This window comes from Malaclemys terrapin, chromosome 9, assembly GCF_027887155.1.
Source record: "Malaclemys terrapin pileata isolate rMalTer1 chromosome 9, rMalTer1.hap1, whole genome shotgun sequence".
NCBI lineage: Eukaryota > Metazoa > Chordata > Testudines > Emydidae > Malaclemys > Malaclemys terrapin.
In genome coordinates, this window is record NC_071513.1 from 22,976,790 (window position 1) to 23,120,968 (window position 144,179).

General features: G+C 46.0%; 1 protein-coding gene across 1 annotated transcript; it reads right to left on the reverse strand.

The window, feature by feature from the left end:
- Positions 1-14,877: 14,877 nt before the first annotated feature.
- LOC128843696 (rho GTPase-activating protein 20-like) lies at positions 14,878-78,934 on the reverse strand. Its single transcript, XM_054040734.1, has 15 exons — positions 78,667-78,934; positions 48,133-48,215; positions 41,379-41,549; positions 40,610-40,759; positions 38,637-38,678; positions 33,227-33,311; positions 32,427-32,504; positions 31,191-31,257; positions 26,055-26,243; positions 23,875-24,050; positions 23,354-23,515; positions 22,189-22,298; positions 20,988-21,177; positions 20,189-20,306; positions 14,878-19,173 (listed from the first exon to the last, which is right to left on the reverse strand). Exons 1-15 carry the CDS (start codon positions 78,745-78,747, stop codon positions 17,435-17,437), a joined length of 3,441 nt encoding a protein of 1,146 aa, XP_053896709.1. The 5' UTR covers positions 78,748-78,934; the 3' UTR covers positions 14,878-17,434.
- Between the last annotated feature and the right edge of the window lie 65,245 nt (positions 78,935-144,179).

Here is a 144,179-nt window from a genome sequence, read left to right on the forward strand (position 1 = left end):
CTGCTTGGTTTTGAAAAGCTCCACCCTGGATAGTACTCAAAAGCAAGCAAGTAAAAGGGGATGGCTGCTACTGAGCTAACAATCCAAGAACAAGCTGCTCTGAGGAACCGCTCAGAGCAGAGAAGGAATGACCTGGTAGCTGAAAGCAGCTAGGCTGTGTTCTAGCAGCAGTCTTGGGACTGTGAGGAATGGGGGCCTACTGAGAAGAAAGAGACTGGCCCCTCCCTCTGCACTTGGTTCTTCCTGTATTTGCCTGATGAAAACCACACCTTTGGGATTGCGTCACCACTATTGAGGAGCTGGGGAGTGATAGCACAACAGCAGAGACTGCTGGGGTCCAGTTCCTTATTCCCTAACAGGCACTAACCAGAGACATGTTCAGGTACTTGCATGTTATTGGCCCATTTTTTTCAGCTTCTGCACTATGTTCTTCAGTTTCAGTGGATTTTTTTGGTTGTTGGCACTAATGCACTACTAATAAAGGTTTAATAATAACAGAAATCTTTCCTTCCCTCACAAAACATCGATCAGAAAAATGAATCTACATGGCTTCCATATCACCAAAGATAAGTAGGTTCTTCAGCAACCCAAACCATCACGAAAAGTCAAGCAGCATGACACACCGCATGTATACTCCCCCAACCTGAGCCAAGTAGATATAATTCATTTGCAGGGGTCTCTGAAAGTGAGTTTGTACATCAATGCAATTGTATGGTGTGCTACAGTAAATGCAGTAGGGTGAGTTAAGGAGGGAATTTCTGCTCGTCGGTTGAATTGTCTTGCTTTTATCATGCATTTTATGTCAGACCCTGTGTAATAGGAATAAGATGATTATCATTCTAGAACCCTGGTGACTAACATTCCAGAATGCTGACCTTTTCAGTATTCCATATTTTTAATGCATGTTCCTACCAATCACTTCCCCTCCAGGTGCACAGTATTAATATTTTTAATAATGATACTTAGCACAATAGAAAGATACATAGATTAGATTAATTAGAACACCAGGACTTTAACTATTCAAGTGTAAGGAGTTTAAGGTAGAATAGATAGTTCAAAAACTGATTCCACATGATCAAATTAAGATGAGTCCAAACCAAATTATTTATCTGAACTTCCAAACTGAGTTTTAGCTAGAGTGGGAATCTGGATTCCCAGCCTTGGTTTTGTGTTTTGCTTTGCCGCACTAAGCCCTTACTGCTGTTTAGTAAAACCAGAGCTAAATTACTCTCTTGATCAGACCTTTAGTCAGGATCATTAAACATAAGGCTTGACTTGCTAGAACAACATTGCTAAAAACAGCTCCATGTGGTTACTTAAAGAGAGATTTAGGCTGATGGCTACAGTTCGAGAACTCATTCCTGTAGGTTTCAACTGGACACAAGGTGGCACTCTCTATACAGCAGCATCACCAGATCCTTCAGTGAAGATAATAAAACAACAAGGCTGGGAATGCAACCTCAGTTCCTTTTAGGACACCCTCCCCACTCTGCAACCTTGATCTTCTTCCCCTTCTTATAATCTCCTCTCCAGTTTGGGCACTGAATTCACATCCCATGACTCAAAACATCTACCCATGTCAGAAGGCCTTCCCAGAGCAGCAATGCCTTGGGCTGGGCCTAGAGGAGTGCTGAAATGAGTCCTACCTAGCCCTCTTTGGCTGCTGGAAGATTACCCCAGGGCCTTTAGGTAATGTGTAACAGAGGATAAAAGATTGACACCTTCCAAATATCCACTCTAGGCTTTTGATTTCTGCTGCTTTTCCCTTAGGACAGCATCACTGAAAAAGTACAGCTAGCGGAGACTAGGGACTTATGGAGACATGGCCCTGCACAGGTCTTTCCTACCCACTCAGCCCAACACCAGTAGGTCAGATTCAATTTCCCAGCAGGACAATTAGAGGTTTCCAAGTTTATTTCAGGATTACAAGAGCATGATGCAGCATCAGGGCTTCAGAGTCACTTTGATGAGTGTCCAGTTTGCCACTGCAGATTTAGCACCCTATGCGGTACAGCCCCTCACACAGTGTCCTACGTGACAACCTTTTCCCGGTTGTGTTTCTTTGTCTCATTGCTTCACTGAGGCAGGCAGAAATGGGCAAAGGATAAAGCAGTGGGAGGCATTTTATTAAGAAATACAGTTCTTGACCGGACCCTCCTGAAAATGAAAGAGAGACAACACCTTGCCCTGATCATCTTTGGTCCTTAGTCCCAACTCTTGCTCCTTTCCCCTGGCAGTGGGTAGTGGTGTATGCATAGCATAGATCACTGGTAGAGGGCTGGGTAACTACAGAGCAAGGATGTTGCTTCTTAGGCTATGTCTACACTATGAAATTAGGTTGATTTTATAGAAGTTGATTTTTAGGAATCGATTTTATACAGTCGATGGTGTACGTCCCCACTAAGCGCATTAAGTCGGCGGAGTGCGTCCTCAATACTGTGGCTAGAATTGACTCACTGAGTGGTGCACTGTGGGAAGCTATCCCATAGTTCCCACAGTCTCTGCTGCCCATTGGAATTCTGGGTTAAGCTCCCAATGCCTGAAGGGGCAAAAACATTGTCGCGGGTGGTTTTGGGTACATGTCATCACTCTTCCCTCCCTCCCTCTGTGAAAGCAACTGCTGACAATCATTTCACGCCTTTTTGCCCGGGTTACCCATGCAGACGCCATAGCACGGCAAGCATGGAGCCCGCTCAGCTCACCGCTGCTGTTGCGAGCATTGTAAACACTTCACGCATTATACTGCAGTATGTGCAGAACCTGGCTAAGGAGACGCACGAGGACAATTGTGATGAGGACATGGACACAGACGTTCCTGAAAGCACGGGATGTGGCAATTGGGACATCATGGTGGTAGTGGGGCAGGTTGATACAGTGGAACACTGATTCTGGGCCTGGCAAACAAGCACAGACTGGTGGGACCGCATAGTGTTGCAGGTATGGGATGATTAGTAAGGCCACTTTCCTGGAACTCTGTGAGTTCCTTCCCCCCGCCCTGAAGCACAAGAATACCAAGATGAGAGCTTCCTTGACAGTTGAGAAGCGAGTGGCGATAGCCCTGTGGAAGCTTGCAATGCCTGACTGCTACCAGTCAGTCAGGAATCAATTTGGAGTGGGCAAATCTCCTGTGGGGACTGCTGTGATTCAAGTAGCCAACACAATCACTGATGTTCTGCTATCAAGGCCAATAACGTTGATTTGCATCCGCGCTACCCCAAATTCGACCCAGCAAGGTCGATTTTAGCACTACTCCCCTCACCGAGGGGGAGTACAGAAGTTGATTTTAAGAGCCCTTTAGGTTGACAGAATGGGGTTGCTTGTGTAGACGCATTCATTATAAAATCAACCTAACATGGCTAAATTCGACCTAACCCTGTAGTGTAGACCAGGGCTTAGTGTGGTGAAGTACTTCAGCACTAGAGAAGGGCCTGGATCCAAGCAACCTGAACAGTGGCTGGTGACTATGAAATCTAGCGCTAAATGGAGCAGCGCTGAGTATTCCTACCACATAGTTGCAGAAGTGGGTCCTGACACTAGAACAAGGCTTCAGTCCCACATGGCAAATACAATCCAGCATTAGCCTCTATTCTGTGCTGTCGTTTGGAAGTGATTCACATTTGATTCCTTGTCTTGGCTTCCTGCTCTTGGAGCTGCAAGTGCTGTGGCATCTGCAAGCACATGGGACGGAGTCTCTAGCATTACTCTGAAATTGCCCTCATGCCCCATGAGTCCTTTGAGAGCATTAGGGGAGTTGGAATATGCTTTTTGCCATAGTGCCATACCTCAGAAGGGGTAAATAAAATAATCAACACCACCTGGGTCACTGGCGATGCAGCAATGCTTCAGTTATTTCCACCATAACCCCCTGCCCCCTCCAAATTTCCCTCCACACTGTGACTTTCCCATGCGAGAGCCAACAGGTCTGGCTCATTGCAGCTTCACCCTCAGTGCTCTCCTACTTATACTTCAAAGCTGGGCCACAAGCTGCTGCTGAAAGCTGTCAGCACCGCTTCCCTGAGTCCAGGCTCGAGGCCACATACCCAGCAGGTGACAAACTGAGTGATTAGCTGCCGGCTGACAGGATCGAGCGACTGTCACATTCCCATTCAGAATATGGCTCCCTTTCCAGGAAAAGGGTCTTAGGGTGAGAAGTCTGTTTCCTTTGATGTGTACGTAGTAAAAATAACCCACGGTCCCTATTAGCACATGTACTCCCTGGCTGGTGGCACAGAGATGGGCCCACCACCCAAAAGGCTGCCTGGGAGACACGGGCTGCTGGGAGAAAATCCACTATAGAGACATCCTGGGAGAGCTGTTGTCCTGGGTTTGTTGATAGGTCAGAGGTGGAAACAGGGATTCGGGGAGGAAAAGCTATAGCTGACCCTCGTACTAGAATGGTTCCAGTCAGTCTGGAGGATGAGGGAGCAAAATGTGCACTCGAAATCTGAACAAAATGGGCCTGAGGTACATGAATCACTGCCTCTCTGAGGCAATTGAGATGGTCTGCTCTGTCCTTGCTTTATAGGTCTGGTCAGGCGCAGAGCATTGTCGGTTCATGGATGACAGCTACACAAGTCCCCTTCCTGAGTGACTGTCACTGGTGTCCCTTCCCGGCTTAGCGTACAGCCTTTCAATATGGGTCAGTCCCGCTTTGACCAATAGCCATCCCCTGTTCTGATTTCAGAAGGGTAGCCCCACGGGGAATGTCTACACAGGAGCCCGCAAGTGTAATTTCCAGGTGGAGTAGCTATACACACCCCTGCTCTAATCCAGCCAGCATGCTAAAAATCAAAGCGCAGCCATGGCGGCATGAACAGTGGGAGGAACTAATCACCCAAGCTTAAACTTGGGGCAGCTAGCCCGTCCTGCTGCTCATGTCAGTGTGGTTACACTGCACACTAGCTCCATCGGTGGGTAGGTCTACACCTTTCAGCTCCAGTGTAGACATAGTCAGAGGAAAAATCCATCTATATACAAATACTAGGGCTACATGTTGTAGGAAGTTGTGGCCTTTTCTCATGGGAGAAGCCAGGCCTCTATATATTTGCATCCTTTCTCACTGAGCGGTCCATAAGCTGAGGAGTGCTGCAGAGGTTGACTGGGTTACTCCTGGAAGTAGTTCCCTGGCACGCCAGGTCACGGCACATCTTAGCACTATCAATGTTTTCAGCATTTTCTGGTTCTTTTGCACCCAAGCAGTACAATTCTCATAAGAAAAAAAAAAAAAGCTCCTAAAATGTCATGGGCCAGATCCTCAGCTAGTGTAAATCAGCATTGCTCCACTGACTTCAACAGAGTGAGGATGATTTACACCAGTTGAGGATATGGCCCAATATTTGAGGGGGTTTTGTTTATTTCTAGGCGGTCTCCAGCAAACAGGGACTATAACTGCCACTATGTGACAGATGGAACATGAATTAAATAGCTCTGACACACCCAGAAAGATGTGAGAGCAGAGAAAAACAGCCAGTCCTAGCATCCCTAGCGATAGAGCTAGCTAGACAATGATGGTAATGGCTGTGGGTAGTATTCTATCTGCCTCTGGACTGTCCAGCTGTGCCAGTTTAAAGTCATGGGGTCCGACTCACTGTGTGCGTACAGCCACACGCGAACATATTGCTCCACTCTAATGAGAGAGTAAAAGAGGGATCTCGCTCTTGCTGAGCCTACAGGAACTATTCTACATGGTTTACTCTAATGAGTTGGGCATAATTCTGGTTGCCTGGAGCGTCTGAGTTCTAATCTCAACTCTGACAATTGCTTCTTCTGTGACCTTGAGCAACTCATTTCACCTCTCTGCCTTGGTTTCCCCAGCTGTAAATATGGTGATACTCTCCTCAAGGGTTAATTAGTTAATGTCTGTAAAGGAATCTGAAGATGACAAGTCCTCTATAAGTGCTGTGTTGTTAAATTTATCTCTGCTGGAAGATACCAAAGCTGGGTCAATTACTGCAGACAACATACTTACTAAATCTTCAGTGCGGAAGTCATTCTTCCAGACAAAAATGTAGGTTATAATAATATTTTGATTCAGCCTGAAAATTTGGCTCCAGCAAGCCTTTCCTTTATCCTAATCTCGATTTGTCAGCTGCCATGCAATTCCGTTTCCCCCCGCCCACTATTTTTGCATCGATAGGAGCTAATACTATCTCTAACATGTGAATTGCGTGGCATGCTGGCTGAATCAAGGCACTGGATGGCATGGTAGCCTACTGCCTAATGCAGCCTTATCAGGTACTGACAGATGAGAATTGGTCTCACAATAATTAAGTTAGAAATAATATTTTGGTCCCTTCAACTGTCAATTCCTATCTGCTGTCTCAAAATGCCTGAGATTAGAAGTGGCAGTTTTGGAGTATCAGCCCAGTGGTAGCAGGAAGACCAGTACATGTTGGTGTCTTTACCACATGGTCACTTACAAAAATTACAAATTTGCTAATGGGCTTGATCCAACTCCCACTGAAGCCAGGGGCGGCTCTAGGCACCAGCAAAGCAAGCACGTTTGCTTGGGGCAGCCCATTTGCAGGGGCAGCAGGGATCCAGCGTGGGAGCTGAGAACCAACAGGGGGCCCTGGGAGCTGTAGTTCCTTGGTTAGCTCCCTGCCTATAGAGCCAGCCCTGGAGCAGGGAAAGAACTACATTTCCCAGCACTCCCTTGGCCACTACCAACAGGAAAGAGGGGGAGGGAGTGAGGTAGCTGAGACCTCATGCTGCAGTGAATGGAGAGCTGCACTGTGAGTAGGGATACCATATTTTAACATTAAAAAAACAGGACACTCCACGGGGAGGGAGGGTAGCCCCACCCTGCCCCCATCCACTCCCTCCAACTGCCCCCCACAGAAACCCCAACCCATCCAACCCCTCCTGCTCCCTGTCCCCTGATCACCCCCTCCTGGGACCCCTGCCCCTAACTGCCCCCCAGGATCCCACCCCCTATCTAAGCCTCCCTTCTCCTTGTTCCCAACTGCCCCTTTCTGAGACCCCTCCCAACTTCCCCCCAGGACCCCACCCCCTACCTGTCCCCTGACAAACTCCCGGGACTCCCATGCCTATCCAACTGCTGCCTGTCCCCTGACTGCCCCCCCAACCCCTGACCCATCTAACCCCCCTTCTCCTTGCCCCTGACTGCCCCCACCCCTGAACCTCTGCCCCATCCAACCCTCCTGCCCCCTTACCGTGCCATTCAGACCAGCGTGTCTGGCTCCACGCAGCGCCAGACACACTGCTGCATACATGCTGCCGTGCTCCCCCGCAGAGCCACAGCCCCCTCCCCTCCCCCCCCCAGCACCAGCCTTCCAGATTTGAACACCTCAAAATTCAGGAGTGCTCAAGCTCAGTTTGGGCAGCTGTTACTTCATTTCTCCCAAATCAAATATACCGATCCACTGTAACTTGCTGTAGAAAAAGTAGGATAAAATTGAGCAAGAAATGCTTCCCAGTGGTTATTAGGACTGGAATTGCTATTTTCAACAGCCATTGCCTTTTTTGTTTGTTTGATTGTATAAAAGGAAGACAGTGATATTGCATTGGCAAATTCCCCATAGAAAGAAAGAGAGGAACAAAAGAATAATAAAGGCACCTCAACTTTTCTTCATTTATGTAGGACAGTCTTATAATAGGCATCCAGATACCCTCCAATCAGACAAGCTGAAAATTGTTCCACTTTACTGCAGTTCTATAACAATATGGGAACCAGTCCTGTCTGTGTTCTGTGCACATCTAAAATTCCTGATGAATGACCTGCCATGGGAGCGAGTTACCAGTGACCCAGGGCTGCAGCGGAAGGAGGGTGCAGGTGGGGGGGAGAGAGCCCAGGGCTGGGGCGGCAGGAGGTGTGTGTGTGGGGCAATGGTGGGGGGGAATGAGGGAGCCCAGAGCTGGGGCAGCAGGGGGTGTGGGGGAAGAGCCCAGGGCTGGGGCAACAGGGGGGTCCAGCGAGGAGCCCAGGGCTGGGACGGGGGGCAGCCAATTTTTTTTTTACTTGGGGCGGCAAAAAACCTAGAGCCGGCCCTGACTGAAGCCAAAGGAAAGACTGCCACTAACTTCAATGGGCGTTGGATTTAGCCCCATGTGAACATTTGGGCTAGATCGCTGTGAAGAAACTCTCCCCGTGCAGTGACATTTACTGTTACCCCCATCCCCCAACACACGTGATTTGCTGGATTCACAGAAGGCAAAACCTTGTGGTGTGTTTTCCACTTCCCATCAGACCAGAAAGCAGCTTCTGACAATTGCATTTGGTTCCCCCTGGTGATGAAAGCCGAGGAAGGGGTGGGAATATCGCTAAATCAGACTTAGTCCTGCCATGAGTGGCAGGGATTGGACTAGGGGACCTCTTGAGGTCCCTTCTAGTCCTATGATTCTATAACAGCTACGGGCTCAGTTTAAATAAGTAAATTAATAAATGGTGGGATTGCGTACAATGCTCCCATGACATCAATGTCAATTTGGGGGTAAATAACCAGCATTTGTGCGATTCATGGAAATCTGCATCTAATTCACTGACACTCTTAATAACTACAAACAAAAGTAACCCCTGAAAGAGCAGAAAAAGAAAAACTGAGGAGGAAAGCAGGGAGCATACTGCATGCAATCAGAGCTTGCCGCACCTGTGGTGGTTCGAATGATGATGTGGAGGCCACTCCCCTTTTCATACCCTCCGACCTCTCCATGAGGGGAGGGTGAGGCCAGTGGACATTGCTCAACAGATGCTTCTGGTGCAGGTGCCTTTAGCCCACAAGTGGAGCTCTGCAGAGGGCAGCTGAAGACGAACTCGTGGTTTTTGCATATGGTCTTGCTAGTTAGTATTTTGCTCAGCCAGGTCGTAGGGTGAAGAGATGGAGGCTATTGCCAAAGAGGGCAAATGTGGGGGGAGAGGGGGGAAACCAGTCTCAATTTTCTGGCCTGTGGTCCCAGCGAACCTTGAATTGTCTCATGAACGAATTTGCTTCAGTTTAATCAGAAGCCTTTGGTACCCATGCTTTGGTGCCCATGCTCCCTGAACAGCTTTGGTGCTGAGATTGTAAACACTATTGTAAATTTAATTGCCCCCCAAAATTGCTTTTTGATGCTGGAAAGACTCAAGTACAAAAGACTTTTGCCTGCCAGCCTAGAGCGCTGGCGGTGCTCAGGGCTGTATGTTTACACTGCAAAATAAAAGAAAGACTCGATGGCAGCGAGTCTCAGAGCCTGGGTCAACTGGGCTCAGGGGGCTTGTGCTTTCGGGCTAAAAAATAGCAGGGTAGCTGTTCCCACTCGGGCTGGTGCCTGGGCTCTGAGCTGCTCCCCTGTCACTGGGTTTCAGAGCCCAGGCTCCAGCCTGAGTGAGAACATTTACACTACTATTTTCAGCCCAGTAGCACACAGCCTGTAAGTCTGTCAAGTGATGCAGGCTCTGAGGGCTGGTCTACACTGGGGGGCTGAGAGGGGATCGATCTAAGATACGCAACTTCAGCTACATGAATAGTGTAGCTGAGTCGAAGTATCTTAGATCAATTTACCTTGGGTCCACATGGCGCGGGATCGATGGCCGCGGCTCCCCCCGTCGACTCCACTACCAGCGCTCACTCCGGCGGAGTTCCGGAGTCGACGGGGAGTGCGTTTGGGGATCGATATATCGCGTCTTAACGAGACGCGATATATCGATCCCCGATAAATTGATTGCTACCCACCGATACAGCGGGTAGTCTGGACATACCCTGAGACTCATGGCTGCAGGATTTTTTTTTTTTTTTTTTTTTGCAGTGTAGACATACCCTTGGACTGAGGGGACACAAGCACGAGATGTCATTAGCGTTACAGAGAGCCCCGCACCCCCATCTCTGGCACATTAGTGTATTGACAGCTGATAGAAAGAAGGTAGAGTTGCCAACTTTCTAATTGCAGAAAACCAAACACGCTTGCCCTGCCTCCTGCCCTGCCTCTTCTCCAAGGCCCCGCTCCCTGCCCTGTCCCTTCCCTGAGGCGCCACCCCTCACTCACTCCATCCCCCCTCCCTCCATCACTCGCTCTCCCCTACCCTTGCTCATTTTCAGTGCAAGGCCCAGGCAGGCACCAGGAGACGACTTGGAGCTGCAACAGTTTGAATGTGGGAGATGGAATGTGTGATTCAAATACCCTTCACCTCACCAGGTAGATTTTAAACACAATTGTAAAATTAATTGCCCCCCAAAAGAGCCTCACTCACTCGCAATGAGTGAGACTAAAGAGGCTATTGTAGGAGCTTGATTTTCCTTGCCTTCACCCAACTGTCCTGGTAGGAGATCCAGTAGTGCTGCAGCCACTGACTGACTCCTTCCACACCTGACAATGAACAGCGGGGGAAAAGTGATGCTGTTCCATGCTTAATGATTAGTTAAATTGTTTAAATGTATGCTTTAATAGACAATATATGCAATGTGGACAAATTAATGTTACGGGAGTCTTAATGTTAACATTTCCTGACACTTATGTTTAAACATATAAGCTTAATATTTCAGTGATGTTATTTTATGAATTCATTAGAGCTCTTCTATGAGGTTGCATAAAATGTAATTCATCCTGCAGAAACTGACCCTTCCCTATTTTACCATTCGACTAACCGATAGATTGTCTAGTGTTCTTTTTTTTTTTTCACCTGTACTGTGTCCTAGATTTGTCCCAAAGCAGGTTGAGAGGAAATTTGTTGGAATGTCGCATACAGCATGACCACCTGTCCTTCGTTTGGTGCCCAATGCTCCACAGTACACATCAAATCAATAAATATTGTCTTGTATACACCAATAATCATGCAAAGGATTGTGCACTGTAATACAATGTGTTATTTGTATATGAGTGTGTGTCACAAATAAAACATTGGGGAAGTGCCCTTAAAAATAAACTTTCTCCATAATTTCCAAGTTGTCCTTTATTTGAAACATAAAGGGTCTGTATATGGGCGTGAGGGAGATTCCATAGCCAGGGACTAGCTCAACAGTTTCAGGAACATCAGGCCTAGTGAAGCTCTGCATTCCCGATTGCCAGGTCCCTTTTGTGCTGCCTGTGGTGTTGGCCGGCCCAGCCCCAGTGCACTGCCCCTGGATGCACTGACAGAGACACGCCCAAAACGACACGAACCTACGTACACCTCCTGCAGGAAGTGACTGGCCTGCACAGCCACCTAGGCTAGCAGCTGCTGTGTCCCACTTGCTGGGAGGGTGTGTGTGTGTGTGTGTGTACAGCAATTAAAGCCCACTGATTGGGGCTCCCTGTGGGGCTGTGTCTGGGCTAGCTGAACCCCAAGCTCTGAGACCCCCAAGGGGGGAGGGGCTCAGAGAGCCCAAATGTCTGCACAGTAATGTTACAGCCCCAGTCCGCTGAGCCAGGCCAGCAGGACATTTAATTTAAGTGTAGATATACCCAGAGAGCTCAGAGGGCTGAAGTGGAGGCTCCTGGGTAGGGACTACCAGGGAGGGAGCCGCAAATTCGGAGCAGCTCTTCCTGACCCCCTCCTCCCCAAGCAGCTGCCAGGACTCAGGGCTGGGGCAGGGAGTTGGGGTGTGGGCTCTGGGTGGCTCTGGCTGGTGCAGTTCACAGGGGCTCCAGGAGGCACTGACCTCAGGAGGCCCCTTAAATAGCAGCACTGCCTGGCATTTCCTGGGGACAGAGAAAGCAGCAGCATGTCTGGCTCCTAAGCAGAGGAGTGCCAGCTCCGCAGCTTCCATTGGCTGTGGTGCCCCAGATTTGCACCCGCCATGGCTTCCTGGCCAATGGGTGCTGCGGAGCCTGCTTAGGATGGTGCCTGCGGGCGGGGGCAGTGCACGGAGTCCCCCCTGGCTGCCCTTCTGCCTAGGAGCCGGCCATGCCGCCTCTTCCCAGGAGCCGCACTGAGCCTGCCTTAGTCCTGCTGCAGCCAATCGGACTTTTAGTGGCCCGGTCAGCTGTGCTGACCAGAGCTGCCAGAGTCCCTTTTTGACCGGAAGTTCCAGTTGAAAACCGGACACCTGGCACCCCTAAAAGAAGTGCAAATGTTGCAAGCACGGCCATTATATCTCTTGGTCTGCTGTGGCCTTTCAAAGTAGGAGCGTTGCAAAGTGACCACAAACTAGTGACTAGTGGCGGAAGGGTGGGTGTGGAGGGGGCTGATGGTATCACCCTGTTTGTGTTAGCCGAGGACAGAGTTAGTGCAAATATGAGTCATCTCTGTGGGTCAGCGTGTTCCCGCCTTTCAAGTGTGCCTCTCAGAAGCTTTGTGGTGACCACAAACCGTTTTTCCCTCAGCAAGAGGAAAATCCACTAAAACTCTAACACAGGATAAGCTGGGGGTTCTGTGAGACACCCTAAAAGGGAGCTTTGGTGGCCACTTGACCTCTGAGTTGCCTCTGACTTTGTTGAACCTTGTGAAACTGGCAGAGGCTAATGTGTGGAGGGGCTGGAGAGGGGGACGGGGGAGGAGAGAGGATGGGTTGCCTTAACTTTCTGGCTAAGCAGCAAATACAGAATTGTTTATGTAGCCTGGAAAAGGAAAAGGCTGTAGGCCCTCAGGGGTGTTTACACTAAAAGAGTTAGTTTCCTTGACGGCAGCTCAGTGAGGAGAAACAAGGGGCCTCAAAATAGCAAATAGGTCACGCTTTCAAAAGTCACAGTTATAAAGGGGTCACAGGCTTGGGAGAGAGGAGGCATCACACCCCACAGCCATGCTGGTTCATCCACGGCTCAGGAGAATAAAGGCTACATGGTCTGTGCCACACACTCCCACTCCTCCCCCCACAACATGTCCTGGCCATGGGTCAGGGGCAGTTGAGTCCCCAGACCGCACACAGCTGTGCTCTCCACTACTACGAAAGAGACTATATTAAAAACTTTAGGGTTAAGACACCAGAGATAAGGAAGCAAATCCTGTCCCACCGTCAGTTCCCGCCCATTGTGCTGAATGCCTCTCTCTCTGCAACCACAGATACCCACTAATGTGAAGAGCATACATACACGGCCTAGTTGTTATTGTAGGGTTGCTTATGGATGCTGGGACTGCACATGCAGGGTTGTCATTATACAGTTCTTACAGGAGCAGGGCAGCATAGAGAGTTGTTCACAGCGTAGGACTGCTTATGCTGGTCTCTGGTAGCACACTGGGTCGGTGCATCATGGCTTGTTATTATAGATTTGCTTCACAGGGCTGAGCTATTGGAAGTTTTTCTCCTAGTCCCTCCTTCCCCTCATGCCCTCCCCCCCACCATCTTTGTTTGGAAAAAATATACAGGAAGAACCACCCAGACCTGACATTCCTAGGTCAAGAGAGCAAAGGGCCTATTTTGCGCCTCCTGAGCTTGACGCTAGCTCTTTAAACTTGCTGAAGTGTCAGCAGAATTATTCTTAGTGTCTTTATGTGACACAGACTTGAAAGCTTTTGCTCTGCATTTGGCCAAGGCTCTGGCTTGAGAGGTTCTGCCAAAACTCCTTGTTTGGACTGTGAACAGCTCAGCCACTAGACCCGTTTACTATTCATTAAACTGTTTGGAGTACAGATTAACTTCTGGTCCTTCAAGTACAGATTAACTTCGCTCTCAATTTTTATGACTTTTTCACCTGCTGTGAAAGGGGAACTTAGGACACTTTGACAAGGGCTGACTCATTTCACTGTAGCGTCTGCGAGTTTCTCAATAGCCACCACAGAAATGCAGTTCGTCTTAGAGCAATACTTTCATTGCATTGCAATAATACACTTGTTCTGCTCAACTTTTTTCAGCAAGCTAGTGATTCCCTACACCTCCCAGGGTACGTGCAAAGAGAAACTGTTTTCCTCAATCATCAGCAGTGGAAATGAACCACTGCTGCCAAAATTGTGCCATTCTACACAAATATCAATAGCTCTTGGGCTTAAAGTGCAGCCTTCACAAAGAATAACAAACAGATTGTCTATGCTGATTAAAGTCAAGTGCTAAAGACAGACTAGCTGAATAGTTCTGATTGCTTTCATAAGTCAGTGAAAAGTAATTTGTGAGAGAGGTCATGACAGCTTCACAGCAATCGAAATGGCCAAATTCTTCCCTGGTGCAACAGCCTCGTTGTCAGGGATTAATCTGGCCCAATTGTGACAGTTACAAAATAAAATTGAAGCGTACTGGATGGCTCAGATGATTGGACTACAGAGCTCATTTAATGTTTAGCGGCCTGACTGAAGTCTATGCTAGAACCGAAGTGACCCAAAGTTGCAGTCATCTCATAGTCATTCAGTGAGCGCTTTGAAACGAAATGATAGGTCTTAGTCCAGATCCCAGTGACCAAACATCCACAGCACAAACACACAACTGACACCTTTCTCAACGGAGAGGCCAAGGCCTGGAAGGAAGGAAGGAAGGAGGGTCAGTGACCAAGTCACTTACTCTTTATTGCCCATCTGTAAAGGGAGCTTATTGAGTCTCCCTATGTCCCAGGTATAGTGTGAGGATAAACGCATTAACAGTGGGAAGGTGCTCAGATTGTATGGCTGTCCGTCATATCACAGCATTTTGTCTCTCCTCTTGTGGCTAGATAGAGCTGCGAGAAGCAAGGGCACAAACAGATGTCACATAGACACGTGTAGCTTCCTACTGAAGAGTTGACATGATGCTTAGACCTTTTTCTAGTCTGGCCATTCCTCGGATTGGAATTCAGGTATTATAGTGTTAAAGGCCATAGAAGAACTCGATAGCTAGAATGGGCATGGGGATGCAACATTACTCCTGGAGGAGGGGCCTTCCAGCTTGCTGGGCTGGGCTCAGTGTTTGTGTGTCTGTGAAGTTTGTATTGCTGCTGCCCAGTCCATATATGGACTCTGGAGCAAGAGAAGACATCAATCCCAGGACCGTCAATCCAGCGCCTCTACCCAGCACTAACTACTGTAGAACTAAAGACAAAGAACCACTAGACCTGTGCCAGGCATTAAATGACAAACAAAGCTGTGTTTCTTTTATTGAAATAATTACAACCATAGCTTGAGAAAAGAAGGTGAACATCTCTTCAGTGAGCATGTGCGAGGAAAACAATGGTGGGCATTTTGTAGTACAATTATATACATCTTTCATCAGGCAAAGGCCATCAAGGTGAGCCAGGAATAAGAGGAGCCACAGATCATGTCAAAAGCTACATGTACCCAACTGAGCTCAGTACACCTTGGAAAATGGGCTATTGTGCTCACCTTCTCCTCTGATGACATGTAATTTACCAGGAACAGCCAAAGAGCACAGGACAAGCTTCTTCCCTGGTGATTTCCAGGGGCGTTGATCAGAGCAGTGATGGTGATTTGTACTGATTAGACATTACCGCCCTCTGCATTAGGGTCCAATCCTGTGAGGTGCTGAGCAGCTCCAGCAGTGGGAAAGGAAAGTGCTCAGTAGCTTGTAGGAACCACTTAGCACTATGAAGGATCAGGCCCTAAAGCAGTGAATAGAGATGCACAAATTCCATGGGCTCTGCTTTTCTCTTCTCTGTCCTCCCTACTTTTACTTTAACATGATGGGTGTGGCAGTGTGAGGACCAGCTTTGGAAACTCCTGCAAAACATTCCAACCAAACATCCAAAAACCTCTAACCTTTGTGACTTTTCCCATCTATAGAAACCTGCGATTCCTAATCTCCATCAAACGAAGGCGGCAGCCTCTTTGGAAATGAACTGCAGCATCCTTAACTTCTAAACAAGTTTGAATGGGTCTGACCTAGCTGAGGATTTCAGGACAGGCTCATTGAACGCAGTGGTTCAGATGCTCTGAGGCTATGTTTTCAAGTTTCCTGTCCTGATGAATCACTGGCAGCTTCATTATTAAATCCTCTCTAAAACTCACATCATTTGTACTTATCCCCAGATCCAGGCCTGCTGCAGTCAGTCGACACATTGGTGCATGCACTTCACTGAGTGGGAATTAATCACTACTCGGAGGAAGCTGTAACTGTCTAACAGCTGCTGTTTTCTCAGCCGTATGTAGTCCAGTACTTGGACTGCATGGCAGCTTTCTGGCCAGAGAGGACCTTACTTCAGTATCCACTCGGCAACACTTCTCAACTACTTCCACAACTCCTTGGACATCATGCCAAAACCAAACCATACTCAATTCCTCATAAAAATGGTTAAGGATTTAATTAGGATCCCCACATTCACTGCCTCTATACCTCAGAAGGGAGTTCTTGAAATTTCACCATCAGTTAAAGTCCTCAGGAAATAATTATTTCCTCCAGGAGACTTATATAGGACCAGCCACTCGCTGAGAAGAACCAAGGAGCAGACCCCCAGCTAGTGTAAATTGTCATACAGTAGAACCTCAGAATTATGAACATCAGAGTTACAAACTGACCAGTCAACCACACGTCTCATTTGGAACCAAAAGTATGCAATCAAGCAGCAGCAAAGAAAAAAAGGCAAATACAGTACAGTATTGCACTGTATTAAATATAAACTACTAAAAAAATAAAGGGAAAGTTTAAAAAGATTTGAGAAGGCACGGAAACCGTTTCTGTGCTTGTTTCATTTAAATTAAGAGGATTAAAAGCAGCATTTTTCTTCTGCATAGTAAGTTTCAAAGCTGCATTAAGTCAATGTTCAGTTGCAAGTTTTTGAAAGAACAACCATAACGTTTTGTTCAGAGTTACACACATTTCAGAGTTAGGAAGAACCTCCATTCCCCAGATGTTCCTAACTCTGAGGTTCTACTGTAGTTCCATTGAAGACAGTGGAGCCACAACCATTTACATGAGCTGAGGATCTGCACCAAATACTTGCTGGGCGAAGCCAGAAGAAGAGAAAGTGGATGCACGATAACAGATTAACATTGCAATTTTCAAGGTGCCTAATCCTTTAACTCAATGGGAATTGGGCAACTGACTCCCTTAGGTGCCTTTGAAATCCCAGCCTCAATCAACAAAGAAAACCCTTCAATTTTAAGCCAAACCATGGGGGGACAAGGAGGTTAGAGAAAGAAGAACTAGCTGTGCATTTTGAGTTAGGGGTGAAGCATCATCCTTTGGATTTCAATAAACATTGGTGACAAAAAATTAACAACATTGTGGAGTTTTGTACAAACTTAAAAAATTTGCAGGGTGACTCAAAGCTTTGCTCCACTGTCAAGGATCCACCATGATTTTTTTATGAAATGTAAGATAAATTCACTGTCCAATCCCCTCCACTCACCCACACACCCCTATGACTTGAGGCAAAACAGTCAGGAGAGCTTGAAATTCAGATGAAGGTGTCTGTACAATTCAGTTAATTTAAAACTCTAGGGGAGGATTCAGCCCACTGGGCACTGGTCAGTTAAGTACCTTTTGTAGAAAAAAGGTAGCAAAGAATAAAAAAAACCCCAAACCCAAACATTAATTACACATTAGCATCACTTCACACTTATTGACCCACACAGTCTGTTAGATTCTTCACACCTTGATCGTATCTTACAGAACATTTCCCCAGCACGCTGTATAAAAAACAGTCACAGTTCCCATTCTCTCCTCTCCTAGACAAATGTCTCTTCTGCAAATGCCACTGTCTTGCACTCCTCTGGAGATGCATCCGTGTGTGGTGGGCTTTTGAGCCACTCCACCCTGCCCCGGATGAGTTCGCTCTCCACAGCTTCTGCATCCGCTGCATGGCAGTTCTTAGCCTCATCGTGCTTGAAGTATTCCCTGACGGTGTTGCGGATGGAGGCCGGGAGGATGATGCGGATGGTGTGGCTGAAGGCGTTGATGCTCTTCCTGTGGCTTTTGGCAGATGCCACTTGCTGAGCATCGTCCGTCAGCCCCTCTGCAGGGGGAATGCTTTGGGGAGTCTCTTTGCACTCCACCTGCAGCCGCTGGCTCGTTGCTTCGTGATGGTATCTCCTGGAGACAGACTGCAGCACCAAAGGGGTGTTCTGCCCATAGAACACTGTCTGGGGTATATGGACTCTTACTGTTTGTTGGCTCTTGGACATGTTTTGGTCACTGCTGCTGTTTGATTTGGTGCTATGGACGTTCACTGAGAAACCCTCATCCTCCTGTTCCATTGGAGACCCCTGTGGGCTTCCTTTATTTGGGGCCATGTAAAAGGTTATCTTGGTGCGCTTCAAGCTTTCCTGCCTGGGAGGGGAAACCTCTGGGCCTTTTATCTCAATGTGCTTAACTGATTTCTCCCTGGGCCCTTGCTGGCCAATCGCTGATGAGCTCTCATTGGTTGGGATATGAGTGGGGGGGTCTGTTTTACATTCAGACTCCTTGAAATAACATTGTTTTCTGAGAGTTTGTCCAGAGCCCCTGGCACATCTCACGTGTCTTTCCTCGTCCTCCCAGTCACTCTCATTTAACAGGCTTCCCATGGCTGCCCCATTGATGGGCACAAAGCCCTTCACTTCCCCAGTGTTATGACTGCTCCCCATGTCCCTCTGCTCATACTTGCTCCATGAGTCCAAGTCACAAGGGTTCAAGGGCAAAGGAGATGTCAAGGGCTTTTTCCATTCTTTCAGGGACCTCTGTGCTGTCTTTGGAGACAAAGCATGGAGTCGGGTGGAAGTGCCAAACATGAAAGGCAGGGAGGAGACATCTGTGGGGCTGAAGGCTGAGGACTCAGAGCAGTAGGAGAAAGCACTGTCTAAGGAGCTTAGTGAGGAGGCTGAAGGGGAAGTGGTGGTCGAGGAAAGGCTGGAGAAGCTGGACCTGTTGGACAGGCTGGTTTTCTGAAGGCTGAGCTTCTTCACCCTAGAGCTGGTCTGAGGTGATTGCCAGAAATTCTGCCTGGTCTTATTCAGCCCAGGGCTCAGGCCTTCATCAATCAGCTTCTGGCTCTCCAGCTGCAGCTGCTTGAGCCTCTGGATGTAGTCATTGTGACTATGCATGATGGTGGCATCACAGCTGGACTGGCGGGCCACCGGCTCATGGCACTGGGCGGGGAGCTGAGAGCTGAGGCAGACACTGGGCTCAGAAGAGCACCGATCCCTCGCAGGACTCAGTGAACGTATCGAGTCAATGGAGCAGAAGGAGCCCTCTTCCTCTAGGAGGTCATAGCTGTCTGCGCTGGCATTCTTCCTGGTTTTGCTTTGGTAGCAGGCAGTGATCTCACTAAACAGATCCCAGTCTTCCTGTTCCTCTTCAAGTAACAAACCACTGGACGGGTCAAACATGGAGACAGCTTCAGGCACGCGATGATGCTTTGGTCTTTCTTGGTCACAGGCAGCAAACTCCATCTCATCAGAGGAATCGTTGTGCTGAGCCATGCCAATACCTGGGGAAGACATGCAGAGAGAATACAAATTAACTCTTTGCAATTCTACAGAAATGCACATAATTATCTGTGTTCCTATCTACCTGCCAAAGTGCCTATCAACTAGGAACCAAAGGGTATGTCTGCACTTAGAGCTGGAGGCAATACCCAGCTTGAGGAGACAAACCCATGCTAGCTCTGATCAAGCTAGTGCGCTAAAAATAGAGGGTAGCTGTGGTGCTGCGAGTGGCAGGAAAGGCCAGCTGTCCTGAGTGTGTGTCCAGCATCGCAGATTCTCACCCCCCAGCTCAAAGTGCAGCCATACTCTACTGCATTTACTACTACAACTGAAACAACCGAGTACCTGCCCTTTGAAGATCTTCAAGTGCTTTATGAATGTTAATTAATTAATTCTCACAAGACTTCTGCAAGGCAGAAGGAGAATTATCCACCGTGTTTTACAGTTGGGGAAACTGAGGCCTGGAGTGGGGAAATGATTTTCTCAAGGCTGCCCGGCAAGTCTGTGGCAGAAGTGGAAATGGAACCCCAGAGTCCTGGCTCACAAAACTCAGGCTCTCATCATTAGACAACAGTCTGTGTGTATTCAGTAGAGGCACTTGGATCCCTTTAAATTCTGACCTACCAAGTCTAATTTTAGAAAATTGGTTTAAACTGTTCCACTTAAAAAAAAAAAAAAAAAAAAAAAAAAAGGCTGTTGGGAAATGGTGCTTGCTCCATGAATTCTGAGGCAAATTGTCTGTCTGTCAAACCTGGAGCAGCTGGAAACAGCAGCAGGGTAATGGAGAAGGGGGAAGCCTGCCAAATAGGGATGCATATCCAAGGTGCTGTGCCTGCATCCTCCAATGCCCTCGTCAAAACATAGGTAAGAAGTAAGGGGAAAGAACTGGCTGAGAACGAGTCCCCTCTTCTAGTTTCCCCTGGACAAGGAGTGTGGGAATTGTAGTCTTCTTTGTAAGAGGCATTTGACAGTGGTTGTGAGTGACCAGACATCTCTGGGGAGGTGCCACAGCCTTACCCAGGAAATTCTCAGAGCTTTTTGACTTTTCTTTGTCTGGTCTTTGAAACAGCGAAGTGATGTCACCTCCAAAAATTTCTGCTGAGTTTTCAATCAGGAACTGCACTAACATGGCCACCTGCCAAAGGAGAGGAAACACGGGGGTCAGTCTGGGGAAAATATATCCACCTCTATTATTCTCCAAGACAATTTAGCCCAGGGAGACAATATGATGATGCCTTTCTCTGCACAAACGCAACACTTAATCCCGAAGCTTCTCTTTGGCTCAGAAAGCTAGGAAGCACCTCTTCTAGCTTAGATGCTTGTGTATTAGTCATAGCCGGAGGCAAGAAGCTGGACTAAATGGACCAATAGTGTGAGCTGATACAGTAAATCTTGTGGTCCTAATTATTATTGTCATCATCTCACAGGCAATATTCTGCCTCTGGGGAGATGTGTCATGATGTTAGATTTGTTCCTCTCTGCAGGATGGTGCCACCATTATTAGATATTTCAGATGGGGACACAGTTCCCTCCCTTCTAATGGGATGCTAAGTGCCCTCCTAGCCACTCCCAGCACAAGATGTCCAGCAGGGAAGTCCATTTGTTAGAGCAGATCATGACTTCTTTTGGTGCCTCCATCCTTGGAGAACCTCAGTGGTCGTCACCCCACAACAAGCTGCATAGGGTGGTGGGGGTGAAGCTAAAATTACTACTTACCTAAAGTAGTTTATCTCTATATTTCCTTTGTAGGCTGAAGAGGAACATGTCATAGGAGATGGGAAGAAAATCATGGGCAGAATCCCACAAGAGTATTTACCTTTTTTGTAGACCTGCTTTCCTCTTCAGGCCCAGTAGGGCTAGGAAGCCATAGCATGTTGGGAGCTATGCAAAGAGCCAGGTTAAATGCATTCATCTGATTCTCCCCTGAATTCTGCTCAATATGATGCAGGACTCCAAACAGGTGTCTGAGTAAAATGAGGTTGGCTTCTGGGAGCTGCTTCACCAAACTGTCCAGGGAAAAGAAACAAAGCAAAACAAGGAGCTTGTAAAACCTGGTCCCCAAAAATGACAATTGACTTTCAAAAGCCCTGCCTATACTACAGGTACAATGGCATTTTTGTAACCTGTTTGTGACACTCTCATCTGACCCCTCTACAACAAATAGGATTGAGTTACGTTCACCACACCGTTATGTCGTTATCATGTTTGTGCATTCACACCTACCATGCTGTCTAATGCATTCTGGGAAAATTTGGACTTTAGTTCATAGTGCCTCAGCAGATGCTAGAATACCTGGAGGACACACATACAGACCAATGCCAGCAGCACGGACAGTGATACACTTTGCTAAGACCTATGGTACAGAGATCTGAAGGGAAGGAGGACCAGCCAAACTTACTGTTTAACCCCCTCTCCCCCTCCGTGCTGAGACAGGTATAGGAAGAGATTTGACATATAGCTTATGCCCATGTGATGCTAATGGACAAGTCCTGCTCAATGTGCCAGTCTGAGGCAGGAAAATAAACTCATCAGGTCCCTGATACTATGTCTGGCAGGCTACTCCTTCCTGACTATCACACTGACGTGGCTATCGTTTTAACTTTGTGCATGCAAGAAAGAACCACCATAGTTAAGCATCTAATTCCATTTATACCCAATGGTACCACTGAGATCCAAATCACTGTCCTTTCTTTGCTTGAATTCTAGTAATTACGGATGGTCACCAGAAAAGATTTTTTGTTGGTAGGGGGCAGGGCGGAGGTTTGGTAAAGAAAAAAAAATCTCATGAACAGTTTTGTCAAAAATGTCAACATCTTTCACTAAAAAATTGTTTTGATGAAAATGTTCTGACCAGCTCTGCTAGCAGCTGGCATTCATACGCATCAGCAGCCAGTGGAACAAGAGCAGGGAGCTGGCCTAGAGCAATATGAGGAGTCTCTTAGAACATGGCGACTATGCTGTGTGGGTGGAAATGATACATGCCTCCTCAAGAGAGACACAGTGGGACATTTACATACCTTTTGATGGCTTCAGTCTTATGCCCTCGATTTACTGTGTCCACGGCTTCCATCCACAGCCCGTGCATGTCTGAGGATAGAACACTATCAGGTATATTTCGTAGAAAATCCTGAATTAAATATATATATGCAGAGCAGTCTGGTCAGTTTTGAATCGTTTGTTTCATGACGCATAAACGTTCATTTTTATTAAACATCAGATAAAATGAAACGTGACACAAATCAATTCCCACAAGGCCTCCCTGCTCCCCGTGGCATGCAGCACTGCAAACAGACTTGGTCTGTGTGTCATAGAAGGAAAAGGACCATCTAATCCATCCATTGGCCAGAGCTGGATTATTCTCCATAGTATTGTACATTTGCCAGGGCTTCGTCTAGTCCAGATTTAAATGTCCAAACAATGGGGTTTCTACCACTTCCCTTGGGATACTATTCCACAGCCTAATATATGGCTTGAATTGGAATCAGTCTGAATCCCCCTCTCAAGCAAACAGTGACCTGGGGAGATTTCTACCCTGTAGGCTGGCCAACAAGTGGAGAACTGGGAACACATTTCAAGTGCAGGGTGAACTGTTCTCATCTCATTTACACCTCAGTCCTCCAGTGCCTTCTCACAAGTTCTTCCACAATTCACTGGGAAATAATTCACAGAGCAGCTCCGCTTGCTGTAGCACAAAGAACTCCCCAAAGTCCTAGCAACATACGCCAATGAGAGCAGTGCCGTGTGGACACAGCAGCTCGAATGTTATACTGCAGTGTGGCTGCTTGCACTTGAGCTAGGCTAACTTAACAGGAATAACTTGAATGCAGGTAATTCAGGTTAACTGTGCAGTGCAGACACAGCCCTAATCTGTTTAACCCCTTGCTGCCTGAGGTTCTGTTGTAGTTTTGCATTAGAAGGTACAAAAAGGGATACTGGTCTGAAGGCCAATATTCCTTTCTTCATGTTAAAGACCATTAAAGCAGCAAATCTCCATTCATGCAGGGGCACGTCTCCTCTCTTACATGTACCCAGCCATGAGATGGGGGTGGGGTATGCAGAATGTGCCCAATTAAAAATGCTTTCCCCTGGCTGGCAGGATCATGTTACTCCCCTCACTGAATGCGAAGTGCTGTGCTAGGGTATATTTTAGCCCAGAGGGCAGCATCGCTTGGAGTAACTTACAGTGATGACTGCTGCAGCTACAAAGACTGACTCGCCATCCATCTGAACATCATCTCCAGAGTTCAATTTCTCTTTCAGTTCCTTGCAGATCTTGGCATTGGCGGAGCGCCTGAAAATGCCCCTTGTGGAGGGACCTTCATGGTACAGCAGAAGCAGCATGTCCTAGGAGAAAGCCCAGCCCCAAGATAGATTTAGAAGGGTTTATCATCTGAACCCATATTGTGTCAGACCTCACAAACTAAGCAGGGCTAAGGCTAGTCAGCATTAGATAGGAGATTCTCAAGGAAACCTAGATGGTACAAGAAGTGCTATAGGTGACTCTGTAGGGGATGCTTTCGTTCATGATGTTGAATGAGTACTGAATCAATGTTATAGCACAGGAGAGGACTCCTCTGCCTCCCTCCCATACACACCTGGGTGACGGGAGCCTCAGAGATACCACAGATGACTGATACAGAGGTGGGTGGCTAGATGATCTATTCAAACTCATGCTGGGATTCAGGACATAACCCCTCTCTTACCATAATAGGCTTGGGGAGGATTCCATCAGGACACACAGAGGACAAAGACAGGCCGAAGAGTTTCCGTGGGGTGGGGGGAGAATGTGATGCTGGGCTGCCCGTGGGGGTGCTGGTAGTCCGGCGCAAAGCCCAGTCAATCAAAGATTTCTTCCTCTTGGTATGTTTCTGCAAGGATTCTGAAATAGCCAAGAGCCCCTTGCGTTACAGTGTGCTCATTGTGCAAGGACTGCATTAGCCACGGGGTGGGGGCCAGAGTTATGCAGATGGGTTTATATCTATTACAGTGGCATGTAATGTCAAAATTCCTATGTCATGGACTGGAACTATATTGGAGTCTTGACTGGGAGAAGTCTCTTAAATCCAGTGGGCAGAGTAAGGTCAGTCACCCAATGAAAACCCACAGGGCAAATAGTTCACAAACACGCCATCGCACAAAGTGTTTGTACAGCGTCTAGCACGATGTGGGCCCATTCTTGGCTGGCCCCTCAGCACTACCGTAATAAACATTAGTAATAATAACAACAGTAATTTATCTGCGGTAAAGAAGGGCTGGGCAGCCTTAAGGCTGGGGACACCATTCAGTCATGTGTCTCCTTACTGCAGTGCCGTGAGTGGCTTAGGGCTGGGCATATTCCCTAGCACTTTGAGGGCTGAATGCTCCAAAGGAGTTAGGCACTGTGATGCTGTGTGCCACAACGCGTCACTTTTAGGGGCCTGGGAAAATCACTGCTATTCACAACGCCTGAGTTAGGTGCCTAGGCTCCTATACAATGACTGGGGAGAGCGAGCCACCTTAGAATGCAAGTCACAAAAGCCAGCAGGCTAGGCGGGGAGCCAGTGGTGGGGGTGGGTGGGTACTAATCTCCACCCCTTTCTAAGAGATAGGCACCTAAGTCCAAGCTGCAGGGAGGCGTTTAACTCTGTTTCTGACTCTTAGCTGGGAGCCCCCTTTTGATTTAAGGAGCCTGTACCATCTTAGCAACACACAGGCGGGAGATGGAGGAGAGGAGGAGCCCAGTGGTTAGGGTACTCTCCTGGGATGCAGGAGACCAACAGTTCAAGTTCCCCTCTTTGAAGAGGGATCTGCCACCTCTCAGCCCACTGGGCTGTGGGATATTTTCCATATATAGGGAGTCCTTCAGTCTCCCAAGTTGAAGCTGTTGCACTATGGGTTAATAATGTTACGGGGAGGAGGGGCTGCTGCTCACCTATGGGGTCCGGATCTGGTAGGCAGCCCCCGAGTACACCTATCAGATCAGGTGAATTAGGCTGGCAAGTGCCTCTCTTCCCCTGTTTTGAGAATCACTCCAGGACTTAGTTGGGAGATAGGCCCCTGAATGCCCACAGGCAGGCAGCCATGCATATGCCCAGAGTGAGAAACATAGGCACCTAGGGAACTTTAGTGCAAAAACATAGGTACTAAGTGAGTTTAGGCACTTTCAAGGTTCAGCAGGAGTTTTGTTCATCACAGTGAACCTGAAACTGGAACTTAGGTGTCTAAAACACGGACTTCGGCACCTAACTTCTTTTGTGCATTCAGCCCTGAGTGATTAACTTCTTCTATCTCTTGGTGAATATGTTATCTGTGAATCGTCTTTTTTAGTATGCGTGCAGCTCTATAGACGGTCAAATAATATTCATCAGAGAAACTACTGGTGCATTTTTCGTCAATTGGCAAATACATTTGTCATGGATAATTCTTGTATCATTTGAATGGCTCTAGCATGGATGTTATTACATGCTGAGTTCAAGGCATCAGTAAACCATTAGCCAGTCAATAAACAAAGACCTCAGAGACAACATGTCTTCTGTGCTTCTTGGGAAGACCCGGTCAGAGAGTTAAATATGGTCTCTTTGGTGACGCTGTGTGTGGAGCATAGCAATTCATTCAAGGGGATCGTAACTTTCTGTTGAATGCTAATCAAGTACCTAAAATTTGGTAAGGAGAGCCAAAGTAATGGTTAAGGGTGAAGTCCCGCTACCACTGAAGTCAATGTATATTCAGTGGGAGCAGGAACAGGCTCCGATTTATGAAGGACAAAATCAACCCTCCTTTCACTGCAGATATAGTCAAGCTGAGAGTAGCTCTCTAAAATAAAAACACAATGCAACAGAAAGTCAGCAACTGCCACAGGGAGAGCTCCCAAGTCCTTTGAAGGGACACACATCCAGGCTCTCACCTCTCCTCAGCTGCCTTGGAGCTTGGGGTCTGGGTTTCAGGATGAACTGACACTGCCTGTCCTTGGGAAGCTGATCCAGGATGGTATCCTCCGTCCCATCAGCTAGGAGTGTGTTGTTGTTGGTTCCTTGGTGCTGGTCAACAGAGTCTCGGAGGCAGCTCAGTATGATGCTGAAAGGATGCTCATGACCTGTTGCGACAAGAGCCACAGAAAGACCAGGTGAGGCTGCAGAACTCATGAATTTCACGCTGTGAAAGCAATTAGGGGACCCGGTTTGGTTTGTAGTGGTCAGACATCCACATCTCACAACTTCCACAGCAGTGAGTTGGTGGCAATCTCATCAGAGAGCCCAAGGACTGAATGGGCCATGGAGACTGAGCCCTGCTATTACTCCTTGATGTGCTTTCCTCTAGGTCAGAGGTGAGGTGCACTGCTGAGTGGCAAGGATTTGGGGAAGCCAATTGGCTCTGCTGTGCCAATGCTGCACATGCTCCGGGGTAAAGAGAAAAGTTTGACTGAAGAGGGGTTCAGCCTAGAACCTTGCACGAGCACCAGTGTTCGCTCTATTTTTTCCCATGCATGTGCAGAATGAATTTTGTTATGTGCACCAATATGGAGGTGATGTGTGACATATCACCTCCATATTGGTGCACATAACAAAATTCGTGTGGTGGAGGTGGGGCTGAGGGGTTCGGAGTATGGGCAGAGGGTTGAGGTGCAGAGGGGGAAGGGGGGATGAGGGCTCTGGCTGGGGGTGAAGGCTCTGGGGGTGGGGCCGGGGATGAAGGGTTTGGGGTGCAGGCTGCACCGGGGCTACAGCGGGGAGAGAGGACTCCCCCCAGCTCTCTCTCCCCGCAGCAGCTCCTGAGCTGGGGCAGATAGGTGCCTCTCCCTGCCACGGTAGCTCCAGGGCTGGGGCTGCAGGATAGGCGCCTCTCCTCCGGCTGCAGCAGCTCCGGGGCGGGGCTGGGGGAGGGGCACCTCTCCCCACTGTGGCAGGTCTGGGGCCGGGGGAAGGCATCTCTCTTCACCGCAGCCAAGTGCCTGCGCAGGGCTTAATAGGCTGCTGCATGGCTATGCAGCTTAGAGGGAACTTAGACGAGCACGACATTCACTAGGGGAAAAGAAATCTAAGGAAAAAAGGAGAAGGATAAAAGTGAAGGTTCAGTTGCTTTTGCAGATGTGAGAAGTTGCCTGGAAGAACACAGACAGAAGTGTAAAGATCAATGCAGCAACTCTTAGATTTAAAATGATATTTTGGAAGGATATGCTGGATGGCCTCACTAGGCATTCATGCCTCAGCCTTCCCAAATCTGAATACAGAGGAACACATTATTATTAAGATTTGAATTACAGTAGTGCTTAGAGGCCCATTGTGCTAGGCACTGCACAAAATGCATAGTGAGAAATGATCCCTGTTGTGAAGAGTTTACTGTTTAAATGTAACCCACACACCTCCTGGGTGTGGTGTTCTGTCCCATCAAGTGACACTGAGACCACTTAGAGAGAGATTAATGAGTCTACTTTACAGCCCTAGCTAAGAGCCATATGGCTTGAAGCTCATGCATTTAGCTTCAGCAGCCCAGGTTGGATCCTGCCTGCTGATGACCGGGGTCTGTTGGAGTTACATGAACAGACAGGATGGACAAGGGTGGGAGGGAAAACAGAGAGGCAAAGTGACTTGTCCAAGGTCACACAGCTGGCCAGTAGCAGAGCTGGGAATAGACCCCCCTTCTCTCCTGACTCCCAGACCAGTGCACTATCTACTAAACACGCACCCCTCTCTGAGTCACCCATTCTCAGCTTGTTTGTTTGTAGTGGCAGTGGAAAGTTTACTTTAAAACCTTCCTGGATTTGGTAATTCATTATAATACTGGCCATTGGAGATACGAAAAAGGTTCCTGAAGGATGGTGGCTGACTCTTGCTGCGTGTGTGAGCACATGTGTCTGTATGCACTGAAGGGTGGGGAGAATTGTTTTCTTAATAGTTTCACATTATCAGATGTGAATACAATCTCATTTGGAAAGACAATATAATTTTATTTACTTTAAACAGACACCAAAGGGACATGCATCAAGCTTGATCCATCTACCTTTGGGCACACATCTGTATTTTTATCAGGGTGTCACTATTTACATCCCCCCCAACCACTCCATAAATATGTCAGGACTGTTTTTAAAATCGATCAATCAATCAAAAGCCACCAGCTCAATCTTCATTAGCCACCCTAGATAACACTCTACGTGCACACCTCTATGTAACAAACCAGAATGTGTGTCCCTCTACTCACAAGCTACCCTACAACAGCAATCCAGTGTGTGAATTCCTGTGCTCAGGAGGTATTCTGCAATCAACCAACTGGTGTACATAGCCTATACTAATGTTCACTATGCTGTGCTCACACACTGTTTACTTTAAACAGACACCAAAGGGACATGCATCAAGCTTGATCCGTCTACCTTTGGGCACACATCTGTGTTTTTATGGGGGTACATATCCTATACTAACATTCACTACCCTGTGCTCACACACTACCCTACAATAAAAATCCAGCAGGTGCTTCCCTTCACTAATGACCATAACAAATAAGCATGCTCTGACAGCACTTGCGAGAAACACCAACAATGACAAACCAATGTGTGCTGCTAAGTGCTCATAAACAACCCTACAATACAATTTTATGATGACAACAAGCTCTTAAGAGCAAGCCTACAAAAACAAACCAGTGTGTTCAAACCCTAGAGGAGAATTAATCCAGAAAGGAAACCACATCTCAATTTCAGCAACAGTGGGAAAGTCACTATTTTTTAAAATGACGAAATACACATTAGAGAGATAAGGTGGGTGAGGTAATATATTTTATTGGACCAGCTTTTGTTCAAGCTTTCAAGCTACACAAAGCTCTTCTTCAGGTCTGGGAAATGAAGAAGAGCTCAGTGTAGCTTGAAAGTTCGTCTCTCTCACCAGCAGAAGTTGTTCCAATAAACAGTATTACCTCACCCACCTTGTCTCTCTAATATCCTGGGACCAATATTTCTGCAACTACGCTGCATAAGAAATACATTTTGACAGGCATCACTGGAAGCTGACTGTGTATCCAAGTGCAAAACGTGTCCATTGGAGTATCACTCGAGCCATTACATGTTATGGTTGAACCTCAAAAGATTTAGCCTAGGTAGCTAATCATCAGTTCAGCCCTCAGGGTATTGGTCAAAATATTGGGCGTGATGCTTGGATCTTAAAAAGTTCTGTTCAGATATGCAACTCGCAGTTTAGATCAGTGCTTCTCAAAGCCGGTCCGCCACTTGTTCAGGGAAAGCCCCTGGCAGGCCGGGCCGGTTTGTTTACCTGCCGCATCCGCAGGTTCGGCCGATCGCGGCTCCCACTGGCCGCAGCTCACCGCTCCAGGGCAATGGGGGCTGTGGGAAGCGGTGCAGGCCGAGGGATGTGCTGGCCGCCCTTCCCGCAGCCCCCATTGGCCTGGAGCGGTGAACCGCGGACAGTGGGAGCCGCGATCGGCCGAACCCGCGGATTTGGCAGGTAAACAAACCGGCCTGGGCCGCCAGGGGCTTTCCCTGAACAAGCAGTGGCTCGACTTTGAGAAGCACTGGTTTAGATGCTTCAGAGCAACTTTGATCAGGACATTGTGTAACACACAATAACACAGAGTGATTCTTTGTTCCCTCCCCATTGCTAGATCACATATAGAATTCTGATTGTGTTTACGAGAGTAGCACAAGGGCAGCCTGTCTCTTTCAAAAGGATCAGTACTTCATAGCTCTGGTCATGTTAAAAGTATCAGGAGGACAGTGTACCTTCTGGTATTTTGGGGATTCTGGTCTCTGACAGGAACTGCAAAGATTTGAACATATATTAAAATAAAACTTAAAACAAATAACCAAAGTTTTTTGAACTTCAGAAAAAGTTCAGGTTGGGTTTGATTCTTATTTTATCCAAATGGCCCTTCCCTAAATATGATTCTATCACAGCGTCATACATAATAATAGAATTTGTTATGAATTGCTATGGGAAAGATTGGAAAGACTTGTTTCATACACTTTGCCAAAGTAAATACCCTGTCTAATTTTAATTGTACATTTAATCTTACTTCACTGTCTTGTTTTTGCCAATGATGCAAATATGAAAAAAATATTTTTTTTGCAAACTTCAGCTTCGGTACTTTCTAAGATTAATGCCTGGAATTAATAAGACAAAACACTGTGTTTTATTTTGTTTGGTGGTGATGAGTTTCTGAAATCATCTCACGTAAAGCCCTGATAGTGCCCTGGCTCTGAAACCCCAATATGCACATTTATTTTCCTTCCAACCTCCCAAAGTTTTTATAATCTAAACAGAAATTGTAAAAAAAAGGAACTTTTCAAATAAACAATTTGCAAAGGACATTTCCCAAAATGCCCTGTGTCTCCTTGTGAGATCGGTTTCAGATTAGAGTGGGTATTCAGACTAAAGCAACACAAAAAGCCTTGTGAAATGAACCCTCTACTTAATGGGCTATGACCTCTTGCCTGAAAAACAATTTCTTTAAATCTGAGCTGGACTGCTTTGAAAAATAAATATCAAACAAGAAAGATTAATACTTTGGGCTCTTGATAGCAGGCTTAAACGTCACCAACAAATACATTTTAAAACACTTCTTCCTTCACTTACCTACCTGCCAAGACCTGCTTCCCCTGCAAAATTGAAAGCCATTGCTACCATCTAACGCAACATGCTACATGCAGCCCTTGTTATTCTTTAGGTTTTAGGGTGTGATTTGCTCCCCAAGAAGTCAATAATAGCTGACGACACTCAGGACCTAGTGGGAGATGCTCAGCCCTGATTGATAGAGTCCAATCTGGCAAGTCCTGTGTGTGTATGTGGAACAACCAACTGAAAGTGGTAGACAGATGCCAAGAACTCACGCCCAGGGGTGCACAGCATTTCTTAACAATGGATTGTGAGTGCAACAACAGATCTTTAAAGAGTCAGCATGCAGGTTGAGATGGATTTTGCAAAGAGACAGAGATGTTTCCTTTATTCAGTGACCAACATTATTATCATCATCATCATCACTGACTTGCTACATCAGCACCTACATGCTGGCATACCTAAATGAAAAATGGAAATGTTCTTACCAATAAGGGGATAAGCAGGGTCATCCTTTCCTGATATCACCCAGAGGTGGTAGTCACTTGGTCTACCCTGTGGATTGAGGAACAGAAGGGAAAAATATAAAAGGGGGCCACGGACTGAAAAGAAGGACTGGAGCAGCTGGACACAGCACACAAAACAACTGGAAGAGGTAACAGTGGAACAGGCCAAGAGTCAGGAAATGAATAGCTGTAAACATCTGGGAAAACAACCTTGTTATAAGCTCTCAGAATCTGTTTGTCTGACATGCAGAGGAAGGTGAAAGGTTCAGGAGAGGGAGAGAAAGGTAATCAGAAGGATGAAAACAAACTAGGGTTTCCCCAACATTCACATAGAAGGCTCAGATTCAGGAAGTCTTCTGACATATTGATCAGACATCATCACTCAATTCCAAGACTCCTCAGGAATGGTGGCAGTTACTGGCTACAAAGGGGTGAGTGCGTACGAGCTTCAAGTTCAGAAGGTTTCTATGTTTTGCCTTGACTGACATGTCAGGTTACAAATATTGCTATTCAAGTTCACACAGACACAAGTATTTGCAATCTCCCATCAGCTTGCATAATGAAGTGCAAGCAGGCTTGCATAATATTTTGTGTTCACTCATTATGCAAGTTGAAGAAAGAGATAAAATATTCATTTCTGCCTTAGATTGCAAGCTCTCTGAGGCAAGGAACATGACTAGCTATGGATATGTAAAGTTGCATGTTAATTTATGACACCATAGAAATGATTTTCTTTAATAATTAGTAAGAAATGAGGCGTCACATAAATGTATAGTCAATGTGTTGCACAGCTACCCTTGGCATTAATCTATTGGGATGTTGTTTTGCCTCTCTTCAATATTGTGATGGACGGCTATTGTTAGCAAAGGCTCAGCTGATAGTAGCAATGATTTGTTCAGTAATTTCACAGCTTTATTCATAACTGTTTGGAGATTCCTGGCCAAGATCAGCTCTGGTAGAAGTGGATATAAGTCTCTGGAAATCAATGGAGTTGCATCTACTTACACAAATTTGGTCCATTACATGGATGTGTGTTTTTATAAAGCTTTATATCTGCACAAACATATTCTCTGTAGTCTGGAGAATACTAGTGTTCTAATGGTTAGAGCCAGTCATTGTCCATTTTTACCAGACTCCACCATATCTGTACCATACTGTAAAACAGATGTTGCCAACTTTCCAACAGAATATCTGGCAGGATGTGCAGTGGCTACTTACAGGAAGTCCAAGCTGATTAGCTGTCTTCTTGATCACATTGTCTGCCGTTTCTGTGTTGGACACATTTATTGTAGTGGTCTAGGCAAGGAAGACAAAGAGTACTTAGAAAGCTAATGGGCTGGAAATGGCGAGGGTTGAGGTTTGGTAACATTGTCACATGGCTTGAAAATCAAGGCAAGATGCTACTTTCTTGTCACCTGTTTAGGCAGGGTAGTGTCTGACATTGCCAAACATGAAGCAACGATAACACTATGAAGGTTAGGGTTTTACCACTAATTTATTAGCTTGATAATACACTGGTATTTTTATTAGATGTGGAAGATTTGGACCAACCTGGGAATACAGTAGGATCATTCCTAAGCACAATTATATTACAATGGAACAACAAAGCTCACCACCTCCTTTCTATCACTTTTCTAACACGGCACACAAAAGTAACACAATGGAAATGCAAACCACAGAATCCCAGTGGGACTCATGAAATGCACGCCACAAAACAGCTGATTGGGAAGTGCGGGGAGGGAGGGGGAGGCGCTGATCGGCGGGGCTGCCAGTGGGCAGGAGACACTGGGAGCGGGGGGGGGAAGGGCGGGTAATGGGGGGCTGCTGATGTATTACTGTGGCTCTTTGGCAATGTACATTGATAAATTCTGGCTCCTTTTCAGGCTCAGGTTGGCCACCCCTGGCCTAGCTACTTTAGCAAGGATGCTGGATACATTATCAGCATAACAGCCTCCCCATACCCACTCCAGATCTCCATGCAGTGTTGGTCTGATGAGTGGGTTCTCGGTTTTACTCACAGAAGTACAGTTGTCAGCATCCAGAAAGAGGATTTGGACCGGTAGGTTTTTTGGATATTCATTCTGTTTCATCTCATTGATTTGCCTGAAAATCAGGGGATGGAAAAAACAGAAACAATCAAATCAAAACAGAGTTTGAGAAAATAACTACAGCAAATGCATCTTAACACCCAACGAGGCAACTATCAAAAAGTGACCTCTTCAAGTTGAGGGTGTTGGTTAATCCCACAACAGGAGATCCCAATCGATGCTAACCTCATAGAGAATGGATTGGATATGACAAAAATCAGAATATATTGTGGATTATTTGGAGAATAGAGGTGATCTAAGAGTTTCAACTGCCTCTAGGACAGTTGGGGACATTCTTTGGACTATCTGGGCCAAAATCTGCTCTCAACAGAAGGAGCATAAGTGACCATGCTACTGGAGAGGAGATCTCAGCCTCCTGCTTGGGAAGTCAGTGCCTATGAGCAAGGAATTGAGAGGAAACAAGGCCTATTGTATTGAGACAAATTGGTTTAGAAGATTTGTTCAATCCTAGAAGCCCCATTATATCCACCCATCCATCTGCCCATCTGTGTTCTAAGGGGCTTTTTCTATATAGTCATGGATTCATAGAAGTGATGGGCTGAAAGGGATCTCGAGAACTCAACAAGTCCAGCCCCATGTCCTGAGGTAGGACCAAGTAAACCTAGACCACCCTTGACCTGTGTTTGTCTATCCTATTCTTAAAAACCTCCAGTGATGGGGATTCCACAACCTCCCTTGGGAGCCTATTCCAGAGCTAAAGTACCCTTATAGTTTGAAAGTTTTCCCTAATATCTAACCTGAAGCTCCCTTGCTGCAAATTAAGCCCACTACTTCTTGTTCTACATTCAATGGACAAGGAAAACAATTGATTTCTGTCTTCTTGATAACAGCCATTAACATATTTGAAAACTGTTATCAGGTCCCCCACATAGTATTTTTTTTCAAAACTAAACATGACCAGTTTCTTAACCTTTCCTCATAGGTCAGGTTTTCTAAACCCTTTATTATTTTTGTTGCTCTCCTCTGGACTCACTCCAATTTGTCCACATCTTTCCTAAAGTGTGGTGCCCAGAATTGAACATAGTACTACAGCTGAGGCCTCAGCATTGCCAACTAGAGTGGGACAGTTATCTTGTGTCTTATATACAACATTACTGTAATATACCCCAGAATAATATTAGCCTTTTTCACAGCTATATCACATTATTGACTCATATTCAGTGTGATCCACTATTACCCCCAGATCCTTTTCAGCAATACTACTGCTTAGCCAGTTATTCCCCATTTTGAAGTTTTTCATTTGATTTTTCCTTCCTAAGTGAAGTACTTTTCATTTGTCTTTCCTAAATATCATCTTGTTGATTTCAGACCAATTCTCTAATTTGTCAAGGTTGTTTTTAATGCTAAACCTGCCCTCCAAAGCATTTGCAACCCCTCCCAGCTTGGTGTCATCTGCAAATTTTATAAGCATACTCTCCACTCCATTACCCAGGTCATTAATGAAAACATTGACTAATACCAGGACTGATCCCTGTGGTACCCCACTTGATGCATCCTCCCAATTTGATAACAACTCTTTGAGTCTGGTCTTTCAACCAGTTGTGCAAGCACCTTATAGAACTTTCATCTAGACCATATTTCCCTAGTTGGCTTATAAGAATGTCATGTGAGACTGTGGCAAAACCTTAGTAAAATCAAGATATATCATGTCTATTGCTTTTCCACTATCCGCTAGGTCAGTAGCCCTGTCAAAGAAGGAAATTAGGTTGGTTTGGCATGATTTGTTCTTGACAAATCCTTGCTGGCTATTCCTTATAGCCCTATTGTCCCTTAGAGACTTACAAATTGATTGTTTAATTTGTTCCAATATCTTCTAGTATCAAAGTTAAGTTTTCTATGTGACACGTTGGAGGGACACAAAGGGGAACAACAGCTAAAGGGGGGCACATGACCTCCCATGTGACCTGCACGTTAAGGACAGCTACATTATTCTGTTGCCTCTGTCCCATTGATGACTGGAGATAATTTTTAAGTCTTCTGATGCTGGAGAATAAGTTCAGGATGATACAGGTACAGTGAGAAGGACATTTGCGGTACTCTGGAAACATAATGCTGCAAATGACTCCAAGATCTCTTTCTTGATGGGTAACAGCTAATTTAGGCACCATCATTTTGTATGTATTGTTGGGATTATATTTTGCTATGTGCATTACGTTGCATTTAACATTGAATTTCATCTGCCATTTTGTTGCCAAGTTACCCAATTTTGTGTGATCCCTTTGTAACTCTTTGCAGTCTGTTTTGGACTTAACTATCTTGAATAATTTTGTGTCATCTGCAAACTTTGCCATCTCACTGTTTACCCATTTTTGCAGATCATTTATGAATATGTTGAACAGCACTGATCCCAAACCAGTGCAGACCCCTGGGGACACCTCTATTTACTTCTCTTCATTCTGAAAATGGATCATTTATTCCTACCCTCTGTTTCTTGTCTTTTATCTGGGAATGTTTTCAGGATCATCTAACAATCCTTAATTAAACTTAATGACAAGCCTTTTGTTATCTTAATCACCGTGCCTCTGTTTATAAACAAACTCCCTGCTCCAAGGGCAGAAGGTGTTAACAGCACAGAACTCATCACATTCCACACTCAAGCTCTGACTCCTGGGTGCTGCTGGCCCCTTGCCCCCCTCCCTCCCCCAGGTGATTGGGGAGGGGCAGGTGCCCCTTCGCCTCTCCCCTTCCCATGTCTCCCCTCTCCATTTGCCTGGGACCTCACCCATCTTCCATGGGAAGATAATTGTTAACGGTTCTAAGGTTGCTTCAGCTAGTTCCTCAAGAATTGTAGGATGAATTTCATCCAGCCCTGCCAACTGGAATACATCTAATGTATCTAAATATTCTTAACATGTTCTTTCCCTACTTTGGCTTGCCTTTCTTCCCCCTTGTTGATAATATTAATTATGTTGAGTATATGGTCACTATTACATTTTTTTAGTGAAGTCTGAAGCAAAATAGGCATTAAACATCTCTGCCCTCTTGATGTCATCAGTTATTAGCCCTTCTTCCCCACTAAGTAGAGGACCTACCTTTTTCTTTGTCTTTTTCTTGCTCCTAATAACCCCATCTTATTGCCTTTTATATCAAATGATGGGGTCTAAATTAGCTGTTACCACTCAAGAAAGAGATCTTGGAGTCATTGTGGATAGTTCTCTGAAAACATCCGCTCAATGTGCTGCAGCAGTCAAAAAAGTGAACAGAATGCTGGGAATAATTAAGAAAGGGATAGGACAGAAAAATATCATGTTGCCTCTATATAAATCCATGGTATGCCCACATCTTGAATACTGTATGCAGATGTAGTCGCCCCATCTCAAAAAAGATATATTGGAATTGGAAAAGGTTCAGAAAAGGGCAACAAAAATGATTAGGAGTATGGAACGGGTTCCGTATGAGGAGAGATTAATAAGACTGGGACTTTTCAGCTTGGAAAAGAGACATCTAAGTGGAGATATGATTGAGGTCTATAAAATCATGACTGGTGTAGAGAAAGTAGATAAGGAAGTGTTGTTTACTACTTCTAATAACACAAGAACTAGGGGTCACCAAATGAAATTAATAGGCAGCAGGTTTAAAACAAATAAAAGGAAGTATTTCTTCACACACCGCACAGTCAACCTGTGGAACTCCTTGCCAGAGGAAGTTGTGAAGGCCAAGACCATAACAGGGTTAAAAAAAGAACTAGATAAATTCATGGAGGATAGTTCCATCAATGGCTATTAGCCAGAATAGGTAGGAATTGTATCCCTAGCCTCTATTTGCCAGAAGCTGGGAATGAGTGACAGGGGATGGATCACTTGATGATTACCTGTTCTGTTCATTCCCTTTGGGGCACCTTGGAAAACAGGATACTGGGCTAGATGGACTTTTGGTCTGACCCAGTAGGGCCATTCTTATGTTCTTATGTCTTTCATGTCCTTTGCTAGATGTAATTCATTGTGTGCCTTAGCCTTTCTGATTTTGTCCCTATATGGTTGTGCTATTCTTTTGTATTCCTCTTTAGCAATTTGTCCATGTTTCAACTTTTTGTTGGATTCCTTTTCAATTTTCAGGTCATTAAAGAGCTTCTGATGGAACCATATAGGCCTCTTATTCTTCTTCCTTTTTTTACATTGGAATAGTTGGCAGTTGTGTGTTTAATATTGTCTCTTTGGGAAACTGCCATGTCTCTTAAACTCTTAATACCTTAAATTTTCTTCCCATGAGACCTTATACCAGTTCTCTGAATTTGTTAAAGTTTCCTTTTTTGAAGACCAGTTGTCCTTATTGTGATGCTGTCACTCCTTCCTTTCTTTTGAATCATGACATTTATCATTTCATGATCACTTTCACCCAAATTGCCTTCCATATGCAGATTTGCAACCAATTCCCCCTGTTGTTCAGAATCAAGTCTAAAATGGCTAGCCTCCAGGTTATTTTTTGCCATTTTCGAAACAAAAAAGTTGTCCCACTACATTTATTAGAAATTTTGTGTTTTGCCATATTACTTTTCCAACAGATGTCCCCCATTATTACCAGGTCATGTGTTTTAGATATTTGTGTTATTTGTTCTATAAATACCTTATTAACCTCCTCTTCCTTATTTGGTGATTTATAGTAGACTCCTACCATGATATCACCCCTATTTTCCCCTCTTTAATCTTTATCCAGAGCCTTTCAACTGGTCTGCCTCTCGCTTCTTTCTAGATCTCTGAACAAGTGCATATATTCTGGATGTATAAGGCAACACCTCCTCCCTTTTTTCCCTGTCTGTCCTATCTGTACAAGCTATATTCTTCTATACCAATATTCCAATCATGAGATTTCTCTCACCAAGTCTCTGTGATACCAGTGAAGTCATAATTTAGCTTATGTACTAATCCTTCTAGCTCTTTCTGTTTATTGCCCATATTCCTTGCACTTGTGTATAGACATCTAAGATGTTGAGCAGGTTCCCCCATGGGTTTCCCTCTTGTTGCTCCTATAACCCTACTGTAATTTGTCATTCCCTCTCCTCCCTCCCCCAATATCTAGCTCTCTGTTAAGGTTGCCTTTTTTATGCTTACCTGTGGGCTTTTGTCATCTGCCCTTTTGAGTCTCATGTAATAGCTAAAGGCTCACACTGTAACCCAGATTCTCTTACTGGCCCCCTTCTCCCTTCACAGATCACATGAAGGCAGAGGCTGCTGACAAGGGATTTTCAAATGCATAAAAGGCAATTAGGAACCCATTGAAAGGCAATGGGAGTGGGGTATCTAGCATCTAAACTCTCCCCCTAGCTGTTTATAAAGGATTATCAAGGGACAACATAGCAAGAGAGGAAGGATGCGACTCTTACCACAGTAATGTTGAGAGCCAGCGCTCCTTCTCTTCGGGTGAGCTGAGAAAAAAAAGAGAGGCAAAATATTAAATAATGGCTAAATGACTAATAGCGTTTGGAGACTCTACCAGGCTTTGCTTATATTTAGCCATAAGTCTCAGTTCCTTCCTGGAAGCCCTAGAACAAAAGTGCAGTCCTTTCCTGGTTCTGTTCTATTTTAACAAAAAGAAATAATAATAATAAAACCCCAAGAGCAGCCGAGCTGAACTAGATTTCCTGGCCAACCAAAGGGGTGTTCAGATAAGGAACAAATATCTTTCTGTGACGGAGTTAGCAAGTCATGTGTGTCTTTATTTTTTTGTAATGACCTTTAATTGATATTTTGTTTCTACTATCATTTCCTTTCCTATGCTTACAATTCCTAGAAGCCTTCGCTGGCAGTATTCGTCACTAATATCTCCACTGCTATGGTTTGAATAAAAAAAAGATCTATCCAGGTGACAGATGCCTGAGGCCTCCAGTGCAGGAATTGAATGCACATGGCATAATAAAGTGAAAAGCAGCATCCCCACTGTTCAGAGGGGATGAAACAACAAGTGTGAAATGAGTTGGTGGATCCCAATTCCTTTGCCACCAAGCCAGTTGTCCAAAGCACAAACATCAGCAGTACCTTAGCACTGACTAGCACTCCTTGCTGGCTATCAGCCAAAAGGCCCAGGATTGAATGGTCCATGGAGACCGAAATACCCTCTTATCCCTGCATGATTGGGACACACTGGTGGACAAAGGTGTGTGAAGGAAGCTTGCAATGTAGCTTCCCACACTGTACCAGGTGTGTGGCTCTCCAGGGCCGTCATTCTAGCATCTTTCACCCGCATGATTCACCTCTCCCTAATAATAAAATGTGGGCAGAAAAACAGCCGTAAGGGGCATACCCAAAGACGAAAATGCCATTCTCACTGAACAGCCTGGAGTTCTTTTCAGAAAGTGCCATATGGGCCCTGTTCCCGTTTGCTGTCAGGTTAGCAAGATGATCTTAATATGTGAATATTTACTCTGTATTTACCCTGCAAATGTTTTATTTTAAAATGGATTGGATGTTTTTAATGCACCAGGAAAACAAGTGTTGGTTGAAAGAACTCCTTCTCACAGGGAAGCAGAGATAAGGAGGGACAGGGGAAGAATTCATTGCACTCTTTAGGGTCCAGAGAACCGCACTGAACTGGCTAGTGTGCATATGCACCAGAGGCCTATCCTGAGTGGAATCAGAGCCACTCAATTGTGTGCCATAACCCCACTCCATCTAAGGTACTTACACAGCCGCCATTACCATTGTATCTGAGCAGCTCACAGTCTTTAGTGCATTTATCCTCACAACGTCCCTGTGAGGTACAGATGTACTATTAGGAGGAACTGAGGCCCAGAGAATCTAGAGGTGTGTCTACATAGCCAGCAGCAGCGAGCTCCCAGCCCGAGATGACAGACTTGGGCTAGTAGCTAGCACTCTGAAAATAGTTGTGTAGACAGGGCTTTGAAGTTGCAGTGGGGCTGAAGCTCAGGCTCGGAACCCAGCCCCCCGCCCCCAGGCTTCAGAGCCTGAGGTCCAGCCTGAGACACAACTTCAAAGCACTGTCTATACAGCTATTTTAGGGCACTAACCCAAATCTGTCGACCCAGGCTGGGAGGCTCATTGCTATGGGCTGTGTACACAAACCCTAAGTAACTTCCTGAAGATCACACAGGAAGGTTGTGGTAGAACCAGGACCTGAAGCTAGGTCTGGCACATCACCCCTGAATGATCCTTCTTCACTTTCACTGTGCTGCTAATAGTTAACAGAAATGCTTCTTCTTTAGCTCACTTCACGAGGGTCTGTATTTTTGGAACAGGGGCTCAGGGTTCTAGACTCTCTGTCATCATTTAGTTCTAACTATGCAGCATAGTGATAGCTGCGAGACTGCAATGCAGTGGGTTTGTTACTGTGCCATGATACCTGAAGGAGACAACAGAGTTGGTGGTAGGCCAGCCAATGACAAATGAATTCTCAGGGCTCATCTTTTTCTCGGACACTTCGTTGAGACAAGAACCTGTCCATACTTCACACAGGCGCACCTGCTTCTTCAGCTTCAAGCTGGAGGAGGACCTGGAATTCAAACCAGAGATTGCTTAGGCTAATGAGACTGGCTAGAGAGAGGCATAGCACATGTACAGCCCTCCTTGTCCATCTCCATTGATGCATCTGAACGGACATCTCAAGTATCCCGGTGCTGGGCCTCAATCTTACCAAACCATGTGCCATACCATGGTGGTTTTGTGATTCAGACAAATTACTACCACAAACAAGTAAACATTGTTGAGATCAGCTAAGCTATTTACCTATCAGCTAAGTAGGAACTGAAGAGAACTAGCCAAAAGGTGAGTTAATTTTCTGTCTTCTGCATGGAGCCCCCTTCACTCGATTTCCTCAGCACTGACAAGAATGCCATGTCACTTCTTCAAGGAGTCTCATGAAGCAAAGAGCAAACTTACTTAGTTCAGCTCATGTTGCTTGATGAAAATGCAGTGATAAATTCAGGGTAGACATTCCCAGCAGTGGCCAACACATTTCTGGGGGTGGAATGGGGAAGTTGCAAAATTTTAGAAGCCCCTTTAAAAATGCGGCTGTCCTGGTACCCTCATCCACAAATGCCCTTGATCCTGGCTCACACTGGCTACTAGGTGTATAGACATAACCCTTGTGTAGCTTGCCCACATTCTCTTACTTGGACTTGGCAATGACCAGCATGTCACTGAAGAGGAACAAATGTCTCTCCTGGGTCTGCAGTCCCATGGTAAGTTGTACCCTCTCATCCAAGATGAAAACAGAATTTGGGTTACTGAAAGCTCCGGTAGGTAGCCCATTGTCTGGGTGCGATGAGGAAAGAGTAATTTCCCTGGAAAAAAATCATTACATGAATTGTACAATTATTGCAACTCCTATAGACTTCGTTAATAACCCAATAGACTAATGTCTATTTCATTTCTTCTCACATAGGCTCAGACTCAGCTTAATGAAAGCTGTCTATATATTTTATACTAAATATGGAGGAAATCCTGAGGTCCTTACTCAGTTTTCACTTTATTCAGGCAAGAGCAGTGGTGAGCTGGAGCCGGTTCGCACGAACTGGTTGTTAAATTTTGAAGCAGTTTTAGAACTGGTTGTTAACCCGCTTCCCTGCGACGAGGGGGCACTGCGGCTTTGATGAGCTCCGGCCGGGAAGTGATGTAATTCCTCCTCCGGCCGCCAGGGGCGCTGCACTGCAGGAGCCATGTGGGCCACCGCCTGGCCTTGGGCACGGGCCCTGTTGCTGCTGCTGCTCCCCTGACCTCTGGCCCTGGGGCTCCCGCTGCTGCCTGGTGGGTCCTCGGCTGCTCTGCTGGGCCTGGGCTGCGTCCTGCTGCTCGGGCTGCTCCGAGCCGGTCTCCCCCTGAGTACCCGCTACCCTGTCTCCAGCCAGTCTCGCATCCCCTGCTTGCAGCCAGCTCCTGCCTTGCCCGCACCAGCCTCGCACCCCCTGCCGTGTCTCTAGCCAACCCCTGCCGCACCCTCCTGCCCGAAGCCAGCCAGCTCCGCACTCCTCTGTTTCCAGCCAACCCTTGCTGCACCCCCCCTGCGGCCCTGCCCGAAGCCAGCCAGCCCCACACCCTAGGGTTACCATTCGTCCGGATTCCCCCGGACATGTCCGGATTTTTGAACTAAAAATAGCGTCCGGGGGAATTTGTTAATGTCCGGACTTCCCTCCCCCCCCCCATGCAGAGCACGCGTGGCTAACAGGGCAGCCGGATGGTGCCACTTACATGTGGCTCCGACAGCGAGAGAGAGTCCCTCCTCCCCCTGCAGCAGAGCTCACTCACTCCCTGCATTCACCTCCGGCAGTCTGGAGCTCCTCCCCCGCTGCTGCCCAGCATACCGGAGAATGGCTCAGACTCAGCAAGCTCCCAGAGAGCCCTTAGGCGAACCGAAGGCCAACGACAAGGGAGCCAGGGGGTTGGAGAAGGGGCAGGGAGGTTCTGGGGGGGCAGTCAAGAGACGGGGGGGGGTCGGGAGTTCGGGGGGGGGCTTTCTGGGAGGTGTGTGGATAAGGTTTTGGGCAGTCAGGGTACAGGTAAGGGGGTAGGGTCCTGGGGGGCAGTTTGGGGGGGTCTTAGGAGGGGGCAGTTAGGGGACAAGAGGCAGGGAGGCTTAGGTAGGGGGTGGGGTTCTGGAGGGCAGTTAGGAGCAGGGGTCCCAGGAGGGGGCAGTCAGGGGACAAGGAGTGGGGGGGGGTTTGGGAGTTCTGGGGGGGACTGTCAGGGGGCAGGAGTGGGGAGAGGGATCGGAGCAGTAAGGGGACAGGGAGCAGAAGGGTTTAGATGGGTCGGGAGTTCTGGGGGAGGGCTGTCAGGGGGTGGGGAGTGGTTGGATGGGGCGTGGGAGTCCCAGGGGTCTGTCTGGGGGTGGGGGTGTGGATAAGGGTTGGAGCAGTCAGGGCACAGGTAGGGGGTAGGGTCCTAGGTGACCAATTAGGATGGGGGGAGGGTCTCCGGAGGGGGCAGTCAGGGGACAAGAGGCAGGGAGGCTTAGGTAGGGGGTGAAGTCTTGGTGGGGGCAGTTAGGGGACAAGGAGCGGGGGGGAGGGTTGGGAGTTCTGAGGGGGGGCGGGAAGTGGGTGGGGCAGGGGCGGGGGCAGGGCAGGACAGGGGCGGGGCTCCGCCTGTCCTCTTTTTTGCTTGATGAAATATGGTAACCCTACCACACCCCCTGTCTCCAGCCAGCTCCTGCCGCATCCCCTGCCCTGCCCGCAGCCAGCCCCTGCCGCACCCTCTGCCCTGTCTCCAGCCAGTCCCTGCCGCACCCCCCTGCCCAAAGCCAGCCAGCCCCGCACTTCTCTGTCTTCAACCAACCCCTGCTGCACCCCCCTGTGGCCCTGCCTGAAGCCAGCCAGCCCCACACACCCCTGTCTCCAGCCAGCCCTGCACCCCCCTGCCCTGCCTCCAGCCAGCCCCACACCCCCCGTCTCCAGCCAACCCCACACCCTCCGGTCTCCAGCCAGCTCCGCACCCCCTGCCCTGTCAACAGCTAGTCCCGTACCCCCTGCCTCCAGCTAGCCCTGCCCCACGCCCCTGTCTGCAGCCGGCCCCATGTCCACTGGTGCCCTGCAGTTCCCAGGGCAGTAACCCTGCACACCTGCTTCAATGAGGGGGGCAGGGAGCAGCTGGGAACCACACATGTGCACACACCCCCAGGGAGTGGCGGGGACCCACACATGTGAAACGGAGCTCATTTTTAGTTCAGGCCCATCTTTTTAAAAAAGAACTTTAGGTAGGGTTAACATACATCCGTATTTTCCCGGATATGTCAGGCTTTTTGATTCTTAAATCGCCATCTGGGAGGAAATTCCTCCTGGGAAAATACGGACGTATGGTAACCCTAATGGTACAAAAAATACATACTGTGGCACATCCCTTAAATCAGAACTTTTTATAGGGAACCAGTTGTTAAGATTTTGGCAGCTCATCACTGGGCAAGAGTACTGTTATCTGAGTAAAGATCTCAGATTGTGATCCTATAAGTGGAAAAGGGGCTGAGATCCATGCATGAGGTCACTCATCAGCAGGGAGTGCAGGCAAATTTGCAGTGTAGTTGATCAGTTCCATTTTTATCAATGCTAGTTCCATCCACACCAAATTGCTTGTCCGTGCCTGGGCTGTAGCAGGATGAATATTTACTGTGTATACTAGTCTAGTTCCATGCGCCTGATTCAGAGATCTAGCTATAATTTTATAAAAACACTTTGAAGGCTACTGATTAAAAGCGTTATATAAGAGTTAAGTATTATTGTTATTGTAATCCAACTATTTTTGTTGCTACTTTAGGCTGATTTGGGTGCAATATTTTGCCAAAGAAACAATGGCTGCTATATCTCTATTGCACTCAGCAGGCAGTTGCTGGGATTAAACTCGATTCCTTACTCATGCAAACAAGCAAAATGTAATAACGCCACCATCTTATTATTCTTTTCCCTTTCCATCTCAAAATTCTCAAGCATGAATTGCATATGCTCTCTCCTACTCCAGTGATTTAGTAATAAATGCAGCAATGGCACGTTGTGAAGAATGTCACAGAATCATCAGTAAGAGAGGTGGGACAGATCTTCATTCTCTGCTGCTACCCTAGCTGTAGTATGTGGGATTGCCTCTACTGAATATGCTCAAGTGCTCTGCCCAGACTGTCTGCAAGGTCGAAGCACCCTTGGTGGTGTGAGTACACAATCAGTCCTAGTTGGATTTATTAGTCTCATAGAAATGGTTGTAAATGTAAAGTTTTCAGGGAGATGGGCACAACAGGCCAGATTCTGCCATCTTTACTCCTGTTGAATAGTACCTTAGTGTGAGTGGTCCCAATACTGAACAAACCTTTGTACTTATAGGGTGAGATTTTCAACAGCCTAACTCTGCTGCCAATACTCAAGAGTAAAGCCGCTCACTGGCTTTAATGGGAGCAGGGCTAAGCCAACACGAACTGCTTTTGAAAATCCCACCCGCAGAGTCCCCGAACACCTGCATTCTTGCAGGCCGGAGTCTGTGGCTTGTCCCAGCCTGGCTCGCTTATGCTCACCGACAAGCACGTAAGCCTGTTGCCTCTACAAGTGAAAAGATCAGTTCACTTTAAAACATGCCTATGAAAGCTTCCCCTGTGTGACAGTGGAGCAGTGGAGACAGGAACACCAAACGATCTCAGCTGTGATTTCTTAATGCTGGAGAAGTTACAAGGTTTGGTAAACACAACAGAAGAGTAGCAACAACAAAATAAATAAATACAAAAAAAATTCACCAATGCTCTGGTGGCCCAAGTAGAGATGGCATTGTACCAGCTTCCTCTGAGGCAATACATCATGAGAAATGTTTAGAGCTTCCCTCCCCTTGCAAAGATGTTCTCCAGCCAAATAAAGTCAAGAATTTGTTTCTCTTTTTTGAGTCAGTGTGATATGGGGTGGGGTGGGGGGTGGAGGGGATGGTTGAGGGAGGGAAGCAAAAGCATTTCTGAGACCACATTACTTGGGCAAGAGACGTAGATGATGGTATTTCTGCCATTTATTTTAAACCACCCTAAAACATTGGCTTCTGTCTGAACATTTCACAAAAGCAGGACTTACTCCCAAGCAGTTAAATACAGGGCGAAAGGAAACTGCTGCTCTTGGAAAGGATTGCTTGGTGCAAAATGTAAATCACTTAAGTTTTTATCTTTTAAACAAATATTTATTTTAACTAAACAAATCACTGCAGCAATGTTATTTATGAGAGTGTTATCAGAACCAAACAGAGAAAGAGCATGACATTCCTTTATCTGTCGTCTAATTGTTACACTGTGCAGGGTGGGGAGAAACTGCCTGAGCTCTAAGGTGGTTATTCTCCCATCAAAGGGCTGTGAGGTTTGACTACTGTACAGCACTTGATATTTCAGCACAAGAGTTGGAAGGTCAGTTTGTTCATACTTGACTATAAACACTGGAAGTCTGGGTGCTTTATATCTGAAGAAACTAAAGTCAGTGTGGGCACTGGTTGGCTCCAGACCATGTAAGTGGGAAAGGGAGCTTTTCACATGAGGTCACCAGTTAATATATCGCCCAGGTTGGTAGCGAATGAAAACTGTTACCATCTGAAAAGTGACTTGTATGAAATTAGTCTAGAGAAGTCTGTCCAGTCCCTAGCAGAAATGTGCCCATAGCTCAAAATCAACCATTGTATTGACAACTTCAGCAGAGAAGGCGAGGACAGAATGGGTCACAAACACTGAATTCCCATCTCTCCCCTGGAGTGGCTGGGCATGGAAGCACATTGGTGGAATGGTACAGAGAGCTCGGGCTGCCCTTTTCCTCACTGTACCTGCTCTGAGCATAGGCGCCGACTGTGTGGGTGCTCTGGGGCTGGAGCACCCACAGGGAAAAATTAGTGGGTGCTCCTCACCCACCAGCAGCCAAGCTCCTCCCCCCTCTTCCCTTGAGCACGCTGTGTTCCTGCTCTCCCCCTTTCTCCCAGCACTTCTGCCCACCGCCAAACAGCTGTTTGGCAGTGCTCCAGGAGGGAGGGGGAGGAGCGGGGACACAGCATGCTCAAGGGGCCAGGGTGGGGACTTGGGGAAGGGGGTGAAATGGGGGTGGGGTGGAGGTGGAGCAGGGGTGGGAAGAGGCAGGGTGGACTTGGAATCTTGGGGTCTTGGGGGAAGGAGTGGAGTGGGGGCGGGGCCAAGGGCAAAGGGGGGATCGAGCTCCCACCATTGGAGCAGAAGTCAGCGCCTATGGCTCTGAGGATAACTAACCAGGGCTGCCAACCCACCCTCTCTCACAGCACCTGCATTCACTGCCAAAGCTTACGCCTTTGGTATCGCTGCCCATCCCTCCTCTCTTGTTGGGCGACTGAATAATTGTCTCTGTGTGTTCCTCTCATCCAGGTGCCATTTTGATTCTTCCCATTTTCTAGGTTTGATTAAGAGTTTCCAGACTCAAACCACTGCTTGTGATTATAGTGAAAGTCCCATGTGGGCCCTGACCCTGATCTCTCCTAAGCAAGTTGGCAATTGACTGCAGCAGGAGCAAGCCCAGCCCCGAAAGGGCTTCTCTGTATCAAGAGACTCTGTTTTGACACTTGCCAATGCTGTTTTTCACCGATGGCTGCACATCGCTGGCACCAATAACCAAGGACAGAGGAGTCCTTCAAGTGAGGTCTGCTCTGGGCAGCTTTCTATTTCCAAAGTTTGCTTCTGTCTACTTTTCCATTACATCAGTAACTTAGTTTCTTAGGACATCTCTGTTTCGGCTTCTCATACTCTTGCCCGTTGCTGGTTAGATGGCAGACTAAACAGCAATGAATCCATCAGGCAAACATTCATTGACTTCCCAGTTGGAATTACACAGAGCAGCTGAGAGAGGGGTTATCTCATTTAGAGCAGGACGAGAAAGTGAAATGGAGGAGTGGAATTTTTGTTCTTTGTTGGTTTTTGACATTTTTTTTAAAGTAAAAATTCCTGATTTCTTTTAAGGGACTCACTGGCCATCTGTTGTTTGGCTTCCAGAGAGATTACAGTCAGGCTATGATGACTAACCAAATATTTATCATATGTGTGGTTTGGCTACTGGCATACAAACTTCACCTTAACGTCGTCTGCTTTTCCAGGCAGTAAAGGCTAGATCCTGACCTACATTACACCAGTGTAAGCCCTGAGTGACTCCACTGAAGGCAATTGAGTTATTCTGGATTTACATCTGTGTAGGTGAGATCACAGTCTGGCACTATATGTTTTCAGCATCACATTTTTAAAGCATGTTCCAAAAAGGAAACTGGAACCCCTCCAGATGGGAGGTCTGTCCAGACACTAATGGCCCCTGGTATCGGCAGCTGAATTAAAACATGGATTAGCAAATCTATTTGATTTGATTTTTTTATTTGTAAAAAGGGGGCTAAAGGACTGATGGGGATATTGGGGAGACAATTCCTTACCTGGAATGGGATTTGGACTTGTTGAGAGCTTTGCTAATGGCAAAAGAGGTGGAGCGTCTCCTTTGGACTATGGGCTTCATTTTCTGTGGGAGAAAGATATATTCCAGTTAGTGTAACCAGCACCCGCTCTGCACTCAGTTTACCACTGCAGCTCTGTTTATTGCCTTCTGTTTTTTTATATGCAATTTCTTTTTTATAGTTACCACTCACTGACCCTAGACAGAAAGCAACACAAATTGTGCTTCCACTGAAGTTTCACTTCCTTTCCTTGCTATTCAAACACTCGTCAGTTTTCACATTTACTCAAGAGATTCAAGATTTTCCTAACTGGACATATATCCAGTTTTCACAGCCAAAAATCAAAGTGAGTAAGAGTAATGGGCTGAAATAGAGCAGAGGAGAATTTAGGCTGAATATCAGGAAAAAACTACCTAACATTCATGTCTAGTAGACAGTGGAACAGTCTAGTAAGAGAAATAATGGAGACCCCATTTGAAACTGGACTGGACAAAGCCATGGAGAGTATATAGGGAGCAATCATTTATTGGCTGGAGGGTTGGATGAGATTACCTAATAGGTCTCCTCTATCTCTAATTTCTATGATTCATGGATTCAGCATACAGCCTATTATTAACACCCCTAAGAGTGTGTCTCTCTTCGGAACACTCATCATTTTTTATTGTCTGAACCAGAGAAATCTTATCTGCCACGTGAATGAAGTGACTATAATGATGATCCTTGTCAGTTTGAAGGGTAAGGCCTCCAGTGAGTGTATGTGTGTGTGTGTTGGGGACAGGTCTTTTATTTTTTCAATACATTTTGTGCTGGCGAAAGCTGCCAGATTTCTAGCCTGGTGACAAATCCTGGAAACCAGAGAAATCTTATCTGCCATGTGAATGAAGTGACTATAATGATGTTCCTTGTCAGTTTGAAGGGTAAGGCCTCCAGTGAATGTGTGTGTGTGTGTGTGTGTGTGTGTGTGTGTGTGTGTGTGTGTGTGTGTGTGTGTGTGTGTGTGTGCGCGTATTGGGGACAGGTCTTTTATTTTTTCAATAAATTTTGTGCTGGGGAAAGATGCCAGATTTCTAGCCTGGTGACAAATCCTGGAATCATTAATACTACTTCCGGAGTAAAGCACTACTAACTGAGAATAAGGGTGGCAGAAAAAGTTACCCTAAACAGCTCAGCACCTCTATTTCCAGCTTTAAGAACCCAGTAGCAGAGAGTATGTTGAGAATTATAAATCATGGGACATCGACATAGGTGGGATGTTCGATTAGAGAGGGAGTATTTCTTCTCTAATGGAACATTCCACCAGAAGGACCACTAATGTCCCTACCATCCATGAGGTCAGCCAGGGATAAACTGGTTATCAGGGAAAGACACCTCTAAGCTCATTGAAACACTTGCTCTCTTTTCTTGATAACACTCTTTTTGAGAATGCAGGAGAAAGTAAGTTTTTACCCTCCTTGTTTTATATAATAAAATAATAAAATAAAGAATAATAACAATAAAAAAGCATATTTATTTGTATAGAGCCAAAAGCTTGTTAGCTGTTTTGCAGTCATGTAGGATGACAAGGTTCCGGCCCCCAAAGAGGTAGCAATTTAAATACAATCTGAATACACTGCATGGTCTTCCTCAAGAAGGCACCTTTTATTATCTGTCTGGTGTCTAAACTATGCTCATCACCATGGTAACTGAACTCCTTTCCTTTTCCTGTAATCCCTGCCTCATTCACCACACACCTTTCATCATCTACAACAAATGAGGTGGGGAGTCCTGCAGATGAAAGTCTCCTTTACTTCACAACCCCGATTCACCCCCCAGAGCAGGTCCATCCTGTGCACTGAATAAAGCAGGGGTCCTGTGGAAAAAATAGCGTGTGATCATGTAACTAAAGACTGGATCATAATGCATATGCACAAGGGGGCTGAATTAAGGTTGCCCAGGCAAACTTAATTCAGGTATTTCCTAACTTTCAAGTGTGTATATATATATCATTATTAAGGTTGCAAGGTCAAACATTTGAAAAAAAAAATATATATATATATATATGAACCTCCCCCTATCCCCTGATGTGACTCTGCTAAGCAAAGAGCCATTTCTGTCCTAAGGAGTTTCACAGAGGGAACTGAATAAAAATAACATCAGCTCAAAAATGTTTGTTTAAAAAAAGAAGAGGCCGTGCTGAGAGGGAACATCTGGCTTTCAGAGGTACCCCAGTGGGATAAAATGTTCTTACAAAACATGATACAGTAAAGCAGCAGTCATGCAGCATCTTAGGGGGGGAGACCAGGGTTGGGGGAGGGCTCCAGCAGTCTTCAGTGAGAGATGTGACTAGAGTTAATGCAGTAGAGCAGGGGTGGCCAACCTGAGCCTGAGAAGGAGCCAGAATTTACCAATGTACATTGCCACAGTAATACGCCAGCAGCCCCCTATACAAGGAGCCGCATATTAACTTCTGAAGAGCCAGCCGCAAGTGGCTCTGGAGCCACAGGTTGGCCACCCCTGCAGTAGAGCATCTGCGAAGAGTTGATGCATATAGCCAACACTTTGGGGCAAGGAGACTAATGCATCACCTAAAACTGTCTTAATACTATTATATGCACCTGGCCCCTTTCAGCCCCCCAAAATCTCAAAGCACATTACAAGCCACTGGTATGTAAAGGAATCACCTTCCACTGAAGTGCAGTCTCATCTGTGGCATAATGTGGCAGCTAGGGTGACCAGATGTCCCAATTTTATAGGAACAGTGCTGATTTTTGGGTCTTTTTCTTATATAGGTTCCTATTACCCCCCACCCCCTGTCCCGATTTTTCACATTTGCTGTCTGGTCACCCTAGTGGCAGCTGTTTAGCAGTGCATATCAACACCACACAGGATAGACAGTGTGGAAGGATGTCTTACCTCAATTAAAGTTCAGGCAGTCTGAATGTAATTACCCAAAGTGGAGTGTGGCCAGAATCCTTGGGAATAGCACTGTGGGTTTTTGGATAACCATAAATGGTTTTATATCTTATCTGAACACCGGCAACTCCAGCAGCACAGCGGTCTCAGAAGCATTGGATCCATATTGACTTAGCAGGAAGAGCATAACTGACCAATTCATTGACATCACTCCCAGCAGCAAGTAGGTTACTTGTGGAAGTCTCAAATCCATGAAGTGACCAGGCTTAATCTGAGGTGTTATGGCTACAAGAGGATATGTCTCTCACTCACTGACTTCAGACAAAATCCTTTTGCTGTATTGAAGTTGTTTTATTTGGGTCAGGCTCTAATTCAATAAAGAAAAGGTAGTCTGGATTGGAAATCCATTTGAGATACAACGCTGGCTCTTGGCAAACTAGAAAAATCTCTTTCCCAACCCTATACCAGAGTCACAAATTATTTTGCTGCCCTAGCCAATCACCTGTTCTGCTTCTAATAGCATTACCCAAACACCGCAATAAGATGGTAGAATGGGCAATCTGCCAGGGGCATACGGGGTGGACCTAACTGGCATAACTTTAGAAATATTTATGCTTTGGCTCTTATCTTCCTTGCTAGATGGAAAGAAATTACTGTTCAGTAGCAATATACTATAAACCTACAACTGTTCAGCTTTTCCTCTCCTTCCAGAGAGCACTGGGCTGTGCATCCCATTTTAAGGTGCATCAGGCTATACCTAGGGTAATGTTTTGACTATCTCTGGTTTATAAGGGAAAGACATCTTTGCTAATGCAATCCTCATGAGGCTATCAAACATGGAAATAAGTATCATAACTCCTTGGATATTCTTCCAGTGATGCACTCCCATGTGCAAAAAGTGCTCCGGACAGTGCTTGTTTCTGGAGATCATTATGCAATCCTCATCTGGCATTTGTCAACTCCTGGAATTCTGGACTGAGCTTCTACGAGGTCCTACCCTATGGACTACAACATAATGGCTACCAGAGCCCTCTGACCCCATTTACCAGCATGCTTGGAGTCCAAGTAGGAACAGAATGGTCTAGACACTCCTGCTAAGGCCAATCGGAGGCTTCTACATGGGGTGATATAGCAAAGCAGTTTGCTGGGTCAGTGATGAGCCAGGGCTGCTCATCCCCTTCAGTGTGGGGGAACAGCCTGACTCGGAGACAGAGAGACTAAGAGACTCAGTTTAGTTACAGTTTTAAGCTTTGAGTAATTGGGAGCTGAGGGTATGTCTACACTGCGAAATTAGGTCAATTGTATAGAAGTCGATTTTTTAGAATTCGATTTTATACAGTCTATTGCATATGTCCACACTAAGCGCATTAAGTCAGCGGAGCGCATCCTCACTACCATGGCTAGCATCGACTTACAGAGCGATGCACTGTGGGTAGCTATCCCACAGTTCCCGCAGTCTCTGCTGCCCATTGGAATTCTGGGTTAAGCGCCCAGTGCCTGATGGGGCAAAAACTTTGTCGCGGGTGGGTTTTGGGTACATGTCGTCAGGCCCCCCTCCCTTCCTCCTTCTGTGAAAGCAACGGCAGACAATCGTTTCGCGCCTTTTTTCCGGGGTCCTGTCCACTGGCTCTGCTCAGCTCACTGCCTGCCTGAATGATCAGAACCCCAGGCAGGCAGCGGGCTGAGCGGGGCTGTCAGACAGAGCCCCAGACCGGCAGTGGGCTGAGCGGCTTAGCCTGCTGCCGGTCTGGGGCTCCGTCCACCAGCTCCTGCCAGCCGGGGTTTTGCTCAGCCCCGCTCAGATGGCAGACTTCGGTGAGGTCGATCAGGGGTGCCTGGACAGCCATAGCTATCCTCCTCTTAGAGCACCGCATGGGAGTGACTCCAGGTCATTCTCTTCTTTAAGTTTCGTCTCATGGAGACTCAGTCCTGCCTGGAATATCATGCGAGCTGGAGGCTTCTGCCTCAGGCTGCTCTCCCAGTTGGGATTACTGCGTGGTCGCACCTACCCCAGCCTGCCCCTTGCTCCCATGGCTCAAAAAGCCTGGATAGTAGCAAGGAGCAGTTCAACTTGTGGAATGACAAATCCAGAATGAAGGATTGCACTCTATGGGCCACGTTAAGATTATTTCAGAGACCTAGCTAGCATTTAGTCCCTATAAAAGGCTTCATGAAAATTTCCCCCTGCCCCTAACAAAAAATGTTAATTTAGCAGAGCAGCTGAAAGGGTAAGGAACCCGGGACTATAACTTAGAGAGAGCTTCCATATTATTTAACTCATAATTGATATCATTCAAAGTAAAATTTCACAGCGTGGTCTGTTCTAAGACTAAAAATGCAGGAGGGGAGTTAGAAAAAGGAACAGTGACCTGTTTCCGCCCGGGGATATTTCACGTGTTAGGTGAACGCGATCACCACCACACTACGGGGCTTTTATGTGTTAGGTGAATGTGATAACCACTACGCTACAGGGCTTCTCTTTTTTTGCCACAGACTTTACCGAATGCACAGGAATGTTTTCTCTAGCTACAGAAGCTACCTAATGCAATGTCTATCTCTATGGCCTTCCTGCTCACAAAGCGGTCATGCCCCCGCCCCAGGCTGACACAGCGCGGAGTGCATGTGACACAGCAACCTGGCTCGGGCAGGATCACTAGCAAGGCACGATACTTTTGGCGTTAAGCATACACAGCAATTCTTTCCTGGCCTCTGCCGCTGAATGCCTCCATGCATTACACTGTGCCCTATCAGTGCGGGAGGACTGCATGAACTTGGAAAACATGTCATTGCGAGTGCATTTTTTTCGCCTTCTAATCTGCAATAACCTCAGGGACAGAGATGATAGGGGGAGCGTAGAAACATTCTGGGGGAACTGCATGGTCACCTGTGCTGCTGAGTATGCCATGCTGGCCAAACAGGAAATGAAATTCAAAAGTTCCCGGGGCTTTTCCTGTGTATCTGGCTAGTGCATCTGAGTTCAAAGTGCTGTCCAGAGTAGTTATAATGGAGCATTCTGGGATAGCTCCTGGAGGCCAATACCATCGAATTGGGTCCACACTACCGCAAATTGGACCCAGCAATGTTGATTTCAGTGCTAATCCCCTCGTCAGGGAGGAGTATAGGGTTACCATTCGTCCGGATTCCCCCGGACATGTCCGGCTTTTTTGAGTTAAAAATAGCGTCCGGGGGGAATTTGTCAATGTCCGGACTTCCCCTCCTCCCCCCCCATACAGAGCGTGCGCGCGGCTTACAGAGCAGCCGGGGCTCCGGCAGCCAGAGCCAGAGCCCTTCCTTCACTTCCCCCTCCTCTCTCCTGAAACTTGACACCACTCCCCTCCTCTTCCTCCCTCCCTCCCTCCCCCCGCCCTGCATTCACAGATCGCTGGCCGTCTGGAGCTCCGACCCTGCTCCCCTCCCCCGCTGCCGAGCACGCTACTCTGCAGCACAGTAAGGGGGCCGGGGGCCAGAGAAGCGGCAGGGAGGTTCTGGGGGGGGGGTAGTCAAGAGACAGGGAGCAGGGGGAGGGTTGGATGGGTCAGGAGTTCGGGGGGGCTGTCTGGGGGTTAGGGGTGTAAGGTTTTGGGCAGTCAGGGTACAGGTGGGGGGGGTCTCAGGAGGGGGCAGTTAGGGGACAAGGAACAGGGAGGCTTAGGTAGGGGGTGGGGTTCTGGAGGGCAGTTAGGAGCAGGGGTCCCAGGAGGGGGCAGTCAGGGGACAAGGAGCAGGGGGGGGGTCGGGAGTTCGGGGGGGACTTTCTGGGGGGTGGAGTGGATAAGGTTTTGGGCAGTCAGGGTACAGGTAGGAGGTAGGGTCCTGGGGGGTAGTTGGGGGGGGGTCTTAGGAAGGGGCAGTTAGGGGACAAGGAACAGGGAGGCTTAGGTAGGGGGTGGGGTTCTGGAGGGCAGTTAGGAGCAGGGGTCCCAGGAGGGGGCAGTCAGGGGACAGGGAGCAGAGGGGTTTAGATGGGTCAGGAGTTCTGGGGGGGGGGCTGTCAGGGGGTGGGGGTGTGGATAAGGGTTGGGGCAGTCAGGGGACAGGTAAGGGGTAGGGTTCTAGGGGGCCAGTTAGGATGTGGGGAAGGTCTCAGGAGGGGGCAGTCAGAGGACAAGAGGCAGGGAGGCTTAGGGAGGGGGTGGAGTCCTGGGGTGCAGTCAGGGGACAAGGAGTAGGGGGGGAGGGTTGGGGGTTCTGAGGGGGCAGGAAGTGGGAGGGAGTGGAAGGGGCAGGGGCGGGGCTAGGACAGGACGGGGGCAGGGCTAGGACGGGGCGGGGTTAGGGCGGGGCTCCTCCCGTCCTCTTTTTTGATTGTTGAAATATGGTAACCCTAGAGGCGTACAGAAATTGATTTTAAGAGCCCTTTAAGTCGTCAAAAATGGCTTCGTCGTTTGGACGGGTGCAGGCTTAAATCGATCTAGCGCTGCTAAATTCGACCTAAACTCATAGTGTAGACCAGGGCTGAGAGGCAAGCAGGGCAGCACAGGGAATCTCTGAAGAACTCCCCTCCCCACAAAGGTTAAGGGAGGCTTTGAAATGCTGTGGGATCTAGTGCATGAGTCAGGCAGCAATTCTAGACCTACAGAGACCAGCGTTCCAAGTGGCAGAGACTTGACCCACCGCCAGGTCCCAAAAGGACTCCCCCACTGCCTCCTCTGTGCCTGCACATTTCCCTGCTGCAGGGAGCTGCCGGGATCTTTCCTATGGTGTTCAGTAGAACTGGTCATAAATTTTCAGTTGAAACTCTTTTCCCAATGAAAATTCATATTATTATTGTAAATGAAAAATTAATTTTCTTATGAAATTTTCCTTTTATTATGAAAACAACTAAAAAAATGATTTTCAATAAAAGTTTGAGATTTAAAAACATTTTTTTTTAATTTTACAGCTGTACCTGTGAAAAATGTCATTACTTTTTCATTGAAAAACATGAAAAAAAAAATGGAAAAATACTTGCTATTTTCCAATTAGTTGTAGTGTCTAACATTCACTTCTAGTCCTTTTGTGGTACAGACATGGATCATTAACCGCTCATTGCTCACTCAGACCAGGAGTGATATTTTGGCACTGGTTCAGGATTTAAAATAGCAAGTCCCAGATCTCTGCGCAATGCCATTTTCCTGTGAACATTTTATTTCCCAAGAATGCTATTATATAACTTTTGTTACTTATAGAACAAGGATATTATACAGCACACATGAAGGCTGTCTGTCATGTTCTAACTCGTAAGCATGCTAAGCTTCAGTAATAGGGTGTAGGACAAGCAGCTTTATTCAATGCATGCAACTTGGCTACAGCACTGCTATAGAGAACACTCCCAGTGTCTTGTGCCTGTATGTACTGGGTGTCACGTAAAACCTGAGCTGGACTCTTCAGGAGGCTGTCTACGCTTTGGTTGTTCCAAAGTCCTCATACAGCACATGGACTGGTTTCTCTCTGGAAAGTTACCCTCCCTTCCCTATGTTCCAAATTAAATTAAAACTTAAGTAAACAGTCAAAGCTCCAGTATCTTGGTTCAGACTTGTGTCTAGTTCACAAGAAACTCCTGGAATAATCCCAGGCTTTTTTGAATCTCTGGATGAATACAAGGAAAGTTCCGAGTATTCTCTGCCTTCATCAGGGCTGGAAACGCCACAGAACAGTCTCTCCCATGGTACCCCGGAGCTACTATGTTTCTGTTGAAATGAAGAGTGGAGTGGCAGCATATAAATTAAAATCTAGCCCAGTCAAAATCTCACTTTTATCACATCAGAAACCGTTTGGGTGAAGGCACAGGTCAGTTATTTTATCACAACTGGCTCTCCGGAGGTTAGTTCTCATGTATGCTATTTCATTGTGGCCCAGCAGAGCACAGGGCTATGAGGCTGACCTGCTGGGCTCTTGTCCTGGTTCTGATGCTGAGTGGCCTTGGTCAAGTCACTTTCCTTCTCTAGTAACAGACGGGGGCCTCACACAGATGTGATAAGGATTCATTAGTTAAAGGTGTACTTTGAGTTTCTTGGGTGATATGCTATGGATGTTAAGAGTTCCAACTGGCCCAGTGAGATCTCTGGCTTTGTTCCACAATCGTTATTTGAAGAGGTGGAGGGAAACTCTCTCCTGCATCATCTGGCATTATGTTGAGCAGCTGTTCTAGACTGAAGTGAGCACAGTTCAAATTAACCAGGCACTGGAATTTGAAAGCTGTCACAGAGAGGCAGCACGATCTCCCCTCTGTTTTGTTGCCATAGCAACAGATTCACGTTTACTCAACATACTTCTAAAGTGCTTGAACACTTGCAACACTCCAGGCTGTGTTTGTACATTACTCATCCCAGAGCTGCCAATTTTAGCTGTGTATTTCTTGGCACTGCCAAGAGTTGTGAGTCTAATATCCCTCATTCCAAACCCATGTATGGCCTACAATATCAAGTCAGCCTGCCAGCGCAAACTGGGTGTTTTTTTTTACCCCCGCCCCATTGACCCCTGTGCTCAAGTGTTATTATCCAGACCATTAACTTGGGATGGAGCAGAAGAAAAATACACCTGCTGAGTGCAGGGTCGATTTTCCTTCTGACATTGTACGGACAGAACGGACGTCAAGCAAGACATACTCAATGTGCCTGTGCCTTTATTAATGCATTCCCCGTTGGGGTCACAGACTTTCTCCATCTGCCTTTCAGGAAAGAAGCACTGTGTGCTGAGATCATGGAGTTGCCGCATATTACTCAACTTCTAGAGACGATACAAAATTCAGAGTTCAGATATGATTCCAGACCTGAGCTTCTCTAGAGTTCATGGATGTTTGGATCTGGAGGTTTCCTCCACATCTTCACTGCAAAGGGATCTCACCAGGCCTAACAAGCTAAGGAGAGTCAGGCCTGGGCACTACTTGTGAATCCAGGTGCTACAGGAAGCAGTGTTGGTTAATCAATAAATGGTTTTAGAGAAGGGGGCACTCTTCTCTCTGGGTATGTCTTCACTACTCGCCAGATCGGCAGATAGCGATCGATCCAGCAGGGATCAATTTATCGCATCTAGTCTAGACGCGATAAATCGAACCCCAAGTGCTCTCCCGTCGACTCCTGTACTCCAGCACCGCGAGAGGCGCAAGCAGAGTCGACGGGGGAGTGGCAGCAGTCGACTCACCGCAGTGAAGACACCATGGTAAGTCGATCTAAGTATGTCGACTTCAGCTACGTGAATAACGTAGCTGAAGTTGCGTAACTTAGATCGATCCTCCCCTTAGTGTAGACCAGGGCTTAGAGTCAGTTCTCAGATACTCTGGAGAGGAGAAGCTATATTGTATATATATATATAAAATATCTAGAGAGAGAGAGAACTAGTGTCACAGCAAGATGGTAGCGGTGGAGGTGTGCAAATTCACAATTTATATTTCACATGAATATCACCCCCCCAATTTCACTTTTCCCCAAATTTTAGGCAATATGTGTCAGTTTACAAAGAAAACCTGACAAAGCTCATTTTCCCCCATGTCTTTGAAGCAAAGCCAAAGCCAGTTTTTCAATGGAAAAATAGGTCCACTTTGCTCAAAAGAATTCATGTGCTGAAGCAAGGTATTTTGCTTTTTAAGTTTGCGAACAAATGTGAACTCTGAGTAGTTTTGCATTCCATTACAAATATTACACCCCCTCCAGTTAGGAGGCACCCTGCTGCCAGAGGTGCTTTCTTTCAGATGAAACACAAAACCAAGGTCCTGGTGGTTCCGTATCATTACATTACATTACAAAGCACTTTGGACTAGAGTAGGGATGATGTTAGTAACACAAATGACTTTTTGTTAAGTGCTTTCTGCCTACCAAAATGTTCCCTGCAGTTTCACTTGGAGAGTGTTTTCTGTGCCGAATTGCGGAATAATGTTAATTAACTAATGACTGTCACCCCAGAGGTGGCTGTATCACATTGATGGATTCCATGATTAATTTATACACCGTAAAGTCACCATGCAGATATAACATCATTATTCAGCTTTTAGGAAATTTCTGAAGGGGCTTTATTTAAGAATCAAGTAAAAGTAGAGGAACAATAAATCAAAAACTTGGGCTCAGAGCCATCCATATGAAATCAATTGCTGCGTCCCTTCCAGTTAATAATGACTTTGTGTTACCAGCAGCATTCCAACAAAAATCTCTTGATGTGCGACTGCCATCTGCTCCATGATGTTTTCTCTTCTGTTTATGTGAATGGAGGACAGTCTCGCAAAGTGCTTTTAGAAGTTCCATTTGCCTTTTATTTAGAGAATCAAGAGGCAGAGGGAGTGAAAGAGATGAAGGCTTTGTGTGAATAGGAATCTGGAATTAGATCACCTTGAAAACAGTGACTGGTCATTTTTATGATGACTTTTGTCTACTCAGTTTCCTTTTAAAGTGACTTTAGGGCTGGGGAAAAGTGCTGGCTTAAATACCGTGGAGAATGAAGTCCTGCTATTTACGTACAGTGTGGCATATAGAGCATACGGAGTAATAGTTAGCATGGGGGAATGGGAGCCAGGAAATCTTGGTTCTAGTCCTGACTACTATGGTTCACTGCATGACCTTTGGGAAGTCACCTGACCTATTTGTAAAATGGGGATAGCAGTTCCTGCACTTTTCCAAGCCCTCAGATATTCAGAAGAAAAGCTGCTTCGTCAGTGCAGCACAATCTACACACACTGCCACATGCCTCACTCCTGTCACACCAGGAGCCCCTCTGGTGGTATAAGAGGAGTGCTTTCACAGTCTTGCTCTCCTTAGTGAGCTGCTATTAGAAGAAGAAAAAAACCCCAAATTCTCATCCAAATGTGATTCTTCAAATAGATTTGTTGTGTTTGGGTCTGGAGCAGGACAAAGGTGTGTCTGTTTTCTCCAAATCTGTTCCCCTATGCCTGCTGGGTGAAAGAAGCTATATTCAGCACAAGCATGATGATGATGATCATTATGATGCATTGTTAGTTGATTTCCTTGCATTTGTCAGCAACAGACAGGTCAACGTAACCCGTATGGTGACAGAGCTGGCCAGGAGCAGATTTTAATGAAACAGGCTCTCTGGGAAAATGTGTTTTGTATGAACCAGTTCCTGACACCAACAGCTGCTTCCTGTACCAGCCTGCTAGCATGCAGCTCACATCCTTCCAGGATTCTCTCACTAAATGCCACTGATCATGGAGAAGGCTGCACTGAGGTCCCAGTGGCCGGGGCGAGGAGATGTTGGCTCAAAGTGGAGTGAAAAATTCCACCAAACTTTTGATATTTGCTCTCAGCGAGTGAGTGACAGTTGGGTAGGGGTCAAAGTGGAGGTTAAGGTGACAAATTTCAACAAACACCTTGGAGTTAAATCCCAGGCTGGTCTACTCCACAAAACAAAACAAAGGACAAGGGACCAGATCCTGAGCTGGGGTCAACTGATATATGGCTCCATTGAAGTCAATTGCCCTCGGCCAGTTTACATCTGCCGAAGAGCCAGCCTGAAATGAGTGGATTCTCAGGGGAAACTTTAATTTCCCCAGAGCTCAGAACATTCTTCTTCTGGTTTGTAAGGATAAGTAAAGACAATAAAAGAGAGAGAGCTTTGGATAGAGGGGTTTGGACGGGGTGAAAGTAACTTACAGGACTTACTGGTACTGCCGGAGTCCTCAGGGGGGCGTGGCCTCATCTGGAAGAGGCGTGGCCTCAACCAGAAGAGGCGGGGCCTCTCAAGATTTAAAGGTCCTGGGGCACCGGCTGAGGCTGGGAGGGAGCCCCGAGCCCTTAAATCCTGGCTCCAGCCCAGCCGCCGGAACTGCGGGTGGGATTTAAAGGGCTCTTGGCTCCCCGCCGGGGAGCCCAGAGCCCTTTAAATCCCTGCCGCGGAAGCCGGTGCGGTCCGGCTCAGTGTACTGGCTCTTGCTGGTATGCCGTACCGGACCATACCAGCTTACTTTCACTTCTGGGTTTGGAATTACACTGCTCCTTTGGCAGTTCCTGCGTTATCCCAGCGCCAGCACTGGGATATTTATGCTCAGATGGGAAAGTGAAGTTGATCTTCAGTAACAAGCAATGGCCAATAGTTGTTGCCCCTTTTACCAGGACATTTCAGTGCCTTGCTTGTATAGGCAGCATAGGCTAACGTGGCAAAAAAAGCCTCCAAAATTGCTCCTGAACATATCTGAGAGTGCATTTTGGGGGACAACAATCACTTGTGGGTGCAGATCAACAGAGCCAGATTCTCCCATCCTTGAACTTCCATTTGCACACGTTTGAAGTGCTTGCAAAATGCCAACATGCAGCTTTGCCTCCTCTCTGAAAAGGTGGAGGTGACAGAACAAGGTGCAAGGCAGGGGAGAGTCAGGCCCCTAGAATTTAGACATTTCAACAACTTATTGCTCTTGCAAGCCTTCGCCCTTCCCCTCCGGGGACTGCCACAACTGCAGTCCTGGCTAGCACCCCCCAAAAGAGTTAAGGAGAGACAAAGAGCAAGTGGAACCCTGACCTCATGCCACCTTCTGCACAGACAGGGACAGGGAGTGCACACTGCCTCTTCCTGAGTTGAGGGGCAGGAGGCGAGGTCCTTCATTGTCACACTTGAGTGGCTCAGCTCCATTCCTCTGCCAGTGCATGCCTGTGCCTCTATTTTTCAGACAGATTTTGCTGCTTGATGGTGTGGTTACTTGGTGTTTGTGCAGCTAGAAATCATTATGACCAAATATAAACCCTCATAAGGCCAGTGAATAGCTCAGGGAAATTCCTTCACGTACCTGAGCAGTAATACTCAGGAGGACCATATGTTGGGGAGTGCTGGCTCACATGAGTAATGCCACTGAAGTGAAGAAGAGTAAGGGTTGTGCAATATGGCCCTCCATATGCTAAAGGAAAGGAACTGGGGATGCTTTATATTTCTGAGTGTTACATTCCCATGCACAGCATCCCTAAGGCTGTCTGCCTCTTGGCCATCCTGCATGCAGGGATAGATTCCTCTGGTGGTTAGGGCAAGGGATGTGAAATCAGGATCCCAGGTTCTACTTCCCACTCTGCACTGACCCACTTTGGCCTAGATGCAGCCTAGACCTTATGTGGCTGCCAAGTGATGGGGAAGGGAAAAAGAGGCTCCTTTCCTTGTGCAGCCAGTGGCAGGATCAGCCAAAACCAGTGCCGGGTTTACAATGGCTCCAGTGGTTCCATGGAGCCGGGCCCATGCTCAGAAGGGGCCCTGGCCTGCTTTGCTTGCACTGCGCCCCAAGACCCTGCTGGCTCCCGCCGTCCACCAATTGCTCCTCTCAGCCTGTCCGCCGGCTGGCCAAGGGCTCCTCTCTGCCCCCTGGCCCCACCCCCTGCTCCTCTCAGTCCCCTGGCCAATCCCCAGTGCACCTCTGGCTCTGGGCAGTCTCTGCTTCCCACCACTTGTGAAGCCCCACCTATCTCCCCAGAGCTGAGCCGCCTGGGACTGGTGCAGAAGCCTGGCCAGTCTCAGCCAGATGTGTGTGTGGGGGAACAATGTGGAGGGCTTGGTTAGGCCCCTCCAGGCAAGTGCATCTTGAGGGACCCTGCCCGGGGCAGGCCCTGGCCTGGCTGATTGCACCACTCCTGAGGGGATGGAGTGATTCCCAGCCCTGGGTCCAGCCCTGGCTGCGCTGCCAGCTCAGCCCGGCAGACACAGTCGCCTCCCAGCAGGGCCGGTGAGTGTGGCCAGGAGGCAGGGCTGGGGGGCGCTGGGCTGTGGAGGGGCAGGGAAGACCTGTGTGTATTGGTGCACTAGGGAGTGGGAGTTTTGTAGGGGGTGCTGGGCAGTTGTGGTGGGGCTGTGGGCAGGGGGCACTGGGCACGGGTGGTGGTGTTCAGGGCACTGTGCATTTGTGGGTGGGTCCGGGGTGGCCTCTGGCCTTAGGAAGTCGGGAGGTGTTGGGCAGGGGGCTGTGTGGGAAAGGGCATGCTGTCCCTGAGGGGAAGGGGCATGCTGGCAGCACAGAGCTGGGCGGGCCACTGTGCATCTGGCAACTGCCAGTTTGTAAATAGTGCCCTTTCATTGGGCGCAGCGGGGCCACCCCTGCCATCAGGTCCCATTGCCTCTGGCTGACCCCTCGATCCAGGGACTGACCTCCCCGCGCCATCCTCCATTGTCTCCATGGGGGCCCACAAAAGGTTAATCCAGGCCTGGCCAAAACTGTAGCCCCTGCTCTCAGAGAAATGCGATGTTCTCACTGGGAGCACAGCTCCCTGAAAGCTTGTGAAGTAGGCAGCACCCTTCTCTCCCCCCCGCCCCCCGCAATGCATTGGAAGGGTAGGGTATGCTGCACCCTTCAAAGAAGTGTAGAATTTGTATGTTCCCTTGCACACAGGAGTACATTGGAAAGTACTCTGCCCAGTGCAGGCACCACATCTCTGGTACTCCCTCTGGGGCACTGCCATTTCTCCCTGTCCCCAATGCAGGGCTCTGCCTATATGGCACAATCTAGCCCTTATGGACAACTTACATCACCTCACTTTCCCCACCTGTAAAATGGGGCTAATAATTTACTTCCCTGCCTCCTAGGGGTCTCTGAGGCCCAGGTAATTAAATGTTGTGAATCATGTGAGATCCTGGGTTCAGGGATAAGTCCGGGAAAATTTCAGGTTCAGACTTGTTGACTCTGAACTCTTGTAAGCTGTTGTCACATGATTTCAGCCTCTGGTTTCAGTGGGGCACTTCTGGCCACAGGCTGCACTTTTGTCCTGCTCTACTTTCACTCATGAACTAAGAGGGACATTTTTTTCCCTTCTTCCTTTTTGGGTGCCCAGAGTTCTGGTTCTGGTTCTATTATCTGCAACCTCTGCTACTCTGCTGTTTTTGCCTCCGTGCAGTGCTGGACTTTGCCGACAAACATCACCCCTGTGTCAGATATTCCATCCCACAGCATGGGGTGGGCCTCTTCCCAATATTCAGAATACCCAGGAGAAAATGAAATGGGCTAAACTTGTGGTGTTAATCTGCCAGGTTTTCATTTCAGGGACAACAACATTTTACTGGCTGGAGGAGTCGCCACTTGCATTGAACTATGATTCTCTTCTTTTTTCAGGAATGAATGCCACATTGGGGTGTTTGTATTACACAAGGCTATAACCTCTGCTCCAGTGGCATGTGTGTATGTAAGTAGGGACAGGATAGCTTTATAATAGACAAGCAAACCCCGTCTTGGAAAAAGGATGACTTGTTTTTAAGAATTCCCTTTTAGTACATTACCTACTTGTGGGCCAGCACCCAAACTGGCACAACTCTATATGATCATGATTGAGTTTCCACCATTGCAAGAAGTGGGATGCTGCCCAGTCTCAGCAAAGATGCCATTGGTTGTTTTATATCTTCTCTAGACATACACTAATGCTTTGCTTTTCTATAGTGTCTTCCATCTGAGGATCTTAAAGCACTTTACAAACATGAATCAGTTAAGTCTCACAGCATCCTTGTTACACACAGTAGATAGGCATTAGAGTGCCCACTTTAAACATGGTGAAACTGAGGCTCAAAAAGACTTAAGTAACTAACACAAGATAGCATAAAGAAGCAGTAGTAGAGTTAGAAAGAGAACCCAGGTCTCCTTACTCTAGTCCTCTCCTCTAATCACCAGAAACATTCCCCCACAATTATTATTACAATTTATTAATTGTAAACAACCACAAGTGAGACCCAGCCCCAGCCCCAGGATTTTACATTCTAATCCGGACAGACACCGCACTAATAATGTAAGGAGTGAGTGGGAGGGTAGGAGCAGACAGTCGAAGAAGATTAATCTTATACAGTATTGTAACTAATCTTTGGCCACTCGGAAATTCCTGACATCAGGGAGGATTGAACTCAGAATATTCTGCTCCAAAAGTACAGACCCTTGCCACTTGAACTGAAGGAGAATCTTCATTAACAACAAACAGTATAGGGCATATGACATGGAGTTAAGAGTTCTGAATCATCCAGTAGAAGGCTGTGGCTCACATACATACTAGCCAATTCATATAACTATCCTGTAACTATTGCCAATATTGTTGCTCTGAAAATCTTTCAGTTACAACACCATCACATTTTCAGTGCTTTACTGGCTAATATCACAAGTTAAAAACTGACTAGCCTAGCTGTGCCATATTGCTTCATGTCAGGTAAGGACATTTTAGTATTTCATGTTATTTCACTTTGAAAGGGAAAATTATTCTATACTCAGAAGGGAGGTGCCAGTGGAAAGCAGCCGTTTTATTAGTTCTTGGGATGGATTTTGCCAGCAGAGGCATATGGTAAAGCATTAACTTTTCCCTACGAACAATAGTCAGGTTTCTTTAACCCTTCAGCCTCTTCTTGGAGCCACAATTAGTCAAAGGAGGAAGCATAAATAACACTGGGTGGTCACAGTATGTTATCTGGGGATGAAAGCCCCATCAGAGAAAGAGCCAGCTGAGGGTGAACTGAGAGCTAAGAAGATTGGTTGTATATATTTATCTGAGCTGTTTTACACAAGCTCATTTTCACTTGGCATTTTACTAATTGCTTTTCTTTACTTTTTTATTTCTCCAAAAGAAAAAATCCAAATCCAAACATTTCTTAAAATATGCAGAGCCCGATGGTGCTAAATCACATCTGAAGGACGTGCTTTGAAAATAGCTTCATTTCCTTCCAAGAAATGGAACCCAACCAATTTATTTTAAAATGTCCCATATCAGCGGGTCGGGGAGGGACGGAACTCATCTGCCAACAGCCAAGTGGATTTTCCAGGAGATGTGACTGGGGAATAGTTTGACCTACACTATTCTGTTCCATTTCATCTGTTCAGCTCCCATGAATTATTTATACCTGCAGGTTATGCTCAGGATCTCTGGAACAACATAAAAATGAATGGCAAAAATGATGCTGATGTTAATCAGACGTCAAGAATTATAACATTCAAAAACCAGTTGGAGAACACTTCAATCTCCCTGGCCACTTGATTACAGACCTAAAAGTCGCAATATTACAACAAAAACACTTCAAAAACAGACTCCGAGAGACTGCTGAATTGGAATTAATTTGCAAATTGGACACCATTAAATTAGGCTTGAATAAAGACTGGGAGTGGATGGGCCATTACACAAAGTAAAACTATTTCCCCATGCTTATTCCCCGCCCCCCCCCCCCCCCCGCCAGTTCTCACATCTCCTTGTCAATTGCTGGAAATGGGCCATTTTCATTACCACTACAAACAGTTCTTTTTCTCTCCTGGTGATGATAGCTCACCTTAACTGATCACTCTCCTTATAGTGTGTATGGTAACACCCATTGTTTCATGTTCTCTGTGTATATATATATATAGCTTCCTACTATATTGTCCACTACATGCATCTGATGAAGTGGGCTGTAGCCCACGAAAGCTTATGCTCAAATAAATTTGTTAGTCTCTAAGGTGCCACAAGTACTCCTGTTCTTTTTTCTGAGAGGATAGTCCTATGAGAATTGTAAATGACTCACAAACTCAGTGACTGGCAACAACACCTAAACCTAAATGGGTTGAAGTTCTTTAGAAAGGAATCCCATAGTTCTGAGCAGAAGAGTAAGGACAGATATTATTATTATTTATATTGCAGTAGTGCTTAGGAGTCCCTGTCATGGACCAAGACCCCATGGTGCTAGATCGCAAGTCACTTCATTATCTGGCATCACAGACAGAAAGATGATTCCTGCTGGAATAGAGCACTGACATACAAGGGAAGCAAAACTCCTGATATTTTCAGGCTTCAGCCCATTGACACTGTGGTGATGGACAGAATCTGTGATAATTTATGAGAGCCTCTACTGCTGCAAACATCCAAGCTTCCTCTTTTCTCCAAAAATCTAGAAGTTCAGCACTTGGGTGTGTCTGTCTGTATTTTTGGGGACATCCTATCAAAATAAAATACCATCCCGTACAGAAAATAAAAGATCAGACTGGAAGATACAATGGCCAGTTATAGACATGGTGACTCTTAACAGATAAAGTGAAGTTTTAGAACTGTTTATTTAACAAGTAGCCAAGTGCAGCCTTATTCCTAAGCTTTAATGGTTTTAGATCCCGTTTTTAGAGCCTTGTTTGTATGTTTCTATCTGACTAGAATATTTCATTCTGTTATATGTGTTTACCCCTAATGAACCAACCAATTTATGGTGCAGCTGGAAGTATGTAAAGTTTCCTCGCAATCCTCAGGGCAATGTATTGCTGTGCACACTGCATTGTTATTATGTGGATTGTGATAGAACCTAGAGTCCCCAGTTAGGATCAGAGCACTGTATAAGCACAAAGTAAGGTGCCGTCTTCCTAACAAGAGGCAGCTTGAGTACTCAATCATTTTGTTTGTTTGTTTTTTTCTTGTATGTGTAATTTATTTAGTGGCTTACGTTCTAGGATATTTATATTGGTGGCAGATGACCCACTAAGTGCTTGCTCCTGTTCCCCCAAGGTCTTACCATTGACTTCAACAGGATCAGGTCTTGAATGTTTGAGTTTCAGTTCAAAGAGGCACCCAGAAATTCAGAAGCTTTTCTCATCCCTATCTGCCTGAGTAACTGGGCTGAGAGTCTCACAAGACCAAGCTTTTCACATCTTTCCAGTGTGCATCAAAACAATTAAATCACAAGTTGGCAGGCACTAAAGAAATCAATAAGTAAAGACATCTTAGAAGAGCCCAGTTCTTCCTGTTTCTGGCCAGGTCATTATACAGGAAAAGAAGCCTCTCGAATGGGAGTTCATTGGTTTCCCCTCGAGTCCAAGTTAAGAGGGCCACAAGAAGCAGAAAAAGTGAAACATTAGTTTGTAAACTTAGCTAAATATTTTTTTAACATGCACAAAGCTCCCACAGGCTTTAGTTCAAGCCTTGAGCAGTTCTTCGTTTACCCAAACTGAGACTCATCTCTGATCTATTGGTATTAATATTTGAAATATTTGCTACATTCCCTCTACAAAGGAAGGTTCTGTTCTGTTCTTCTGAGGTTCTACTGCCACACCTATCACTATAGTATCTGAGTGCCTCATATGGAGATGTTCTTTTCAAAGATTCCAGATAGTCTATTTTTTTTAAATATCACTTTCCCTTGTCACTTGTCTTCCCAAGAAAGACCAGGACAGACTCTCTTGACAGTAGAGTGTCTCTACTCTCATCTCCTTACACCCTCCAGTTACTTGGGAACGTTCTTTCTTAGGAAACGGTTTCTTGCTTCTCCAGTTGTGAAAGAGTCTCTCTCATTTTTTACATATTTATTATTTTTACCATCAGGCCTGGATTATTTCTAGTAATGAATATGCCCTTAAACAATTCCAAAGAAACAACCAAGAAGCCCTGCATGGGAAACCAATGCAGACAGACTTTAAAAATGCCTTTTAAACCTTTTAATGAAGGCTGGGACTTTGGAATAGAAGCCCCTACTGTGAAGTCGGATGTATATATAATGGGAGGGAACTTATTGGATTTCTATGTATAAAAAATCATCAATGAGTCCAATGTAAATTATGAACAGAGTTTTTTTTTCTGAAGTGCAAATAAATTCTTCACTGAACCAAGATTTAGCCAAATGAAAAAGTTGCATAGCCGCCAAACCCAAGGAATGGAAGAATGTAACACATGCCTTTGTGCCTTTAAAAAACACACACACGCTGTTTTTTCTTCTAGCACAATTCTCTCCACTGCTTCCATATTAAAAATACAAATGTATGGACAGTTTGATGGGCAAGTGGCATTATTTCATGCCACTCTACACAGGGAATCAGAGAGCACTATGATTGCTCGTAGCTCCAGTATGAAACTGGAGACAAGCCTGTTGAGAGTCTTTGGATTAAGTTTAGAGGCGAGAGCAACAAGGGTGATGTCGTGGTGGGCGTCTGCTATAAACCACCAGACCAGGAGGATGAGGTAGATGAGGCTTTCTTTGGACAACTAACAGAAGTTTCCAGATCACAGGCCCTGGTTCTCATGGGGGACTTCAATCACCCTGACATCTGCTGGGAGAGCAATACAGCAATACAGTACACAGACAATCCAGGAAATGTTTGGAGAGTGTTGGGGACAACTTCCTGGTGCAAGTGCTGGAGGAACCAACTAGGGGCCAGCTCCTTTGACCTGCTGCTCACAAACAGGGAAGTAGAAGTGGGTGGCAACCTGGGCAATAGTGACCATGAGATGGTTGAGTTCAGGATCCTGACAAAAGGAAGAAAGGAGAGCAGCAGAATACGGACCTTGGACTTCAGAAAAGCAGACTTTGACCCCCTCAGGGAACTGATGGGAGGCTAATATGAGGGGGAAAAGGAATTCAGGAGAGCTGGCTGTATTTTAAAGAAGCCTTATTGAGGTTGCAGGAACAAACCATCCCAATGTGCAGAAAGAATAGCAAATATGGTAGGTGACTAGCTTGGCTTAACAGAGAAATCTTCAGTGAGCTTAAACACAAAAAGGAAGCTTACAAGAAGTGGAAACTTGGACAGATGACTAGGGAGGAGTATAAAAATATTGCTTGAGCATGCAGGGGTGTAATGAGGAAGGCCAAAACACAATTGGAGTTGCAGCTAGCAAGGGATGTAAAGGGTAAACAGAAGGGTTTCTACAGGTATGTTAGCAACAAGAAGGTGGTCATGGAAAGTGTGGGACCCTTACAGTATGGGGGAGGCAACCTAGTGACAATTGAAGTGGAAAAAGCTGAAGTACTCAGGTTTGGGTTTTTTTTGCCTTGGTCTTTACTGACAAGGTCAGCTCCCAGACTGCTTCACTGAGCAGCATAGTGTGGGGAGGAGGTAAGCAGCCCTCAGTGGTGAAAGAACAGGTTAAGGACTATTTAGAAAAGCTGGACATGCACAAGTCCATGGGGCCGGATGCAATGCATCTGAGGGTGCTGAGGGAGTTGGCTGATGTGATTGCAGAGCCATTGGCCATTATCTTTGAAAACTCATGGCAATCAGGGGAGGTCCCGGACCATTGGAAAAAGGCAAATATAGTGCCCATCTTTAAAAAAGGGAAGAAGGAGAATCCAGGGAACTAGAGACTAGTCAGCCTCACCTCAGTCCCTGGAAAAATCATGGAGCAGGTCCTCAAGGAATCCATTTTGAAGCACTTGGAGGAAAGGAAGGTGATCAGGAACAGTCAACATGGATTCACCAAGGGCAAGTCATGCCTGACCAACCTGATTGCCTTCTATGATGAGATAACTGGTTCTGTGGATATGGGAAAAGCGGTGGATGTGTTATACCTTGATTTTAGCAAAGCTTCTGATACGGTCTTCCACAGTATTCTTGCCAGCAAGTTAAAGAAGTATGAATTGGATGAATGGGCTATAAGGTGGATAGAAAGCTGGGTAGAGCATCGGGCTCAATGGGTAATGATCAACAGCCCGATGTCCAGTTGGCAGCCGGTATCAAGCGGAGTGCCCCATGGGGTTTTGTTCAACATCTTCATTAATGATCTGGATGCCGGCATGGGTTGCACCCTCAGCAAGTTTGTGGATGACTCTAAGCTGGGGGGAGAGGTAGAGATGCTGGAGGGTAGGGATAGGGTCCAGAGTGACATAGACAAATTGGAGGATTGGGCCAAAAGAAAACAGATGAGGTTCAACAAGGACAAGTGCAGAGTCCTGCACGTAGGACTGAAGAATCCCAGGCACTGCTACAGGCAGTGACTGATGGCTAAGCGGCAGTTCTGCAGAAAAGGACCTGGGGATTTCAGTGGAAGAGAAGCTGGATATGAGTCAGCAGTGTGCCCTTGTTGCCAAGAAGGCTAATGGCATATTGGGCTGCATTAGTAGGAGCATTGCCAGCAGATTGAGGGAAGTGATTATTTCCCTCTATTCGGCACTGGTGAGGCCACATCTGGAGTGTTGTGTCCAGTTTTGGGCCCCCCACTACAGAAAGAATGTGGACAAATTGGAGAGAATCCAGTGGAGGGCAACAAAATAATCAGGGGGCTGGGGAACATGACTTTTGAGGAGAGGCTGAGGGAACTGGGCTTATTTAGTCTGCAAAAGAGAAGAGTGAGGGGGGATTTAATAGCAGCCTTCAACTACCTGAAGGGGAGTTCCAAAGAGGATGGAGATCGGCTGTTCTCAGTGGTGCAGATGACAGAACAAGGAGCAATGGTCTCAAGTTGCAGTCATGGGCGGCTCCAGGCACCAGCGCACCAAGTGCATGCCTGGGACGGCAAGCCACGGGGGGCGGCCTGCCGGTTGCTGTGAGGGTGGCTGTCAGGTTGCCTTCGGTGGCATGCCTGCGGGAGGTCCGGTAATTCAGCAGCGGGGATGCTGAAGGTGTGGCACCAGTGGACCTCCCGAAGGCATGCCGCCGAATCTGTGTGGCCAGCGGACCACCTGCAGGCGCGCCACCGAAACTCGCCTGACTGCCGTGCTTGGGACGGCAATAACCATCGAGCCGTCCCTGGTTGCAGTGGGGGAGGTCTAGGTTGGATATTAGAAAAAACTGTTTCATTAGGAGGGTGGTGAAGCACTGGAATGGGTTACCTAGGGAGGTGGTGGAATCTCGATCCTTAGAGGTTTTTAAGGCGTGCCTTGACAAAGCCCTGGCTGGGATGATTTAGTTGGGGATTGGTTCTGCTTTGAGCAGGGGATTGGACTAGATGACCTCCTGAGGTCTCTTCCAACCCTAATTTTCTATGATTCTATGATTTGAGTTTGAGAGTCAGGCTTCTTCCTTTCTCCTCTGGTGGGCAGGGGCTGAGACTTTACAGTACACCATGAGAGGGGTGAGAAAAAGGAAAATATAACCATGCAAGGGAAAGAAAAGGCCAACACTAAACACTATGTGAGGCAGTAATACTTCAGGTCCATTGGGAAAATGATATGATACCCCAGCTCCATCCCCTTTCCCAAAGGTTTCAGATATCTCATTCCCCTCCACTAAAATACAACCACCTCTGAGGTAGAATGCTGCAGCACCAACCTTCCCTTGCTTAGCCCCTAGGGGTGAGAAGGAAGTTCTGTCTGCATGAGCCATTGGATTTTTGGTCTCTTAGGATATGTCTACACTGCAGTTAGTCACCTGTGACTGGCCCTTGTCAGCTGACTTGGGCTCGCTGAGGCTCAGGGGCTGTTTAACTGCAGTGTAGATGTTCGGGCTTGGGCTGCAGTCTGAATCCTGGGCTTCTTACATTTTACAGGGTCCTAGAACCTAGGGTCCAGCCCAAGCCTGAACGGCTACACCGCAATTAAGCAGTGCCTTAGCCTGAGCTCTGCGAGCGTGAGTCAGCTGGCACGGGCCAGCCATGGGTTTTTAATTGCAGTGTAGACATTCCCTCAGATGAGACTACCATCAAAGAGGCCATCTACTGCTATTTGCGCTGGTGGTTTTAGTGATGTGGACACCTATCCATTCAGTACTGGGCTGAGACCCACCAATTCATTACACAGACATTTGCTTTCTTTGATTAATAAAAGCAACTTTATTCCTCTGCTAGTTTTCCCCAGCTCTATTGCATCAGAGCCCTTTGCAGAAGGTCATGAAGTTTATCTCACGAATGAATTATTTGCAAATGGAGTTGGTTTGTGGATAACTAAGTCTTCCCTACTGCATGAGCTGTCAACAGAAACCCAATGGCCTTGGTATCTTGTGGGTTTAAGTATGTAGTAGATATTATAGCTATTCTGAGTCTGGTGCGTCCCGTGTATTTACATTAATTAAATCATTTCATTTGCAACTTGGCAATGGAAGAGAGCTTGAAAAGAGGCAGCTGTGTGCATCTGGATTTCATTAGAGTTGAACATTAATCCCTTTATGCCTTATAAGCATCACGTTAGTGTTATACAGTTTTGGATTTACTAAAGGCATTCTCAGAACTGGCTGGTGGAAAAAACAGGCTAATCAGCAGTGACCCTTACAAAGCACACAGCATGAAAAGAAGTCCCCTCCTTGCATTGCTCACCCACCTGCCAACTGGAATGGGGACAGCTTGAATACTCCTAAGTAGAACCCACCTTCCAACGCCTTCTTAAAACTTGAGACAGGCTCACGAAAGATTCAAGCACCCCCAAACTTTGGAAAGCAACATTCCAGAATCAAAACCTGGATCTGAACCTCATAATCTTCAGGGGAGTAACTCTGGATTTTACACAACCATTGTAAATAGCAAGAGGATTTGGCCAAAGAAGTGCCCCCCCTCCTTTTTTTTTGCTAGTTTTTGAGAGGGCTGCAAGAGATGGGTGGAACTGTAAGAGAGGCAGTTGGAGAGACATCACTGAACAGGTGGTGAAAGATTGGGGTGGAGACAGAGGTTTGGGAGTGATCAGCATAAAGGTATTATTTGAATTCATGCAAGGAACAGGGAGTAAAAGAGCAGTGAGAGGGCTGAGAACAGACAATGGGAGAAGCTAACATAATGAGGGGAAGGAGGAGTTGCACACGGAGGTGGTGAAGGAGAGATTAGAGAGGGACAAAGAGATCAGAGAGTATATAGTACTGCTAACTCTCAATAGGCTCAGCTCAGGAAGACATTTTGTTCCATAGGATGAACTTGCATAAAAAGTGCCATTGTGAAGAAGGAGGTAACACCTTCTTCTAGAGCACCCACAACTGGCCACTCTCGAAGCATGTCTACACTACAACAAAAGGTGTGTTATTAACCAAGGTTACCTAAATCAAGTTAAAATAGCATTGAAGACTCAGCAACTCAGGTTAGCAGCTCGAGATACCAGATTGCAGGCCATCGGGCTGTTTTGATATACAGTATCAATTCTTATGTCTCTATTTCTTGTGCAGCATTAAAGCACTGCCAATGGGCAATGGGAAACTTTGAGAAATATTTTATTTCGAGATGATTCTGCTTTTTTTTCATATATTATTTTCTGTCTTCTGCTTTTCCTGTTTATTTGTTTGATCACTAGGGGCATTCTTATGAAAACAGAGTCAGGTGAAACTGGAAACAGTGCCGTGGCACATTATTGGATGCAGAAGGCCCCAGAATGATGGGAACAAACCCTAAAGAAGTTTACTGACTACCCCCAGAGTTCACCAGAGCTCTATGCTTACATCAATCCCTCCAGTGTCTTGAGTATTTTTGTTGCATTTCTCTGAATTCTTTGCAATTTGTCAAAATCTGTCTGGTATTCAGTACTGAGAACCTCAATACAACATCCCAGGTGCATTTGCACCAGATATATAGAGAGGGACTATGCTCTGTGATATGCTAGCAGTCATTAAATCACTCCTATCTTTTGTCTACCTAGCAGTATCTTCCCACAACATACTCTCCCCCCCCCCCACACACAAAGTTCTTTGGATTGTCACGTCTCCAATAAAGGCTGCAGGCAACTCCAAAAACAGAACAAAGCAAACATTTCAATGAGAATTATGAAAAATAAGTTATCACAAAAACATCCTGTTTTCCTTCAGATTCTCTCTCTCACTATAGGCTACACCCCACCCTGCCTGTTTTCAGAGGGACTGATTATGGGCACTGGGTTTTGGAAACTTTCTCAGTCACTTTTCCAATTCTTATCTGAACAGCCTGTTTGTTCACTATGGGGTGGGGGATGAGAGGTGCAGAAGGGGAAGAGAACGGGGTGAGAGAGCGTGTCTCCCCCTCCCCCAACACTTTCACGTATAGTCTCTGACAACCTCAGTGAGAGGGGAAACAGGAAAATTAGCAACAGCATCATTTGCTGATCCCAGTGATTGAAACATTTACTGGTAAATCTGGGCCCCTGGCAGTGATGAGGAGGATCATATATATTCCTGCTAAAACACATATGCCAGCGCCTGTGTAATGGGGTTGATGATACCCTCTTGTGCCATGGTGATGAGGGTACCCCTGAGAATGTGTATATGTTAGAGCTCTAACCAGGGGCACCCACAGAACGAGGGTTGGCAACCTGCAAATCTCCAACTTTCATCCATGGGCAATGAATGATGTGCAGATCAAGCCATTCTTTAGGGACCATCTCTGGAAGACCACACCTACATTTTAGTTGCCAACCACTGGAATTATACCAGCTGACAAACAGTGGCTGGCTGGCTGGCACAATCCTATTGCCATTTGGAGATGGTATTTCTGGTGCACAGTGGGTGTGATGACTGCAAGTGAGGGTAGCACGGGAGTGAGTGAATGAGTGTAAGATTGGCGGCCATGTGAATGTGTGCTAGTACAATGTGGGTGTAAATAGGAGTGGATGTTTTTGATTGTACTATAGAAGTGTACAGATTTGAATGTGTATGTAGATTTAGTAGTGTAATATCAGCATGTGGGTTTCTGGAATGGTAGCATAGGTATCCATGAAGGAGTGTGTAACTGGTCTGAGTGAGTACACTGGTGTAATGTAGGAATGTGTGCAGATGTAATGTAAGTTATGTAGGTGTTTATGAGTGTACATGTGAATTGGTGTCATGTAGGTGTCTGAAGATGACAGTACAGATGAAATCAAGGCGGCTACGGAGGCGGATGTCATATAGGTTTGCTGATATCAGATACTCTCGTGGCTATGTCTAGGTGTGAACGGCTGTAACATGCATAGTTGTCTGAGAACAGCAAATCAGCTGAACAGTTTCCTTCCTTATTTCTCATACCAAGATGCAATTTGTATAGAAATAAACAATTCTACATGCAGCACAACAATCAGCGGCTAGACCCAATGCTTCCCCTAAGGGGCCTGGGGTGGAAGAGGTATAGTTTGCTACTGTGAATTAAAAAAAAAAAAAACACATATTTTTAAAAATAAGTCAGAATCCTACATAGATTATGAATAAGGGGACTCAGCATCTCTTGACTAATTAGAGTGAATGTCCACTAGGTCTTCAGGCTGGTGGCTAAATTTTTTTTTTTAAATACTGATGTGTTCATCATCTGATATACCTAAGCAGAAGATGCAGCCTGACTAGTGTTTGTTTAGAATAGAAGCTCTTGGATCACATCCATTGAAGTCCTGGTAGCAGTGTAACACATTACCACACAGGAGATTTGTGTGCAGTGCAAGGGTAGTCCCAGGACTTTCTCATTTCCAAGGTCTGTGCAGCTAAGGCTCAATGAAGAGGGACAGATTGGAGAAGCACTCCACATTCAAACATTGACCCCAGCCTCAGGCAATTGGAAATTTCAGGAGAACCTTATTCTGGTTGTGGTCCCAGTTGGAACTCAGACTACAGAGATGCTCAAAAATAACTTGAAGACAAAGATAAGCCATATACAATTTTGTTCACCAGGAGAACTTTACAAAGCCTTTGACAACCCCTTGTATTTAGCTGCTAGAACACAGAGGAGCCAGAAGACACTGCAAGCCACTATATCTCCCATGCTGGCCATGTTCTAAAAACAACAGAGAGATTTCATTTCTAAATGTTTGCTATGTAATTCATATTTGAATAACATGGCTCAAAGCTAAATAGTAATACCCTGAAAAAGTTGATTTCAGCAAATTATAAGTCTTTTTTAAGAGTAAACGTGATAGATTTTCTCTTTTCTTCTATAAGGAGCATGTATAAATTATTGGGAGTCACTAAAAGATGCTATTACAAATTCTCTTTCAAGCTCCATTTGACTGACTGTATAGACTATTGGATCTTGGAGAAATGTGTTTTGTTAGTTAGGATATAGTTCTTTTGAGAAGCTGTGCATATCACTAGTGAAGCTCCTTGCTGCTGTAGTGTCTCTCTGAGTGAATCCTTTATTATCTGCAGGGGCACTGCCTGCAATATAGACCCAGTCAAGCCAACAAAAACATTATGTGGGGCCAACATTACATGACACAGTGTTGTGAGGTGAGGTGGTGTATCAGACCAGGCCTTTTATTTTTTTTTACACTTTAATTATTTTTCTTGTCCACATTCCAGATTACGATGATGTATTATTTTAAAATTAATAAAGACATTAAAAAATTAACCCAGCTTTTCTTTCAATTTTAGAAAATGTTCAAGTTTTGAACAAAAGTTCTGGAAGTTTATTTTGTTTGAATCAATTTGTCCCTAATCCCTAAATTCCAGGGGCAAGGAGATACACGCATTAATATTCACTCTTACTTGCCTTTGCAGGCTGGATTTGCTGTCAGAATGATAGAGGAAAGGTGCTGCTACGGAGGATGAAAAAGTAGTGATGCCCCAATATGAAAGGGTAAGAGAAAAGATCAGTTCTGGCTGGACACAGAGAAAAGGAGACCAGAAGTTGAACTTCGGTTCTGATGATATCCCCTCCAGATTGCTCGCCAGCACTTTGTAACAACTCTAGAAGAGACTGGCCCCAGAGAACCCACTGAGCCTAGTGCACAGTGGAACGGGACTTGGGTGGTCTCGTCAGTGCTGTGTGGTTAGGATCTTTTGAGAAGGCAGCAACGATCAATAACATTTTTAGTTCTGCAAAGCTGTCGAGTCTCAGTGCCTTGATTTTGAGCTCCCAGCCACATGGGACAAAACTGATAATCAGGCCATTGAAAACATCGCTATCACTAGGATTGCATTGCAAACAGGCAGCTACAGAGGTCTGACATACCTCTCTTAGCTCAGAGTTCATAATAGGTTTAGATTAGGGTAGCCACTTTTTTTGTGTTGAAATCCCCCCCCACACACACACCAAAAAAAAAAGTTTGTTATTTTTCAATGTTAAGAGATATGGCAGAGAACACAGTCCCCTCCACCCCCAGTTGCTAGCACCAATAGCTCCCCTTGGCCCACTGCAGCTGTCCTGCTAGCACAATAGGTGTGAAGCTTAACCTGCTATTTATGGATGGAGAACTGAATCAACCAGCATTTGAAACATTGTCATGTGATATTTATCTAGTACTTTACATCCCAAAGGATCCCAAACATTACTGACATAGGAAACACTTCACCTACCACTGAAATGCAAGCACCTCTGGAGTGGAACACATCAGTTGTTTCACAATAAAATTAAACAGGGACACCACAGAACAGTTTCAGAAAGGAAGAAGAAATTTTTAGCCTGCAGGGGGGATTTGGGTTTGTAATAACCCAAGGCAGAATTTTGGTTATCAGGAGACCCGGGCTAATATCTTTACCAAAAATCCCAAGTGAAAAGCATAGAGTGGTGAGTTAAGCATTTCAAAGACTGTTGATGTTACTCTGAATCTAGTGGCATCTACACTTCTCCCTTTGATGCCAAATACTGGATTGTTTATATTACATAGCACTGATTAAATGATATCATGCCATCATTTGTATAGAAATAAACTACTAAGATCAGCGTGACACCAACAGAAACTGCATCTGCTCCTTTCCAGATTTTAGGGATAACTCACATCTTTTATTTTTAGCCATAAAATAGCCCAGGGGCTGATGGAGATTCATTGTTGAATATTAGTGCACAGTGAGATGGAGTAGGGAGATATTTGTATGATCTCCTATTACAGCTTTCTAATGGAGAGAATGACAGGCAGGTTACAGGCCAGCTGAATGGCTTGAGAAGTTAAACCTACCATGTGAGACAAAATAATACCTAACCCCTTAGATGGAGGCACTGCAACTTGTGGACACTCAGGAAAAAAGACAACAGTTTTCAGACCGATTCTAAGTGGGAATAAACATGGGCTTAGTAAACAGAAGTGGTGGAAAGTTAAGCAAATGAAGTGGGTAGAAGGAATGTGAAAAAGACCAAGGGATTTGCTTTCTGGTTTCTAGCATGGAAACACACAGTTTCTGCAGACAAATTAAAGCACATGCCGGAGCCCCAAACACAACTCAGCTGTGCTTTCATCTCCCCTTTAACATGCCAGCCATGTACTTGCCTTCCCCCACTCCTGCATCCACACTCTTGGGTCTTCTTCGCTCTGTCCCTTGGGCAGATTAGCCTTCTGTTGAGGAGTCATCCTCCTGGCTGGGTGCTGGTCCTTCTTCTGGGTACATGATTTATTCCCAACCTCACATGTTTGTCTATCGCCACAGTCAGAGGGGAGAGAGGGGAAAATCCCAAAAAGGAGGGGAGTTGTTACTGGGTCTATTTTACAAGTCCCAGTTGTTGGAGTATCAGTCAGATAATCCTTGGATTCTGTTAGGTGCTGCCAGCTCCAGAGCACAGGAGCAAGTGACCAGAGCAAGTAACATTGCCTGCTTGCTTTTTCTGATCAGCTGAGAGGGGATCCAGCTAAGTTCCTCCTACTTGCACTGCCTAAATAAGGACATTGACTCACAGTTGGCTACACGGTGCTCCTTTCTGAAAGCACTTACTGCTAACAGCAATCTTGCTCTTTAACTAAAATGCTGCACAAAGTGAGCATAGAAAAGGAACCTGAACTCAGAGTCTGAGATCACAAGGGGATCCTTCATTCTTGAAATAAGGGGCAGGAGTCCTTGCTTTGCCAAATGCAGAACCCCCTGAGAACTGAATTCTATCGATTCACAACAGAACACAACACTTCTGAGGTTCTGGTTCTGACAAAACAAAGTTCTGGGCTGCTTTTAAAAAAAAGAAGTACTGCACTGCCTCGATCGCTGCCGAGGCTGGGCAAGAATGACTTTCAAACAGAAAGTTTTCTTGTTTACACAGCACAGGCTTCCAGTGACTTAAAAATACATGTTCGTTATTCCATCTTCCTTGAAAAGCAATGGTTTGAATTATACCCTCCGTTTTATTTAAGGCCTAATCCAAAGCCTACCAAAGAAAATGGAAAAAACTCCTCCTGGCTTCAGTGGGCTTTGGATCAGGCCTGTATGAACTCAGAAAGTTTTGCAAGCCCCTCAAAAGTTGAGGAGGTTTGGGAAGGCTCAAGCAATACCTCTTTTTCGCCTGCTGAATCTTTCTGCACATTCCAGATATTAGGAAACAACCTGGTCTTTATTAGAACAGCAAGCCCTTCCCCTAGCAAATCAGCCAGGCATTTCCCATTCTGTATTCTTTCCAGATAAACTCAAGATGTGAAAGCAGAGTGGAAAAATTCACACCACTGATGAAACCAGGAGGAATGTCACGTTTCAGGGTTGAGCGCGTGAGACAAACAAACCTTCATGTTTTCACCTCACATTTTTCTCCATGTGGCAAAAAAGTAAATAAAAAATAATAATAATAATAAAAAAGAAAAGTAGTTTACCGGGGAAAAGGCAGAATCTCTGTTGAATATGAACATTTCCACACAGGGTAATACCTGCCATTTGTTCCAGAGTAGAAGCTGCACATATCTTTCTTTGACAAAAAAACCCCACATTTTAAAGCATTAGCGGCAAAATCGTGCCGTTGACCAAATTCTTGCCCCATAGTGCAGAATCTCAGTTTTTGCAGAATAAAAATTCACAGAGCCAGAATTGGTACCATTCGTAACTTGGTCTAGCAGCCACTAGACAGCTATCTGCATCTGCATCACCCCAGAGTTGGCACTAACAGGTTCCTTTTCTGAGCAGACTCATCTGTGAGGCCAGGGACTGAATGGGCCAGGGATAATGAACAATGCCCCCACTCTGAGAAGTGGCTGCTCCATGTCAGGGGTGAAGCATGGTGGCATGAGGGAAACTTGCTCTGCTACTGCCCATGCTGTTCCCATTCTGGGATAGAAGACTACAGGCTCTGGGGCTGTTATCCTGGTACCCTTCACCACCAACACTAGGTTCACTTTACCTTGTCACATGTGTTTGTTGAGTCTTCTCCAAAAAGAGTTTGCAATCTAACTTGACAGAAGGTACCATATCTTCTTCTAAGTTTGTGCAGCACCTAGCACAATGTAACCTCAATCCTGATTGCAACCTCTAAGTTCTACCACAATACTATGCAAATAAATAAATAGATAGGTACGCATGGACGCACACATTGGCCACACATTAATTCCATAAAACACTCTATGGTGAGAGCTCTACAGAAATTCTTTTGAGAGCATAAATCCATGCAGTGATGACATACATTCTTCCCTGGGACTATTTCCGTAATTCCTTCCCCCGTGTCAATAAAAGTCATAATTGCAGCACACTGCATGGATCTGAAACAACCTGCCATGGCAGACACCCAATTTTCCACTCTTCTGTTCCTTTCATGGAGAATTTACAATCCACTGACCCTCTCCTTGAGGCTAAACATAGGTGTGTGTCTTGTTTGTAACACTGTGTGAGAGAATCGACAAATGATAAACACAGTGGATCATAAAGAGCAGATTAATGGGAAGGTGAGTGCATTTAATAATGCAAATCCTTGCTTTTGGAAAGATCTCTATGGCCGTCTATTGCTTGGTTCCTTGTTTTTATTAGGCAAACATTTTTGGGAAGCTGTGGTTCAGCACTGGTCTTTGCCAGACCAATGTCTTTCCAGCCTGTTTGGATGCCAAGACACACTGGCAAGACCAGTATTGTTCCCTCTGGGTATCTACTCTTTTCTACAATTGGATATTTGACAGGAACATTGTGTCACTTGAGTAATTCACCACTTTTTTCCACCTTTCTTTAAAAAAAAAAAAAACAGTGAACTCTGCACTGGTGAAAGGTGCAGCTAGATACCCTTGGAGACTGAGCCCTGGAGTGGAGAAACCATCTCTGTATGTGAGAGGGTCAGTCAGTCTCATTGGTCTATTCAGTCCTTGGCCTCTTTTGGAGCCTGCCAGCAAGGAAGCCAGTTAATGCCAATTGTATTTGTGGGCATTGTCATGAAGTGATTATTTATTAGTACTACCATAATATAGGAGGCTGCGGTTTTCAAAAGACCCTAAGGGAGATGGGTGCCCAAATCCCATTGAAAGTCAGTGGCAGGCTAAAATCCTTAGGCACTACTTTAAAATACCAGCCTGGTTTTCTAATGTCCCGCCATCAACACAGTTTCTTGGCCCCATATATGTAGCTAAAGGATATGTGTGACGTTCCCCTGGTGTTATCTGGACCGGTGATTCGCTAAGTCACTCCAATCCTTGACTCTGGGAGCCAGCCTTCCCTGCTCTGCTGTGAGAACTCCCACTCCTGGGCTGTTCACACACAGCCTCTCTGGCATGTAAGCTGCTTGGATTGTGAACCGAATGACACTAGCCAATACCTTCAGTCCCAGACACAACCCTAGGAACCTCTGTCTTGCAGTGTCCAGAATGCCCACTGGACACTGCAAGCTTATATGAGTTCGTCAATTTAACAAAGAAATTTATATGCACCAGGCTTGTTATCTCAAGGGGAGTCTCTGACATGCTTCAAACCTAACACACTGCTTCAGGCAGAATAAACAAACAGATTTGTTAACTACAAAGATAGATTTTAAGTGATTATAAGTCAAAGCACAACAAGTCAGATTTGGTCAAATGAAATAAAAGCAAAACGCATTCTAAGCTGATCTTAACACTTTCAGTGCCCTTACAAACTTAGATGCGTCTCATCATAGGCTGGCTGGTTGCCCTTCAGCCTGGCTCTCCCCTTTGATCAGCGCTTCAGTCGCTTGGTGGTGATGTCTGTAGATGGAGGTGAAAGAGAGAGGAAGAGCATGGCAAACGTCTCTCCCTTTTATCATGTTCTTTCTTCCCTCTTGGCTTTGCCCCCGCCCCCCCCCCCCCAAGTCAGGTGAGCATTACCTCATCATAGTCCAAAACTGACCAAAGGAAGGGGGGTGACGCATTTGAGAGTCCAACAGATCCTTTGTTGCTGCCTAGGCCAGTGTCCTTTGTTTCTGTGAGGCTGGGCTGGGTTTGTCCCATACATGCCCTGATGAGGTGTGAACTGCCCCTCTGCTCTTGGAGAGTTTTTGCTTGGGCTTGTTTTAAGCCATGAGGACACATTTTCAGCCTCATAACTATATACATGAAATTACAACCTATAACATTACTATAACAACAATTACTATAACATCACTATAACAACAATGGTCAGTGCATCATGAGCCTTCTGAAGACACCCGACATGACAAACTTTGCATTGGATACCACACAATCATTTTATAAGGATGAACATGGCGGTGTAGGGTGTTATGTCAGTTCCATCTGAGACTGGCCCAAACTCCTTGCATACCTCCTTTACCAATGCTCTCTAAAGTGGTCTCTAAAGTCCAGAGTTGCTGTCTGACTGGGCAGAGTAGTTTCAGAGATTTTAAGGCCTGGTCTACACTACGATTTTAGGTCGAATTTAGCAGCGTTACCTCGATTTAAGCCTGGACCCATCCACACAACGAAGCCCTTTTTTCGATTTAAAGGCTCTTTAAATCGATTTCTTTACTCCACTTCCGACGAGGGGATTAGCGCTGAAATCGGCCTTGCCGGGTTGAATTTGGGGTAGTGTGGACGCAATTCGACGGTATTGGCCTCCGGGAGCTATCCCAGAGTGCTCCATTGTGACCGCTCTGGACAGCGCTCTTAACTCAGATGCACTGGCCAGGTAGACAGGAAAAGGTGCGCGAACTTTTGAATCTCATTTCCTGTTTGGCCAGCCTGGCAAGGTGCAGGTGAGTGCAGATCTCATCAGCAGAGGTGACCATGGAATCCCAGGATCGTAAAAAAGCTCCAGCATGGACAGAATGGGAGGTACGGGATTTCATCGCTGTATGGAGAGACAAATCTATGCTAGCTGAACTCCGTTCCAGTAAATGAAATGCCAAAACATTTGAGAAAGTCTCCAAGGGCATGAAGGACAGAGGCTATAACAGGGACGCAAAGCAGTGCTGCGTGAAAATGAAGGAGCTAAGGCAAGCCTACCAAAAAATCAGAGAGGCAAACGGCCGCTCCGGGTCAGAGCCCCGAACATGCCGCTTCTATGATAAGCTGCATGCCATGCTAGGGGGTGCAGCCACCACTACCTCAACCCTGTGCTTTGACTCCGTCAAAGGAGAATCATGCAACACGGAAGCGGGTTTTGGAGACGAGGAAGATAATGATGAAGAGATTGAAGATAGCTCACAGCAAGGAAGCGGAGAAACCGGTTTCCCCAACAGCCAGGATATGTTTTTCATCCTGGACCTGGAGCCAGTAACCCCCAAACCCACCCAAGGTGGGTCTCCCGGACCCTGAAGGCAGAGAAGGGACCTCTGGTGAGTGTACCTTTGTAAATATTACACATGGTTTAAAAGCAAGCGTGTTTAATGATTAATTTGCCCTGGCATTCGCGGCCAGTACAGCTCCTGGAAAAGTCTGTTAACGTGTCTGGGGATGGAGCGGAAATCCTCCAGGGACATCTCCATAAAGCTCTCCTGGATGTACTCCCAAAGCCTTTGCAAAAGGTTTCTGGGGAGGGCGGCCTTATTCCATCCGCCATGGTAGGAATCTTTACCACACCAGGCCAGTAGCACGAGTCTGGAATCATTGCATAACAAAGCATAGCAGCGTATGGTCCCGGTGTTTGCTGGCATTCAAACAACATCCGTTTTTTATCTCTCTGTGTTATCCTCAGGAGAGTGATATCATTCATGGTCACCTGGTTGAAATGGGGTGATTTTATTAAGGGGACATTCAGAGGTGCCCGTTCCTGCTCGGCTGTTTGGCTGTGGCTGAACAGAAATGTTCCCTGCTGTTAGCCACGCGGTGGGGGGAGGGGTGAAGCAATCATCCCAAAGAATTGTGTGTGTGTGTGTTGGGGGGGGGTTATTTGGGTTTGTGTTGCATGCTAACCCGCAAATCACAGCCCCTCCTTTTAAATTGCCAACCCATTTTAAATGGCCAACCCAATGGCCGCTTGGTATGGAAAATGAGGACGCTGCTGTTTGAAACCATTCCCACATGTTATGAAGGTTAAAGAAGCCAAAAGACTGTGGCTTACCATGGCTGCCTGCAAGCCGAATTCTGTTTCCTGGCACTGCGTGAGTGATCTCTCATACCAAACCAGTAGGCCCTCAATATAAGAGGCAAAATGTGACCTTGTAACAAAAGCACATGTGCTATGTAATGTGAACAGCAAGGTTTAACGTGAAAGAGTGTACCCATTGTTCTCTAAAATGTGTCTTTTTAACTACCACTCTCCCTTTTCCTCCACCACCTGCAAATGTTTCTCCTTCGCAGAGGCTAGCGAAGATTAGAAGGCGAAAAAAACGCACTCGGGATGAAATGTTCTCTGAGCTCCTGCTGTCCTCCCACACTGACAGAGCACAGCAGAATGCATGGAGGCAGACAATGTCAGAGTGCAGGAAAGCACAATATGAATGCGAGGAGAGGTGGCAGGCTGAAGAGAGTAAGTGGCGGGTTGAAGAGAGTAAGTGGCGGGCTGAAGATGATAGATGGCGTCAGCTTGCTGACAGAAGGCAAGAGTCAATGCTCAGGCTGCTGGAGGATCAAACTCATATGCTCCAGCGTATGGTTGATCTGCAGGAAAGGCAGCAGGAGCAGAGACCACCACTACAGCCCCTGTGTAACCAACAGCCCTCCTCCCCAAGTTCCATAGCCTCCTCACCCAGACGCCCAAGAATGCGGTGGGGGAGCCTCCGGCCCCACAGCCACTCCACCCCAGAGGATTGCCCAAGCAACAGACGGCTGGCCTTCAATAAGTTTTAAAGTGCAGTGTGGCCCTGTCCTTCCCTTCTCCCCTACCCCGGTGCTTCCCTCCTCCCTCACCCCTCCTGGGCTACCTTGGCAGTTATCCCCCTATTTGCATGATGAATTAATAAAGAATGCATGAATGTGAAGCAACAATGACTTTATTGCCTCTGCAAGTGGTGATTGAAGGGGGGAGGAAAGGGTGGCTAGCTTACAGGGAAGTAGAGTGAACCAAGGGGGGGAGGGAGGGAGGGAGGTTCATCAAGGAGAAACAAACAGAACTTTCACACGGTAGCCTGGCCAGTCATGAAAGTGGTTTTCAAAGCTTCTCTGATGCACACCGCGCCCTCCTGTACTCTTCTAACCACCCTGGTGTCGGGCTGCGTGTAATCAGTGGCCAGGCGATTTGCCTCAACCTCCCACCCCACCATAAACGGCTCCTCCTTACTCTCACAGATATTGTGGAGCGCACAGCAAGCAGTAATAACAATGGGAATATTGGTTTCGCTGAGGTCTATCCGAGTCAGTAAACTGCGCCAGCGCTCTTTTAAATGTCCAAACGCACATTCTACCACCATTCTGCACTTGCTCAGCCTATAGTTGAACAGCTCCTGACTACTGTCCAGGCTGCCTGTGTATGGCTTCATGAGCCACGGCATTAAGGGGTAGGCTGGGTCCCCAAGGATAACTATAGGCATTTCAACATCCCCAACGGTTATTTTCTGGTCTGGGAAGAAAATCCCTTCCTGCAGCTTTTGAAACAGACCAGAGTTCCTGAAGATGCAAGCGTCATGTACCTTTCTCAGCCATCCCACGTTGATGTTGGTGAAACGTCCCTTGTGATCCACCAGTGCTTGCAGCAGCATTGAAAAGTACCCCTTACGGTTTATGTACTCGCTGGCTTGGTGCTCCGGTGCCAAGATAGGGATATGGATTCCGTCTATCGCCCCACCACAGTTAGGGAATCCCATTTCAGCAAAGCCATCCACTATGACCTGCACATTTCCCAGAGTCACTACCCTTGATATCAGCAGCTCTTTTATTGCGTTGGGCCCGTACTTTGTGAGAAGTCTATGTCCATGTCTATTTCCTCATCACTCTCATCACCGCGTTGCCGTCACCTCCTCGCCTGGTTTTGCTTTGGCAGGTTCTGGTCCTGCATATACTCCAGGATAATGCGCGTGGTGTTTAAAGTGCTCATAATTGCCGCGGTGATCTGAGCGGGCTCCATGATCCCAGTGCTATGGCATCTGGGCTGAAAAAAAGGCATGAAACGATTGTCTGCCGTTGCTCTGACGAAGGGAGGGGCGACTGATGACATGGCTTACAGGGAATTAAAATCAACAAAGGGGGTGGCTTTGCATCAAGGAGAAACACAAACAACTATCACACAGAATAGCCCCCTCAAGGATTGAACTCAAAACCCTGGGTTTAGAAGGCCATAGATTTCACGGAGGGAGGGAGGAAGCAAATGAATACAAAACAAATCGGGTCTATTTCTTGTTTTGATCCACTCCATCTATCTTTTACATCTTAGGCTGGCAGCAGATGGTGCAGTACAACTGCTAACCAACATCATCTCCTGGGTGCTCGGCAGAAGATGCTGCATTACAATTTCTAGCCATCATCATCATCTCCTGGCTGCATCTCCAGACGGTGCAGGACTGCTAGCCATCGTCATCTCCTGGGTGATCAGCAGAAGATGGGAATGACCTGGCTGAGTCACTCCCATGTCTGCCCAGGCGCCCCTGACCGACCTCACCGAGGTCGGCTAAAAGAGCACCCAGGAATATGACGAGAACGGCTACCAATCGTAATGCACCATCTGCTGCCAAAAGGCAATGAGCTGCTGCTGTGTAGCAATGCAGTCCCACATCTGCCAGCACCCAGGAGACGTACGGTGATGGTGAGTTGAGCGGGCTCCATGCTTGCCGTGGTATGGCATCTGCACAGGTAACCCAGGGGAAAAGGCGCGAAACGATTGTCTGCCGTTGCTTTCACAGGGGGGGAGGGAGTGGGGCCTGACGACATGTACCCAGAATCACCCGTGACATTGTTTTTGGCTCATCAGGAATTGGGATCTCAACCCAGAATTCCAATGGGCGGCGGAGACTGCGGGAACTGTGGGATAGCTACCCATAGCTACCCACAGTGCAACGCTCCGGAAGTCGATGCTAGCCTTGGTACTGCGGACGCAGTCCGCCGACTTAATGCACTTAGAGCATTTTGTGTGGGGACACACACAATCGACTGTATAAAAACAATTTCTAAAAAAAACAACTTCTATAAAATCGACCTAATTTCGTAGTGTAGACATACCCTAAGGCCAGAAGGGACCACTGTGATCAACTAGTCTGACCTCCTGTATAGCACTGGCCATAGAATTTATCCCAAATAATTCCTTATGAAAAGGACATGAGAACTAATTGGATCCAAGTTTATTTACTTTGGAAAGTTTGTATCTTATGTGAAGTTTTCTGTTGAAAGTCTTCCATTTGCACTACAGGGAAACCTCACCTGTGTGTGGAAGTCCACTTTTGAGTCATTAAAGATGCCACTTGAGAAAATATCTTCCAAAGTAAACAAATAACAAGGCTGGGATACTTTCAAATTTCCATCACTTTGAGAGATTTCAATACCATAAAACACCCTCTAGACCTAGACTGTGTTTGAAAATAGACTAGAACCTGAACTATAATGTACTCAGATATCTTCTAAATGAAAAGCTTAATCCTTGCCAACCTCAAGCATTCAAAAATCATGGGTCGGCTCCCCGCCCCCAAATCGTGAGATTTAAAAAAATTTAAAAAATAACAGTACATTTTGGGTTCTTTTCATTTGCCTTCTGGTACACCCTAGTCATGTTTTCAAGCTTTTCTTCCAAACCATGGGAATTGGAAATTTACTTTTAAAATGGAAGTTGAGAATCTTACATAAACATAGTATCATAAAAATGTAGGGCTGGAAGGAACCGCAAGATTCATTTAGTCCAGCCCCCTGTGCTGAGGCAGGACCATGTAAACCTAGACCTTCCCTGAGAGCTGTTTGTCCAACCTGTTCTTACAAACCTCCAGTGATGGAGATTCCACAACCTCCCTTGGAAGCCCATTCCAGAGCTTAACTATCCTTATAGTTAGAAAGTTTTTCTTAATATCTAACCTAAATCTCCCTTGCTGCAGATTAAGCCCATTACTTCTTGTCCTACCTTCAGTGGACATGGAGAACAATTGATCACCATCCTCTTTATAACAACCCTTATCATATTTGAAGACTATTATCAGGTTCCCCTATTTATCCCCAGGAACTGAGGCCTTAAGAAGAATATCAAATATAATGAGACTTGCAATAAAATCTCAAGAGTCAGCAACATTGGTTATCACCATAAATATTTGTATTGCAATATGTAGCCTCATTAAGTCCTGCATGGGAGCAAAGTTACACATAGAAGTAACTGTTTGCAGGTCTGGCTTTTACTTATTTTGCTGAATTTGAATGTAGTAGAATGAAAATGGCTGTCTTGTGGCAAGATATGTTTTCATTAGAGCTAGGTGACAGTTTTGTTCAAAACCATTTTTTTTTAAAACAAAAATCGGCCTTTTCTTTAAGGAAATATTTTAATGGACTATCTCCATTTTGCCTGAAATCTTTTCAGCAAATCCTCCAAACCTTTAAAAAAAAGTGTTTTGTGAAAACAGAAAAACAATTTTTTCACAGATTTTGGTTTCAGTTTTTCATAAGACAGACAAAGCAAAACTACCCAATTTCCGCCCCCCAAATAATGGAAAATTAAAAATAAAAAACAACATACAATCAACATATTTCAACCAGCTCTAATTTTATTATTTAATTGTTGGACAATATTTATGAATATTAAGTTCTAGGCAGTGTTTGCAATAAGGCAAACAGGAAAAACAGGCCAGATGCATTTAGGATCCAAGACAATGACAGAGTTGATTGATATGACATGGATTAATGACACCTAGGTACATGACATCCTGTGTTTTTGTGTGTGTTTGTGCAGTGCCTGGTGCAATGGATCCGCAATCCCGATAGGGGTCTCCGGGCACTCTTTGCTCTCTCTCTCTTATGCCTCTTTATTCCATGCAGAACATAGGGACTTCACCACTTCCATCTTTGCCAATATCCTGCTGCAGTCTTAGTTTCTGCCCATGTCACTTTGACAGCTTTCACTTCTGTTTCTATTGTACATTTATATGTTATCTTTGGCCTACCTCATCATCTTTGCCCTGGGGGTTCCAGTACAACCTCTGAGCACTACTACAATATTAATAATTAATAATAGGAACAAGTTTTGTGAATAAAGTGACTTTACAACCCCCAGGGGAACTCTCCAGTTAAAATTTAAATCTCCTGCTACCTATATCCTAGCCTGATGGGCAAAGAATGCTCTTTTTCTAACATTAAGTTCTTCAAGCTATCAGACTTTGACAACAACCTTTACATTAATTATCAAGGCCCAGATCCTCAAAGGTATTTAGGCACCTAACTCTCATTGAAATCAACGGGAGTTAAGCACATAAATATCTTTAAGGATCTGGGCCCAAAAGCCATAGGTACAGTGTTTTTACTACACCCCAATAATAGTCCTGTGGAATTCAGTTCTTTACTATGTTACCTGACATTAATTTATGAGGGATGGGGTACCAGGTTTACCATTGTCTTGCAGATTAACGAAAGAGTATCAGCTCCCTGACTGCCTGTTCTCATAAACATCCACCCAAAGATACACAACGCCTCCTAGAAAAGCTCACAAATTATGGCTTTACATGTCCAGGTTGATGATACTCATGGTAGAGGGTTTAGAAATAGAACAGCATTTTCTCAGAGAAGTTTGTTTTATAGTGTCAAAGCAGCTGTGTTTAGAATCAAATATGAGGAAAGGAAACAGATGAATCATGTGAAGGGCTAGAGTACAAAGGCTGGGGCACAGTTGTTTCAGAGTAGAACTGGTGCCATGGAATTTAAGAAGGTTATTTCTACATGGATTGTCTTTGCTCGTGATTTTGTTGATGCAGTCCATCATCTGCCTGTCTTTCTGAATCACTCCACAATGTTTTTTCATGCTGTGTTCACCCGAAATATGAACACTTAAAAAACATTTTTTAAAAGATATGAGTGCTACAAACCAGCCATATTGGCTTCAAGCCTAGATATTACATGGAGGAATTTTCAGACTTGGAAACCTGACAGCATCTATGGTCTCCAGGCCCTTGGTGTCTTTCAAAGGGGCATTAAATGTCAGTGCTCAGTTGAAACTGCCTGTTTGTGAAAGCTCAAAACCAACTGATTCAAATTGTCTTTCTCCACACAAGTTTTTACAGAATCCTACAAAAATGACTTGGAAATTGTTTAACTTTCTCTCTCATTAGGACATTAATACAAATTGTCTAACAATGCCTATTCCAAAGACACACACAGTGTAGTGTCAGATTGAAGGCCGCTGATATTAATGTGCTTCCACCCTCTGGGCCTCGCTATACTACAAATACAGTCAGCCAAAGGACCTAGTTACAACACACTTCTCCGCTTTACTGGTTACAGCACTGTTGCGAGTTGTCACCTAGTTTGGACCTAACCATGTTCTGTAGCCAGGGTAAAATCTTGGACATTTACCTTGATTACGGAACACAATTGAGATCCCATTTACTCTATAGATTAGAATGATTTTGTAATGGGATATGGAGACAACACTGTTGTAACCAGGTCTTCTTGACCCAGTTGTGTTTGTAGTGTAGACGTGCCCTCCATTTGTTACGAGTGACTCAATGGCAGACCGATTAATGCTGAACAAAGGAGGGTTGCTTGGCAGGTACATGTATTTTTATTCATGAATTAAGTTGTGTAGTCATTATTTGCCTGCATGAAGAATGTATTTCAATCGATTCTACCAATGTACATGATAATTTGACCAGTTTCACTAAGTTTCCCTACTGTGCCAAGGAGTCAAATACTGTAGCTATGGTTTTATGGAAGGCTTTAAGACTAATAATTGCATTTGCCATTTTGCAGGCTAAGCTAGGAGACAACTCTTATTATTATTTGCTGTTTGTATTGTGCTGTTACTGCCCAGAAGTTCCAGTCAGGTGTGAGTTGAGCATACATAGGGGTCAGACAGCAATGTGTCCCTCCATTTATGGCATTTCACCACTAGCTAGCTTCACTTTCACAACTAGCTAGCTCCACTATGTGGGATTTTTGCCGGCTCCTGAACCCTGAAGTAATAGGCTACTCCTGGAGACAGGAAACTGGATTAGCTAGACTATTGACCTGAGCTGTGGTAGACTTCTCTATCTTCCTACGCCTTAAATTCATCCAATACACTGGATCTGATCTTTGACACCTGGAGGTTCACAACACTGCATTCTTCCTGTTCAGTGCTGCTTATAGAATATAGTGACTTGGTGACTGTGGCTGAATCTGATTCTCTAGCTAAATGTCTGCTACAGAAATAATACATCCTATATGCATTGTATAATCTACTTGATTTATATCATGTTTCCTCCAGCAGAACACACTAGCATCCTGTTTGCCTGGTTGTTCTCTGAGGCAGAGCTGCACTCAGGCCAAAGACTATAGCAGGGGTAGGCAACCTATGGAACGCGTGCCAAAGGCGGCACGCAAGCTGATTTTCAGTGGCACTCACACTGTCCGGGTCCTGGCCACTGGTCCGGGGGGCTCTGCATTTTAATTTAATTTTAAATGAAGCTTCTTAAACATTTTGAAAACCTTATTTACTTTACATACAACAATAGTTTAGTTATATATTATAGACTTATAGAAAGAGACCTTCTAATAACGTTAAAATGTATTGCTGGCATGCGAAACCTTAAATTAGAGTGAATAAATGAAAACTCGGCACACCACTTGTGAAAGGTTGCCGACCCCTGAACTATAGGGATTTCTCTGAATCTAACATCTCTTAAGGTCACTAAAGTCATCACAAGGCAGTATCTTTCCATATGGCAAACCTTCCCTTTGCTTTCCTTCCTCATTCCAAAGAGCCAGTTTTTCTTGCCAGAGTCTGTAATCTCTGAACCAACATTCTAGTTACATATTTTCCATGAAGTTTTCAGTAACTGATTTTTCTTAGTCTTGATCTGTGACCTCAGACCACATTGTCACAGAGATGAGCATGCTGCCATAAAAGAGGTTTGCTGTGAGCTCATAAGGTATATATGTATGCATGCATTTTGCCATGTGTCTGGGGGTATGTGTGTGGGCATGTCTATATGTGTGTCTGTGAGAGCATACATGTGCAATCATGTTCTTGGATTGACAGTCAGGCGGCTTCACTCTCTGTGATGGGGCCAGGAAGAAGGTGCAGCACAAGACTATATCAAACAATTTGAAATGTACACATATCCTGGCAGACCCAACTAACAAATGTAAGATAGTGGGGATATGGGGGGTTCTGGAGTACAGTACGGGTACAATATAAAGCTGGGAGGGCTGGAATACTGTGATTGACAAGTGAGTGTATTGCACAACCCGTCTTGCAGAGGCCAATGGGAAGGATGCTAAATGCACACGGCACTTGGTGCAGACAGGCTGGTAAACACAAAAAGAATCAAAGCACAAATAGCAATAGCCTCCCTCACTGCTTCTCTGGTCATCATACCAAAGAACATCATAGAGAGTTACACATACGGTCCATGGCCATCACAGGAGGGAAATGTATTTTCAGTGTTAAATGCAACCCCTATATCCCCCTCCCCATATGAACAACCCATCCACAATGATTATGGCATTCAAATTGTACATATAAAACAACGACAAAAAAATCAGAATGCAAAACAAAAATAACCACTTTACTATGTCTGAGTTGCATATGCTGTTCAATGTAAGGGCTTGTCTTCATGGGGGAAAATGCCTCAGTAGCTGGTGTGCACTAGCTTTTCTGCACCAACTCCCCAAGTGAACAATCTTATTCCACACTAAAAACGCCTTTGTGAACAGTAGCTTAATGCACTTTGGAAATGTACTAATCTACGTGTGCGGAGGAGCTAGTGTGCTTTAAATTCAGACCATAGCTTACTGTGCACTAACATCCCCATGTAGACAAGCCCTAATATATTAAGTTACACTGTTAACCAGGCAAACAGGATTAGAAAATACTACATGGGCACTATGTGGCCAAATTAGTGTGGCTTTTGGGACCTTGACTTTTGCACTTCCAGCCTTTTTGTGACTAAGGCTACATCTACACTACAGGGGGGAGTCGATTTAAGATACGCAAATTCAGCTACGTGAATAGCATAGCTGAATTCGACGTATCGCAGCCGACTTAACCCGCTGTGAGGACGGCGGCAAAATCGACCTCCGCGGCTTCCCGTCAACGGCGCTTACTCCCACCTCCGCTGGTGGAGTAAGAGCGTTGATTCGGGGATCGATTGTCGCGTCCCGATTCAGGCGATTCAGGCGGGTAGTGTAGACCTAGCCTAACTGCAGTGTCAATGCTGGGTTAGGCCCCAATTCAGCAAAGCATTTAAACATGTGCTTAACTTTAAGCATGTCTGTAGTTCCTGTCCCACTGAAATCAAAGGGATTAATCATGTGCCAGCCCCGTTCATTGTATTCCAGACGCTAACCTTGCGAATGGTTTCCCCATCTGTAAAATGGGGATAATGATGCTTATCTTCTTTGTGAAGTGCTTTGAGATCTACTGATGAAAAATGTTACACAAGAGCTAGTTATTATTATTAAATGAGAAGGATTTGGAGCAGGTTTCAAAGCTTAAATGACTGATTCCCGAGTTCCTTGCAGCTTACGTCATCATTTACATCTGTGCCAAATGAGTGTAAAAATGCCATCAGATCAGAATACTTGTGTTTTACAACCCACTTGGCACAGGTGCGAATGAGGATGCAAGGAACTGGGGAATCAGAGAGGTGAATGGGATGGAGGAAGACTATATTCACACCATATGTATATCCTGACAATACATTATACAGGGGTAGGCAACCTATGGCATGTGTGCCAAAGGCGGCACACGAGCTGATTTTCAGTGGCACACTCACTGCCTGGGTCCTGGCCACCGGTCCGGGGGGCTCTGCATTTTAATTTAATTTTAAATGAAGCTTCTTAAACGTTTTAAAAACCTTATTTACTTTACATACAACAATAGTTTAGTTATGTATTCTAGACTTATAGAAAGAGACCTTCTAAAAACGTTAAAATGTATTACTGGCACACGAAACCTTAAATCAGAGTGAATAAATGAAGACTTGGCACACCACTTCTGAAAGGTTGCCGAACCCTGCATTATACCATTATCTGCCATATGTTAATTGCTCCAAGGTTGTGTGCGTATAACATGTTAGTATAAATTAATAAACAAAATGATTAGAGGAAAATCAGATGTGTGACTGATATGTTTTCCCAGAGCAAGCACATACTTTTCTAAGCATGAGTGAACCCAAAGTGTGCTTAGCCCCAGACTTTTGTTCTCAGACCATGTGTAATGCCAGGGCACTTGCTATCCACATTGCTGAGTGTCATCCCACAGGTAAGGTGAAGGTGGGTTTTACAAACAATGGGTGGCCCAGCAAAGATGCACGATGCGAAGGGAGAGGGTGCATGGAAGGAACCATCCTGGTCCTTCTGCACTCACAGCCCAGCTGGGAAGGAATCATAGTGCCACCCGCTGTTCTAGCCATCCTGAAGCAGGTGGGGGTTGGATCCATGGCTCCTCTTCCTTGCACGCTGGCCTGACTGCTTGGACTGGCATAGGCAGAAACAAAGGGTGCAGCAGCAGCTGCATGGTGTCTGTCCCCCAAGTCCAGTATCACCAGAGGCATTTCAAAGGCAGCTGGAGTGTCTCAAGCCCCAGCTGCTAATGAGGTGCCCCTCTACAGTGCTCCCAACTCAAGCCAGCAGCTAAAAACTCACCTCAATTTTTATTTGACTGTTTGAACATCTCATCAGCCAATGCTGCTGCCTCCTGAGGGCTCCCAACATGCCCTTATTGGTTCCAGATAGGTCTCAATGGCTGGCCATCAATGGGAAAGTATGTGCTTTTGACAGTACTTTTACTACACCAGGACACAACCCATATGCCCTGGGCTGTCCCCATTGGCAGTTCCCCACCGCTGCCTCCTATACATAACTTAGCATTTATAATGAGAAAGAAAAAGGGACAACTGCATCCTTTGGGCACCCGGGGAGCGATTGATCGAGGTTCATGAAAATGAGTTAGCTCATGTATTGTGCACCAGAAACGTGAAGCAGGTGTGGCTTAGAAGGCTCCCGCTGGGATTGACCTGCTTTCTTTGTAGGTCCTGCTGGGACTGACTGTAAAGTAATGCACATTGGAAAAAATAACCCCAACTATACATACAATATGATGGGGACTAATTTAGTTACAAGAAGTCAGGAAAAAGATCTTGGAGTCATCGTGGATAGTTCTCTGAAAATGTCCACGCAGTGTACAGAGGAGGTCAAAAAAGCAAACAGGATGTTAGGAATCATTAAAAAGGGGATAGAGAATAAGACTGAGCATATATTATTGCCCTTATATAAATCGATGGTACGCCCTCATCTCGAATAGTGCGTACAGATGTGGTCTCCTCATCTCAAAAAAGATATCCTGGCACTGGAAAAGGTTCAGAAAAGGACAACTAAAATGATTAAGGGTTTGGAACGGGTCCCATATGAGGAGAGATTAAAGAGGCTAGGACTCTTCAGCTTGGAAAAGAGGAGACTAAGTGGGGATATGATAGAGGTAGATAAAATCATGAGTGATGTGGAGAAAGTGGATAAGGAAAAGTTATTTACTTATTCCCATAATACAAGAACTAGGGATCATCAAATGAAATTAATAGGCAGCAGGTTTAAAACAAATAAAAGGAAGTTCTTCTTCACGCAGCGCACAGTCAACTTGTGGAACTCCTTACCTGAGGAGGTTGTGAAGGCTAGGACTATAACAGAGTTTGAAAGAGAGCTGGATAAATTCATGGTGGTTAAGTCCATTAATGGCTATTAGCCAGGACGGGTAAGGAATGGTGTCCCTAGCTTCTGTCTGTCAGAGGGGAGATGGATGGCAGGAGAGAGATCACTTGATCATTGCCTGTTAGGTTCACTCCCTCTGGAGCACCTGGCATTGGCCACCGTCGGTAGACAGGATACTGGGCTAGATGGACCTTTGGTCTGACCCGGTATGGCCTTTCTTATGTTCTTATGACTCAGAGCAGCCAGCTCTGAAGAGCAGGTGGCTGGGAGGAACAAAGGGTCAGAAAAATCATGAATTCCTTTCTCCCTTCAAACCTTTGTCCATTTCTAGGATCAAACTCTCCTGAGACTCTGAACGTCCCCCAACCCCTGGCTGGTCATTTTCATGCAATTGCAGATTCTGGCCAGCATAGGGCAGAACTAATACCGTGATAGCCTCTCAATATTTCTGGTTGAATTGGCAGGCTTAATAGGTTTCCATTAATCATCCACAAGGCTGGGTTCTGCTGAGCACTGAATCTTCCAAGTTCACCCTTTCCTACAGCTGCCCCCATTTATGTTCAGTTAGAGATGGGTCCACTTTCTACTGGATTTTGAACCTCAAAGTTTGGGTGTATTTGGATTTTGTTCAGCCATTACAGAGAGTAGGGTTGGCTGTGAAATAAAGATCTGAGTTTGGATTTCAACTTCCCAAAGTTTGGGGATGTTTGTAAGCTGGGGTTTAGGGTAAGGATCACATCTTCTATGACCACAACTTCCACAGGTATTCTTGAGGAGATAGTATACCCCTCACCCTGTCAACAGGGCATAATAGGGCCCCCATCCTGAATGGGATCTGTGGATGCCTCTCTAATATAAATACTAAGCAACAATATCGGTAGGAAAGGCCATTTCTGTCTGAGATGTCTTAAAGGAGAAAATAACCATTTCATTTCATGGTCTATTGTCTCTGACATGGCTGTGGGCAGAACTCGAGAGCAGTCACCGTTTGAGGCACAAATGTCTAGCTTCAGGAATTTATTGTGGGCTTCCCTATGTTGTGTGGAGGATGCAATACTGGGAATGTAGGATAAGAGCCACAAAGGGTGGGCCAAGGAAAGGGAGTGTGGCTTAGACAGAAGCATGAAATGGCAACAGAATGGGAGAGCGGCAGAAGCCGTGACACAAAGTAGAATTGGTGTCTCAAGTTGTACTGACGGCCTGTGACCCTGGCCCCACCTCATCTTCCTCCCAAAAGTGCAATTGTGTGTGAAAATGTTTATCTAGTTGTGAAACAAGCTGAAAATAGCATAACACTTCCCTTCCTCATGCTATATCGGGCCTTCCCTGTGGACAGCCTCAGAATGGCCTTGCCTAAAAGGACATTAGCATGCGAGAGCAACTGACACAGGCAGGGCAGACAGCTCAACTGGTGGCATCAGGGCTTTCCCTGGAGACCTTCCAATCCCAGCTGGCTTTGGTTCACCCCCATCTAAAACCTGGTGGACCAGCCATGCAGACCGTCTTCCCCAGAGCAGCAGGGAGGGGCCATGATGCTTCTTAAAAGCTGGGCCCCTCCCTCCATTGACTTGTGGACATTCAAGCAGGTTTCCTGATCCTTTCATCCCCTCGCCTGCGAGAAATGGGGGGTGAGCTTTCTAACAGCGAGCTGCAGTGGCAGTATAATAACATTGCTGTGGGATACTCGCTGCCCTTTGCATGTTTATTCTGTGCCACTTTCCTGATTTTTATGAAGTGAACCTTTTAAGGTGAGGAATTATTTGCTGGGGAAATGGATGGGTGGCAGTGATGGCTTCCTAGATCCTGTGTGACACAGGAGAGCTTCCTTCTTCCATGACTCTGCTGTGAGGGCTTTGACAGGTTTCTAATGAAAGAGTGATTAATACATGATTCATAACCCTGATTCGTGACACCTTTTGTGCTGGCAAGCAGGAAGTTTGCATTTCCAGCATACCCACGTTCTAGGGGAGCTGTGATTTTCTTGCATCATTTATTTTGCTAGATAACACTCATGCTTTTTTGCCTTTTGGATCTTGCCACCTTGGTTGGGATGTTCTCTCTTCTGACATGTCAGTGTCTACCCTATCTTCCAGCCCACTCTAATTAATGTCTGCCTACCTATGTGAACAGCTGACTGACTATCATTTAGCAAGACCAGCCTGATAAGTGCTTCGGGAACTGTGGGCAGAATTAGCCACTGCCAGCGGGGAAAGGAAATCTGTAAGTTGGACTGGCTGGCACAAAAACAGTTATTTCCCAAACCAAGAAAGTCTCATTGTTGCGCGAAGGGCAGGGCGGGTAGGAGGGGATGCGTGCGTGAGTGCAGGAATGTGCTGTCCTTCACGTTACCGAGGTCAGAGCTGCAATACGTCTCTGCACTAACACAGACGAAGAACTCAAGTGCACACAAGCCCTAACATAACTAACCAGACTGGCTGGTCACTTCCTCTTCTAGGACAAGAGAGGCAGGGTGCCTTCTGGAAGCCTCAGCAGTCTCCCTCCTGAATCTAAGAGCTTCAGCTCCATAATTCCTCTGCTGGGGACACCTACTCGAATCACAAACACCCCAAGATTAAAGTCTTGCTGGGACTGCCCTGAAAAGTGTGCGAAATCCTTCACTATTATTCAAAGTTCCAGCTCCCGTCATGTGCCAGGTTTCTCATAGCCCTCTGCTGAGGCTGCTCTTGGACCCAAAAACCTTCTCAGCTGGCCTGATTGAATTTGGCTAGTGGAAATGGTATAGGGGAACAAACTGTGTTTTGTGCACAAGTTTGTAAGCAGGGAGCCCAATCCTAGCCTCATTTACTTCTATACAACTCCTTTGAAATCAATGGGACAGTAATAGCGTAACCGAGGTCAGAATTTGGGCCAACATGTATTTAAACAACCCTTACCAGAAGGTCTGTTTCACGTGGGCCTCTGCTTTTAATGTGAATCATGTTTGTTTCCGACACAGGGGCAGATTCAGCTGCTTTGGTGATGTAGTGCATCCACAAACCTGGTTTAACGGGCACACTGGGATTCCTATTTGAGATTACACATTATCCTATTACACCAGATATTTTTTATGAAATAAAATCACATGTAATAGTAAATGCTACAGGATCCAGGCTAAAGTCATGTGAGTTACTTGGGGCCAGGTTCTGCTTTTGGTGACACCAGTGTAAATCAAGTGTAACTACTGATTTAAATGGAGTTGCTCGGGATAACTGAGGGAGCAGAAGGAGTTACTAGTGTAAATCAGGTCCTGATTCTCCTCTCACTTTAATCAGGAATAATTCCACTGGGTCAATGGAGTTACTCATACCAGTTTTCATAAAAGAGGAGAACTGATCCCAGCATCTCCACATGTAAGATATTTGTGGATGCCCGTGTCTCTTTTTTTATGGTAAGAGGAAGGGATGAAAAATTAGATTTCTTTCCATGACCTGCCCAGAACTCCTCCTGTATAACCCTGCAATTACTCCTATTACAAAAGGTCCTGAAGCAACAAAGTCATTGTATTGATTTACTCCATAAGAGATGGAGAAAAATTAGTGTAAAAGGAATGATGCAGCTCCAATGAATAAAATGGGACAAAATCAGCTCTGCCATGAGCTGAGGTGCAACTCTACAGAGTTTAGAGAAGTTGTGATTTCTTACAGCAGGGTGTATGTGACCCAGAGTAACAGAAGTGGAAACTAGCAATCAACAGTTTAGTGGTTAAAAAAAAAAAGGTGCATAAACTAACCTATATAGTCCCCACAGAAGTGGGTACACTCAGTTTATCTGCATTTACCCTCAACTACACTATTGCTGCTGTTGTACTCTGGTGGGGGATCTGGCCACATGAGTCACACCCACCCACAAGGTAGCTGCATTGAATGGCATGTTATAGGCTGACAGGCCAAAATTTGTCAACTAGTTAACATTATTTTATAGAGAATGAGTTGTTCATAACCCACACCTTGTCAGCATTCCTGAACTGTGCAATGAATGGCTCCAAACACTAAAATATTCAAATATATGTTTAGACACAGTCTTCATCAGGGGAGTGTTTGTGATGTCTGTTTGTGATGCGTGGTGTGTTATGTATGTTCAGATTTTTTGGCCCACTTAAAATATCTTTGGCTGGAGACAGCTCTGTGAGTTTGAAGCAAGTCCAACACACCTCTGATGTCACTTTTGCCATTAGGTCACCATTTAGGCAAAATGTACAAGACCTTTGAACATGTTGTTTTAACATTTTTTCTTTTATTTGATCCTGCTCCAGGCCAATTAGACTCCACCAAAGGAAGAAAAAAACCCTCTGCTAACCCGGATTATAACAGCTGGGCACAGAAATCGCATTCAGGGTCTTCTGAGATGGTGTGTCATCACTGGAATGTGAGTTCTAGAAGGGTTCAACACCCACTGAAATTAATGGAAGACACTGCTGCCCACCTAAATTCTGGTGAAGAGCCCTATGGGAAAAAAAAATAATCAGTGGAATACTTTATTCGGACAAAGTGTAACAAGTCTCCAGGGAGCTGATTTTCCCTCTACAGTGTACAAATAACTCACATCAGGCCTGATGTTTCTCTCTCTTCATTCTAATTGGATTCTATCTACTAACATTTTTATACCACACTTGAAGCATGGTGAGAAAGAGCCTGATTTAGAGACGGATCCAGTCCAAAAGCCCAAATTTCAACACCCTGAAAGCTTTGGGGAAGTGCAGATCTCAGTCCAAACTGTGCACCTTGGGCTCATTTCTGATTCAACTCATCTTCTTTGAAATCAGAGGGAGAGAAGCACAAAACCACAAAGGGTTAAAGTAATATGGAAAACAATGGGCAGTGTCATGCTATGATGGTGCAGGAAACATTGTTTTCTCCATGATAAACAGGAAACTTTGAATGAATTTGATAAAACCTTTTACATTAAAGAGAGAGATACCAGCTGGCAGTTTTATATTTTTATTTTCTTTTAACACTCCTCAAACCACCAGGCACAACAGCAGCTCTACAACTCTGCTGCCTCCAGAGAGCTTTCCAAAGATGCAATGTTTATTTGTTTGAAGGGAAAGTCAATACTGGCTGAACTCTGTCACCCTCCCTTGCCTGGATCAAAATTATTTTTCTGCTTCAGAGGATGATGCCAAATTCACATGCACTGTTAACTGATAAATAATATTGTAACCCAAAAGCTCTCAGTTAGAAGACACAACATGGGAGTAGGGTATCCCATTAGTCAGCATGGCGCATCTACCCCCTCCCTCTCTTACCCTTCCCCACAATCTTCTCCCATCCTCCCCTTCTACAAATACACATACGTGTCTCCCTCACACAACCCCCTGCCTTTTGCACAGACACACACACACATCTCCTACTCTCACACATACGTACCCCTCCCTCTCTTTAGAGCATATGCAAAGAAAGAGGAATTTCCTTTGATTGTCCATACAATCATTGTAAGCCCCACCCATCTCCCATTTATTTGTTACAACAACACATTGAGTGGATTTTGTCCTGCTGAGGGGCACCCCATTGATAGCCCTACAGAACAAGGCTTCTGATTTCCAAACTGTGGACCATAGACTTTTCTGCCACTCCAGAGAATGAAACATGCTCAGAACGGCACAGTGAGGGATTGAGGTGTTGGTAGGGTCTCCCCCTTGCCAGGGGTCTGCAGATTGAACGTTTCTCTTTATCCCCAGGCAGGTATAGCAGTGGGAGAAGCTTTTCTTGCTGCTGCCTGTCACCCATGACCCCCTGACAACGACCTCCTCTGTGACCTAGAGGGACTATATGTGAGGGTGAGGAGTTCACTCTCCATGGAGCATTTGTCACTCTCAACAAAAAGGCCAAGGGAGGCAGTGAGCACTGACTGTGGTGACTGCAAACTGCTCCAAGCCCAGCAACTCATTTCATGTGGGCCACCAAATGGCAACCAAGGGCTGGATCCTCAGCCAGTATACGCAGGTCAATAGAGCTACAGTAATTTACACCACGGAGGATCCGACCTAGAATGTCCTTTTAGAAAGCATATACTTTGGGATGAAAGCCACTCTGCAGAAAGTTGTTCTCAGATCATTATGATGGGGCATATATTACCCCAATGTTCTGACACTCTCAGGTCATCATGATGGGACACACCATCCCTACGTTCCGATGCTCTCAAATCATAGTGAGACTACACATTTTTTTAAGTAAATTCTCTTTCCTCTCTGAAAAGAAAGTTCCACAATGCATACTGTTTTCCTAAACTGTGAGGAAGCATGACTTCCGACACTAGTGACTATAAGATATTTCCAGCAGTGTTTACTACAACTTTCTCTGAACAGTTCTAGGACAATGGTGTCAAAACAGCTCTTCCTTGAAAACTAGAGCAGATCTATTGCTAGTTTTCGCCGAGTTCTATTTGATCTCCCCCAGTATTGGTCCCAATGACAGCCAAACTCAGAAGAGGTCATTATGTAGATGATAGCAATGCCTACAGGCCCCAACCAAGAATGGGGCCTCATTGTGCTAGGTGCTGTACAAACACATAGAGAGAGACTGTGCCTGCCCCCAAGAGCTTACAGACTAGATTGGCAAGGCAGAGGGAGGGTGGTGAGGGAAAGAGAAGCACACAGAGGTGGAGTGGTTTGCCCAAGGTCACACACCAGGTCAGTGACAGGACTGCGGATAGAACCCACTTCTCCTAACTTTCAGTCCCATACCTGCTCCCCTGAGGCATACTGTGTAAGAGTGTAGATGGGTTGAAGAAGGAGCAGAATCTCAAGGCTGAGACATGTCTTTACCTTGTCACCCTCCTCTCCTCTTTATCTGTTTTGTTTGATACATTTTGCAGGGGAATCAACACCCAGCTGAGATAAGAAGGAATGAAATCCTCTTCGCTCAGTCTATTGTTTACAGCTCCTTCCTGAACTTTGAGGTGGCAGTAGTGGCAGGAGGAATGGAATAAAAATCAGGCCCAAAGTTTGAACTGCTGAAACCATATGAAAGCAGTGAAAACAAAATGCACGTGGCAAAGCTAATTGTCACCTGGGATAGTTTTAATAGACAAACTTGGCATCACTATCACTTCCTGCACATGAACATCTCTTTGAGCTATCTATGTCCTGAAACAGGGATGGGGGCAGAAGGAAGCAGGAATGTTTTATAACGAGTTGAAGGCTACAGAGATTCTCGAAGCTATTCCCTGGAAATGCCTGACCGCTGTCTTTCTTAAACAGTGCACGCAAGAACAGCCACAAAACCCATAGATCTTTCATGAACCCGACATCCATCCATGCACTGGCTGCTGACATCCTGTCATGCCAGGACATTTCCCAAATTCCTACTCCAAAAGAAGGAATTGGACTGTTTTTGAACAGTGATAAGCACAATCAGGTTCTGGTCCATGACGGGTTCCTAGGCACTAAATACAAATAACTAAACAACCACCCACCCATACACCCACTGCTTGATAAACAAGAACATGCTGAACACATTAAATTACTTAAAGGGACACTGTGTCTGTGCCAGAGACACTTTTTGGATAGTATTTGTGTTCTAATACATTGGGCCAGATCCCTAGCTGGTGTCAGTTGACACTGCTCCAATGACTTATCAATTCCATTTCTGTCACTGTGCTGCACACAGGGGATTCTTAATACTTGACAGCAACAGCAGGAAAAGGACTCACATCCTACAGCTCTAAAATCACAAGTCCCTCCCCTGGGAGCTGATGGAGAATCTCCACTGGCTGCTTACAGTACAGGGTCTGTGTCCCACAGCCAGGACATTTCTCTATCTGGGAAATGTCCTCTCTCCTGTACTTAATAGATTGAAATTCCAATCCATTTGATAGCTAGTGCTCACTGCAATCTGTCAGGTAAAGGTGTTGTTGGGGCCAAACATACACCTCCAAGTAGTGCAGATTCTGATTCCTGGGACACCCTGGACTATTCTAGTCTATGGAAGACATTTGGGATTAGCTTCTGTGGCAGGAGGAACTAAATATTCTTCTCCACAAACATCTTTCACAAGCGAGGCTGCTGGAGCAGCTGCACTGAGACGTGTGGGGGGGGGAGGGGAAGAGGGGGAATGGATGCAAACACATGCAACAGAAAAAGAAATTGTTGTTGTTGTGCCAGATTACCCTGCAGGCATCTTTAGGACAGCCTGTGGTCTGAAGGCTAAAATGGACATATTACTCTGTATTGCTAGCTGCCTGCTGGAGCACATGTGCATCAACAAAGAGAGACCTACCATGCAGGAAGCATTTGGATAACTGCGGGGATAATCGTTAATTTCCCTAGCCATTAGATGGGATCTCTTTTATTGTTCATGTGGGCAGAAATACATACACAAAGCAATAATATGTAGGAGTGTCTGTCTGACTGTCTCAGGGACTGAGCCAGAGCCTATTGCTGGCAAGTGAAAGTTTTCCCACTGATTTCAAGGGGCTTTGACTCAGGGTCTTGGAGAAAGAGCGAGCGTACACACACACACGTTCTTCTGGTCTAATTGTTTAAACAACCACGGCTAGGTTTACAAAGGTATTTAGGTACCTAAAGATGCAGAGAGGTGGGGCTTTAGAAGTGTAACTAAGCAGGTTAGGCACCTAAATCCAACTGAAAGTTAATGGGATTCAGGCACTGAACTCAGGAACATTTATGAATCCCACTAGGTGCATATCTACATCGTTAGGTGCCTGAATAGCTTTGTGAATCGGGCTCCTTGTGCTCTCTCTCTCGCTCAGTAGTGTTGAGGAAACAAAGTGAAAACAAGGTTATTTCTGTTTCTCATGTGGGTGTGCCCTAGGGAAGCTCTGTTCAGAAAATAAAGCTAAACTTTTGTTCCAAATTCACACTAAAGCCAAAACGTTGAGATTCAACAAAGTTTGTTTCGGGATCCAGGACAAGGGGTCCTGCTCTAGTCTGTTCGTACCTAGACATCTACACAGATCATTTGGTAATTCAATAGTAATATAATAAAATGAACCTGTGTAATCTATAAAACTAGAGTGGGAGAAGGTGGGGGGGAAATATTGAAGATCAATTTTTTAATAGCCAAAAGATGCCCAACATTTCATCCAAGAACCCATTTTGGCCAGAAATTTTTGATTTGGAAGTGTCACCACAGTGTCTCATGGGAGTTGTAGTTCAGGGGCTTTGTATCCTCATTGTCCTCTATGCGTCAGGCTTCCTGCCTGGACTACTACTCTCATGATGCACCGTCTCCCTGTACTTGCTGAGCTGCATCATAGGATATGTAGTCCAGATAACAATCCTTACATATAGAGGAAAATGTACGCATGAGGCCTCTGAACTACAAGTCCCATGAAACATTGCAGTAGTATTACAGAATTTAAATTTCTTTTTTGCGTCAGTCTCTCTCACCACTTCCCCACCCCCAATTTTGGGGTGTTTCCAGTTTTCCTATACAAAAACAGTTTTGAAGTAAGTTTCTGGGCTAGTATTATATAACTTCCATGCATCCCCATCCCTCACACTTGTAAATGTGACATTAGGATAATTTTCCAGACCAATTCAATTATTTAAAAGGTTTATATATCTCCAAGTTCTGACCTTGTGCAGAGAAAATGCTATGAAAAAGTTATTCCCACAGGATTTCCTGCCTTGTAGGAAGAAGGAAATATCAGGACTCTCATGACAGATCTGCTTCTCATAGGATTCTCAGCCCAGTTCTTCAGATGCCAATTCTTTCAAATAGGTTTGGATTAGAGATGGGTGTGAAGCAAACCGCACTGAACTGTGGAAACATTGGAATCCAGATCACAACCCAGAATCTTGCAACTTGGGTGTCTCTCTAGTTCTGATCAGTATCAGAATTGAACTCCATATCCAGCCCTTTTAAAGTTTGCCCATTGGGATTGTATATGTGTGGGTGCAATTTGTGTGACCACACGAGTTTCTCTCGCTCCTGGCCTTCCTAAGGCAGTTTAAAAACCTCACTTGAAAAATAGCTTCTCGCGTTACCTTGAGAATAACTCAGTCAGCAAAAAGTGATAAAATACTGATTTAAAAAAAAAATGTAGAGCATGGACTCTGAGGCAACAAAGATAAACAAACTAGAAATTCATTTACAGGGTGTGCTTTGGGCAAGCAGATGTCCCAGCAGCAATCAGTTTTTCTAAGAATGCTGTTCCTTTCTGCCTCCGGCTTGGGGCCTCTCATTCGGTCACCTTTGAACAATATTTTAGCAGGTGCCGTCCTTTTCCTGTGCTTGTTATTGCTGCGAAGACCGTGCTGGGAAAGGGCTGAATGAAATGTTTATGCATTTACCTGCTGAGGGACAGGACAACAATGCTGAGCTGAGCTTTGACTCCAGTATCAATACTTGGGAAATGGTAACTAGGATTTTGACACCAGATTTAACGGATACTCTGCCTCAGGTTCAGAGTTTGCAGTTTCAGATTCAGTTTTACTTTATTAGTATTTAAGATCCTTCATGCTTCCACTCCACCCTAGGTAAGCAAATAGCACATGTACAGTATATACACCCCTCTCAGCTCATTGCTGTCCATCACTAATATATCTTGTTTTTTACATTCTGTAGTCAAGTCACCTTGTGATCTCAAAATCTCAGAAGCTTAATAATGGTTCAGTCTGGGGAACCTTACTCACATGAGCAAGTCTTACACATACAAGTGCTTTCATTGATTTACTGGATTGGGATCTAAGTTGAGCTAGGTTGGTACTTGGATGGGAGATTTCCAAGAACCATTTAGAAGAAAAGTTGGCTCCAGCCCCTGTCCCACCTCTTCCCCAGGCCCCCCACCTCTTCCCACCCCTGCTCCGCCCCTGAGGACTGCAGCAAGGCCAGGCCTGCAGTCATCGGTGGCAGGAAGTGCAGGGACCCAGCCTCAGCCATGCCACCGGTGAGTGCTGGGGGGTAGTTCCCCCCCTCCCCGTGGAGGCCTGGGGCCAGCCACCCCCGCAGAGGCCTGGGGCCCCACACTCCTTCCTCTGCGGAGTGGGGGGGGGCTGCAGAGGGCCCCAGAATAGCTAGGGACAGCCCTACTGATGTCGGGTTCTGCTTGATAACGATCCAAAGCAGAGCGGACTGACGCATGTTCATTTTCATCATCTGAATCAGATGCCACCAGTAGAAGGTTGATTTTCTTTTGTGGTTTGGGTTCGGTAGTTTCCGCATCAGAGTATTGCTCTTTTAAGACATCTGAAAGCATGCTCCACACCTCGTCCCTCATATTTTGGAAGGCACTTCAGATTCTTAAACCTTGGGTCGAGTGCTGTATCTATCCTTAGAAATCTCACATTGGTACCTTCTTTGCGTTTTGTCAAATCTGCTGTGAAAGTGTTCTTAAAACGAACATGTGCTGGGTCGTCATCCAAGACTGCTATAACATGAAATATATGGCAGAACGTAGGTAAAACAGAATAGGAGACATACAATTCTCCCCCAAGAAGTTCAGTCAGATTTAATTAACGCATTATTTTTTTAATGAGCATCATCAGCATGGAAGCATGTCCTCTGGAATGGTGGCTGAAGCATGAAGGGACATACAAATGTTTAGCATATCTGGCATGTAAATACCTTGCAACACTGTTTACAAAAGTGCCATGCGAACGCCTGTTCTCACTTTCAGGTGACATTGTAAATAAGAAGCAGTCAGAAGTATCTCTTAGGAGTCCGGTGGCACCTTAATGACTAAGATTTATTTGGGCATAAGCTTTCGTGGGTAAAAAAACCTCACTTCTTCAGATGCCTGGAGTGAAAGTTACAGATGCAGGCATTATATACTGACACATGAAGAGAAGGGAGTTACCTCACAAGTGGAGAACCAGTGTTGGCAGGGCCAATTCGATCAGGGTGGATGTAGTCCACTCCCAATAATAGATGAGGAGGTGTCAATTCCAGGAGACTGCAAAGCTGCTTTTGTAATGAGCCAGCCACTCCCAGTCCCTATTCAAGCCCAAATTAATGGTGTTAAATTTGCAAATGAATTTTAGTTCTGCTGTTTCTCTTTAAAGTCTGTTTCTGAAGTTTTTTGTTCAGTGATAATGACTTTTAAATCTGTTATAGAATGTCCAGGAAGATTGAAGTGTTCACCTTCTGGCTTTTGTATGTTACCATTCCTGATGTCTGATTTGTGTCCATTTATTCTTTTATGTAAAAATATATACATTTGCAAGTTACACTTTCACGATAAAGAGATTGCACTACAGTACTTGTATGAGGTGAATTGAAAAAAAATACTATTTCTTTTATCATTTTTACAGTGCAAATATTTGTAATCAAAAATATAAAGTGAGCACTATACACTTTGTATTCTGTGTTGTAATAGAAATCAACATATTTGAAAAATGTAGAAAAACACCCACAAATATTTAATAAATTTCAATTGGTATTCTATTGTTTAACAGTGCAATTAAGTGCAATTAATTTTTTTTACTTGTAGTTAATTTTTGAGTTCATTGCATGAGTTGACTGCGATTAATCAACAGCCCTACTCCCTTTTCATGTGGATACAGTATTATGCTTTACTCTTACATATTGTTGCGTGAGAGCTTGTGGATCCCACTACAGTGTAAAAAAAATCACTTTAGTAACCCTGCCTTATCTCACTGGAGGATATTTTTAGGTTCAATTAATACATGCAAAGTGATTTGATATTTTTTAGGGGAAGAGTTTGAAGTATCAAGTTCATTTGTTTGGTCCCGACTCTACCAATCTTATCATAAGGATGATGAACTGCCCTCAAGCTATTTTTCTGGCATGTTAGGCTCCAGACTTCCTTCAGCAGCAGACACATGGGTCTTATTGTTCAACTGATTTTCTTCTTGAACAACAACAAAAAAAAGTCTTTATTGCAGCAGATGTAAGGAGGAAAATATTCCTCTCCACATTTGTTTGAATTCAGGTGTGTTTTGTATATGATTCCAGGGCCACAATGAGGTCTTTGTCTATTGGTGAGCAGCTTGATCCCCAGTTTCCAAGACTAGATGGCAAATCCTGACATTGTGTGGTACTCTGCCTTACCGAGCTAGTCCCTGAACCTGTTAAGAACTTGTTCTGTTCACGCCATAGATGCATGCAGCATGTACGCTTGACCTCTTTTTCCATGCATGTGAGCTAGTGGGGGAGAGGAGGGGGAGAATATTGAAGTAGGTTCCACTAGGGTACTAGGAGTGGCTGTATGAGGAACCAAATTAAAAGCAGATTCAGGTGAGGTGCTTTCCTCCCCCCACCAAGTTGTGACAGTGACTATCTGGGCACCTCTGCCATCGACCTGCTCATATGTATATCAGTTTCCTCTGCTGACAGAGCTAGTAGATTTGTTAATTTAGGTCCAGAGTGCATTGGGTTATATGTCTGTTAACTGCTGCCCTATATGGATGTGAGGGTGACCTTGCTTCTGGATGCTACACAGGTTGGCTGAAATTGTTGGCAGAAGTTCTCAGCTAGCTTCGAGACCATATACTCCCTGTACTAATATTCCTCTCCCCTTCCCACCCAGTTAAAGTGCTATATATTTTGCATGACCGAGAACATAAGCAATGGTGTTATACTGCAACTCTTACTCATGTGAGTCATTGCGCTGACTTCAGTGAGGGGCATTGACATAACCAAATAGAACTGCAGCAGTGCACCCAACAACGATGTTATCAAAAAGATGAATGTAAGAGCAACACCAGGATTTTAGTGGTATTGATTCCAGTTTTATATTATGCTGTGCACATGATCAAAGCTCACACAATCTTTTATGCATTTTCCCAGCTTCAGACTGAAGCTAGCTAAGGCACTGCCAGGCTAAAAGGCTCCTCCCAGACCTGGAATTCACTGGGGGGGGGGGAAAGTCTCCTTGGGTGCCTTATGGCCAGACCCTGCAGCCTATACTCACCCAAGTAGTTCCATTGAAAGCAGTGGGATGATGCACATGAAGGGCTGCAAGATGAGACCCACCATGATGGTGGTTAATAGAAGGCACAGAACTTTACAGAGCAGAAACATAAAAGCTCCATCCCCCGCCCCAAAGCTTAGTCTAATTCAGACACACGTAATGCACATGAGAACAGATAAAGCTAGCTTAGTCCAGTGTATTTAATGACTCAAAGCCTTAATGACCATGACAAGTGACATAGCAGTACAGTCAGCAGGAGGATCAGTGTAGAGAGAAGTGGATTTTAAGAGAGTTTTGAGGAGCAAGACCGTTCGCTAACTTAAGGCTCTTTTACAACCTTAATGTACTGGTCAATATTTGTCTGGCTGACCAATTCGAACGAGAGAAGGGTTGATTTCAATTAAAGTGGGTTTACAACAAGAGGGGGAATTGTAATTACATGACACTGACTTTTGCTTGTCAGTGTAAGGTCAAGTCTTAGATGACTAAGATGTCCTTTTAAATATGTTTTGTTTTAAAGAAGGAAAGACATTTGAGGCCCAGGGTGAAAGAGGATTAGATCCCTTTTAGCCACCCCTTAGGCTACGACTGCCAGGTATCTCAGAGTGGGCTTGCCCACTGCTAGTTTCTTTCCTCTGACTTTAAGTGACATTTCTCTCACCACAGTGAAACCTGGGAGAGACACACTATCCCATCTACAGTTTCAGTCAAAAGAGGTAATGATTTGAAAACAGCACTCATGCTGTGGCAGCATCACACTACATCTCAGGCTAAGTTTGACAGAACCAGACATTTCTCTCAAGTGTCTGCCCTGGTCTATCAGGCTAGATAGGCCCTTGGTTTCATCCAGTATAACAATTTCTATGAGAGGATCAGTACTGACACTGGAGACCAGCTTCATCAGAAGTAGATAGTTTTAAAACCATAATTTACATAGCAAGTGACATTTCTGATTTGTTAAAATTTGATAAACAGGGCCAAGTTCTACATCCACAATAAATAAGGGCCACATTTTCAGTGGTGCTCACCCTGGCCTTTACAGGCAACTCAGGTAGTTTGAAATCTGCATGCAATCAAGAAATGCAAGTGAGCTGCATGCCCAATGTTGCAAGGATATTTGCTGTGTTATGTATGTATTTAGTTTTAGTGTTCAAAAGGGTGCAGAACACTTTACAGCACAGATGCAGTGGCTAAGGTTAAAAGAGAGCAGGGGGTACGCAGGAAGAATACAGTTCATGAAGATCACTTGAAATGTGTAGCATGGAACAAATCTATACCTCATTAAAATCAAAGGTCATGCCCATGCCTGTCATGTGTTTACAAGTTAACTCAATCTTTTTTCTCTTGAGTTTTTGCATTACATACTAAATCACATTGTTAGGAGTGTACACACACACACACACACACACGTAAGGCAGCCAAAAAATGGTTAGAGATGTTGAAAGTCTAAATGTTTTGGCAAAGGCCCTTTATCACAGTGATTCACAACACTTGTTTGCCAGTCAAACTGTTACAAGCAAGTTGCCCTGGAAACCAAACAAGTTTAGTATGAAGTGACAGTTACTTAATAGATGTTTTTCATTTTTCCCAAGCAGCATGTTGCTGGCTTAGCTGCCCCATCAGAACCCAGTCAATTTCTCAGCATATTGTTGGACAGTTCTCAAAAGGTAGGTGTGATGGGTCAAATTCCTCTCTAGTATTGTGCTGTTGTCTCTAACTGTAGGTCTTCTGGGAGGTTCAGGAGTGCTGGGACACCAAATCTCATCTAGGAATAATCTCTGGTGGCAAAGCAGGTGCACCATGGCAAAGGCAATCACTGTAAATGCTTCAGCTGCTAGCATCTGGGGGGACTCCCAATATGCATCCCCCAACTGCCTTCAAACACTGCTCTGCCCCTATAGCCCAGACACAGCCTTTGTGACCCACTGTTCCCCCTCTGGCTTCCAACTTCAACAGAATCTGCCCCAGATGACCATCCATCATTTCCCTGCAGTGGAAAAGAGAAGCAGCAGGTTTATCCAGAGAAGATTTGCCACGTGCCCTTTGCTGACTTTACCACTCAGTGTGCTCATTACAACTTTGCTGGTTACACCAGAGAAGACTATGGCCCTCAAATGTGTTGCCCATTCCTGGATAGAGCCCTGAGCCAGCACTCTCCACAGGCTCAACACAGGAGCGAGGTGGTGGATGTTGGGAAGAACCCAATCCCTGCCTTGACCTTTTGAAGAGATCTTATGCGTCATTTATTGGTTGTGCAGATGGAAGAATGGTTCTGAGAGAGAAATGAAGTGCCCATTTCACCTAAAATGCATGTTAAACCTGAAATATAGTGATGACAGAATAAGTGTCAGCACTGTTAACTATTTAACTAGCTAATGTGATCATCTGTCATTGCTGGATGCAGTGGTAGATATTGAGGCAAGCAGGAATAGAGCTGTTAGTTGCGGGGGGGACGGGACACAACTAGGGGTTCAAGCTCTGCAGCAAGTTTCAAGTCACCTCTGATCTACGGAGAGATAAAGATGTTTCCCCTCTCCACCGTCAAATGCCTCAGCCAACCTCCCATGCCTTTGTAAGGCCCAAAAGCCCCACATATTCCCTACCCACCTGCCAAAACCTTCCCCCAGACAACTTCTGTTTCGGGGTCAATATGGCAGTTTCCACCAATATCCTTGGAAGACCTTTTTGAATTAAATTTAAGTATGTTTGGGGTCCATTGTATTAATGGAATGGTGTGTGGATTATTGTGGGTCAGGGATTGGATATAATTCCATGTGGGAAGGTGAACCCAACTCCTCCAGGAGCTAAGAACAGTGGGAGGTGATTAGGCTGTACCACCACCTGGAGGGGCTCTCATATACTAGTTCAAACTGGAGTATCCAGAGGCCAACAGCCAGGAGAGGACTTTTGGATAAATAGCCGGAGTTTAAACTGACTCAAGGTCTTCTTTCTTATCCAGCAAGGAGATGGGGCCTTTTGTTAAGGCCCCCCTCTCCCCCGCCCAATCCTTCCTGGGGAGGGTTGGAAGGACTTCCGCCTATTAAGGCCCCATAAAAAGGATGGGTTACTGGTAAGGCTTTAGTATACATATAACTTTGTGAGTTTCTTTATATTTTTCTCTGTAATGCTTTTATCTTAAACATAAGCATCCTTGCTTATAATGGGCTGTGTGGTAACTTAACTGCTGGTAGTTGCCTTGTTCATAGACTTCAAAGAGAAAGCAGCATGCAGGAACTAGCTTGTTTAGGCAATCTGGTTTGCTGGAAATATCCCAGCATAGGCTGGGAACTACATAGCCTGGGTAAACCCCAATCAGAAGGGGGAGGGCACGAGGGAAGAGAGAGAGAGAAAGAGATGGAGGCCTATCCCCACATGAGAGGACAACCAAGGACCCAAGAGCTTAGAGTGGATGCCCTTGAGGGACCAGTGACAAGGAATACAGGTGCAGTTGCCCTGAACTCTGACAGTGTAGCTGAGCACTGTGAATACATAAATCTGGAATACAATTGTGTCACATACTGCATGGTCCAAGACAGACAACAGGGAAAACTCAAGTAGGGTACAAGAGTTCACAGGGTTGATGGAGGCAGTTCCCCACACAGCCTGTGCAGACGATCCCCTGCAACAGTCTTATTAGGCTCATCAGGCCTTTCCCAGCTGGTACAGTCTGCCCAGTAGTCTCTTTAGAATAAAATAAAGGAAGTGTCCCATAAGGAAAACAAACTCAGTAGTCCCATGCCAGGTCTACCTTCTTCCAGAGGGCTCTAGCAGTCTGCAGAAGTTCTAGGCTAGTCCATTTCTCACAAAACCAGAGCTCCATTCTCTTTCTTAGCTACGCAGTTCTCCTCTTCCCTTTTTAACTTTACCCTCATTACCTGAGAGTGAGGGCAGGTGTAGTCGGGCAGGACTGAGTGGGCCCACAACAGCTCGTTAGTCCTTGCTGGCTCAGTGTGGGGTTGGTATACCCCACCCCACCAATGAAGACTGAAAATTTTGGTCCAGCGTAAACTAAATTGAATTTTGTCTCAAATTCAGTCACAAGAAATAGGGTACTGGTTATATAACTCATGTTTATTGTTAATTTAGTGAAAACTCTACTTCATTTATTTGAAGCTGCCAGAGAACTCAGCCTGAAGTGCCAGAGAACTCAGGAGGTCTGGCTGCAGACTGTATGTCCAGCTTCCCATGGGGGTACGTGGGGCCTTGCCCAAAGCTTGCTCCCATCACTGTGTAATCAGTGATGCCTGCTGCTGGACTGAGGACTGCAATTCTGTTCCAAGCCATGTAGGCTCCTCAGGGTGGCTTCCAAGAACATGTATGCAGGGAAAGAATGAACCATATGGCTCAGGGCTGCCAGTCTCTCCATCCCAGCTCTTCCCATCTCCATTTTAGTACATGGCCCAGGTATTCTCAGATAGTTCTCAGGAGCGGGAGGCAGCACATCTGGAGACTATGAGCCATAGCTCAAAGCTTTCAAATGGATCCCAAAATAATCTAGTTGGTTCTGCATGCTGAGCAGCCAGTTTAACAGCTATAGCATTGGGTCCTCAAGTACAGAGGGGTGCAGGCTCCCATTAGATTGTTTAGTATAGCAGCATCTCAGAGCCTCAGTGGTTCAGGACCCCACAGTGCCATGTCACTATGAGAGGAGGTTGCAATGATGCGTCCTGATGTGACTTCACCTGTAGAGTACACAACATCTTTGCAAGTTCTGATCTTTCCCCGTCCTCGTTCAGGACTCCTTTAACCCAGGCATGCTGCTGAGGACCCACAGCATTGCAGTGCTTGGCTTTCTGATTACCATTTACAGGACCGGCTCCAGGCACCAGCCTGGCAAGCAGGTGCTTGGGGCGGCCGCTCGGGAGAGGGGCAGCATGTCCAGCTATTCCGCGGCAATTCAGCGGACGGTCCCTCACTCCCGCTCAGAGCGAAGGACATCCCGCCGAATTGCCACCGCAGATCGCGATCGCGGCTTTTTTTTTTTTTTTTGGCTGCTTGGGGCGGCCAAAACCCTGGAGCCGGCCCTGACCATTTACCAAGCAAAAACACCCAGCAACTTGCAGCTGCACTACAAGGCAGTGAGGCCAGAAATGGTAACTGGGCTTCCAGCAAACAGAAACAAGACAGCCAAACAATAACTTGATCGCTGCCGGTGACTAGAGTGACCGTGGGCCAGAGACAAATGCCTCTGTGCCTTCTCCAGATGTGGGCAGCAGAATATGGGCATTTTGCTTTCAAGAACCCCCCCCCCCCCACACACACACACACTCTCCAAGTCTTGGTAAAAAAGGAACTGGTTTGTTTATTTATTCATTCCCCAAATCAAGTAATTGAATAAAAATCAAACTTTCATGTACTTGGAGTTGCCACAGAACTCAGCTTGACCTGGAGAAGCATAAAAAGCGACTGAGGGAGTTGGGGAGGAACAAGAGAAACTCACAATATAGAGATGTTTTTTTCTACTGTGGTAATAACCAGTGCCTCTTGTGCTGGGCACTGTACAAACAGCTAGGGAGAGGCAGTCCCTGCTCTGAAGAGCTTATAGTTGAGTTTTGATGGAGATGGCTGAAAATGGCACCCTGGATTGAGACAACCTGCACTTGGGGAGGATGTTTGGACCTCGTTCTTAAGTCTGTGGTTACAGAGTATCTCCCTAATGGGTCTCATCTGGAAGCTTGGAGCTGAACATCCCTGAACTTGGGCAGAGTTCTGACCCAGATCCCATTCCCCTGGCTTAGACCCATGCATGCCTACCTGCAGACTGTAGAGTCACAGGAGTCTTTCCCCATACCTACACAGGGGAGCTGGCATTCAGACCTAGGGGGAGTCTGGTTTTGAGCCTCTGCTTCAGAATGTGGACAGAAAACCTCCATAGATATTTCTGTTCTGCATTTGGAACGAAGGAGGAGGATGTCTCCATCCCATATGATACCGTAGAAGGATTAGAAAGTTCACCATTGTTAACAAAGGAGAATGAGAGGTGGCAGCATCTGCTAAAATTAAATATTTTCAAATCAACAGGCCAGAATGATTTACACCCAAGAGTTTTAAAGGAAGTAGCTGGGGCGCTCTCTGATGTTCATTTTTAATAAGACTTGGAAAACTGGGCAAAGGCCTGGAGGACTGCCACTGTAATTCAATATTTAGAAAGGGATGACCCAGGAAACTATAGCCCAGGTAGCCTAACATCAATCCAAGATGAAATAATGGCACGGTAATTCAGGGTTCTATAAAAAATAAATAAAGGGTAAAATATAAATAATGCTGGTCAACATGGTTTCATGCAAGGTAGATCTTGTCATGCAAACTTTAAAAAAAAAAGATTACAGGTCTGGTTAATACAGTATATTTGGATTTCTCCAAGACAATTAACATAGGAGCACATGATTTAAAGTTTGCATTATATGGAATTAACAGAGTACTCATTAGATGGATTGAAAGCTGGCTCACTGAGAGATCACAAAATGTAGTTGTTAATGGCAAGAGATCAATGAATGGGACTGCAACTAGCAAGTTCCCCAGGGTTGGTTTTTAGCCCAGTGTTATTTAATATTTTTATCAATTAGACTATGATGTAAACTCTTTGCTAGCAAAACTTACAGATAACACAAAGGTTGGTGAGGCAATAAATAATAAGGAAGATGGGTTGCTGTTACAGACTGATCTGAATTGCCTGTTTAAATGATCAGCCCAACAAAATGTGTGACCAAGGTTACACATCTGGGAACAAAGAATGCAAGTGTCACAGAGCATGTCACTCACCACCAGATTGGCTCTTCCTCCAGGTTTCTCTGGGAATTAGCTCAAGGTTGACGCCGCCGTCCCTGGTCTGCACACCATCCCTGGTCTGCACACCATCACTGCTTCTCCAAGGTCCGACTGCAACCCCTCTCATCGCATCAGGAACCAGAACATCCTTTTCATGGCTCAGACCTCCAGCCATGTCACTGTCTGTGTTCCCCCCATTCCATGGGAGGTTTAGGTCCTCAATAGTCCAGTCACTTCCGCAGTGGTGACTGCAGTCAATTGTCCTGCCACTTCCCCAGTGGAGAGTGAGGGGGGACCCAGACCTGCCCACTCTGGGTCCCAGCCCACCCAGGGACCCTGTGGATCACAGCCTCCTGCTGCACCTCAAATTCCTTCCACTGCTGCTACGTCTCCCTGTCCCACTTGCCCATGGCCCTGCCACTTTCTTCACCCATCCTCAGGGTGCAACTATCCAATCCCAGCAGCCAGCCAGAAGCTCCTCTTGCTCCCTGCCAGCAGTAGCTCTGTCTAAGGTGCTACAGGTCTCTCAGCCTTCTAGAGATACCATACAGTCTTCACTTCTTGAGCTCCCAACAGCAACTGACCCTACTCTGCCCTGCAGCTCTTTATATATGGGCCTGCTGGGTCCTGATTAGCTGTTCCTCACAGCCCCTCTCCTATTGGCTGCTTCTCGCACAGTCTCCCTAGGGCTCTATTAAGTCCTTGTCTGCCAGTGTGGGGCAGATGCCCCATCACAGCAGGTTATACCTACAGGATGGAAGACTGTCTTGGAAAGCAGATAGATAATTGCCTCAGCATGAGCTCTCTGTGAAATACTGTGACTAAAAGGGCTGATGTGAACCTTGGATGTATAAAAAGGGGAATGTCAAGTAGAAGTAGAGAAGTGATCTTGCCTTTGTACACAGCACTGGTAAGACCACCCCTAGAATACTGTGTCCAGTTTTGGTGTTTGCACTTCAAAAAGGATGAGGAAATACTGGAGACAGCTCAAAGGAGGGCCACAAAAATGATCCAGGGATGGAGATCACATCGCCTTTGATGTGAGGCTTAAGGAGCTCAATCTATTCAGCTTGTCGAAGAGAAGGTCGAGAGGTGATGTGATCACTGTGTGTAGATACTTACAGATGGAAGAGACAGCTGAGAGTTAGGGGGCGGGGAGAGAAGAGAAGGAGTTTTTCAACCTTTCAGACAAAGACATAACAAGAACCAATGGCTGAAGGTTAAAGTTAGACAAATTCAACATTGAAATAAGGTGCAATTTCCTAGAAGCAATGGGTAATTTACCACTGGAACAGTTAAGCGGGTTTGGTGGTGGACTCACCATTGCTTGAAGTCTGTAAAATAAGATTAGCTGTCTTTCTGAAAGACATGTGTTAATCCAGCGTCTGGGAGAACTTCTGTGGCCTGGCCTGAGCATGCTTATCATAGTGGTTCCTACGGCAGTTAAAGTGTGTGACAAATCTGTGTATTGAGTGAGGGACAGGAAATGCTGCTCCACTAATACTTGGAAAACACAATCTGTGGGTAATGCATGACTCCCTTTTTCATTTGACGTAGGGTCAGAGTTCACTTGAGATGCATATGGCAGTGAGTGGTGGGATGCTGTAAATCCCTTCTCCTTGCACATGAGCTTCCCTACACCCTGACTCATGTTCCAGCAAAGGAAACACTGAGACAATGTGTTAAATATCAGGGGGGCATCAGGAAATGTCTTAACATTCGAGGTATGTGACATGGTGGCTGGGTTTTTTTAGATTCGGAACTGGGCTGGGCTTCCTGATCCTCTTACACTAAGCAGCCTGCAATTTAATTCCAAGCTGTGACTGGAGAGCTCTTGGAATGAGAGCCACTCAGAAAGTCATTTCACACGTGCCAAACAATTTCCCCGGTGAAATAGAGGCTAATTACAGTAGGAATCAAAAGCATCCTTTGGATTCATTTAGACCTTTAATTGTATGAGATCTCATTACAGGAGAAGGGTGGGGTGGAAGGGAAGGGTGAAGTGGCACCTGGGCTGGCATGTAAAGGAGCAATATTGTAACTGTCATTAGTTGGTGCATGAAAAGAGGCCAAGTTCTAACAGGTCATAGTGGCATGAAGGCAAAAAGCCCCTCTGCTTGCAGACATTTATTACAGCATACCACACTAACCCTTGTCATTTGGCTATATGGAACCAAGATCACGTGGCCATTACAGATCTTGTGTAACTTTTTGCAAGAAATGAGGTCTCACCAACTCAGGTAGATACAGTTGGACTACCTAAAATTTCCCCTGCAGTTTCAACTGAATTCAGAATTCTTCTTCACTTTCAGGAGTACATTATTGTGCAGTGTTGCTGAATGCTGCAGTCCTTACCGACCTGATTGGGAGAATTAATGCTGCAGAGATGTGTCTGAACACAAGCCCCGGATTCAAGCATCATGCCATTTAAGAAGAATAGATAAACAAGGAAGCATGTGGGGGGTGAACAGAATTACTTAAAAGCAAAGAGGAAGATTGATTTGATTCTTGTGCCAGTTCAATGTGATTAATGGATTCTCCTTAGAGGTCCTTTGTGCTCCTGTGGGGCGTTGGAGTCTCTCAGCAAAGTAAATTATAAGCAATTGAAACTAATTGATAATAACACCTCATTTTAATATAGTACTTTTCATCTGTAGACCTCAAAGTGCTTTAAAAAGAAGGTCGGTATCATTAGCTCCATTTTACAACTAGGGAAACTGAGGCACGGAGTGGTGAAATGACTGCCCAAGGTCATCCAGCGGGCCGGTAGCAGAGTCAGGAATAGATTCCAGGTCTCCTGAGTCCTAGTCCTAGTCCAGTGTCCTATCCTCCAGCCCACATTGCAAGTACCCCCACAAGCGAGCAAACATACACATGCATATTTGCATGGATGCATACGCACACATACAATAATACAACCCTCTCTGCCTGCAAGCCCTGAAGTACTCGTAACCCATGCTCCTAATTCTGTCTGGAAGAGCCTGTTTTATTGCTGGGTGGGGAAGCTGGCAGCCAAATGACTCTGGCTGAATAGAGCAGCTCAAGGTACTGTAGGAGCCTAACTAATTGCCGTATTGGTTCAGCGGTGGGGGGAGAAAGTGTGCCAGTGAATATTGCAAAGCTGAGCTTTCAGCCTTCCACCCTTTAAAGGATGAAAACGTAAAGGAAGGTGTCAGAAGTCAATTTGCTTTGGCACAGAGAGAGAGAGAAAAAAAATACAACTGGCCCGGAGCCAGGGGGTTCGTACAGGATGCAGCCAAGATGATGCTCTGGGCTTAGGAACAGAGGAGCATTTGTGTGTGTCTCCGCGCCCACTGGCTTGGCGCTTGGTGTGGCCTGGGGGATGATTGTGGTGGAGGAAGGGTGGCTCTGTCACACAGGGCTCCTGCCTAGACCCCGTCCCATGTCCCATCATGTAAGGAATTCCTTTATCCTCGCTTCAGAATGATGGGCGGGAGGGGGCTGGGGTGGGATTGGGAGATGATATCATTCAGCTAAGCAACCTTGTCTGTTTTGACCCTTCATATGCTGGCATTTTCCAGCCAGCCAGCCAAAGGAATGATTTAAGGGACACACATTAGGGATGGTTAGAAAGAGAACGGTAATGGAGCTAACTCACTGGCCAATGTGTCCCCTCATGGCCTTGTAGCAGCTCCACCTGTTTCCCCTGCCAGACAGCTAACTGGCGCTGTGACATTCGGTCTCTTCTCACAATGCTAGCCCTCCAGCCAGGTCATTCTTAATCTCGCACCTTCTGAGGTAATAAAGAATCCAGCTGGCCAAACATCCCATGACCCTGTATTGGCTCAGCAGTCCCAGCTCTATCATGCTTGTCCTCTCTTCCTCAGGGAGCCTTTCTTACCTCCCTTTCCTGGGCATGGTCGGGGAACATAGGCCCACCCTCTCCTCTAGGTTCCAGCCCGGGGACACTCTGTTTAAGCACCTAAGACCTGCTACTGACAAAGTCTTTCTGCTTCCCTTAACTGCTTCTCACCTCCACCTGTCCACGGGTACCAGGACTATATCTCCAGTCCCCTCTGTTGGGAAGTCTGATTCCTTGTGCAGTTCTTGCCAGTCTGTTGCTGAGGAGCCTCTTCTTGGCAGGACCCAGCCTCCCTGGCAGCTGCCTGGAAGCCCTTGACATGCTGCCCTTTCCTTTCAGGGCCAGTCCCAGGGTACACATTCCATGCTGCACCTCTCCTCTCTTGATTCTCCTCTGTTGCCCCTGCAGACCTTCCTTTTTAGGAACTACCCAGGCTGGTTCTCCCTAGCTGGGTCTAATTTTTAATTACCTATCTTCCCTCCAGGTACCATAGAATTGGGCTCCCCAGTTGCTCTTAACCCTGTCACTGACAGTGCGGGGGTTATACACCCCCATCACAAGAACCAACTCCTACATTCAGGGAACACAAAGTCTGAGGAGATTTAAAATAGTTGGTGAAGCCCACCCCTCTACTCCCCACCACTATCCTCCTGACTATTTTTCATTTTCACTTCTGCCCCTGAACTTTCCTGTTCTGTCCAGGACTGGAAAATCCAAAACATCGGGAGGCTGCTTTCATGAGCTGTTGAGCCTCATGTAACAGACACAGTAGCTTGGAGATAATTTAGCTGCTTAACTCAACCAACGTTAAAATCTGAACCTGTCAAGGCCTCTATGTCACTACCATATGGCCACCATCTCCAGAGGGTTAGTGGCCTGTAAGAAAAAAGCTTCCTCCTGATATCTCTGTCTTCAAATTATTTTACCTTTGCTGGAGTAGTGGGGAATGGAATAGGATAGGATAGGAATAGACCATATTTAGATAGTAATCCTGCCTTCATCTAACGAGTCTGAGAAGGTATCTTTCCACTTGCAATTCTTGTGTTTGGGTTTCTGCATATGGAAACTGTTACTTTGAATTATTACAAATAATTACTTAGTGACATTGGAATTCCTAGGCACACAACCACATCGATATTAACCCTCCTTCCCCCACACTGCACTAACTCACCCTGGTTACACTAAAGACGTCATTTAGTCCTGTTCAGTTTTCATGCTGAAAGGTTTGGCCAATGCCTGCAGCCTCAGGTTGCATGCAGGATAGTTAGTCACAGCAGCTTTTACAGGGCAGAGGTGTTCTGCAAGGCTGCTGAGACCCCCTATAAACTTCATGGTGACTGGATGGTCTTAGAAGCAATCAGAACGCTTTCCTTGATCCATTACTGCCCTGGGGAAATCATTTACTGGGGCAGTAAAATTTCCTTACGTGAACTATAAATGTTTATACAAAATCTTGAACTTCTCCCAACAATCTGCAAACTCTCATCTAACTTCACTTTTTACAAATATATTACAAGAACTGCAAGATCTGTCCCTGCTACCCCCCACACACATTATTTGTGTTCTTGAATACTAGAACTTTGGATACTGGAGCAATCTCCAGAAACATTTTCCACACAGACTGCAAAGCCCGACCAGGTCAAGTTTGTTGGGATACAGCACCCCATACAAACAGTTAAAAGCATCGCTCCATGCTGGGATCTTACACACACCCTTTGGGCAGATTAAAAATGTCATCCTATGAATACTGGAACATTGTCTCCATATGTGTGAAGGACATAGTATTCCCATCAGACTGGTAATTGTATGGCATTAAGAGCGTAAGGAGGTGGTGTCAACTCATAGTCTAGTGACACATTACCCTACCACACATTTGGAGGGAATGAATAGCTGTTTGTGATCCCAGGGCACTGAAGGGTTAACAGACACAAGTTAGGAGCCCCCATGACTTGCTCCCCCCGCGCCTCTCCACCAACAGAATGATGAATTAAAATGGAAGGGAGAGAAGAAAGAAGTAAATCAAAGGCCCAATCCTGTGAGGCACTAAGTGCCCTTGGCTCCTCCTGGTCATTGAGGTCCCATCAGCACTTTACAGGAGGTGTTCAGCACCTCCCAGCCTGGGGCTTCTCATCTGTGAACCCCCCGATTCTGACAACAGGAAGGAAAGGCTGGAGGGTGAGAGCTGTGCTCAACTCTTCTCATAGGCAACCAAAGCTGATCTGAGCCTCGCTGGCAGCATTAACATAAGATGGCGTTTCACCTTTTGTCTGGGGAGTGAGATGAAATGAGAGTCTCTTTGAAACCCTCTGAGGCATCTTGCCCTCCTCACCTGCAGACCCAGAGCCGGTACATGTGGGAATGAAAGAAAAGAGATTTGTTTTCAGTGCGGGAGGGGAAAATCTCAGGGGAGAAGGGACCATTTACTGTATTTGGCTTTTCTTAAAGCCCATCCATCAATGTGCACTGGACAGCTGGGGCTGCAGACAAGGCTGGCAGGAGAGACAATATTAACCTGGGACTCTGAGGGGAACAATGGAAGGAAGTGCAGACTAAAAGAATTACACAACTCAGAGGTGGGGGTTGCAGAGAGCAAAAGAACGAGCGTGTGAAGGAGAGAAAGAGATAGTGTGGGGGGAAGGAGGAGGGATGAGAAATGGAGCTATCCACTCCCAGGAGTGGCCCTCTGCATGCTTGTTCAGTTCTCAGGCATGCTGCAGAGAAGCGTTAGGGTTATGCTCTGCCTCTAGCTTGCAGAGCAGTGTATTCCCAAGAGATCAGCGTGACCACAACAGCACAATACCAACACTCTTCTCTGTCCCTTGGCATCCCTTCCCCCGATACTGTGAACTGAAAGAACCCAGTACCCCAAGAACTCATTGTTGCTGCTGTATGCAGTGTGCCCATTTGCTGTGACAGAGGGGCAGGGTCCCAAAATATGTGGGACAAGCTTGATTTCCAAAGATCCAGCTTTCAAGCCCAGCCCGTGGGAGGAATCAGTTTCCCCAGTTTATTGTGGGCACAATGATGTTACATCTATGTGTGACAATATTACAACAAGCCATGGAGCAGTGAAGACAACAAGGGCTTATCACAGTGTGCATATCCCGTTGAATTCCTAGCAATTAGAGCAGAGGTACTGCAAGGACTCTCAGGCTCTATTCCTGACTCTGCCAATGATTTGTTGTTTAATCTTGGGGAAATCACCTCTCTATACATCAGTTTCCCCAGCTGTAAAACTAAGATAATGATACTCACCTACCTATAGAATGGCAAAGTATTCTTATAACCATCAGTCTTGGAAGAGGAGTTAGGAGGTTCTTTATTCTGGTGTCTGGGAGACTGGGGTGCACAGTTGACCGATCCTCTCTGCTGAAAATACTTTGGCTATCTGTGGTATTTTGTAGGCTTGATGCAGGTGGATTTTGCACATATGGGAAAGGTCCAGTGCTGGCTTCCCTTTTATGAAATTTGTCAGTGAGGGGAACATCTGGAGCTATGGTATGGTGCAAGTACATGCCGAAATGGATGAAAAGTGCACTGGCTGCAGGGACTAAGATTTCTGATGGGGCTGCAAAACATGCATAGTGGCAAGGCCACAAAAGAAGCGGGGAGGTGCTGCTTGAAATCGTTCGTTGTATAGCTCTGGGTGAACAGTGCTGTGAGAGCCACTGCTAACCAAAGAGGGATTTGAAATATACGATGTCCATTTAAGGTGCTCCAATAAATATTTCTGGGGTTCTACAAACAAGGTGATGTGACACTTGCCTTCATGGTACTTCCCTGAAAGCAGCACTTCTGGGAAAGAAGATAAAGCTCCCAGTGAGACCCCGAGAAGACAGGCAATGCCCAAAGTGAGTACACAGCAATGCACAGAGCAGGTTTTCAGGGATGCCCATAGCATATAGGCAGCTGTTCCCAGAGCAGATAGCCAGTGGCATCCAGTTAGCTAGGCACTGACACTCTCCGGGCATCCTACTTGAAGGCTGCTGAACACCCCACCTTTAGAAATACAGCTGGGTTTGTCTCTTGCATGGACACATAGTAATTCCATTCTGTTACTTGATCTTTGCATATTTAACGTTTAATGAGCATGACTCAAGGGAACAAGATAGGGAGCCTTTCATAGCAAAGTCATGGTTCTAATCCAACCCAGGATGGTTAATGGATGGAAGTCAGTGCCATCTGATAGTTGTTCCTTGGACTCTGCGAAATGAGTTGTTGGATCCTGAGCCAGTTCCTAGTAGGCAGGTGCCCAGGTCACTAAAACCACTCTCCTAACTGGCACTGTTGTTGGCAATCTTAGCAGAGACGTCAAGGACTGATGAGACCAACAAGGCTGAATTCTTTTCTCACCCCTCAACATGGTCCCTCTTGTTCAGGAAGGAATCATATTGGCTTGTGTAGAATGATTGCATTGCTGATGCACATGCCTGTATGAGTTCTCTGGACCAAGTAATGTAGTCTCCAGTGGCATCAATTCATCACCTTTCTCCAGCACTATGTTCACTTAAAAAACAATTAGAAAAAAGTAATAGAAACGTGGCTGCCACAAATGGCAGCAATAACTTCGTAGTATGTCATGCATGAAAAGGCTTGTCCAAGCAAATGAAGGTGTAAGTCAAGCCTATAAATTCCCAGATTAGCACTGATTCAATTTTAATACCTCTGTGTGATACAAAAAACCCATTCCAGACCCCAGAGCAACCTGGCCAGATTAGGAATTGCTACTGTGTGCAGTGGCTTGGAGGTGCCAAGGAGAGTTAATAAATCTTGAATATTTAAAAACCCGTACAAGAGAGGTTCATTATATAGATATAAAAACAACTTTAATTGCAGGAGATCAAAATGTTTATGAACCTGCAGCTGTGTAACATAAATCCTGTCTGAGAAGCTTTGTGGCTGAAGGAGATATGCAATAAAAATATGTTAGGCTAAACAAATGGGCAAAGGGGGCATTGGGAATATTAAACAGACTTAATATGCATGCGCTTGGGCTAAAATAAATCTTGGACATGTTTATCAATCCTCACACACCTTAGTATTTGGAATGTAAGTACAAAATAATAAAATCGGACTCCTGTAAGATTTGTTTTCTCACTGTATGGCTGCTTCCCAGGATAGCCAAAGAAAAGACTGGTAAGCCACGGTGCCCCCATGTAAGAAATGAAAACTTCACAAACTTTCCAATACTTTCTGACATCACTGCCCAGAATTCTAACAACTTTATGCAAGGTCTATGGGAGGTGGGTAACGGATAGACAGAGCTGAACAAAATACCTGTTTGCACCATGTTAGTGATGCATTGCGGAGGAACCAATGGAATCAGACTGCCTCTGGAGTTTTCTCTAGGTCACACTCATAATGATCATCATCATAAGTAGCTTTTATATAGCATCATAAGTAGCTCTTATATAGCACGTTAGATCCACAGATCTCAAAGACCTTTACAAAGATAGACACTACCCGGAAAGATAATGGAGCAAATAAATAAGCAATCAATTTGTAAACATCTAGATGATGATGTGGTGATAAGTAAGGTGATAAGTAACAGACAGCATGGATTTGTCAAAGACAAATCATGTCAGACTAACCCCTTAGCTTTCTTTGACAAGGTAACAAGCCTTATGGATGGGGAGAAGCAGTAGATGTGGTATATCTTGACTTTAGTAAAGCTTTTGATACTGTCTCCCATGACCTTCTCATAAACAAACTAGGGAAATGCAACCTAGATGGAGCTACTACAAGGTGGGTGCAAAACTGGTTGGAAAACTGTTCCCAGAGAGTAGTTATCAGTGGTTCACAGTCATGCAGGAAGGGCATAATGAGTAGGGTCCTGCAGGGATCAGTTCTGGGTCTGGTTCTGTTCATTATCTTCATCAATGATTTAGATAATGGCATACAGAGTACACTTATAAAGTTTTCAGACGATACCAAGCTGGGAGGGATTGCAAGTGCTTTGGAGGATAGGATTAAAATTCAAAATGATCTGAACAAACTGGAGAAATGGTCGGACGTCAATAGGATGAAATTCAATAAGGACAAATGCAAAGTACTCCATTTAGGAAAAAACAATCAGTTGCACACATACAAAATGGGAAATGACTGCCTAGGAAGGAGTATTGTGGAAAGGGATCTGGGGGTCATAGTGGACCACAAGCTAAATATGAGTCAACAGTGTAACGCTGTTGCAAAAAAGCGAACATCTTTCTGGGATGTATTAGCAGAAGTTTTGTAAGCAAGACACGAGAAGTAATTCTTCCGCTCTACTCTGCGCTGATTAGGTCTCAGCTGGAGTAGTGTGTCCAGTTTTGGGTGTCACATTTCAGGAAGGATGTGGACAAATTGGAGAGAGTCCAGAGAAGAGCGACAAAAATGATTAAAGGTCTAGAAAACATGACCGATGAGGAAGATTTAAAAAATTGGGTTTGTTTAGTCTGGAAAAGAGAAGACTGAGAGGGGACATGATAACAGTTTTCAAATATGTAAAAGGTTGTTACAAGGAGGAGGAAGAAAAATGGTTTTTCTTAACTTCTGAGGACAGGATGAGAAGCAATGGGCTTAGATTGCAGGAAGGGAGATTTTGTCAGGGTGGTTAAGCACTGGAATAAATTGCCTAGGGAGGTTGTGGAATCTAGATAATATTTAGTCCTGCCATGAGTGCAGGGGACTAGACTAGATGACCTCTCAAGGTCCCTTCCAGTTCTATGATTATTATCTCCATTACTGAGAAGTGAAGTGGCTTCTTCTAAGGCTATGGCTACACCACAAACCAGAGGTGTGATTCCCCTGCTCATTTACACGTAGTCACACTAGCTCTCATCGAACTAACGAGTATAAATTACACTGTATCCATGGTAGCACTGCAGAAGCACTTCTGAGCTGTGCAAAGTACAATCTGGCCTGAAGCTGGTAGTTTGTATGCCTCCACTGCTGCTGCCTGGGCTAATACAGAAACACTCCTATTTAGACCCACACCAGTTCAATGAGAGCTGGCACAGGTATATGTACAAGAACAGGGAAATCACACCGGTAGCTCACAGTGTTAACATAGCCTAAGTGATATGGCAAGTCAGTGGCAGAACTGGGGCTAGAAGTCAGATCTTCATCAGTATGATGCCGATTGGAAGATTGAGCTTTCCCCACATATTTCTGCCAATACCTTTCAGTCCTAACTTGCAACCCCCTTTTATTGCAATCCTGAGTCTCCACACAACTCATTTCTAAAATATCCCTTGCTACTTCGGTTTTGACCATTGGTAATCTTGCTGTGTCAGGCCTGGGCTCCCTCACTCAAAGCCCCATTATTTCACTTCAGTCCTTAACTGCTACACTTATTTGTTGTTCCAGTTCTAGATCACCTCCTCTAGTACTCTGCCAATGCACCTCATTCCTGACCTACAGCAACCCGTCAGTTATGTCAGACTGTGTAGTGGTTTTGCAGACAAGTGCCCACCAGAAAGTAGGATGGGAATCACCAAATGCATTCAACTTAGCCAAAAAAGATTTTGGAGATGAGCCTAAGTTCTGGTTACCAAAAACAGATATGGACATGGTGTACCAGGCCTTCCCAATCCCCCGCTGGAGGCCCCACTGCTATGTTAGGGTTACCATACGTCCGGATTTTCCCGGACATGTCCGGCTTTTTGGGCTCCAAATCCCCGTCCGGGGGGAAATCCCAAAAAGCCGGACATGTCCGGGAAAATCGGAGCGGGGCCGGGCCGGGGGCTCCGGGGCCGGGCCGGCAGTGTGGTGCTGGGGGCTCCGGGGCCGGGCTGGCGGTGCCGGGCCGGGGGCTCCGGGGCCGGGTCGGTGGTGCCGGGCCGGGCCGGGCCGGGGGTTCAGGGGCAGGGCCGGCGGTGCCGGGCCGGGGGCTCGGGGGCCGGGCCGGCGGTGCAAGGCCGGGGAGGGGGCTTGGGGGCCGGGCCGGCGGTGCCAGGCTGGGCCGGGCCGGGGGCTCGGGGGATGGGCCGGCGGTGCCGGGGGCCGGGCTGGGGACCGGCGGTGCGGTGCCGGGGGCCGGGGGTGCTCGGCCGGTGGCCCGGGGACCGGGCCGGGGACCGCAGTGCTGGGCGGGCCGGGGGTGGTCGGCCGGGGGCCGGGGCCGGGGCCGGCACCCCAGGGCCCGAGCCGACTCAGGCTAGAAACGCCGGGGGGGCCAGCCTGGGCCGCGCCTCCTCCCCCCACACCCCTCCTTACCTGCTTCAGGCTTCCCGCGACTCAAATGTTCGCGGGAAGCAGGGGAGGGGGCGGAGACTTTGGGGAGGGGGCGGAGTTGGGGCGTGGGCATGGGCGGGGCTGGGGGCGGGGCCCCGTGGAGTGTCCTCCTTTTGGAGGCACTAAATATGGTAACCCTATGCTATGCTGCACCCTACCCCAGGAAACAGCTCTCTGAAAAGAAAAGAGCTGTAAGTATTAGACCTCCAGGCTTGCCTAGAAAGGCATTATGAAAACACACATTTTGTGAATCATTGAGATCTGCCCTCCTGCAGCTAGAAGGTAGGGTTACCATACGTCTGGATTTTCCCGGACATGTCCGGCTTTTTGGGCCTCAAATCCCCGTCTGGGGGGAAATCCCAAAAAGCCGGACATGTCCGGGAAAATAGGGAGGGAGGGCCCGGCAGTGCTCAGCCGGGGCTGCTGGTTCTGAGGCTGGCGGTGCGGGGCCGGGCCGGGGCCAGCGGTGCTCGGCAGGGGCCGGGGCCGGGGCCGGGGGTGCGGGGCCAAGGCCATCGTGGTGCTCGGCCAGGGGCCGGGTCGGGGCCGGCGCGGTGTTGGGCCAGGGGCACTCGGCCGGGGCCGGGGGCGCAGGTACTTGGCCGGGGCCGGGGGCGTGATGCTCAGCTGGGGGCCAGGGGCCGGGGCCGAGGCCGGCGCGGTACTGGGCCGGGAGCTGGGCTGGGGCCGGGGGCACGGGCACTTGGCCGGGGCTGAAGGCGCGGTGCTCGGCTGGGGCCGGGGGCCGGCGTGGTGCTGGGCCAGGGGCCGGCGCGGTGCTCGGCCGGGGACCGGGGGCTCGGGCACTTGGCCAGGGGCCGGCGCCCCAGGGCCCGAGCTGAGCCGGGCGGGAGACGCTGGGGCCAGAGCCTCTTGGCCTGGGCCGGCCGGCTGCCAGAGGGAGCCATTTGGCCAGGGGGGCTGGACTGGGCCGCGCCGCACTCTGCCCCAACCCGAGCTTACCCGCTGCCTCCCTGTTTCAGGCTTCCCGCTAACATTTGATTCACGGGAAGCAGGGGAGGGGGAGGAGCAGGGGGGGAGCGCTCAGAGGAGGGAGCAAAGTTGGGGCGGGGCTGGGGGCGGGGAAGAGGCGGAGTTGGGGCGGGGCTGGGGCCCCATGGAGTGTCCTCCTTTTTAAAAATTAAAATATGGTAACCCTCAAGATATAGGTAACATTAGTGCTGCAAAAGTACTGTGTTCCATTCCATGCTGAGCAACACATTACCAAACACTTCAACCTCCCTGGTCATTCGATTACAGACCTCAAAATCGCAATACTCCAACAAAAAACATCAAAAACAGACTCCAAGGAGAAACTGCAGAATTGGAATTAATTTGCAAACTGGACATCATTAAATTAGGCTTGAATAAAGACTGGGAGTGGACGGGTCATTACACAAAGTAAAAACTATTTCCCCATGCTATTTTCCCCCCCTACTGTTATTCACACCTTCTTGTCAACTGTTGGAAATGGGCCATCCTGATTATCACTACAAAAGTTTTTTTCCTCCTGCTGATTATAGCCCACCTTAACTGATTACTCTCGTTATAGTTGGTATGGCAACACCCATTTTTTCTCGTCCTCTGTGTATATATATCTTCCTACTGTATTTTCCACTGCATGCATCCGATGAAATGGGTTTTAGCCCATGAAAGCTTATGCTCAAATAAATTTGTTAGTCTCTAAGGTGCCACAAGTACTCCTGTTCTTTTTACATTACCAAAAAGATAGTGATAAACTGGAAGGAATCTAGCAAAGAGCAACAAAATGAGTGGGGGACTAAAGGGAAAATCTCAAAGAAGGATGAAAGGAGATTTAAAAATGGATCTCTCTTTAAAGAATGAATAAGGGGGCAAATCTATATCTAATGTATAATTGTTATCTCTGTAGTATGTAGTACCTGATAATGGTCTTTGGGAGTGTAAATACCAAGCACGGAGAACTGTTTATAATGACCCAATGGGATATAACAAAGAGCAATGGACTGAAATTAAGAAAGAGAAAACTTAAGTAGAATACCAGGAAAAGTTCACGTCAGTGAGATGTATTAGGCTGTTAATAGGCTTCCTGAAAAAAATGTTGTAAGTTCCATCAGCTGAGAAATTTAAAACTTGTCTTACCCAAACAATAATAAGCATCCAATAGGGAACAATACTGCGTTAGCCCCAGTGAGATGGACTAGATGTACTAATAGATCTTTTTTCATCTTTAACGTCTGTCATACATCTATGGAATGTCTCAGACATGCCAAACCACAGGCAAATTTATATAAATTCCTAATCCATATACAGGGAAAAGGTTTGAAAGAACCCTCGCTGCAAAATCCACCGGGCTTTAAACTGTCTGATTTGGCTTCCAGAAGCAGCATAGATTTAGTATATTGGTGAAAAACATTTGGCTCCCCAATTATTTTCCATTGAGCTGGATCCTCCCCTAGTGATAAAAACCCTCACAGAACCCCATTGAATCGTCTTGCTCTGTAACTGCCTCAAGTGGGTGTAACCTAGAACTGTCAAAGAGTAAAAAACAAACTGATTCACAAATATGTCATGGATGGATATACTAAGTCTGGCTCACTTTCATTGTGGGGGGCATGCTCTTGTTTGTTATTCAGGAGTTTTTGCACGGCTGCAGGGTATTCATGAAGACACTTGCACTATTGTATTTATATTTACAGAGAGTCTCCAGCTTCCCCATTTGCAGGGGAGGGAAGCAGTGCAGCCAATCCCGCCTATGTTTGCCTTCCTTCAGGCTGCCAATCCCCTCCCCCAGCACTTCCTTCCTGTTTGCTTATATAATCCCAGTTGCTGGAGTTGCTTCCCCCTCAAGAAGGTCCTCAGCTGACGCTCTTCCCAGTTAATTGATACCCTCTGTCAACTACCTGTCTTTCAGTTAGGTCCCAATTAATATATACTGGTGGTTATTAGAGTGAGAGGGTGCCGAGTTAGCTCCTGACTCCGCACACCCTGTTACAGTGCCCCTAGTGCAAGAAGAAGAACAGGAGTACTTGTGGCACCTTAGAGACTAACAAATTTATTAGAGCATAAGCTTTCGTGGACTACAGCCCACTTCATCGGATGCATCCGCATCCGATGAAGTGGGCTGTAGTCCACGAAAACTTATGCTCTAATAAATTTGTTAGTCTCTAAGGTGCCACAAGTACTCCTGTTCTTCTTTTTGCGGATACAGACTAACACGGCTGTTACTCTGAAACTAGTGCAAGAAGACAATGATTAACTGGAGCTGATTTCCCAAAACAGCAAACATTGAGGACATACCTTAAAACTTCACAAGAGGGTTACAAGAACAGAGCTGAGTTGCCAGTGAACATGAGAATTGCTAGGGCCTGCCAGACCTCTCCAAAGCCCCATGCTGCTAGTGCAGCGGTCTCTCCCTCTGCGTGTCCCCTCCTATCCTGGCATGCTGGGGATGCAAGTGTGTATGTGCTGGGGCCTCTTCAGGGCAAACAATTTCCAGCCATACAGAAATTGTACATTTCAGGCAATTTGGTGCATGTTAAAAAAAGACCCAACTATTTTCAGCTTTTTGCTTTAGTTGGTGTTTAATAAGGGTTAATGGGATTTTACAGTACAACTAGAAATCCTATGTATATTCTCCAAGCCAGGGTTAAAAGTCCCAAATGTTGGCTTTAGAACTGCTTAGTTATTATGGTGAGAGGTCTATAGAAATTCATTAGATAGATAAATGGAGTGTTTGTCACTTCCCTTGGGAGACTACAATTTATAGTCTTACCACCAGAGTATTTTACCTGATATACGGCTTACATTTTCCTTTGCACATTCTCCCATTACTCCCATCTATAACCCTTCAACCACCATAAAAAATATCTTCCCATCTTTCATACTTCATGCGTACACCACGTTTATGCCAGCACTGTTGATGTATTGCTTGAGCTAAATCCAGGGCCGTCCTTAGGCATAGGCAGAGTACCTGGCTGCGTAGGGCACCTGAAAATTTGGGGCACCACTGGGTCTTAGTCTCCGCCCTCTCAGCTCTTCCTATTCCTGTTCTGACCCTTCCTGCAGGCTCCCACAGCTGGCTGCTGCAGCCTGATGACTCTTACTCTGGAGGGGAACTAGTAATTTAAAAGTGAAAAAGTCTCCAGCCTGCCAGACCTATTAGCACAACTGAAACTGTTAAAGAGCCATTCAAGTGGTAATGAAGCCATTTTACAGGCATTTGCTAACCCCCAGGTTTCTGAATTTACTGACAAAAACAGTTGTGCATGACTGTAATATTTACTCAGAACATGTCAGTCTACAGGACCTGAGTTTAAAATTTGCTTTGAAAATATTTAATTGGTGAAGATTATAAAATCACATCTCTAAAAATCCTTGCATAGATTTTTTAGATGCACAATCATCTTTAGCCTTAAATGCTTGGATTTTCAGACATAGTTTTTTAAATAAATTCTTCAAAAGACAACCCTTATCTAAAATACACATTTTAATTTTAATTACTAGAGTAAAAAAAAATTGCTTCCAAAGTCTTCCTGTCCATCCCTTTCTCCCTTACCCCTCTGTCCGCCCAGCACTGAAGAGACCCCTTAAATAGGGTTACCATACGTCCGGATTTTCCCGGACATGTCCGGCTTTTTGGGGCTCAAATCCCCGTCCGGAGGGAGATCCCAAAAAGCCGGACATGTCCGGGAAAATAGGGAGGGAGGGAGGGCTCGGCGGTGCTCGGCCCGGGCCTCTGGGGCTGGGGTCGGCGGTGCGGGGCCGGGCCGGGGCCGGCGGTGCTTGGCAGGAGCCGGGGGTGCGGGGCCAGTGCCGGTGCGGTGCCGGGCTGGGGTCACGGGGCCGGGGGCACGGTGCCGGGCCGGGAACCGGGCCGGGAGTCGGGGGCGCGGTGCCGGGCCAGGGTCCAGGAGCCGGGCGCGTGGTGCCGGGCCAGGAACTGGGGCGCGGTGCCAGGCCAGGGGCCAGGCCGGGCCAGGAGCCGGGGTCGCGGGGCCGGGCCAGGAGCCGGGGTCGCCGGGCCGGGGGCCAGGCCGGGCCAGGAGCCGGGGTCGCGGTGCCGGGCCGGGAGCCAGTGCCCCAGGGCCCGAGCCAAGCCGGGCGGGAGACGCCGGGGCCAGAGCCTCTTGGCCTGGGCTGGCCAGCCGGCCGCTGAAGGAAGCCACTCGGCCAGGAGGGCCGGACTGAGCCGCGCCGCACCCCGCCCCAGCTTACCTGCTGCCTTCCTGTTTCAGGCTTCCCGCGAACATTTGATTCACGGGAAGCAGGGGAGGGGGAGGAGCACGGGTCGGAGCGTTCAGGGGAGGGGGCAGAGTTGGGGCGGGCTGAGGGCGGGGAAGGGGCGGGGTTGGGTTGGGGAAGGGGCGGGGCCGGGTCCCCATGGAGTGTCCTCCTTTTTAAAAACTAAAAGATGGTAACCCTACCCTTAAACAAACAACATGCCTTTCCTTCCAGATAGATGGACAAAGAGTTTCCCTTTCTTTACTTCTGACTATCTGATGAACTAGTTTTAAGGGAACCCTCCAGAAAAATCAGTACCTAGTAAGATATAAAATCCTTTGTTATGCCTAAAATCTTTGGAAATATATTTTTTAAAGTGGGTGAAATTTCATAAACATGTGTATTGTTATGGAGATCACACAAAGTAAATTAGTGTTTCCTTTTTCTAAAAGCAATGAACATTGTTATGAACATACTAAATCTCTGTGACGGATTAATTTAAAATATTGTCTTTGTTTCAGTGAGTTAAATATGTAGTAATCTGGAATGATTACTTTATGAAGACTTAAAAGTACATTTAAAATAAAAAATCAGCTTAGAAATACTGATTAAGAAAATGTAAAATAGAAAAGAGCTGTATCATGTTTGCCATAATATTTAAGGTTGTATTCAGCAAGACAGCTGACTCACCCTTACTACAAAGTTTTTGCAAATAAATCTCTGACAAACTTCGGGGCATATCAAAAAACCTGTGACTGACATTTTTTATTCCCAAATTTTGTGCTTTTAATTAGGTACCTTCTGCATGTCCAGTCTTCACCCATCTGGCATATAGTGGAAAACATGCTCCATTTTCTTTAGAAAGAAATTGCAGAAGAATATTTTTTTCAAATGTCATTTGCTTCATTTGGGTTCCTGGATTTGGCTGGAAGGGGGTGAGCGGGGGGGGGGAAGGAAGAGAGGAGGGAGACAGTGGGTAGAGGGTGGGGCCTGGGTGGAGTGGGGCGAAGCCTGGGGCGGAGCAGGAGTGGAGTATGGGCGGGGCCACAGGCAGAAGAGGTGGGCTGGGGAGCTAGCCTCCCCAAGCGGCAGCTTCACCCACCGCCCATGACAGCAGGTAAGAGCGGGTCGGCTCCCGCACACCCAGTGCGCACTGCAGTCTCCTTAGGCAGAGGCCATATTCATAGAGCCGAATGCGCCGGTGCCACGCATTCTGCGTGAGGGAGAGGGTACGGGGGTCTCTGCGGGGAACTGTGACTCTCCACCGCTGTGAGGCGGGCTGAGTGTCTCGGTATCCTTTACTGCCTCCTCTCTCCCCCGCACCCAGGCTGCAAGCCCAGGCTGCTGTTGGGGATAGGGGCATCAGTTTAATAATACTGCATAGGGCCCATAAATCCTAAGGACGGCCCTGGCTAAATCCCTCCTTAATGTAGCAGGGTTAAAGTCACTACAATCAGCAGAGTTGTACAGAGTGTATCTCAGTGCAGAATTCACCCATGTGACTTTGTTTCCTGGATCAGAACCTATAATAAGCTGCATTCCTGGAATTAGAGCCTTTCCAAGGCTGTTCTTGTGCCCAGTGACTCAAAGACTCCTTGTCCCCAAGGAAACCCCTCCTCCCTCCTTTTGTAAAATCAAGAAACAACAGGGTCTATATAAGAACTGTTGTTAAAAATAAAATTAAATGATGGGTCCTAAATAGAGCAACTTCCCTGTTCCAGGCCAGACGCTGTTTCAGACCAGTGGAGTTTTCCACTTTCCATCATCTATCTCCTTCCTGCTTTGCCGAGCCAGGGTCTGAACGGAGTAACACAGCAGTCTGACTGCTGGGTCTGGTGGAGGCGGGGTATGATTCTGACATTATCCACCCATTTCCCTCCCTTGCCAACTGCAACATTTTCCATCCAACAGCAAGTCTAGTGCAAAGGGGCCTCAACGAGCTCAGCTGAGCGATGATTTCTATTGGAGCTCTTGTGCCTCTGCTTCACTGAGTCTTCTTTCTTTGCTACGCAAAGCCTAGAGGAAGCTGGCAGCTTGATGCTGAGCCACTGAGAGAAAGGGCAGGTATTGAGCTTTGCCTCGCCTGTCTCTCCCTTTGGCCAGCAGAGTGGCTTCTGTTTGTTAAGGCATCTGGTGGGGCTGTGAAATTAACCACATAGAATCACAGAACCATCGGGTTAGGACGGACTGTGAGGGTCATCTAATATAACCCCCTGTCAGGATGCAGGGTTTGTTGTATCTAACCATCCAAGACACAGGGCACAAAAGAACATTAACACCCTAGCATTCCCCTTTCCCAGAATTAAAGCTCTGGGAGTGGTTCAGGCCTCATGAGATTTCAGAGCCAGGCCTGGTCTATACCTAAAACTTAGGTCAACCTAGCTACATCATTCAGGGCTGTGACAAACGTCATGCCCTGTGCAATGTAGTTAGGTCACCCTAACCCCCACGGTAGGTGCAGGAAGAATTCTTCCATTGACCTAGGTACAACCTCTCGGAGAGGTGGATTAGAAGCAATGGCTTAAATTGCAGCAAGGGAGGTTTAGGTTGGACATTAGGAAAAACTTCCTAACTGTCAGGGTGGTTAAGCACTGGAATAAATTGCCTAGGGAGGGTGTGGAATCTCCGTCATTGGAGATTTTTAAGAGCAGGTTAGACAAACACCTATCACGGATGGTCTAGATCAGAGGTAGGCAACCTATGGTACGCGTGCCAAAGACAGCACGTGAGCTGATTTTCAGTGGCACTCACACTGCGCAGGTCCTGGTCACCGGTCCGGGGGGCTCTGCATTTTAAAATTAAATTAAATGAAGCTTCGTAAACATTTAAAAAACCTTATTTACTTTACATAGAACAATAGTTTAGTTATACACCTCTACTCCAATATAACGCGGTCCTCAGGAGCTAAAAAATCTTACCGCATTATAGGTGAAACCGCGTTATATTGAGCTTGCTTTGATCCGCCGGAGTGTGCAACCCCGCCCCTCCCCCCCCCCCCCCGAGCACTGCTTTACCACATTATATTCAAATTCGTGTTATATCGAGGTAGAGGTGTATATTATAGACTTATAGAAAGAGACCTTCTAAAAACGTTAAAATGTATTACTGACATGCGAAACCTTAAATTAGAGTGAATAAATGAAGACTCGGCACACCACTTCTGAAAGGTTGCCGACCCCTGGTCTAGATAATACTTAGTCTTACCTCAGTGCAGGGGACTGGACTAGATGACCTCTTGAGGTCCCTTCCAGTCTTATGATTCTGAGATTACCTACCACTTCTATCAACGTAGGAAGCATCTATGCTTCAGAACTACAGTGGCACAGCTGCAGCTCCATAGCTCTACTGCTGCAGTAAAGACATTCACACTAATTGTCTCTGAGATGGTTAGAGCATACAGCATGGTGCCCAGGTGTCTTCTGGTCTTCCTATACAATTTTCAATTCATTGTTAAGTCCTTGGCATGGTGGATACCTTCCTAAAACCAGCATCTCTGCACAGAGAAGGCCTAGAGAAGGTATTGTCCTTCTTCCTCCAGTACTTTTAACCTAAAGGTCCTTCTGGGACAGAGGCTGAAGTCTGTAATTCTCAATGAAGTGCCATGTTCACCTAAGGCGATAGTAAATATTTATATCCACGAGCACTCAGGACCTAGGGTTTGTATTTCAAATAACATGTGCCATCTCTAGTAGTGGATGCCCTTTCAACACCATTTTGTGGTATTGATTCATTACTGACCCAAGAGGAAAGAAGAATCCTTACTGAGTCTTGGACACTACATCCTGTGACACAGAACCCACTAACATCATGCTACACATCCAGGGATGTTTTTTTACCTTTTAGTTTTATTTGTATGTAGATCTTCTGTGCTTTACAGCAGAGTACAAATAAAAGCTCCAAAATCTTGCCTGTTTTGCAGGGATTGGAAAAATGAATAGGTTTAGGGGTGCTGCCACTCATGTGCTCCATATAAACAGCTGCACAGAGAAAACCATTTGCCGTGCACAATATACGTATGTACAGACAGAGAGCACTCTTGTAACACTTCCTATCCAAGATCATTCATAATAGTCTGCTATCTGATGGGCTTCAGCTCCCACCTCAGTAGATTTGCTAATGGTGTCTCCTTGAATCCCCATCCTGTAACAAGTGTGATTCTTTCTGTACAGCTGAGCTTTGCGCCAGTTTCAGTCCTGCTGGTTGCAGACATGTGTGGTGAGGTACGCAGGTTGGTGATGCTGATTTCTTGTCCTTCCATGGTTTTGTTTTCAGATTCCCTGTATCTCATCTGTGTCTTGTATGAGTTTTGGGTCTGTACCCTCTGCTATTGACTCTTTTTTTTTTTTTTTTGGAAGAAAAATAACCAACAACCCACCGTAGTTTAGTGCCTGATCCTGAGAATCCTGAGCACTCACAACTCCCAGCAAAATGAATGGGAGCATCCAGTGCTCAGCACTTCTAAGAACCCAACCACCATGTGCAACATTAGGTAGTCAGTTCCACAGAAAGGTATCAGAGCCAAGTCACAGACTGTAGCCCAGAAACGGGTTTAGCAGCCTAGATTTTTAACGGTAGGCATTGCTGCACTCAGCATTGCAACACTGAACAGATTTAGGATCTTAAATCTCATTTTCAAAAGGAATTTAGGCACTTGGCCTAAATCCCACTGCTAGTCAATGGGGTTTAGGCTCCTAAGTGTCTAAATCCAATTTGAAAATGAGATTTAGGCTCCTAAATCTGTTAGGTGTTGCAATGCTGAGTGCAGCAATGCCTAAATACTGTGAAAAATCTTGGCCTGAATCTTAAAGAGGCTGTGCTATTTTGTTTAAACTACCTTAATAATCTGTCTTGCACTGAACAGGGCTTGGAGTCGATCTGACTTGCCTGGGGAAGCCAGTCATATAGAAGAAGGCAAAGCAGGGCCAATCTCACAGAAGCAATATGACGTTCCTAGAGTATCCTTTTTTCTAAACAGTGAAATAGTTTCACTTCATTGTTTGCAGTGATGAGCAACTGCACTTGCATAACCTGGTCCTGAACTTACTCAATATCACAGAAGCTCAGGCGCGGTGTATCTTATCAGGCTGTCCTCCAGTACACCTCAAAGAAGTACACCCTTTGTTTCCTGAGCCATTATCTCTTGCTCAGTATGTACCACAGGCCAATAAATTGAAGTAACAATTTCCAAAGCATAGTGATATCCTGCAGTTATTGTTTCATTGTGATTGTTTGGACTAAAGGTAGCAGACATAGCCTAGCTTTAGTGGAGTGAATTTAGCATTGATAAAAAGTGCAGGCTCGACAACCTGGGAGGCTGATGTCCTCAGTTTAGCCATAGAACAGGCAACATGAGCGTCCCAACATGGCCCCAACCAATAGGCCTCAACCCTGGCCTTACAGGAGTGATCTATTAATGAGATGCCTGCATATATGTAAGTAATTAATGGATAAAGTGCCAGCAGATGGTGCTCAGGAATAAGTAGGATAGTTCCTGGGTTCTGTAGAACCAATATATGTTTTTGTTTTGCACTGCAAATGGTCTCTTCTGTGTAGCTCTTTACATGTAGCTCTTAAGAACTTGTTCAGGCCGAGGAAACTTCAGGGTCCATGATCTAGTCCACCCTGGCCTTTCTGCTGTAATTGCCACTGAGCATGGCCATTTTAATAGTCATTTTTATGCTTGGAGATCTGCCCAGTAGGAACTGGACTGAAACGCACCAGCTCATTCTGTATACAAAACCGAACAATTGTCTGATGGTGATGCTTTTTTCATGCTCATAATTGACCTGGGCAAGGGTTGAACCGGTGATTCAACAATAGGCCATCACTGAAGCTGTTGCTTAGTGTCTCAAAAGTCTACTGCGTAAGGCGGAACGGCACTTGTTCACAGCCACTGAGCTTCCTCTTGCCCAGCTGGGTCAGTGCAGGGTTGTGGTGGCTTTACTTTCCAAAGCAATGCATAACCTTGAGTCCTTAGATCCTTTATAAATGCAGCTTCAAGAGTTATTTCATATTCCCTTAAGGCATTCCCATTATTAAGGCAAGGAAGGGTAATCACCCGTCTCTGCAAGAGGGAGAACTTCACTGAGACAGTGCATATGAGGGTGGAGGAAAGAAAGGGGGAAAATTTGGTGGGATTGGGAACTTCAGAGGACCCTTCCTGCATGGGAATGGGAGTTAATGTCTATCAATGGGTGTTTTTTTTCAAAGCTCACAGAGAACTGCCAAGGTTCAGGGTGGTTTTTGTAGGAGAATATGAATGTGATTTTCCAGAAATAAAATATCTCAGCATTTGTGTTTGTGCTTTAGGGCTAGTTTATTGCCTCCAGATGCCATTTAAGAGGCCAAAATAACACGAGATCTCATTTTTTCAAGGTATTTCCACCATCAAAGGAGCAAAATGCCTCACTCGGCATATTTCACTGATCTCTCTATTTACTTCTGACGTGCCCTCACCATAGTATGTCAGTGCTGGTCCTGGATCTGGATGCCTGCAATAGGGTGACCAGACAGCAAGTGTGAAAAATCGGGACAGGGGGTGGGGGGTAATAGGAGCCTATATAAGAAAAAGACCCAAAAATCGGGACTGTCCCTATAAAATCGGGACATCTGGTCACCCTAGCCTGCAATGAACTGTGCACCGTCAGTGGGAGCTGCTTGTGCAATGCTCGTTACAAAATCGGGCCCCAAGTTTGCAAATTTTGCACCATCAAGTTTCTGCGAGCTGCTGACCCTCCCTTCAACACTGAAATTGAGGTCAAGGGCCATTGTGTCCTGTTTGCCCTTTGATTTTAATGAAATGTTCATCGCAGACAGATATCCAGACCCAGAGGGTCGGATGCATCCTTCTGGGCATAGTTGACCTTCTACTATTTTATTAATAATTCCCTTTACAGGGTGTGTTTTTTTCCTGCTTCTTTCCATTAGTGCCACGCAGCCTCCTAAGATAGAAATTAACCTAAGAAAAAAAAATAAAGATGAAGACATGGGAGCCAACACATCTGTCAGCCAAATGGTCTCTCGGAAGAATGGCGCCCCAATTTCCAATCCCTGAACGGCACTTTTTGTCTCTTGCCGGAGGGTGAGTCTGGACTGGTGCCTAGGAACCAAACAAGAGCTAACCAAAGTAAGTCTCTGTGCTGCTAGCAATACAGGAAGAGGCAGAATTTCTGTGGAATCTCCCCCCGCCCCCCCTTCCTGCTGGTTTCCTGCTTGGTACATGTGAGCAACAGAGATGGCTTTTGTATTGGAAACTAAAGCAAAGCTGCTATTCTGGGATAACCAAATTGGAGACAAATAGCCTATGGGTAACCCATCACCACTAACCTTACTTTAACCTTCTTTGTGGTGTGTAGTGCAGCCAACAACTGGTTTGGTTTCTAGTAGCACATTTAAAGTCCTCCCTCTTTTTCTATGTCTCTCTGTCTTAGGTCCTTCAGTAAAAAATTATCAACCATCCATCACCAGCCAAGTGGAGAACAGAGGAGGCCAATGTGGAAAACAGAACTGGAGATCACACACACACACATGCAATGCCCCCCCACGTAGATGCTTCTCCCTCCCCCCCTATTATTCCCAATTATTTATTATGTGCTGATCTGTAGTCTTCATTCAGGCAAAACTATCACTGAAGCCCAGAGAAGCTTTGCAGAACAAGGACTGATTAAGGACTTTCATCCAAGCCTACTCGTATTAAGGGAATGAAAATTAAAAAGAAAAACATTCACCAAAATGTTTCATTCATCCATAAAGGATGCTGGGTTTGGTCCAGTTTGATGTGGGGAAGGGAGTGGTTTGATTTCGGCCGAGCCACTTCACTCAGCCCTAAGCAAAAAGTGTATATAACAGAGATAAAAGCCCATTAAGTCATCTCAGTACAGTGTAAAATGGTTTCCTGAAGGACATTATTTGCTGCTTGTCTTGTCCATATTAACATAACTCAAGTGATGGGGCTTCCTCCCGCCCTTCCCCTGGTAAATGATCTTGCTTTTAGGAAGGTTTTCCTGTTGGATTTTCATTTTAAATTTTCCTTTGCTCAGTGTCATCCCATTAGTCTGAGATATAGACTAGATTGTAATAAATAAATAAAATAATGCCAAGCCCACAGAGAAATTTATTCATTCATGTTTGTAAAGCACATGGAGAGCACGGGATGGCAGGTGCTGAGGAAGGCAAAGAGTTGTTATTAATAACACATAGAACCTTGCAGACATTGATGAATGAAGTGTCACAACTACAGCTGGGCAAAAATGTTCCACCCAAACTTTTTTTTGGTGAAAAACACAAATTTGATGACACCAAAATGTTTTGCAAATTTGTGTTGATTTTACCCTGCAAGGAGAGAGGGTTCCAGAACCCAGGATCCAGCCCGAGCCCAGATGTCCACACTGCAATTTTATAGCTCTGCAGCCTAAGTCAGCTGATATGGGCCAGCCACGGGTGTATTATTGGAGTGTAGACATTCCACAATGACTGTAGGCTTGTCTGTACTGAAACAGTTAGTTCAAGTTAATGACTCAAGTTTGCTTGAACTAGCCTTGTTTGAGTTATAGTGGACTGAGATGGTATGTCTATACTGCAATGTCAGCCCAGGGTTAGTTTGCAGACCCTGGGTTTGTTAATCTAGTGCTTGAGCATCTACATTCATTTGTAACACCAGGTTAGGAATTGTCCCAACCTGGGGCTTCAGTGTCTACACTGAATTATCCGGGCCCAAGTTCAACCACCCATATCTCAGATTTCCTAGTGCCCTTTCAAATATGGCTGTTCTAGCCCTTTGTTCGTGGTGCAATGTGGAAAAACTTGACTGTCCAGAAGACAAAGAAAGTTGACTTGGGGGATTTGTGGCATATTTTTGGCAGACTCCAAAAGCACAAGTCCAGTGGAGCTGCATCTACACTGCAAAGCAATAGGGCTTGAACCCTGGCTCCCGGCTTGACTCAGAATCAAACCCTCCACCCCTGTGGGGTCCTAAGACCCTGGGACCCTGGGTCCGAGCCCTGGATTTGCATGATTTCTGTGTAGATGGAGGGATGTTAGGCTTGAGCCTGAGTTTGAACCCTGGAGTTACACTGCAGTATAGATGAACCCAAGGTGACCACACTGGGAAACAGCAGTGGGAGTTACACATAGTGATTGGATTAGCAGCCAATAAGGTATACGCAACTTGCTGCATCCACAGAGCATTGCTAACTCCGGCTTCAGTAGCACCCACATGCCAACCCACTCCCCAACAGACCAGCTAGCTAGAGCTTAATACATAGCTCAACTCCAGCTAGAGATTATTGTATTGACAGGAGCTGGGTTTGGAGAAAAACTCAATTTATACCTCAAGCTGACAATTCAGTGAAGACACTCCTCACTTCCAGTCTTTTGCTTAGTTCTCGAGAGCCTGCTGCACTGAGCTAACATTGGGCAATTGTACTACAGAAGTTAAATGTCAGTGGAGGTTATTAAAGTGAAAATGGGTTATTAGTCTAACCCGTAGGCTGACGGGCTGATTGCTGTAGCCTCAAACTCTGGCGGAGATAGTCCTGCTTGCACTTGGCAATTGAAAGATGTTTTTTAAACTGATTTCACATCTCTCCAGTTTTTTGTAATAACTAATTTCAAATGAATATAGTGCTGTGAGTGAAGGGAAAATTCAACCCAACAGACCCCAGAATCTATCGGGAGAGTAGTTGCAAGAAGGAAGGATAAAACATATTTAAGCAGGATGACAAAACCACATGACAACTGTCTCCAATAAAGTGAGGAACAGTTACTAGGAGGGGCAGGATCGAGGCTAATACAAATGCATTAGGACATTTGAGTTGTCCACAAGGATTTAAAAAACAAACAAGCCCCAAATCCTCTGAAGCTCTGCCAAAGAATTTTGCTTTAACAGCTTCAGCAATAAACTGCTGCCAAAGGGTAGGAATTGTGCGCCTGTGGGGGACGACGACAATGCTGGATAAGGACACCTAGATATCCTCACAGCAGGTATGGCACAGATGGCTGCAAGTTCAGTATCTTGCGGGTAGCACATTGAAGTCTTAATGGCAACAGCGTGAATAATAAGTGAGGTCATCAGGACTAATGTTATTAC

Coding starts and splice junctions, on each gene's coding strand:
- LOC128843696 (XM_054040734.1), bottom strand. CDS start 78,747: ATGACTCCTCAACAGAAGGCTAATCTGCCCAAGGGACAGAGCGAAGAA. Junction 21,178..22,188: donor AAGACTGAAGCCATCAAAAG/GTATGTAAATGT, acceptor TTCCCTGGACAG/TTTGGTGAAGCAGCTCCCAG. Junction 20,307..20,987: donor AAAGCAGGTCTACAAAAAAG/GTAAATACTCTT, acceptor CTCCTTTGGCAG/GTGGCCATGTTAGTGCAGTT.